The sequence below is a fragment of the Syngnathus typhle genome, linkage group LG16 (assembly GCF_033458585.1).
Source record: "Syngnathus typhle isolate RoL2023-S1 ecotype Sweden linkage group LG16, RoL_Styp_1.0, whole genome shotgun sequence".
NCBI classification, from domain to species: domain Eukaryota; kingdom Metazoa; phylum Chordata; class Actinopteri; order Syngnathiformes; family Syngnathidae; genus Syngnathus; species Syngnathus typhle.
The window spans coordinates 3743703-3885532 of NC_083753.1; the positions used below are offsets into that span (position 1 = coordinate 3743703).

Genomic DNA, 141830 nt, shown 5'->3' on the forward strand with positions numbered 1-141830 from the left:
TAAGATTCTTGTGATAAACGATGAGAAAATGATTGAAAAGTAACTAAAGAAACTACAACTAAGCTAGTTGCGGAAGCAGTCCAATTGCCACGAAAAATAGCTATATGCACGTGTGCAGGGCACACACACAAGAAGCTGATTAAATTCAAGAGGTAACAAGCTTGCAGACGGAACCGCATAGCTGTGGTGCAGGAGATGCTTCAAATTTTATACACGCAAGAAGCAGATTAAATTACTGAAATGTTTTTAAAGAAGTGCAGCGACTAAGTCCGTAGACTGAAATTCAATTAGGGACGGAAAAAGGGGCAGGGGTGGAGAATGGTATCTATAAATGACCAGAAGACAGACCTGTCCTACCATAGAACCTATACGAATGGGCAGTAATGTTGAGCCATAGTGTGTGTCGCATGGCTCAAGAGGAGGGATAATGGGGCAGTTCAGTCAGGTTTATACAACATATGAATTTGATTCATATTCAAAACACTTATAAAAAAAAAAATGTAGAGCTTGTTTAACATGTGCTAAACATATAGATGCATTCTCAAAATGGTTTGAATTGGCTTCAACAAAAACACTGAATGCCTTAACAGCGGCAAAAACGTTACGTAAAAAAATAATACCGAGATATGGGATTTCGGAAATTAATTCTCGTGACGGAACTGGTATAAAGTGTGAAAATGTGCATGGAAAAAATGGAAGATCATGGACAAAATGTTTAGACCTGGTCAAACTGTACATAAATATTACAAGTACTGTGGGTCTGCTGTATGCACACTGGCTCCGTTTTGCTCCTCTTATTTATTGTGTTATCTGTTTATTTATTATTTATTCATCATTCTTATTACCGTTTTTTTCCGTGTATAGTGCGCAATATTTTACTAATTTATTGTCCTAAAATCTGGGGTGCGTATTATACATGGGTACAAAGAAAAAAATTTTAAATTTTTTTTTTTTTTTTTTTTTTTTTTTAAATAAAGTCATGGTACAACAAAACCAACAACGGGACTGACCGACAAAGTCGTGGAACAAAAAGACATTACCAAAGACAGGAACAGAATGACAGTAACACATGCAATGATCCAACGGTGAGCGAGGGGCAGACAGGACTTAAATACAAAACACGTTACATCGATTGAGGTGACACAGGAAAAGCGGGGTGACACGAACAGAAACTATGGCAACCTAGACACATAGCAAAACTGGGGACGAGACATGACAAATCTCCCCCGAAATAAAACTCACCTTTCTTCTTGTTTGTTGTCAATCGCGCATCGCATTCAGCCATCCTGCCCAACACACTTAGTAAAATTCATAATTGACGACACATCGTTTGATGCGATGGTGCAATCCTCGATGGTGTGTTATTGTCAAATATTGTTTGTTTTTTAATCTCCATCGCGGACCGGACGTCATACGGAGGCCGCCATTACAGATGCGCAGAACGGTTGCGCAAGACACGTCAGCTATATAAAGAGCGAGAGTTCAGTTCTCCACCTATTAGTTTCAATTCGCAGTTTAATTAGCAGTTTCAATCAGCAAATAACAAAATGCGTATTACAGGTAATATTTTATTTCACAACACTTTGCCTTGTTCCTTTCGTCTCTGCTGTTCATTTCAAACACGCTCCATACGACCGCAATGCTCTTGTATCAGACGCTCGCTCGATCACCTGCTAGTTTGCCGTCTGTCACAATGTACCCTACACAAATCCGAAACATTTGTTGCGGCTCCGAGTCACGACGAGGGGCAAGTTTTGGTTTCCAAGGTTGTTTTTATTCCTCTTCAACGTCTCTCCCATACAGAGCCGCCTCTTTCCCCTGCGCACGGAGCGCGGTGGTGCGTTTAGGGGCAGTCGGAGAAATCAACGCCAACAAAAAAAATGACATCCAGCCTAGTTAAGACCATACCAAAGACTTTAAAAATGGGACCCATTGCCTCCCTGCGTGTGTGACGATCTTTGGGACTTAAAAAAAAAAAAAATAATAATAATAATTTAAAAAAAAATTAAAAAAAATTCATAAAAATTGGGTGCGTATTATACATGGGTACAAGCTTTTTTCCAGCATCAGCATGCCATTGTTAGGGGTGCGTACTATACATGGGGGCGCACTATACACGGAAAAAAACGGTATTTATTGTTTGTGCCTTCTTTTTTTATATTGTGTCGTTTACTTGTATGTCTATCGTGTAATATGTCTCGTCACCGTGGGATAGAGAAAACGTAATTTTGGTTTCTTTGTGTGTCTTGACATGTGAAGAGATTGACAATAAAGCTGACTTTGACTTTGGTTTAACCCCGTATGAAAGATTGTTTGGGCGACAATATAGATTACCATGTTTTAAAACCAAGTGTGAAACTAAGGATGATTTAAATTTGGCATTTACATTTTATATTTATGATTAATATTTTAAAGGCAAAAACAACAAAGCACGTTCTCATTAAGAGCATTGAAAACGAAACACTGGTGTTCTTCCAAGGGGGAAGGGCCACATTGAATATTGATAATTACATCAACTGTCATTAATTGCATTGGAGCAATTTAAAAGATCAATTTGACCTTTGCAGGAAGATCTGCTGTGTCAGATCTGGACTGCCATGAAAGTATGATGTTTATATGTGTACTTTGTCAACAACTGCTGTAGATGTTAAAAAATGGGATAAACATATCTAAAATGGATGTGGATAATTTGTTTCAGGTAACTATAAGAGTAACTGAAAAACTAAACAATTGATTGCTAATGGCAAAACAAGCTGTAAAGACAAACAAAAATTGAATATGTCATATGTATGGGTTTGCGACCATTGCTTAATGTTGTAACGTCACCATTGATCAAAGATTGTGTGAGATCTATCACGTCTATTGGATTGTGAAATGTGTGACAGAGCATTCTATATAGTAATATCCATTAAAGAAAGAAAAATGAAGCCATTGCTTTCAGAGAATGTAGTCAAGCTAAATTGTATCTTTGAATTTGAGAGGCGACGATGATCTGACCGAAATTGATGCAATTGGTGTTCCCAGAGGAGTACCGGATAAGTGTAAGCTGGTGAATCAGATAGCAGCTGGTTTTGAATCCACCCTGTGTTGGTGGTGTACTCTTAACAAAAATGTCGACAGGATCGACTACATCCATTACAACGTGCAGAGGCTTGGAAATTGGACCGAGGCAGGTTTCAAGGCGGTCCACTCCCAACTGGCCGCTACTTCCCTCATGGCTTTCCAGAACCGAATGGCTCTTGACATGCTACTCTCAAAAGAGGGCGGTGTCTGCGCCATGTTTGGTGAGCATTGCTGCACGTTTATTCCAAATAATACTGCCGCTGATGGAAGCCTGTCCCAGGCCCTTGAGGGCCTGAGGACCTTGAATGGGAAAATGAAGGAACACAGTGGGGTGAACACGGAGGTTTGGAACGACTGGCTGAACGTGTTCGGAAAGTACCGTACCCTGGTGTCCTCGGTGCTAGTCTCCCTTGTCGTTTTTTCTGCTGTTTTGACCTTGTGTGGATGTTGTTGTATTCTGTGTCTCCGGTCTCTAATTAACAGGTTAATTACAACTGCTATCGCTCCAGCAGCTGAGACTTTTCCGTTGCTCCAAGGGGACGACTTTGCGACTGACGAGGGTTGTCGCTCTGACGATGGCTCCATCTTTGAAGCTCCCGTGGTAGACAATAAGCGGTAATCAATAAGCTGCTGCGCTACTACTTTTTCAAGAAGTTTTGCTATGAATGTGAGGTTTGAAACTGGCCTATAATTACTGAGACAGTCCGGGTCAAGATTTGGTCGCTTAAGTAACGGTTTAATGATAGCGATTTTAAAGGCTGTTGGCACTATCCCAGAGGAGACAGACAGATTAATTATATTTAAGACGGAGGGTCCTAAAATTTGAAATAATTCTTTAAGTAGTTTGGCTGGAAGCGGGTCGAGTAAACATGTTGTTTGTTTAGCCGCACTAACCAATTGTGTAAGCCTTTCAAGGGACACGCTTTTAAAATTTGAGAGGGTTATTGCATGATCATCAGCGCCGGTAATCGGCAGTCTCGACTGAGCGATTGGAATGGTATTCTTGATCTCATCCCTAATTGATTCAATCTTTTGAGCAAAAAATTTCATAAACTCGTCAGCTGAGTGGAAGGAGCTATCGGGGGTCGGTTTTATTGAGATTAATGACTTGCGAACAATAACGCGTTTTTGCTAAGATAAGCGCATCTTTATATTTCCATAGGCTGTCATGCCATGCCTGATGGGAAACCTCAAGTTTGGTTAAACGCCATCTGCGCTCATGCTTTCTACATAATTGCTTAAGCGTACGTGTTTCAACTGTGAACCACGAAGTAGGCAATCTACGCCTCCACCAGCTGATTAGCAAATTCCAAGTTTGAGAATATTGATTCATAAATCAATTCCAGATTTGTGCATATGACGTGTCCGAACAATTGAAGCACAAATTTGTGCAGACGCAGTCAGTGTACGAGGCCTTAGCATGTCACTGGTGGTCTGGCATGCTAACGCGCTAATATTCGTGCTGTCTTATCTTCTGCCAGGACACAAAAACAATGGGATCTCAGACGGAAGGTGCTAATGTACTAGCATCCACGCTAACACTTGCAGACTTTGTTGCAAACATTTATTTAAGAACATTTTAAATATCTGAATAAGTCATGTGACCTGTGTACCGTGTTCTGAGATCAGCTGTCAATCATCCATTTTGTTTCAACCGTTACAGAGAACAGAGAGTGATTGTTAACAGTTTTGTTCAAAGTGCAGTCGTCTCTAAACAATCAACAAGAAGTCTCACCCGTAAAAAAGAAGTAACGTTTAAAACAATGAGAAAGGAGGGGGTGGGGGTGATGGAGTAGGGACCTGGGGGGGAGGTTAGGGGGGTGTGAGGGGTCCAAGCTTCCTGTGAACGGCTTGCAGAAGCAGCATGGAGTACTCCTCCAGGAGAGCCACTGTCCTTTCCTGGTCTGCCGTCCCCGCGAGGGCGCTCCTGCCCGGTGCCAACAGCAGGGACTGAAGCTCCACCCTCATGGACCAGAGGGCTTCAGACAGGACACTGGCCATTTGAATGTGCTCAGGGTCTTCGTCTTCCGCACAAGTGCCGCTCACCTTGTTAGAAAAATGTATATATATGTTATCATGCGTTCTCTAGTCGATGCTTTACCGCAATATTACCGCAATATTACCGCAATATTACTGCAATATATGCTTGCTGTTTGGCCTTGCTGTTTTTATGATGTACCACAGAAGAGAGAAGTTACTGGGTCAGACAGGTCGCAGCTGACCACTCAGCAAAATGAAGACATCTACCAAGACAGTTCCTTTTTAACAAATAATGATTGCTGATCACTCATGTTTCCTGAATTCATCACAGACACAAACAATGATCGCTGATCACTCATGTTTCCTGAATTCATCACAGACACAAAGAATGGTTGCTGATCACTCGTACTCTTTCTCACACTGTTCCATATCAGTATGTAACACCTTGTGATTTTTCTTCTTACGAGACAAAGCCCACGTGCTTCCCTCCTCCCCTTTTAGAGGGCTTGTCTCATTTTGTGGGTAGGGCAAATCCAAATAAAAAGAGCAGGAGTGCATACAGATAATTAGTGTGTGTAGAGATTGTTGTAAGCTTTCTGTACTGCACTCCTCGCGAGAAAAGACTTAATATTCCGTCTCACTTGTGGTTTGTTTGCTGTTGCTCTTCTCTTAATAGTTATTCAGTCAGCGAATTAAACCTGACACACCTGCAGGGGCACGAGAGGAGGCCACGTTTTACTAGCAGCCCGGAGATGAGCGGAGAGCGGAAGCTGGAGGAGGGGCGAGTACCTTCCTGTAGAGGTGGGTGGCTCGCTTGAAGTAGCTAAGCATCTGATCGGTCAACGCTTGGCAGGACTCAACGCTGGCAGGCAAGTCTGCGAAAAGAAACATGTCAAATGGACGGGCGGGTCATGCAAGAAGAGGGGAGGGCAGAGCAGAGCAGGGCAGGGCAAAGAACCGTCATGCCCCACCAATTCAGAAATGTTGCTATCACATTGCAGGTAAAGTCTGAAGCAAATAAGAAGCTCAAGGTGAAACTCACTGTGAAAGCTGTGGGTCTTCCTGAGGCAATGAAAATTACTTTTAGGGTTTGTGTAACTTTCTCACTGATTTTGCTATAGCAACTTGGCTTGGTTGCAAACACCCGCTAATAGTGTGTGTGTGTGTGTGTGTGTGTGTGTGTAGTGAGGACAGATAAAAGGGGTTAGGGGACAGCGGCTCACCAGCAGGTGACAGACAGGAAGAGGAGGGATGATGAAGGCGAGCCCAGACGGAAAGATGACAGGATGAAGGGATGAGGAAGACAAGCGGCGTCCAAACCTGCGTCGTCCCCAGGCATAGTTGGGGGTCCGGTTGGGGGCCCAGGTGGGGGGGTGGTCCTGATGCTTGTGATGGAAGGTTTGTCAGGCAGCAGGAGCCGGGGGAGCGGGACAGCCTGGTTACCTTGGCAACTTGGTAAAGAAGAAAGGGAAGGAACGGCCATGGCGGGTGTTTGGCAAGCCTCGGACGCCGCCCCCGCCATCAGCCCCACTTGGTTGAGGGCGTCACCCAGCGAGGCCGAGCGGGACATTTTGGCGGTGGAGCTGGCGGTGGGGTTCATGTAAGAGCGCGGCGCGCACACTGACGGAGCGGGGCACTTTCTCGGAAGCGTCATGGCACCCGTCGCCTGCTGAGGAGACGACCTGGGGCTGGTGGAAGCGAGGTTCTGAGGAGGATGAACCGCAGCCGAAGTGCGCCGGGGGGCTGAGGGGAGAGAGGTGGGACGTTGAAGGGTCATGCCATCTAGCAATAAAAAAAAAAAACAACGCTCGTCACCAGGAAGTGAAATAGTACTTGTGCAGCAGGCTGTAATTGCCTCCAGCTGCCATTGCAGCTGGATGGATGTCCCCCTTGACTGAAGAAGGAAGTGCAGCTTATTTCCGGGGGCAAGGAAGAGTTATTTATGGGCGTACCCGACACATACGCAGCTTGTGGGTTGTGGCAAGTAACGGAGGTTTGACGTTAACACCACTGCATTGTCTGAAATTGCGATTTCCATCAAAAATGGCAAGTGGAAAGTTCAGCCCTACGTCAACGCATTGCTTGTGAACAAATGAAACTCCGCCCAAGTACAATACTGCAAAACTACCTGGAGGACTCGCTGTCTTCTCAAGGTCCAACTCCTTGCTCCCTGTGGTGGCCTCGAGGTTCCGCTTCACTTCTTGTGGGTGACGATCTCCCGGTTGGTTGGGAGTCCATGTCACGCTCAGGTCCTGGGTCCCAACCTCAGGCGCCGCCGGGTAGGACTTGGTCTCCATATCGTCTGACTTCGGGATGGTTCGGCTGAAGAGCCGAACCAGAAAAAAGGTGAGAAGATATGAGAGACAGAATCAGAACATTCTGCCGATGTGGGTCTAGTGGTACCTGGCAGGAAAGTTCTGGTTGAGCAACCTGAATGACATGCTGAGACTCTCATTGGAGCTGTGCGCGGTACTGCTGGGTCCCTCTGCGATGTCGACCAGCGTGGTAAAGTGTTTCTTGAGGAAGGTCTCCTGGTCCGGAGTCTGCGGGACCGAACCGGCGTCGTCATCCTCGTCCAGTGAGTCGGCGTCGTCGCTAAGACGATCTGTCTGCTCCGAAGGCTCACTGTCTGGCGGGACAAATACAAACGGACCTCTTTATTCCTTTGTTCCTAACTTTGCGGATCCTGGCATCAAGGAAGCATCTGGAAGTGAGTTGAGTCTCACTTTTGGCCACTGCCGCGACAGGACTGGAGGTTCTAGAGAATCTGAGCGAGCAACCGCTGTCCGGACTGGGTTTCTCCTCTTGTGCGCTTGCCGGATTGGCGCCCTTCACCTCAAAGTCGCCGCTCAGGCTCACTCTATCCTCCCATTGGTCAGGAAAGAGCACCGGCTGCTCCCTCTCTACATTCGAATCGGACACCAAGGTGAAGTCTGCCTTTGGATTGGCCAACGCCTCTGTGTGCTCCACCTGTTGGCACCGGTCAGACGGTCAGAAGGTCTACGGATCCACCTGGAGCCCTGAGTAAAGGTTTTAGGTCTGACAGAAGAATTTTCTCATCCAACCAAGTATAAGTTCTGGTTTTCAGGTAAGGTTCCCGTGACAATACATGGGAAGGTTCTAGCCCCAAGAGAAGGGTGTAGTCCTGATTGTTTGTTGTCCAGAGAGAAGGCACTAGTCCTCAGGTTCTTGTTCCACGAGTGCAGCTGAGACGTTCTCATCAGGACTTTGCGGTGGCCAATTTGGTGTGTACAATTCAGCGCTCAAAGCGGCTGCTACTTGACGTTTGCCTACGCATCGCACAGCTACGGACTCACCTGGAGACTCAGCCGACTTCTCAGCTGTTGACTGTCTCTGTGAAGCCCCGCCTCCGAGGGGATGTCGTCAAGTGGGCGTGCCTTCATCGGGATGGGGGGGAGTTAGCATGAAGGCACTTGCTGGCATTTTGGGACGGGAGTTTAAAACGATACTGGACGCTTACCGCCAAGCCGCCGTTGGAACAGTACAAGTCCAGCTGTCTCAGGTCCAACATGGATGTCACCATGGCAACACGACTAGCATTAGCATGGCACAAATTCCTTGCCCAGCGGCGGCGAGGCAGTCGGCCGTCCGGCGGAGCCTGAAAAACCGTCTTGCCGTTGTCACGTGTCACCTCAGCTGAGGGAAAGGAGCACAGATTAGAGATGCTGAGAAAACTTGACGATCCAGCAACACGCACTCGGTTCCTCCTCCTCCTCTTCCTTGTCACTGTCCGATGACATGGCGACCACGCCAGGAGGCCTCGCCTCCCCGGCCTTCCCCGGCCGCTGCTGAGGTGCCTGGTGGGAGGAGGGGGGGCCCTGGCCGGGAAGCCTCAGGTCATCCAGACGCTGACGCATGCGAAGGGTCATCCCGAGACTGAGACGCCACACAAAGATACAGCTGCACACACGCACACGCGTCGTCTTTGTGGCCGCACGCACGAGAAGTGTGTGCGTGACAAACAGCTGCCATTCGAGTCCTACCTGTCACCCGATACGCTGATCAGGCGTGTGCAGTCGCTGCTGAACTTCAGGCCAGTGACAACCTCTGCAGAAGAGACAAAGTGGGTGAGTGAAACACGCACACATGCGCGCGCGCGCAGCCCAACTCACCCGAGTGTCCAAACATAGTGGCCACGCATTCGCCAGAGTAGAAGTCAAAAATGTTGATGCTCTTGTCCGAACAGGAAGCGGCGATGTAGAGCCCTGACGGGTCAATCTGCACCTAAGGACCATAGGGATGAAGATGCTGACGAGCTACCGTCTCCACGGCAACTCGCTCCTCACCTTGATGAGCGTTCCATCTTCTCCCCGAGATCCTTTGTAGATTTTCTTCTGCTTGCTGTTGCTGATGTTGAAGATCCTGTACAAAAATTGCAGTCACAACCATCATCACCAAGTGGGAGGCGGGAGAGGCGGAGTTACCTGATGCTGCGATCCTGGCAGCCAATAGCGGCATATTTTCTGGTGGGCTCCACGTCCATGTCGTACAGTGTGCTCTTTCTTACCACGTGATGGGTTCGCGTGAACTCCACGTCACCGTCCGTCTGAGACAACGAGCAGGAAGACAGAGGTCAGAATCATTAACAGGAAGTGACATCATCAGCGCAGTTCGGAGGGCGTGACGCCACCTGCTGGCCTGTGCGGAAGTAGACACTCTTGTCGGCGCCACAGCTGATCAGCCGCACTTTGCCCTCATTAGCTGCGGGGCGAGCGAAATGGAGGTGATGATGTCACGGGTCATCCGTCTCAGGCGGGCCTTGCCAGTTCCCTCACCTGCAAAGCGGACGGCGGTGATGGACGACGAGTGCTCATCCAGAGTCTGGACCAGACGGTAGTCGGATGCCGCGTCCAACACATGAATCAGGCGATCCCGACTGGCCGTGGCCAGAAACTGGACACCTGACAGACACACACAAGCGCGCACGCACGCACACGCGCACACAAAGTCATGTGACCTGCCCATCTTTGCTGTGGATCCTTTTTCCTGATGAGAAAGCGCAAGAAAGGGCCTGCATAAGATGCCACAGGACGCCTCACCCGTGTCGCGTTGGGAGAAGTCGAGGGACAGGATTTCGCCGTCATGAGCTTGAACATTGACGATCTCCTCCATGGTGCGCACATCATGCACCCTGAAACGCACGCAAGCACAATCATTGACAAGGCGTCAACTTCCTGTTCCCAGAATGGGGGTGGACACCAACCTGAGGACACCCACGCGGTCCCCCGAAGCCAGGTGCCGCCCGTCGGGGCTGACCCTCAGCGACCGAATGCCCGCACGGCTCTGGTCGCCGGGCGGCACATCGGAAATGCTTTGCCCCTTCTCGCTGATGGTGGCGAGCGAGACGCTGTCTGGGTCCAGGAGGCTGGACGGGTTGTCCTCCAAGTAAAGGACCTTGTGAAGATCCTGGGGGTAAGAGGTCAGATTTATTTGCGTGTCTGTGTGTGTATATCTCTGAGAGAAAGCATGAAGAGTGCAAACAGGATGGGGCCTTATGATTGACCCCTGAGGAACACCACAACTAAGACCACAGAACAATATCTTCTATTTGAAATATCAAATACATATATGTGCGTGCGTGCATACACGGCTGAGGATGTTGTTGGGGAAGCGGCGAGTGTCTAAGTTCCACACACGTATGGTGTTATCCGACGAGCACGACAGGAAGCATCCTGGTGGGAGCGCCATGTTTTCCATATCACCACCATCTTCGGGAAACACCTGTGGACGAGATGAGAAGAGACCATCATCTAGGACCCCCCAATGAATCTCGAAGGCTGCACCGACCTCGAGGCTCCACACGCAGGAGGCGTGGTAGAGTGCCGAGTAGAGCTTGCCCACCCGGCGCGGGTCTCGGAGGTCGCCCACGTCCCACACGTACACGCTGTGATCACTGTACACGCAGGACAGCCAACCGCTGCTTGAGTCGTAGGTCAGGGCTACCGTGTCCGGGTATTGGGCATCGGGACGAAGGCAGAACAGAGAACTGAGGACAAAGTTCAGCATTAACTCTCAAGTTCCAAGTTACTCTTTCTAAAATGTGGCAAGTCAAGCACAGTCTCCACGACCTTCCATGCGAGTCATGACTTAGATTAGGGAAGTCTAAAGATCGGAGGAAAGAGGGGCAGTTTTCAGCCACGAGCTTCAGAATAACAAAAATAACACATGAATATCAAATGGGCAAGGGTTGTCTGTGTTGTTGCAAATCTTCTTACCTGGCATCAGTCATGGTGGCGATGTCGGCGCCCAGGAAGTGCGGGCGTGGCAGCGTGCAGAGAAAGTGCAATGTGTGAGGGCTGAAAGCGCGGACTGCACCGTCCGAGCAGCCGCAAAAGATCAGCTCGTCCGTCACGCACAAACACGTGGCTTGAGATGCCTGCAAGACGCGCACACACACACGCGTGCGCACACACGCGCGCGCACACACACACACGCGCGCGCACACACACACACGCGCACACACGCACGCACACACGCACACACACACACACACACACACACAAGCTTCAGGTGATATCATGTGACACAGCAACAACAGAGAGGGCACTCAGCCAATCAGGGGCCGGGCTATCCTGGCCCACTAATGAGACTGATGACTCCGCCCCCAACAAGCCATGAGGAGTGGAAACATGCAAGCCAAACCCGACCAAACATGACAAATGAAAGAACTGAAAATATGTGAAAGTGAAAACCTGAAAAAATACTAACAAACAGGTGAAAGCATGAAAAAAAGTGACAGCTTGACAAGCAAAAAATGTGACGCTCAATTCAACCTCGAGTAAAAACCTCACGGGTGAAAACAAAACGAATAAAAAGACAAACGTTGGCACCTAATGCTATGACTTATAAAGGCGGAGTCAAGCCTCTGCCCAGGAAGCAGCAGAAGAAGCAGCAGAGAGGTTTGCGATTACCACGTTCGCACATATGCGTGAGAACAAAGGTGGACTCACGCGTAGCTCCACCCACTTGTGGAGCATGCGGCGCTGGTCCAGCTGCACCAGGAGGCCCGAGGTGCTGATGCAGAATGTGGAGGACGCCCGCTGGCCTTGGCCGCATGCCACGTCGCAGAAGAAGTTGTTCTTTAGGTCTCCCAGCAGTGCCGAACGGCCCAGCAGCGGCACGGCGGCGCTCACCTGCGGACGGAGGCAGCGTTGTTGGACTTGTTGCCCGCCAGACCTGGCTTGCACGACCAGAAACATCACCTTAGAGGTCCTGCCGTGGTCCAGGTACCAGAACTTGACGTGTCGATTGCCCGCCGTCACAAAGTAGGATGAGCTGTGCGAGAAGGACACGGCCGCCACCTTGCTCGACACCTTGTTGGCTGCCACCACCACGCCTTTCTACATACAGACACACGCACACACACCTTCTTTTACGACCTGTACTTTCTGTCGGAAATGGTAACTACTTTCATGACTAAATCCTTCTACAGGAAGGAGAACCCGAGTCCTGCATTTTTACCCTCTCTCGATATATTAACTTATCTCGGGGACTAGTACCTGTACCTGCAAACATGCAGTCACGGGATGAAGAGCGCCTTACTTTCCAGTTCCACACGTGCACCATCATGTCGTGTTGGTAGCCCACACTGACGATGTACTTCATGTTGGGCGAGAAGGCCACGCAGGCTACACCGTACTTGTGTTCCTGGAGGGATGCCACCTGCACGCCGTTCGACACCTCCCATACGCGCACCGCCGGCATGTGGCCGCTCTGAGGAACACGCGGCGCCGGGAGTCAAACGACCAGCCGTCAAATAATTGTGGCAAATTAACGTCAAGTCACATGACAAGTTGCACGATTACACGATCTACAAACCAGATTCGGTTGAAGTTGGGAAATTGTGTAAAATGTAAATAAAAACAAAATACGATTTGAAAATCCTTCTCAACCCATATTCAATTGAATACACTACAAAGACAACATATTTAATGTTCAAACTGATAAACTTAATTGTTTTTTGCTAAATAATAATTGATTGTATAAAAGGAGCCTCCCCAAACATGCTCAGTCATTCACAAGCAAAGATGGAGCGAGGTTCACCACTTTGTCCACAACTAAAGTTAAAGTTAAAGACCCAATGATCGTCACACACACATCTGGGTGTGGTGAAATTTGTCCTCTGCATTTAACCCATCCCCATGTGATTTTAATCCATCCACTGGGGGAGAGGGGAGCAGCAGCGATGCCGCGCTCGGGAATCAGTTGGTGATCTAACCCCCCAATTCCAACCCTTAATGCTGAGTGCCAAGCAGGGAGGCAATGGGTCCTATTTTTATAGTCTTTGGTTTGAACCCACAACCTTCCAGTCTCAGGGCGGACACTCTACCACTAGGCCACTGAGCTGGTGCGAGAAAACTGCGCGAGAAAATAGTTGAACAGTTTAAGAACAACATTTCTCAAAGCAAAATTTAGGAAGGAATTTAGGGATTTCATTAAATATGTTATCTTTGTAGTGTATTCAATTCAATATAGGTTGGAAAGGATTTTCAAATGATTGTATTTTGTTTTTATTTCCATTTTACACAACGTCCCAACTTCAACAGAATCCGGTTTTATACTAAATGTTGACGTGTCAAGCACTGAGTCACATGACCAGCATCACACAAGGCGGGACTCACCTCGCCGGTGACCACATGCTTGCCGTCAGGTGAGAAGGCCAACGTGGTGATGGTCTTCCTGCAAAGAGCGTGCAGTGTGTCACCAAAGCAACAGCGCCAAATGTGGCCCATGAGGAGTTTACCTCGATACGTTGAAGATGTGCCGTTGTTTGTTCTTGCGAGGATGGAGCAGGACCACAACGCACCTGCATGCACGTGATTATGGTCATATTGTGTTCATCGTAATGCTCGTCTCAACGTGCGCGTCATCATTGTGCCGTCGTGAGTGTTTTAAGAACAAGCCATGCTAACTTAAGATGCTGACCCACCCCCACCCTGATGTATGTGAATTGCTCCAAATACATTTTTCACCCACAGTCTTCAATTAACCAAGCAGCTTGCTCTGGTCTGTATGTCCTTCAAGCTTGAGAAGGAAAATCGGAAAAAAATTTTAAACAAAAAATACTTTTTGTTTCTTGCATATTTTACATTGCTGTGAAATTGACTTTTGACCTCGGTGTCAAGCTTTCATCTGTGAAAACCTACTGTATGACCCCATCGTAAAACAAAAAAGCTTCCTGGCAGATATAAAACGTTTCGGCCCGTTAGCAAGATCGCTAATATTACCCAAATGCAGCCATGCTGCCACCAGGAGGTGACAAAGGTACTACTTCTTGCTTTAATCGCGACAACAATTTGTTGCTCACCCGGCGGGATACGCCAAGAGTCCACTTTTCGGGTCACATGACAGTGCTCGGTTCCCGGGCGCCGTGATGCCCAGGACCTTTTCCAAGGTCACCTGCGGGTGGAAAGGAAATTGAGTAGCATGTCAGTATCTGTTAGCATGCTCACGAGTCACAAGACCCTCCCTCTCAGCCAGTGGTGCTTCTACACTGAATTATGGCCGCAGCGAGACTACTTCAAGACCCAATGGGGGAAATAAAAAATCATTTCACATGTTTTTTAATAGAATGTGAGAAAGTCCATCCATCCATCCATCTTCTTCCGCTTATCCGGGGTCGGGTCGCAGGGGCAGCAGCTTTAGGAGGGACTCCCAAACTTCCCTCTCCCCAGCCACTTCATCCAGCTCATCCCGGGGGATCCCAAGGCGTTCCCGGACCAGCTGAGAGACAGTCTCTCCAGCGCGTCCTGGGTCGTCCACAGGGTCTCCTACCGGTGGGACATACCCGGAACAGCTCCCCAGGGAGGCGTCCAGGAGGCATCCTGATGAGATGCCCGAGCCACCTCATCTGACTCCTCTCAAAGTCAAAGTCAAAGTCTGCTTTATTGTCAACATCTTCACATGCCGAGACACACAAAGAGATCGAAATTACGTTTTCCCTATCCCACGGTGACAAAACATATTACACGATAGACATACAAGTAAACAACGCAATATAAAAAACAAGAAGGCACAAATAATAAATAATAAGAGTAACAATAAATAATAAATAAATAGATAACACAACAAATAAAAGCCAGTGTGCATACAGACAGTAAAAGTACAGGACGCTACGCAGAACGGGGAAGCGAGTTCAGGATCCTGACAGCCTGGAGTATGAAGCTGTTTGAGAGTCTGGTGGTGCGGGAGCGCAGGCTTCTGTACCTCTTCCCAGAGGGCAGAAGCTCGAACAAAGAGTGAGCGGGGTGACTCACATCACTCACAATCGTGGTCGCCTTGCGGGTGAGATAGGAGGTGTAAATGTCCTTCAAGGAGGGGAGCGAAGCACCAATAATCTTACCAGCCGTGTTCACTATGCGCTGCAGGGCCTTCAAGTTGTAGTCAGTGCAGCCGCCACCCCAAACAGCAATACAGCTGGAGAGGACGCTCTCAATGGTGCCGCGGTAAAATGTAGTCACTCAACGTGGAGGAGCAGCGGCTTTACTCTGAGTCTCTCCCGGATGACCAAGCTTCTCACCCTATCTCTAAGGGAGAGCCCGGACACCCTGCGGAGGAAACTCATTTCGGACGCTTGTATCCGGGATCTCGTTCTTTCGGTCACGACCCATAGCTCGTGACCGTAGGTGAGGGTAGGAGCGTAGCTCGACCGGTAAATTGGGAGCTTTGCCTTTTGGCTCAGCTCTCTCTTCACCACGACGGACCAGTACAGAGTTTGCATTACTGCCAATGCTGCACTGATCCGCCTGTCGATCTCACGCTCCTTCCTGCCCTCACTCGTGAACAAGACCTCAAGATACTTGAACTCCTCCACTTGGGGCAGGATCTCATCCCTGATACGGAGAGGGCATTCCATCCTTTTCCGACCGAGGTCCAGGGACTCGAATTTGGAGGTGCTGACCCTCATCCCGACCGCTTCGCACGCGGCTGCGAACCGCTCCAGTGAGAGCTGGAGATCAAGGCTTGAAGAAGCCAACAGCAGCACATCGTCTGCAAAAAGCAGAAACGCAATGCTGAGGTCCCCAAACCGGACACCCTCAACGCCTCGGCTGCACCTAGAAATTTTGTCCATAAAAGTTATGAACAGAATTGGTAACAAAGGGCAGCCTTGGCGGAGTCCAACCCTCACTGGGAACGGAAACTGCCGGAAATGCGGACCAAACTCTGGCATCATGATACAGGGACCGAACCGCCCTTATCAGTTGGCTCAGCACCCCCATGGTCCCGAAGCACCCTCCACAGAATTTCCTGAGGGACACGGTTGAACGCCTTCTCCAAGTCTACAAAATACATGTGGGCTGGTTGAGCAAACTCTTATGCCCCCTCGAGGATCCTGCCGAGGGTGTAGAGCTGGTCCACTGTTCCACGGCCAGGACAAAAAAACCAAACTGTTCCTCCTGAATCCGAGGTTCGACCTCCCGAGGGACCCTCCTCTCCAGCACCCCTGTATAGACCTTACCAGGGTGGCTGAGGAGTGTGATTCCTCTGTAGTTGGAACACACCCTCCGGTCCCCCTTCTTAAAGAGGGGAACCACCACCCCAGTCTGCCAATCCAGAGGCACCGTTCTTGATGTCCACGCAATGTTGCAGAGGCGTGTCAGCCAGGACAGCCCCACAACATCCAGAGCCTTTAAGAACTCCGGGCGGATATCATCCACCCCTGGGACCTTGCCCCCGAGGAGTTTTTTAACTGCCTCAGTGACTTCGACCCCAGGGATTGGAGAGTCCACCTCAGAGTCTCCAGGCCCTGCTTCCACAATGGAAGGCGTGTCGGTGGAATTGAGGAGGTCTTTGAAGTATTCTCCACACCAACTCACGACGACCCGAGTCGAGGTCAGCAGCACGCCATCTCCACTGTAAACAGTGTTGACGGTTCACTGCTTCCCCCTTCTGAGACACTGGATGGCGGACCAGAATTTCTTCGAAGCCATCCGGAAGTCATTCTCCATGGCCTCGTCAAACTCCTCCCACGCCTCAGCAACCGCCGAACCCGCTCCTTGGCCATCCGGTACCTGTCGGCTGCTTCCGGAGTCCCACAGGCCAAAATGGCCCAATAGGACTCCTTCTTCAGCTTGACGGCATCCCTAACCGCCGGTGTCCACTGGCGGGTTCGGCACCGGCGGGTTCGGGGATTGCCGCCACGACAGGCCGACCACCTTACGGCCACAGCTCTGGTCGGCTGCCTCAACAATGGAAGCACGGAACATGGTCCACTTGGACTCAATGTCGCCCGCCTTCTCTGGGATGTGGGAAAAGCTCTGCCGGAGGTGGAAGTTGAAGCTCTTCCTGACAGGGGATTCTGCCAGACGATCTCAGCAGACCCTCACAGACCCTTCTACCTGTTCCCCATCAGGAAGAGGAGGCACTCTGCCTTGACTCAGCCGACGTGTTGAAGTCTCTGAGGAGAGTCAACCCACGTAAGGCCCCAGGCCCTGATAGCATACCTGGGCGGGTGTTAAAGGAATGTGCAGGTCAGCTGGCTGGTGTCATCACAGACATTTTTAACATCTCGCTGGGCCAAGCCACGGTGCCTGTATGCTTCAAGGCTGCCTCCATCATTCCGGTGCCAATGAAAAACCTCAAATCACCTCATTCAATGACTACAGACCTGTGGCACTGACTCCCATCATGATGAAGTGCTTCGAAAGGCTGGTCAAAGACCACATTGTCTCCAGACTCCCCCCCAACATTCGACCCGTTCCAGTTTGCCTACCGGAAGAATCGCTCTACTGAGGATGCCACTTCACCTGAGCCTGGCTCACCTGGAGGAGAGGAACGCCCACGTGCGGTTGCTGTTCCTGGACTTCAGTTCAGCGTTTAACACCATCATTCCACAGCATCTAGTGGGAAAACTGGAACGCCTGGGCTTCGCCACCCCCCTTCGCAACTGGCTGCTAGACTTCCTCACCAACAGACCTCAGTCAGTCCGGGTCGGACAGAACACCTCAGATGTCATCACCCTCAGCACAGGCTCCCCTCAGGGCTACGTCCTGAGCCCCCTGCTGTTCACCCTGATGACACACGACTGCGCCCCCAGGTTCACCACCAATCACATCGTGAAGTTTGCAGACGACACAACGGTGGTGGGCCTCATCAGCGATAACGACGACCTGGACTAGGGAGAGGAGGTGGAGCAGTTGGTGGGCTGGTGCAGAGACAATGGCCTGATCCTGAATGTGGAGAAGACGAAGGAGATCATCGTCGACTTCAGGAAGAACCAGCCTCACCACGCTCCACTGATCATCAACAGCTTGGATGTGGAGGTAGTCAGCAGCACTAAATTCCTGGGGGTCCACATCTCAGACGACCTCACCTGGACTGGGAACACCACGACGCTGGTCAAGAGGGCACAGAAGCGACTGTACTTCCTGCGGAGGATGAGGAGAGCCCACCTGCCCCCACCAATCATGAGGACGTTCTACCGAAGCACCATAGAGAGCATTCCGACGAGCGGTCTCTCGGTGTGGTGTGGGGGTTGCAGCGCCTCCGATTGGAAGAACGTAAGGAGAGTGGTGAGGACAGCAGAGAGGATCATCAGGGCTCCTCTTCCCTCCATTCAGGACTTGTCATTCCAGCGCTGCGTGTCCCGAGCCCGAAATATTATTAGTGACCCATCACACCCCCACCAAGGACTGTTCTCCCTGCTACCCTCTGGGAAGAGGTTTCGCAGCATCCGCTGCAGGTCTACCAGGTTCTGCAATAGTTTTTTCCCTACTGTCGTCAGACTGTTGAACAGTCAACCTATCATTTGCGCACTTTGTAAATACTGTTTTTGTTTCCTTCATTGCGGCACTTTATATTTATCTTATTTATCTTATCTTATTTCGTATTTATATAGAAATGTCACTTTTTATCCAGCCGAAATGTCATTCCTTTGTTGAGAGCCGTATGCAACGTAATTTCGTTTTGTGTGCACTGAGTGTATGCAAAATGACAATAAAGTCTGTCTAAGTCTAAGTCTAAGACTGTCCAGAAGAAGGCCCAGCAGAGGCTGTACTTCCTGAGATAGCTCAAGAAGTTCAACCTGCCGCGGAAGCTGCTGAAGACCTTCTACACTGCCATCATCCAGTCTGTCTTCTGCACCTCCATCACTGTCTGGTTTGGATCGGCCTCCAAACAAGACAAGCAAAGACTGCAACGCATAGTGAACACGGCTGGTAAGATTATTGGTGCTTCGCTCCCCTCCTTGAAGGAAGGATATTTACACCTCCCATCTCACCCGCAAGGCGACCACGATTGTAAGTGATGTGAGTCACCCCGCTCACTCTTTGTTTGATCTTCTGCCCTCTGGGAAGAAGTACAGGAGCCTGCGCTCCCGCACCACCAGACTCTCCAACAGCTTCATACTCCAGGCTTTTAGGATCCTGAACTCGCCCCCCCTTTCTGCGTAGCGTCCTGTACTTTGCGCTATACTTACTGTCTGCTGTACGCACACTGGCTCAGTTTTGCTCCTCTTATTTATTGGGTTATTTGTTTATTATTTATTCATCACTCATTTTATTTATTTATTATTTATTGTTTGTGCCTTTTTGTTTTTATTTTGTGTCGTCTACTTGTATGTCTATCGTGTACTGTGTCTCGTCACCGTGGGATAGAGGAAACGGAATTTCGGTTTCTTTGTGTGTCTTGACATATGAAGGGATTGACAATAAAGCTGACTTTGACTTGACTTTGACTTCTCACCCAGGTTGCAGTCTGTTTGAACTACTCCCCTCCGGACGGCGTTATAGATCTCTGTACGCCAAAACCAGCAGACACAGAGACAGTTTCTTCCCCCAGGCTGTTGCTCTGATGACTCACACCACTCTTAGAGTCTCAGAGTCATTACTGTGCAATAACATCCTGCCCTCCACACCTTTTTTGAATAGTCTACACTGTTTGTACTATGTGTCCTCTCTGCATCCATTGCAGCCTGGTCATCCTGGAAGAGGGACCCTCCCATATTTGGTCTCTTCTCTTCCTAAATCTTGAACAGAGGCTGTGATTTACCGAAGTCAAATTCCTTTTTTGGCACGCTCAAACATGGCGAATAAAAACTCTTGAATCTTGTATCACCCATTTGACACAATTCAGAAAATGTGCAGGAATAATTAGGCCTGTATTTATAATATTAAAATTATAAAATAAAATAATATAAAATTGAGGTGTGATTGACTTTAGCCCACTAATAATGTTGCACTATACAGTGGACCCCCCCCCCCTTTTTCATGACAACATATCGTCACAGGTGAATTCTCCCCTGCGCACTTCCCTGGCATTTCCCCATGTTTCTGTGCACAACTTCTTAGCAAACATGGGCACACGGTGTGCAGCTGAGGGGGGCTAAATTGCGGCGCAATTTGTTTTGGGGGGGGGAGGGGTTAGGGTTATTTTCGACTTGAAGAACTTGACAGGCAAGTCAGGAGCGTCAATGTAGCGCAATCATCTGCAGGGGCTTTGACAAGCAAATGTTTGTTGACATTTACAACTGTCGACAGTTAGCATGTACTAGCATGTTATCATCTGCTTTGAAATGCAGAAAAAACAAGATGGGTGCTCGCTAAATGACCATGTGCTAAACGACTACAAGTCACGAGACCACGAGCCAAATAACCAGTGACAAATTACCACATGTTGAGTGATCCAGTGTCAAACGACATGTCATGTGACCGAGTGTCGAATTTTTACTATTTGACTTTCACATTACAAGTCACATACCGTGTTTTCCCATGCATAATGCGCAAAATTTAACTAATGTATTGTCCTAAAATCTGGGGTGCGCATTATGCATGGGTACAACAATTTTTGAAGAAAATCTCCCTCGAAATAAAACTTGAAATCACACCTTTCTTCTTGTTTGTTGTCAATCGCGCATCGCATTCAGCCATCCTGCCCAACACACTGAGTCAGTAAAATTCATAATTGACGACACATCGTTTGATGCGATGGTGCAATCCTTGATGGTGTGTTATTGTCAAATATTGTTTGGTTTTTAATCTCCATCGCAAACCGGATATCATACGGAGGCCGCCATTACAGATGCGCAGAACGGATGCGCAAGACACGTCAGCTATATAAAGAGCGAGAGTTCAGTTCTAAACCTAATGCGTATTACAGGTAAAATTTTATTTCACAACACTTTGCCTTGTTCCTTTCTTCTCTGCTGTTCACTTCAAACAGCCTCCATACGAACATGTTTTCTAATCTCCATCGCAAAGCGTATATCATACGGAGGCCGCCATTACAGATGCGCAGAACGGATGCGCAAGACACGTCAGCTATATAAAGTGCGAGAGTTCAGTTCTAAACCTAAATGCGTATTACAGGTAATATTTTATTTCACAACACTTTGCCATGTTCCTTTCTTCTCTGCTGTTCACTTCAAACACGCTCCATACGAACACAATGCTCTCATATCAGACGCTTGCTCGATCACCTGCTCGTTTGCTGTCACAATGTACCCTACACAAATCCGAAACATTTCTTCGCTATCGAGTTTGCTAGCGCATGCGCAGTGATACTGACCGGCAGAATAACATCCGGTTGTTTCCAAAGATTATCTTTTTTTCTGAAATAATTTTACGTTTACGGACTTAAGTAAGAGTCAAAATTTGGGTGCGTATTATACATGGGTAACGGCTCTTTTCCAGCATCGACATGCCATTTTTAGGGTGCGTATTACGCACGGGGGCGTATTTTGCATGGAAAATAACGGTAATTCCACTGACATGTCACGTGACCATATTTGAACGCCCATGTGGTAAATGACCACAAATCAGAAGTCAATTTTCAAGTCACATGACCATGTGGCGTATGCTGCCATGCGCACAAAGAAAATAGCCACGGAAATAATTGAACTTGCAAGACAGGCAGGTCACCACGATGTGAAAATATGACCCGACATAAAGCACTTGTTTTCAATGTACAGGAAACAAGATGCTGTAAGGTGCTCAACGTTAATAAATGTCAGGAAAAGTGTCGATTTCTCGGCACGCACCTTGTCGCCCAACTGATGACGTGAGACTCGTCCCCGCCCCCGAAGTTTGATTGACGGAGATCTGAGTAGATTTTTGATCCGGCGGCTGATGGCGCCTCCGCCGTCGCCACTCATAGCTTCGCTGCTAGCGGCTAGCTCCACGCGGCATGGCGGCTGCGACCCCGACCTTGGTCAACAGAGCAGAACCGAAGCCACCCCCCAGGTTTCTTCGTGAGTCTGGACCGGTGCGGGTCGCCGGCTGAGGTTCTGCATCGCAGAGAAGAAGAGAAGGGTCCCGCGGTGACTCGAAAGCTGACGCAGCGCCACGTCAAGTGCAAGCACAAGTGTTTCCGGTTTTCACTTGCAAAGTAAAATTTCTGAAGGAAGTTGATGTTTTACACTCTCCTTACAGAACACGAACAAATTACGTGGATATGAATACTGTTAGGATACGGATTTTAGCTATTGATCTGACTCCAAATTGTGATCAACACTTAACACAAGAATTGCTATGTTCTAATCCACACACTGGCGCACCTAACAATTTTGCGAGTTCGTTCTGTCAAAGAGAAGACCAGTAGATCAATCAGACCGAATTTACCAATTGTTTAATCTTGACAAAGCAAGCTAATACAGGCGCCTGGGTCTTGGGTCCTTAACACAAAAACTCGTGTGCCTTCGTGACCAGAAAGACGACACATTCTTCCGGGTTGCCCAGTTTTAAAGAAACACAATATGAATATTCAAACATGCAAAAGATTGTGTGGTGATTGGTCGATGGTCTGTGGTCATCTCCTCCTCGTTTGGGTTTTCCCCTGCTCAGCACAGGTGTCTGGACCACAAAGACGAGTTGTTTTTCGCGTTCCCATCGGCCTTGAGATATGCTCCCTTTCTGGACCTCCTGTTCCACAATACTTTGAAGAAAACAAATTCATGTAGCCTGCACATTCCTTTCCACTTATTAAGCAACCACACTACTACTAGAAATTATATTGATATGGTTATATGTGTCTAACGGAGCCTTAATCAAATGTGTTTGCAAACTGCCGAAAGTACATTTCCCTTTATTCCCTCTCATGACCTCATTTATGAGGTCATCACCCGTTACTCTAGCAAGCAGCGACCAGCATGCTGTCGGTCCTTTCTTCCCGCCTGGGTCAGTCGGCCCCCTGGCGCTGTGTTGTTGGGGATGAAAGTACAACATGCATCACCAAACATTCCGCACACACCATGTTCCTTAGCCAATAGCATGTCCAACGCAATTCTATTTTGGAACGACATCAATGCCAATTGTTCATGGACCGCTGTAAATGATACATTTTTATTGGGGGTGATCCATAGGAAAATGCTTTTGAATCCCGAGGACACTTGATTAACGAGTTCATACTTATCTGGCACACCTATGGCGTCAATATATGTTGGATCGTTGTCGCTCAACCATGGGGGCAGAACGTCTCTTTTGGCTCACTTCAGGAGCCCCGCCAGTGGGGACTCCATGTTCCAATTGAGATTCTGTGTTTCAATGGGGACAACCACTACAGGCATTATCAAAGACACGAGGGCACAGATACCCTATGCATCCTTTGGCAAGTGATGCTATAATTTGTTGTCACCACACCACAACCAGTTGTCACTGGTCTTCCTCTGCTCCTTCCATCACTGCTAGTTGAATTCTGGCATGTCCTGTTAAAGCTTAAAAACAAGTGGATTTGGAAAAAACACTTTGGATATCAAAATTACAAATTGAAACCTACTCACCCATTTGTATTTTACAACCTACTCACCCAATTCTATCTTACCACATACTCACCCATTTCTATTTTACCACTCCCCCTTTTGACACATTCACCCAATGTGTCATTATGTATCAAAAGGAACCTGCTAAGCATCCCCTCTCATCACCACACTCATTGTAGCCAGGCCTGCGGAACCTCTAGCTCGTCCACCACACGCTCGGCAACACAAACAAAAATCATCGCACTCCTGTCAGTGAGCTTATAGCCCTGCTGACAGCGGACATTTGTACAAAAACAGACATCAAGTATCAGAATAAAAACAGTCATAAAATGAATCCTGGCGCCCGCGGATCATGTCCTGAAAACCATGTCATCAACAAGTTCATCATAAAAACCAAAAGGGCAAGGGTTAACATATTCTTGTAAATTCAATACAAACTTTCCCCGAACGCAATCGACAACCTGCAAGAACGAAAACAAGTTACGCAAGCAGCGCGCAATCCGCTCCTTGGCTGGTGGCTGTTGCTGCTGCTGCTGCAAAAAATTAAGTCACACAGAATAACAAAGCAGAGCGTGCACTTTTCGCAAGCAAGCTCAAGCGTCAAACATTTGGTCACTGTCCACCTAGTCCGTCACCCCGTCGGGTGAGCTCAAAGTCGTCACACGTCAAATCGTCCAAAGTCTTAATGTTCGATACTAATTCTGTCTTGTCTAACCATATTACTGAAATGGGCCTTCTCCATCACACTGTTTTGTTGTCGATGGTGCCCCTGAGTAATCCTAAACCCATATTTAGTCCAAAATTAGTCCTGATCAATCGTGCTTTTTCAAATCTGTAGTATCTTTATATTTTTCAGGTGAGAGGAGTGTTATCCTCTGCTGTGATCACATCACCCCAACTTTGAATCATGTCAACCATTCACAATACACAAACACCACACCACAAGCACAGACTTGACATTCATACACCATTACAAACAAACTGTCATTCCACAACACACACAAAAACATACAATATTAAATTATAAAAAACAACCGTCCCTACGCAAAATTTTCTCCTCAATTAAAATTTCCCTTTTTTATTTTAAATCCAAAGTTAATATCTAATTGTCTGGTTTCCTGTCCTCTCATCGTTTGCCAATATGCATAATGCTGGAACATGATTTAACTCCCCATTTAGTTTGCTCACATCTCTCACTTAGACTATTTGACACTTTGTGTTGAGCTGTAACTTCAATATTTCCACACTCCCATATTTCTTCCACTAAACAGTTCCATTTGGCTATCCGTTTTAATTCATCCCTCCAAATAACTACCTCTGGCAAAGAACCAACAATTTATAGAGCACTCCCTTTTACTGTTACCTTGTTCCCTCAGTCATCTTCTCACAAGCATAACTGACCCTCCTAAAAAATAATGATACCAAAAATAATGTTTAAAAACAATATACACAGCTTCCTCCTGCCACTTACGCTATCACTTTGAAGATTATCGTTCTCATTTTTGTTGATGCTAATTCTTAAAATTAAATGCTTACTTTTGATAATGGAGTCACGCTATATCACAAAGTGTGAAAACCTTCCACGCTCCCCCTTTCTACCTATCAAAACCAATTAGGAATATTTTTGCTGTCATGATCATCATTGTGCACCTCACACTTATTGTTCCTGCACTTTAAATTGTCTTATTCACTTCATTCCACTTTTAACACATTCCAAATATTCATGCCAAATATTCTAAATATTTACGATTTTCGAGAAATTTATAAATTTTAAGCCAATATTTCACCATTCATTCTTCATGGCACATTCAATATTTCTCATTTTCTTCCACATAATTCCTCCAATTAACCTTCTTTCACTTTCCAATTCACCTTCTCTCACTTTCTAGCTTAAAATTTCCCATTTCCACTTTCAACATTGCGGCAACATTTTGCAAAATTTCCTTTTTCCCTTCTAATTTCTAATTATTTTTTCACTGACTCAACCCTTTTCAATTTCTTTTAACTATTCATCTTATGCCTACCTATTCCAAAACTTCCCACTTGTGAAAAATTTCAAATTTTCAACTTTAAAATTCACGCCCAATTTTACAAAATTCTTTCGGTATTTTCATCGATTTTCTGACCAATTCAACACGTTCTAAATTTAAACATAATCTTGTAGCATTCCCCGAATTTGTATTCAGCCTCTTCGCCTTCACACACAATTTCTCGAGAAATTACAAATGCTAATTATTATTGTGAATCCTCCGTGACCCTCGTAAGGACAAGCCGCACCAGTAATGGATGGATGGATGGATGGATTGTTAACCCTAACCATAAATGCCTATCATAAAGTGTCATTTAAATCAATTGTCGCAAGGGTCATGTTACTGTATTTATTTAAAACCCAACTGTATCCTTTTTAGTTAAGCAGTGCCCTGTATTACTATTTTGCTGACTATCCAAAATTCCAACTTTCTTATGGCCCCTCACCCCTTCAAGCAAAAATATGCATCCTATAAATCAGTCGCAATTGATGTATAATTAAATTCTGTCGTTTTGATAAATTTAATTTCTATCGATCAATATCCACTTTGCAAAGTTTCTGATCACGCTGTCGTATGATTTGTTATTATTAGTGCATCTTCGCTGTCCATATCTATGTATTTTGTTGTTATCCCCGTTTCAGTGTCAATAAGCAGCCTTATTATTCCCTCTTTTATCAAAACTCCTCAGATATGTCCGCCCCAGCACCCAAACACACTTCCATCCCTTTTGTCCCACACTCCACCAACTTTGTAATGCTTCAGCAGTCTTTAGCAATGTGTCCAGTTTGACTTCATGTGACTCATGCAAGTCTTTAGCAGCCTCTCCTCTTAGATTCTCATGATGATGATTCAGGGCTGGATCGTCCGCCACTCTCAAATGCGTCCATCTTGTCTTTGTTCTTTCAGTCCATTTTCTTTTCTGATCTGCAACTGTGTGTATTCCACCAACTGTATGGTTCTTGTCCTGTGAAAAGCTGTGCTTGCCCCCTTCAAGCATGATAGCAGTTTCTGTTGTTCTCCCAAAGGTCAAAGGTGTCTCATGACCAGGGACAGTCCTCTGTTGATTTTGAGACAGCCAGTGGAGTAAGAGGACTCAGTTCAGGAATCGTGCCACGCGCTAGGGAAGAACACACTGGGACACAAATTTAACAAAACTATCTTTGTGTTATCAGTCTTCCTGTGTAGTATTTGTTCCTTACACCCCAAATCTTCCTATTAACATTTTGTATCCTATCAGTTGCGCACACTCATCATCTTACTATCAAGCCGCCCTTATCAAATGCTTTTTTCTTCTGAGCAATCCATCCACCCTACCCATTAACACGGCTAAAATCCTCGTTCCAGTGTTTATCATCAAATAAAGTTCCGAAATCTTTTGTAATAAACTGTAATATAATTTAACAATTCACAACATATGCGGTGAATGTTATTGTTCAATCTATAGGTCATACAGCGCCTGTGTTCCAACTATGACATTCCTCCTTGATTTACCATCTCATAAGTTATTGTTGTCAGCAGCGCTAAATGATAGTGCTCGAAAGTGAATGCCTTATCGCCCAATTTAAAACACATGCCACATTTGAGCTAGTATTTATTCATTTATTTATTTGCCATCCTCATGTTAGCTGCCATATGTCAAAATTAAAATGTAATTTTGCTTTCGATTTTAAGTCTCTCAAAACTGCTATATCCTTACTGCACCGAAATAAACTGTTAAATATATCTTTAAAAACAACCAAAACAATCTATGCTCCTGCACAGACTCTTAAAAGTGGCACCCAAATGCCAGATTACAAATCAAACCTCCTCCTTCACTCTCACATTTTTTGATAAAACAATCTACTTATCTAAACACTGTCATCACCAACTAAATTAATGGCCTGCAAATACAATGTTGTTGCTGTGGTCCCTCAAAACATGTGACTAAAATTTGGATAATTATTAACCCCCATCAATTGAGCAATTATCTCATCACTATTTACAAGTTAGCCCCCCTCTCTTCTCTCACTTCTCCTCAACATTGTATCAATGTTGACGTCACAATCTGGCCAGGCCCGCACGTCCTGCTGGCCCCCACCCTTGCCGGTATGAGCCAAACGGGCCCCCTCCTTTCTTGAACATTCTCTGATCCATCCCATCTTCCTCCTCACACGCCCGCAACCACACATGTGCACATAAACGCACACACAGCGAGCGCGCACACAACCGCACGTACACACACGCATCCGCACGGCACGCACGCCAATACACAAAGTGCTCGCGCAGAGCTCAGATGAACGACGATAGACTGACACAAACTTTTACAGAGATTACGCACATACACAGAACACACAGACAAAGGGATTCGAATCCATCTCTCATGTAGCTCACAATTTGCACTTCTACATTAGCATACATTCCTCTCAATCTCACTCCATTCATTCCTCTCATCACACACACACTCCCCCCAATTTGGTTGCACATTTTGGATATTTTAGCGGTCTGGTCTCTCACAGGAGGAACTGTTACCACCGGATACTTTTTGAGGAGGCCTCACTTCTCCTCGGGGATCTCACAAGCACCCCAGCTATTTGAATGCGATCGTCACCGCACCCTTGTCCGCCACGACGAAGCACTAGGTCCCTGACCTATCCTTAGTACGCGCAAGTCCCTGACTTTACCGTACACGTTACACACGTAAGTTCTAAACTTATTCACCGTATATGTAACTTAATACACACGTAAGTTCCAAACTTATTTACCGTATGTGTAACTTAACTTCTTGCACACCTTATTTGATCTGAACGACAGTCTCCTCTTAAATTTCCTCTTTCAATTTGCAGAATTTCGACATATAGTAACAGGTATCCTGCTTACCTTATCATTGATGAGCTCAGGGTTTAGGAGACGTCGTACTAGCTCAACGTTGTGCGCTTATTCCTTATTCCCAAACGGTACGCCGACCGGGAGACAGCTGTCCCAGACTAACTGTCCGATGACTTGGACACAGACCACGAGTTTGTCAATTACCCTTCTCTTGACATCACGTCGGGGTCACCAAGAAACTGTTAGGATACGGATTTTAGCTATTGATCTGACTCCAAATTGTGATCAACACTTAACACAAGAATTGCTATGTTCTAATCCACACACTGGCGCACCTAACAATTTTGTGAGTTCGTTCTGTCAAAGAGAAGACCAGTAGATCAATCAGACCGAATTTACAAATTGTTTAATCTTGACAAAGCAAGCTAATACAGGCGCCTGGGTCTTGGGTCCTTAACACAAAAACTCGTGTGCCTTCGTGACCAGAAAGACGACACATTCTTCCGGGTTGCCCAGTTTTAAAGAAACACAATATGAATATTCAAACATGCAAAAGATTGTGTGGTGATTGGTCGATGGTCTGTGGTCATCTCCTCCTCGTTTGGGTTTTCCCCTGCTCAGCACAGGTGTCTGGACCACAAAGACGAGTTGTTTTTCGCGTTCCCATCGGCCTTGAGATATGCTCCCTTTCTGGACCTCCTGTTCCACAATACTTTGAAGAAAACAAATTCATGTAGCCTGCACATTCCTTTCCACTTATTAAGCAACCACACTACTACTAGAAATTATATTGATATGGTTATATGTGTCTAACGGAGCCTTAATTAAATGTGTTTGCAAACTGCCGAAAGTACATTTCCCTTTAATACTTAAGAAAATAAATTCGATAGTCTTCAAGATATGAAAAACGCGTTTATCAGTATGGTTCTGTCCATTTACTGGTGACTGGTCCATTTGCCGACACATACCCGAATAATTGCTGGAAACCTCTCCATCTGCACACTCTGCTGGTGAACATTATATACTTTTTTTGATACATACCTGGACATTGGTTGTAACCTGATGTGGACGAACGACCAGTGTGCACTTCAACTGGCTAGGACCAGTTCCCATTCCATACATGCCCTGACACTGACCAGTGCATTGTTTGCCTAGAAGTGCACTGACGTCGAACAGTCAATTTCATCTTTATTTGCTACGACTGGTCCATTGTCTACAACCCCTGAAATTGTAAGGCGACCGACCAGTCAATTGTTTACTTATGCACCCCAAAGTCACCTGGGGTCGACTCTAGCTCAACCACTCTAGAAAAGCATGAATGGAATGAGACAAGCTTATAAAGTTAGCGTAGGGTAAAAAGGGTAAAACATATGTGGTCAGACTTTATTTAAATTAGTGTTGCAGACATCTGTACTTGTAAGGTATAAAAATAAAAAAAATAGGACCAACAAAACCGGTTCCAGTGAGCGGTTGCCAGGCCAACGGGCAAATCATCCGATCCTTGCGTTATCCTCATGTAGGCTGCGCCCCCCGCAGCCCCAGCGGGACCAACCTGGGCATGGGCCTCCAAGACACACCCTTGCCCGGGGACGCCGGAGTCTCAGCAGGGGGCAGGTGCTCCGCCTGCCCACCCCCCGCCTTCATGTGCAGCAGTGGGGGAGGGGCCAGTGTGTGGTCATTCAGCCCCGGAGTCTCGTCCCTGGGGGCAGTTTGGTGGTCAAAGATTGACGGCAATACCACCCGGCTGACCAGTGGCATTGCCGTCGCAACGGAGAATGAGGGGGGCGGCGACTCAGCTGGTGGTGCCGGTGGTTGTGGTGGTGTTGCAGGAGCCAGCAGCCACGAGCTGTTCGGGTCCTCAACTGGAGATAACATACTTTGACGTTAGTGTGCCAACTTTAAGGCTGCAACTAACAATATGATTTCTTTGATGAAGCCATTGGATTAATAACATTTTGACCTTAAACCACGCCCAGACTGACCATCGGGAGAACCGGGAGTATTCCCGAAGCGCCGGCCTAGGATTGGCCTGTGTCTGTTTTTTGAATTTTTTTTTTTAAGTCTGCCGGTGCGGCGGCGCACGCGTGGGCAAGGACAGGGTGGCCTGGTTACATAACTGACTCCTGACCTGAAAAAATCTGCCCTGCCTTAAACCCTTCATTCAAAACAAAGACATTTAAAATTGATAAAGCAAAGAAAAAGCACCATTCTGCTGATGAAAAGCACACGCAGTTACCAAATTAGCGATTTGGTTGTTATAGTGCGCGACCTTTCAGAACCCTAAGTGTGGGGTGCCAGGACTGTTTACGTACCTGTTGCTGCTGAAGAAGACAGCAGCGTGGCGCAATCCATCAGCAGTGGGGTCAGAGTCAGGAAGGGTTGCCTTGGCAACGCGGCCCCCACCATGGATAAAAGCTCAGAGGGCTCGATGGCCTGCAAGCCGCAGAGGTCGCCTGCAATTATGGTGGTCAGAAACAAATGAGCAAGGTTTTTTCCAGGACGTGCACCTGAGTGATATTTTTTTCTGATCGAGTGCACCTGCCACTAAAGTGCAAAAACGTTGAATCTTGGAACAACGCAAGAAGGTGTTGACGTCATCACATCTAGTATTTATGCCGATCAGCCCAGCATCGGTGAACTTCCGCCGGCCTGGCGTTATTGTCTGACCACGCTACATGTGGACTAGGCATTGCCAGAGCGCGAGCTCCATTACAGTGACAACGTCCGTCAGAGATTGACAGCGAGGACGACGGCCGGCGTGCGAGCACTGCGAGTTGGGTCTGAGTGTGTGGGCGGCACGCCCGGACTGACCATAGGGAGAATCTGGAGTATTCCCGAAGCGCCGGCCTAGGATTGGCCTGCTGGCCTGCGTCTCCATTTTTTTGTTTTGCTTTTTAAGTCTGCCGGTGCGGCGGCGCGCCTATCAGAGAGACAGGCCAGGCCACTTTGGCCACTCAGGCGCATGTGAGGAGGGAAAGACGATTGTTTTATATAAATTAACATCCGCCCCCACAGTCCATATCAACCACACAGAGCGCGTGTGGAGGAAGGGGTGTGTTGCGTATGTCAGGTTCCGTCTGCTGTGATGTGTGTAGCTTGCAAGTGAGGATAATGGACTTCGAACGTGGTAAAAAGAAGAGGAAAGTCGGTGCGGAGAGGGACAAAAAAAAGAAAGGCACTGGAGAAGGACGCGGCCAAATGCAGAAAAGTTCCGAATTTATTCAGCCCCCCCCCCCCCCCCCCACGGTGCCATTAAAAACTGTGTGTGCGCTCGTATGTATGCCAGTTTGCATGTGCGGTGTGCATATGTGCCGCTGGCATGTAATAAGGCTGTTTCTCTGTTGATTCATTGTTAGATTTAGTTCTAATTTATTTTGTAAGTTGAAGAGTCATTTGTTATTCTTTCTTACATGCACATTATTCTAAACTTTGTAACTGGCCCTGGCTAAATGAATATTAAAATATAGGGGTGTAACGATACATCGATACACATCGATTAATCTATATAATGCTCTACGATTTATTGGCATCGATGCTAAACGTAAACATCGATTTATATCGCCGTGTTTGACCTCGGACATTAGACGCGACTTTATTTTGAAATCCAGTTCATTGTTGCTTGCTTCCTCTTTCCGGGAGCAGTGCGCCCGGCGTTGTTGTGTTGTGAGCAGAGCAGGCACGTGAAAGGGGAGTCGACAACTAGTACACTGCTCCTGGGCTGGTGCTATGGCTAGTGTCCAAAAAGACGAGGAAATTTGCTCCCCTTTAGGCTTCAAGTCATTCGTTTGGAAGCACTTTGGATTCCAAAGAAAAGATGGCTCAACCGGCAAGACACGTGCACTTTGTAAATCCTGCCATGCGGTGATCAAATATTCAGGGAGCACAAATCTCGCCGCACATTTAAAGAAAAAACACGACATCAAAGTTCAGTGTTAAAATAAGCACTTCGTATACTGCAATACTCTTGTAATTTCCTAAATAAAGAGTTTGCAGTACCTTGTTGATTTTGCGTATGAATTGTTATAAATCAGGATATTGTTCTATATTTTTAATTAAAAAAGAAATATCGATCGTAGAGCACTATATCGCGATATATCGTGAATGAATCGCAGCAGGCTTTAAGATATCGGCAAATATCGTATCGTAGTTCTTTGTATCGATATTATATCATATCGTGATAAAACCCGCGATTTACACCCCTATTAAAATATATGTCTGTTTCCTATGCAAAGGTGGAAATACAGTGATGCCTCAATACTTCGCGTTTCGTTTATCGCAACTTCACTACATCGCAGATTTTTTTTCCAAATTAAAAAGAAACATTTAAAAGTCAAAATAAAACTTTTAGATTAATGAAACATGTGTCTAACCTTTAGGACAATGTAGTATTGCTCCAAATGTTTGTTTATATTCATTTATTAGTCAGTTTTTGCGTGTTAGCACGATCTTGAATTAGCATCTTTACGCTAACTTGTTAGCCTGCCCAGTACTTCTTGTTGGTGACCGTACTTCACGGATTTCACTTATCGCGGGTGGTTTTTGGAACCAATTATCCACGATAAACGAGGGATTACTGTATTGCCAGTTTTGGTGCTTCAGACAGTAAGCCCAGTACTAGGTCTGAGCACCTGACAGGAAAAGAACAGAAAGATAAAAGGTAAAGAAAAGATAAAAGAATTTATCACTGTATGGGATTGAATAGGCTTTGACTATGCATGAAACATTTGAAGGAAAAAAAAAACATATTTGAACATATAATTCTTTTGATATTGATTAAATGTGTTATTGTCGATAATATAATTATTATGCTGGTTGTTCTGACACTCTCAGTAGATGCAGCGTATACTGGTAAGACAAGTCCAGGGAGCAGTTCAAGGGAAAGGCCAACAGTCACAAGTCCAGGGAGCAGTTCAAGGGACAGGCCAACAGTAGAGTCAGAGAGACCTTTTGATTATCGCCCTCATTCCAGAGATTTTGATTTGTTTTTCCGGTATCACCCACAACAAAACCCAAAGAAAGCCATTCCCATATTTTGCTTCCAAATATTTGGTGGGTGAACCCTTCCTCAGCTGTGTCTTGGAACTGCCCAGGACTAAAAATATCCAGGGTGAGTGTTGTTGTGACTATTATGCTTATATTGGAGTGCATATTTGTTTTGAATCGGGCAAAAACATACAATTGTGTGTGCATGTGTGTGGGCACAAATCTGTTTTGCTTGTGCCCATGCATTTAACTGTGGGTGTGAACATGCACGTGTGGGCAAGGCCAGGGTGGCCTGGTTACATAACTGACTCCTGGCCTGAAAAAATCTCCCAGGTGGACGGGGCTACGGCCTACAGCGGTTCACGAGTTCCATAACTGCGACAACGTCCGGCAGACATGGACGGCTGCTGTGCGAGCAATGCGAGTCGGGTATGAATGTGTGGGCGGGGCCAGTGCCATACAGCGGCTCCTTGCGAGTGCTCTGGCTCACTACTTGTGTAAATCAAATTGTGGTGCCGCTTTGACTCAGGTGCTAACTCGCCTTAGCTACTTACCACTCACACCGGGCGAGGGGGCGAGGCTCTTGCACCGAGACAAGATGTTTGGCACCGTCGTGGGTCGATTCCTCGCCATCAGCTCCGAGTGGGAGGTGGCGGGTGGGGCCACCTTTGGCTGATTGACAGCTGCGGCTTTAGGCGAAGGAGGGGGTGGGGCGACTAAGGCGAGGTCGGGTGGTGCTCGTTCCCGTGGAAGCTTCTGAACGGATGAATCAAATACGACGTCCCCGTCACCCAAAGAGGCTGCTAAGTGGAGCTCGGAGGCAGCGGGTGCCATAGCAACGGCGGGGTCGGTCGTCACAGACGAGAGCGGGGACGTGGGACGGGGCTCGGGGGAAGACGAGGGCCGAATGATGCCGGCATTGCTGTTCGGGGTTAAGCACACGCACGGGGTTAAGCACACGCACCGGTTTTCAAGTCACTGCACGTGGTGACATCATCAGCCCTGTGATCAGACTGACGTAAAGTCGACTCTCTCCTCCGTGGAGCCGGTCTTGGGCTTGCTCCAGATTGACACACACATTACAGCTGCCCCAACATCACATCGCGTTGCTTTCAGTTTTTTCTCATTCCTTGTTCGTTTGACACATTGGCAAAGCATTTGAGGCATAGCGGCGTGCTTCCGAATCATATGCTGAGGCTCAAATCAAGCAAACGGCATCTCTTTGCGGTCGCCACAACATGGACTGAAAATTAAAATCTAATGGAGTTGTGAGGCCAACACTCCTCCTCACCAGTTTGTTTTGTTGGCAGAACTGGTCCCGCTGGCGTCGTCTTCCGGGCTGTCTGGCCTCCACGACTTGTAGCAGTCACGGCCGCCGTCACCTGTGATTGACAAGCACAGTTTTATTGTCAAGCTAGTTTGTGGGCATGCTCCGCTCTGGGCTGCTTCTTGCATCATCAACTTGATGAGGGGCCATTTCAAAAGAGGTGGAAACTCACGCGGAAGGAGGCTGGCCATCAAGCGCTCCCTCCGTCGGGTCAGCGCCATCTTCTCCCGTCTCAGACGCTTTTCGGTAGCCCGGAGCTTCTTAATCACCTGAACGGCCTGCAAACAAAGACCAGCGGCAAAAGTAGGGCCGGACCCTCAGCGGCCAAAAACGTCGCACACTCACCTCATGCAAGGTGGTGGCGGCGGACATGTTGCCCTTTAGCTGGAGTTCATTCCTTAACTCGCTGAACATGCGCGACATCCTGTGCCGCCGCAGCCGCTCCGAAACGTTGTGGGCAAGTTTCTGCACAAGGATGTCACATGTAAGGCTGAGGATGTCCTGAAATGCCACAAACAAGCTTTCTTACGCTGTCAGCAGAGCGGAGTCCTTCGCAGTCGGTCGACTCATCCGTGGAGTCAGATGAGTGATCCGTCCGGTCGCTGGACGAGTCCACCAGGTTGATAACACGGCCCTTGCGATCTCGGACGTTTTTCTCGTCATCCACAATGCAGACCACGTCCAGGTCCGCCACATCCCTGGCTGGCTCCGGCGAGCTGAATGAAGGAGCCTGTGCGCCTGAAACTTTTGACTCTGCCACATCCGGGTTATTCAGGAGGGCCGTGGGTGCTGTCTCGGCTGTCACGCTGCGGACTTCCGAACTGACGAGGTCAGGGCCGGCCGCCTCGGCGGTAACAGGATTCTTTGTGGAGGTGGCGAGAATGTTTCTGTCGGTGCTGCTCTTCTGACTCAAGGACGCGGAATCGAGGAGGAGCGGGAAGGAGATGCGGTTGACCGTGAACGACTTGAGGCCCGAGATGCCGGCGTTTGTGCTCAGCGGCACTGGGCCACCAGCCGTGCCGCTCGCAGGAGCCATGAGAGAAGAAGTTCCAGAGGCGCGGGTGGAACCTGAGGACAACAAGAGCAGCTTTCATCACGATTTGTAAACAAGGATCTTTGCGCGCAATTCTCCTTCTCATTTTTCATATGGCGCCAGACCATTTGCGATGACGAAGCACTCGAGAAGTGCACGCCCTTTACAATCATATTTTTTGATTCGGAACTCACTCACAAGCGTCAAAACAAATAGCGAATGCGGACTATGAGTGAGAGTCTGAGCTCTGATGTGCCTTTCAATCGTGCAGAAAATATTAAATGTGCCGACACCGAGCATTGGGACACTGGACAGGGGTTTTCCTTTTGGGGACTCGCCTGTCTTGCAGGGGGCGGCCCCTCTCAGCTGGCTGACTGGGATCAGCTGAACCAGTTTGCCATCCGGTCTGCGGTAGTAGCGAACGCCCGTCGGACTCTGCACCTGCCGCAGAATCATCCGGACTGTTGAGGAGGAGGACACGGCCGGGTGGGCCGTCGGCATGCGGGGACCTGCGAGCGGAACAATTCAAGACCCCCAAAAGTCATGTGTGTGCTGTTTCCAAACACGTGCAATCTGCTTTTTGTGAGGAATGATTAGCAAACACGCGCAATCTGCTTTTGTGAGGAATAATTAGCTCGCTCAGTCAGGACATGAATGGAAATTGTTACACGACACCGGAAAATCAGTTATGTTGAGTTCACTTTAAGCTCACCTGATGGTGGAGGTGGCACCAAGTAGTAAGTGATAGCGGTAGCAGGCGTAGCGGTGACGGTTGATGTTGAGGTCAAGGTTGCTGTGGTGACGGCAAATGCGGTAGTAACCGGTGATGTGAGGGGGGCGATTGCCGTAGAGACGGCAGTTGACGAAAAAGCGGCAGTTTCCGGGGAGATGGCAGCTACACTGAAGGCAGTTGTGGCAGCGACAAGTGCGATGGACGCGGTGGTTTCCGTGTTGACGGCATTACCCGTGGAGACGGCATTACCCGTGGAGACGGCGGGTGACGTGGTGGTCGGGGCTGTAGTAGTAACGAGTGCCGTGGACGCAGCGGTTGCCATGGAGACAGCGGTTGACGTGGAGACAGCGGTTGACTTGGCGGTTGGGTACGTCAGCCCATGGCGGTGAGAAGACATCCGCTGGGGTTCGGGTAAGGTTGGAATAATGGTCTGCTTCTTGGCGGCCGCCACACGGCCGGTCAGATACGCCGCCAGACGGTTGGCAGGGTGGAGCGCCCCCATCTCGCCTAATTGGATCTTGGCCAGAGGATACTTTTTCCCATTCACCTGCATGCAGACACAAGCCAGCCGATCCAATCCATCACTCAGTTGCCTTCGAAAGCGCTCTAAAAAGCTCTAAAAGCGTCAACATCGTCACAGCTCACCTGGATGGGGTCAGTGCCACCCGCTCGCTTCTTGCTGGCCGACAGGAAGCCGGCGGCTGAGACGCCGTTGAAGAAGGGCAGAGCCAAGCCCATCTGGCTCCTGTCATCCCACTCGCTCCAACCTCGCTCCGCCGAATCTTCTTCTGTGTCGCTTTGATCGGGCTCCTGAGGAGAGTCCTCTGTAAAATCCTCCTCGGTGACCTCACGTTGCCAGGCCTCCATGGGCTCCACCTCCTCAGCCTGCCGGGTTTGATGAGGCACCACAAATGTTTTTGACAGCAAAGGTGGAAGTCATTGACCTTTAGAAAAGATTGTACTTTGTTTGGACTTATCTTGACTGGAGCTGAACAACATACTCTGTCATGCGCACTAACCTTCTGAGCGCCATCTTGTTTGCTGATGAGAACTTTGTAGTGGATGGTGCCGCTGTCCTCCACCGTCTGGCTGATGGGGCTGATCTGGTACGTGCGTGCCCAAAAGGGCTTTTTCAGTAGGTCCTGGGCCATGGCCTCGCACAGCATCTTCAGCACGTGGTCGCGGTCCTCGTCACACGTCCAGCGACCCTCGGTGAGGATGGTCAGACGTCTGGACGCTCTCGACTCCTCCGCAAGGTTTGGCGGCTCAGCTGGCAAGACGGCCGTGACGCTCACACCATCAGCCCCCCCTCCTCTTTCTTATTCACTTCCAAATGGGACCACACAAAAACAGGAGGAACTTACCTGGATGCAAAGTTACGGGTTTTTTGCCACATTTCATCTTGCGCCGTTTGGGCTTCCTGAATGGCTGGATGATGGAGGTTGAAGGTCAGTGGAAGGTTGCTGGCTGAAATTCTCCATTGAGTCAGTCAGCACTTACCTGCTGCGTTGTTCCACACTTTCCCACAAATCTTCTAACTCGGGCACAGCTGCCGGTGTCCTGTGTCGCCTTTTGGATCACGCGGATCGTTTGTTAATTTCGAGGTTCATTTTTGGCTAAATGAAATAAGACGGAAGAGCACCTTGGAAAGCAAGACAGCTTTGGGGACATGCGTCACCTCTGAGTGGGCGTCGCCGTCGTCCCTCTTCCATAGCGTCCGGATGCGCTCAGCGGGCTGAGAGACGCTGTCAGCTTCCTTGAGTACTGAAGGGAAAGAAAAAAAACGACGCCTGGAAGTTCAAATCCATCTTGCAGATGTCTTTTGACATTTTCCATATTTTGAACAGACATTTTTTGGTTTCTTTTCTACTGTCAAGTTTAGCAGTCTTGTAACTTTTTGCAACCTCATCCGACAGATTCGGGGAACCAAGATGGCGGCCATCCGTTGGTGTCGACTTTAAGTACGACGTGGCGCATTGGCTTGATTGAGACCAGCTTGGGTAAAAATTGAGTCAAAAGTCCATCATGAACTCGCTTGTCTTGTGTGTGCACACTTGAATGTTTTTTGCTGAACCGGCAGTGTATGAGCAATCCAGAGCTACACGGACTTACTGTAGGCCATCTTCATCCTCTTCCTCTTCTTCCTTTTGGTGGCGCCGCAGCCCGATGGGCTGGAGTCTGAGCCGTCCAGGTTCTTGAGCAGAACCACCTTCTGCTTGAGGCAGCTACAGCCCAGCATGCACTGCGGCCGGCCGCAGTGGCTGAGCCGGGCCGTGCGGGCCAGGCAGGAGCAGATGCAGCCCAGGCGGCAGAAGTCGTTGAGGCACGCTGGATCGGGCCGGGGTGCCAGCTGGATGGGGGCGGTGGGATTCTCGCTCACAAAACCCTGCCGGGAATCACATGGGAGTGTGTGCAAAACATATCAAGTGCTGACATGGGAACAAATCAACTACCTTTAAGGTGAAAAGCGACGTCAGCGATATGGAGGCCCTCTCTTCCGTGACGAAGGTGCGAGGATGCCCCGCCCAGGCAGCGTCGTCCTCCAGGTCCTTCTGCCTGAGCAAGCCTCGGGTCAGCGGCGGTTGGAGGGAACTTGAATGGTCTGCGCCAAACTGTTGCGGGGCCGGCTTACGTTTAAGCCTCTTCCTCCTCTCAAAAGGAGGGGACTGAGCGGGAGGAGAGACCAGCATGTTTGGCGCAGGGCAGACTATGGGCAGAGTTTCCTTTGGTTTTGGAGACTCCTCCACGTGGGGAGCTGGGGCCTGGCGGCAGTCTGTCAAAAGGGGTTTGGAACTCTTGGGCTTCCTTTCAGCTTTCCTAGAGGTCTTAAGCTGCGGGTGGGGGGCTTTGGCTCTCTTGGAGGGTGGGATGAACCCAGTGATGAGGTCGAAGCTGGGCGGGGCGGCGCTTTGCTTCTTGAGGACGCTGCCGAGCGTGCGCACATAGCTGCTGCTGCTGGTGGGAAGCTCGTAGACGGGCAGCGAATCTGGTGGTGGCTGAGAGAAGCTGGCCACACGCTGGTCGATCAGCTTGGCCTCGCTCTCCAGGTATTGGTCCAGCATGTCACTGCAGAACGCCGACAAGTTCTTGCGGTTCTGCTCTGAGCTGACCGACACTGCTAAGAGCAAAGCTTCATGAAAGGCGACATTCGAGAGTCGCACACGAGACAGCGCACGTTATCGAGAGTATATGGGTCACCTTCGGCCTTGGAAGGCAACGGAGTCTCAGAGGATTGCGAGGGACTGAACTTTTCCCTCCAACCTTTAATTTGCGTCACATCTGTCGTCTTTCCGGTCCTGGACACAAACGATCCAGAAGCGCCTAGAAAAATACAGAAAGACGAATTAAAGTACACTGAGCATCGACAAAGGCGACGGTTGTCATGGTGACAAACAGCCTGGCGCTCATGGCTAATGTTGACGAGTCCAACCTTAAACTCTGTGACTCACCCTGCAACGGCGGCAGTGCCTGGCTTAGAGGCTCCACACTGGCTCCCGGGGGTGGTATGGGGAGACGCACACCCAAGTACTGCAGGTCAATGCAGAGGCTGGCGTCCAGCAGGTTCATCTTCAGTCCAACTGACCAAATGACATAACATGAACGTTAGTTAGCTTGATGGCAAAACTGCTACAGACTTTGGTGAAGAGGAAAACACAACACATGACTATGACGACTGAGATGGGGAGGAAAAAAAAAAAATTTTTAGATTTTTTTTCTTTTTTTATGAGATGATAGTAAGTTTGGAAGGTGTTCTGCAATTCTGCTGAATGGCAAACAAATTTCAGGAGAGAGGAAACTGATGATTCCGACCCTCTTGGAGCACTGGGTGGATGATCTGCTGGTGCTTCATCATCTTGAGGTCTTTGACAAGAGCTTCCTCATAGAAAGTGATCGTCTCGTCTGGTGATAAGAGTCAAAACGGGAAGCGGCGAACTAAGCACAAAGAAGAAAGGTTGAGCCGGAGGCGCGGCTGTTCAGATGAACGATTACCACAAGAGCGATCTTCCACTGCTCGCAGCAGGCCAACGTCCGGCAGCGACGGCACAAGCCGGCTGTTTGCTTCTTGCTCGTCACTCTCTGCGATATGAAGTTTGAGAGCCTCCTAAAACATAAAAGCATTGTTTTTCTTTGGAGTGACGACACCAGGAACCTGTCCAGGGACCAAAATCACAGAGATGATCTAATACTGACTTGCAAGCCAGCATTTTGGGGTCATGACCTCTAACATAACAGTGGCAACATATTTTTTACGGAATATTTTGCAAATTTGCAACCTAATTTAAGTTCATAACAATGTCAAAACTATAAATAAATAAAAAAAACTATTAAAAAAAAGAAGGAAATCAACAGCTTTATACTGATGTTTATGTTTTGCTATATTTGGGATCGTAGAAATCGACAACATTTTGCAAAATGCAATTTCTAAACAAAGAACAATGGTCATTTCCCAAGAATTTGAAATGGACAAAAGAGGTAAAAGTTGGAGCAAGTGCATTCTGATGGCCTCTACACGTGCAACTACGGACTCATTTCAAATGAGCGCTGTGGTTCAAAGCCGTGAATTCCATCAACTGGAGACTGGCTCTGGTGCACGTTGAAACTTTGGCGCTCATAAGATCTTTACTTGACGGTGCTCAATTTGACATTATCTTGATGAGGAAGATGGTGACAAACAATATGGCCGCGTGAATGTGCGAGTTGGCTACCTTGGACGTGAAGGAGATAAAGAGCTGCTCCTCAACTTCTTCCAGGTTAGGCTGCATGGTCACGTAGGCGGAGTCGTCCGTCTTCAGGTCCAAATCGGACATGGCGGCTTTTCGCCGCCGAGCCTTGTTTTTGCTCTTCAGTTGTTTGGGGGACGCCATCGTCAGGACATGCTCAGGAGGAGCCGATGTGTTGGCTTCTCCCGAGACATCAGCCGGACAGGGAGGTAGAAGCGAATCCGCGTTGGGAAACTCCACCCCCATTGCGAGGTGCTCTTCTGTCGAGAAAAACTGCACAAGATCGGCGATAGAAGGCGTAGGGGACAACGCGTCACCATCCAAGGAGGAAAACGTTGGCGAGAGAGTGAGCGGAAGTGCAAGGGGAGACAGTTCCGCTGGGAAAGGCAGCGGCTGCTCACTCTCTTGAAAAGAAAGAGAATGGACAGCTGGGGGATCGGGCTGGACCGGGACACCAGACGGGGATGGCTCATTGGCTGCACTTTGGGAAGGCAACAAGGAGGACTCCAGTGAAAGTTTCTGAGCCGTGGGCTGGAACACTTCAAAAGAGGGCACCACGTAGGGTTCAGGAGGAGGTAACACCGTATACCACTTAAAGACAGACGGGTCACAGTCTTTGCTTGACAGTGAAGCCTCAGGAGCCTTGGAAGAGCCAGAGTCCAGCTCCAAGTTAAAGGTAGCAGGGAGAGAAGGCAGTGGCTCTGGCGAACTCACGGGGGACAACAGCTCAAAGCTAAAAGCTGAACACGGTGAGCCAGCAAGAAAATGAGCAGACTTGGACACTGAGGGAGGCGGGGTGGTTGCCATGTCGGGAGTATCACGGTTCAACAGTGGAGACAAAGAGGAGGTAGGATAGGATGAACAAAGCAAAGTCTTATGGTTTCCAAGTGGCTCTTCAACCTTGGCAAACTCTGCTTTTGCTGGCTCACAAGCTGAACGCACCAGGACATTAGGGCAAGTTCTTAATCGTTTTGCTTCCGGAGAAGCCAGACTGCAGAGCGCTTGTGAAGGTTCTTCTCCCAGACTCAACTTGTCTGATCCGCTTGGGGTAGAACCCTGGTTGTCAGGTTTCACATGAGATGTTGTGTTTGGATTCTGATTCGCAGAAGTGGTGCTTGTCCCGCTTTGGACCTCTGCAGGAACTTGGGTCGAGGAAGCTTCCAACTTGCTCTTGACGGCCTTGGTCTTAGTGGAATGCTTTTTCAAGAACAGGGCCAAGGCCGGCAGAGGAAGAGGCCGTTGGACCTTGGACTGACGTTCAGGCTCAGAAACAACCAGTCCTTGGCCCTTTGTTTGCGGTGGAGCTTCACTTGAGGACTCTGTCGACTGCTTATTGGCTTTATCAATGTCTTGGCTTGTGGCGTTTCCTGCAGTTGTAATAGCGTTGCTTTGCTCAAGTCCCTTTGAGGAGTCCACGCTGCATCTCGTTAAAGAAATGTGCGCCTCTCGGCCGAGGTCCCCGCTTAATTGATCTGCTGGTCGTGAGTTGTTGCTAAAGGAAACAACAGTAGCATGTCATTAATTTACAACTCACAAGGTGGTTGTAAGGAGACAACAAACAATCACTGGTGCCTGTCAATCAAGTCTGAAGACCATGGTGTCAGAACCAAGACAGCTCGTTCTAACGGCATCTTGAGAAGGATTCATTTTATCTACGACTAAGCACAGAGCAGATCAGGCAAGCACCAAGACATACAGTGCCTTGCGAAGGTATTCGGCCCCCTTGACCCTTTCAACATTTCACCACATTTCAGGCTTCAAACATAAAGATATAAAATTTTAATTTTTTGTCAAGAATCAACAAGTGGGACACAATCGTAAAGTGGAATGAAATTTGTTGGATAATTTAAACTTTTTTAACGAATAAAAAACTGAAAAGTGGGGCGTGCAATATTCTTCGGCCCCTTTACTTTCAGTGCAGCAAACTCACCCCAGACGTTCAGTGAGGATCTTTGAATGATCCAATGTTGTCCTAAATGACTGATGATGATAAATAGAATGCACCTGTGTGTAATCAAGTCTCCGTATAAATGCACCTGCTCTTTGATGGTCTCAGGGTTCTGTTTAAAGCCCAGAGAGAGCCATGAAGACAAAGGAACACACCAGGCAGGTCCTAGATACTGTTGTGGAGAAGTTTAAAGCCGGATTTGGATACAAAAAGATTTCCCAAGCTTTAAACATCTCAAGGAGCACTGTGCAAGCAATTATATTGAAATGGAAGGAGTATCAGACCACTACAAATCTACCAAGATCCGGCCGTCCCTCCAAACTTTCATCTCAAACAAGGAGAAGACTGATCAGAGATGCAGCCAAGAGGCCCATGATCACTTTAGATGAACTGCAGATAACTACAGCTGAGGTGGGAGAGTCTGTCCATAGGACAGCAATCAGTCGTGCACTGTACAAATCTGGCCTTTATGGAAGAGTGACAAGAAGAAAGCCATTTCTCAAAGATAGCCATAAAAAGTCTCTTTTAAAGTTTGCCACAAGCCACCTGGGAGACACACCAAATATGTGGAGGAAGGTGCTCTGGTCAGATGAAACCAAAATCGAACTTTTTGGCCACAATGCAAAACAATATGTTTGGCGTAAAAGTAACACAGCTCATCACCCTGAACACACCATCAAACATCGTGGTGGCAGCATCATGGTTTGGGCCTGCTTTTCTTCAGCAGGGACAGGGAAGATGGCTAAAATTGATGGGAAGATGGATGGAGCCAAATACAGGACCATTCTGGAAGAAAACCTGTTGGAGTCTGCAAAAGACCTGAGACTGGGACGGAGATTAATCTTCCAACAGGACAATGATCCAAAATAAAGCCAAATCTACAATGGAATGGTTCACAAATAGACGTATCCAATGGTCAAGTCAAAGTCCAGACCTGAATCCAATCGAGAATCTGTGGAAAGCGCTGAAGACTGCTGTTCACAAACGCTCTCCATCCAACCTGAGCTCGAGCTGTTTTGCAAGGAAGAATGGGCAAGAATTCCAGTCTGTTGATGTGCAAAACTGATAGACATACCCCAAGCGACTTGTAGCTGTAATTGCAACAAAAGGTGGCGCTACAACGTATTAGCGCAAGGGGGCCGAATAATATTGCACGCCCCACTTTTCAGTTTTTTTTGTTAAAAAAGTTTAAATTATCCAATAAATTTTGTTCCACTTCACGATTGTGTCCCACTTGTTGATTCTTGACAAAGGTTTTAACTTTTATATATTTATGTTTGAAGCCTGAAATGTTGAAAGGTTCAAGGGGGCCGAATACTTTCGCAAGGCACTGTACATTCTCATTTACAGAATGGGTCACTTCCCCAAAACACTCAGCAACATGGAGGACTTCTTGAAGGACAACTCAAGCTCAGAGTAGGAAACAATGTGATGTTGCAGTAAAGAATAAAAGCATCTTTAAAAGAAGAAGCGCTTACCAGGTAGTGTTCTTCACAACTTGGGGTGCAGGTCCCAAGGATACTTCTTGGACACAATTTGTAGTGTTCGTAAAGCTTCGAGCTTTGTGATTTGCAAGCAAAGACTTCAAGCTTTTCTTGAGCGGTTGCTGCTGACCGGATACTGCAGCTTCACCTTGGTTGGATTTCCTCTTTGGGCCGAGCGAACCGACACCGTCCTCCCTGAGTCCCTTAGCAAATGGGTTGTAATCGACTTTGAGTTGAGCAAATTGGCAGTTGTGGTACATGGTGACAGCCATGAACTCAGTCTGTTGAAATGTGAACGTGGCAACGTTTGAGGCATTCAGCTTAATGTCTTCAGGAGCTTTCTCCGTCTGGACCACATGCAAACGCGGAATGTAGCGATGCATCGGGTGCACTAGGACGTTGCCTTGCTGGTCGGCCGCGTTGCTGGTCAGCTTCAGTTTGTAAAACGAAACCGGATTCTGCATCCAGAGCTGACCGGCGGCAGGTGATTCGGGATGGGCAAACAGAAGATTTGTCACGTGTCGTTCCGCCTTCCCAGCCGCTTGCCAGCTGGTCCCGGTCCAGGTGTAACGATTCTGGCCTACTAGCTGAACATCCATCATCAAAACATACTTCTTGGACGGCTGCAGTCCAGAGATGCGAAACCGGCAATATGGAAACATCCTGCTGCCTTGCTTCGTCAGAATCATTTCAGTTTTACACCTGAAGAACTCGTTCCACATGTTGTTGTTGTCCAAAGTCACTTGGATGCCTCTGCAAGTGCTCTCAGCTGGAAGCAAATCCCCTCTTGACAGTTTGGCGGCAGCGCGTCTACTGCAGGATGTTCCTGACTGCGCGTCGGCTTCACCCGTCTGGGTGGCCTCTTTGTAACATCCATTTGAGCCTCGGCCTGCCTGAGCAAAGTGCTGAGGCAGATAATCAGCATCAGGCGCAAATGCAGGGCTGGCCGACCTGCCGTCATCAAACACCATCACTTTCTGTTGTGCCTTAGAGGCCATGGGCGCATTCCACACGTCTTTAGCATTTTCTATGTCTTACCAGAGGGCACAAGAACATCCTGGGGGGGAGGGGTGAAACAAGTACTTTACCAAGCATGCTTATAATGACATCATAGCATACATCCAATGCTGTAACGCTAACCTGGCAACGAATTTGCATGCGTACAATTCATTGTGAACACGTTACATTACGCCAACAAGACTGTTCTTCCATTTAGAGACCAAATAGCAACTGGACGAGCTAGAAGATTGTTTGACAACACGTAATGAGTAGATACTTTTCTCTACTACTTAGCCTCATTCGGGTCGTTTTGCCACAAATAATCTCCAAAAAGGCTATTTTGTTCTCCCACAGGAAAAACGCAATTTTTCCGGAACCCATCATCAGATATTCCAAATCTTCAGGGTATGATTCCAACAAGACTCAGCGTTTTAAAAGCTGTTATTTTGGTCAATCTTGTCACATTTACATTCATAGCTACAGACAATAGTAAAATATAATTACCTATTTGTTGTTGTTGTTTTTTATGTTAGTTTGAAATGTGCTTTATTTTGAGATCAGACGGCGACTTAACTAAAGATGGCTATTTACACATTTGAGACAAAACAAGTTAACTCAACAAAACCTCTATTTAAATTATTTATTTGCACGTTGCTTTAAACGTTATCATAAATACATATCCTACTACTTCATATCCAAGCATCATGCAACAAGGGAATACAATCGGCTAACTGGCTAGCTAGGATAGTAGGAACCTAGCTGGGCCTGAAGCACAAGCACAATCTCCATCAAACACGACCATGCGTTTCATGACGTCACTCTGATTACCTTCCACACGGTTAAGAGCTTCTACCGCGCGGACACCGTGACCTCAATCCACTTAACGACCCTGTCCGCTCTGTTCGCGTCTCTTCGACAGCTTTCTTTCTTGCTTGGTTAGTTGTTCCTACCGCTAGCAGCGTGCTGCCGTCAGTCGGTCGGTCCTTCTGTGTGCTGCTACGTCACAACGCGTGACTGCGCAGTGCGCACCCTCCTCGGCCGCCATTTTAATGCCGTGCCGCTGCCACCTGCCTCTCCTTCGTCGTCGGTCAGACGTCGCCGTTCCACCGAGACCGTCGTCACCGTTGTAGTCCGACAGCCGGCGGCAGCGTGTTGGCCCCGAAACGGATTCGGTAGGGTTTGTACCGCGGCACGAGCTTCAACAGCAACCTCGGACCGCTAGTGGGGCGTGATCTGAAGTAAACTCAATTACGACGTGTAGTAAGGACATAAGGACGACTCGTTTGAGCTTGTGCAACGAAGCGGTAGCATAACGACGGATTTGAGAGTGCAACCACGCGTGTCCCGGTACGCGTGCGGTCAACTACGACGACGTGTAGTAATACAAGTACAACTAGTCATGACAACGACGTGCAGTAACACACCGACGACATAACACTTGTTCGCCGCGCAAAATGGCTGAAGTCTATTTTCGTCCTAGTGTACTTCAATGGTTAGAAGCAATTTACGTACAAAACGTAACTATAGTTGAGTAATTATGAATCAGAAAATTTTCGCGTTTACATGCTGTATTTAGGAACTGCGGGGATCTCTGCATTTTATACCCTGCCATGTCAAAATAGGCTATGAATGACAACACGTGAAAAAGAAAAAAAAAGTCAGTACTTCTAGCGAACAGAATTGAGGAGGTACAACTTAACTGGTCTATAGTAGTAACCCAACAATGATGTGTAGTTACACAACGGTGGATGAAAAGACTATTAGTATGCATACCAGTCCACGGAGACAATTATGGCAATATGTTTTACACAAAAACATTTTATTTGAGGTAGTAGAATTACCACGGTGTGTACTTGTCTGAAGTAAGATCCACAACACCCACTTACACAAGTCGTTAATGTGCACAGAATGGTAACATGCTTGTCTTTTCACATGCTACGAGTAGTACAGTGTAGGGGTGTAAATCGCGGGTTTTGTCACGATACGATATAATATTGATATAAAGAACTACGATACGATATTTGCCGATATCTTAAAGCCTGCTGCGATTCACTCACGATATATCGCCATATAGTGCTCTACGATCGATTTTTTTTTTTTTTTTTTAATAAAAAAATATAGAACAATATCCTGATTTATAACAATTCATACGCAAAATCAACAAGGTACTGCAAACTCTTTATTTAGGAAATTACAAGAGTATTGTAGTATACAAATTGCTTACTTTAACACTGAACTTTGATGTCGTGTTTTTTCTTTAAATGTGCGGCGAGATTTGTGCTCCCTGAATATTTGATCACCGCATGGCAGGATTTACAAACTGCACGTGTCTTGTCCGTTGAGCCATCTTTTCTTTGGAATCCAAAGTGCTTCCAAACGAATGACTTGAAGCCTAAAGGGGAGCAAATTTCCTCGTCTTTTTGGACACTAGCCATAGCACCAGCCCAGGAGCCGCGTACTAGTTGTCGCCTCCCCTTTCACGTGCGTGCTCTGCTCACAACACAACAACGCCGGGCGCACTACTCCCGGAAAGAGGAAGCAAGCAACAATGAACTGGATTTCAAAATAAAGTCGCGTCTAATGTGCGAGGTCAAACACGGTGATATAAATCGATGTTTACCTTTAGCATCGATGCCAATAAATCGTAGAGCATTATATCGATTAATCGATGTGTATCGATGTATCGTTACACCCCTAGTACAGTGGTGTGAGGTAACACAACATATACAGCAACTGTACTTGAGTTTTTTACTTTTTATAACAAATTAGCAGCTGGATCTTGTCTCATTTGACTGTCGTGTGCCACAGTGTTGGGAAATAACAAAGTACATCGTATTTGGGCACTTCCACTATTCTGAACTGTCATTCTCACACATTCGAAATAAAGAATTCAATCAAGATATTTATCAATACTTCTAACAGCCAGTTTTACTATTGCTTTTTTTAATCTCTGCAGATGACAACCCAAAGAAAACATTCAAAAAGGAGGTGAACCTACCTGTACCTCTACTTTTATCATTCTGTTTTTACTAGGGGTGTAACGATTCATCGATACACATCGATTAATCGATATAATGCTCTACGATTTGTTGGCATCGATGCTAAACATAAACATCGATCTATATCGCCCGTTTTTGACCTCGGACATTAGACGCGACTTTATTTTGAAATCCAGTTCATTGTTGCTTGCTTCCTCTTTCCGGGAGCAGTGCGCGGCGTGTTGTGTTGTGAGCAGAGCAGGCACGTGAAAGGGGAGCCGACAACTACGCGGCTCCTGGGCTGGTGCTATGGCTAGTGTCCAAGAAGACGAGGAAATTCGCTCCCCTTTGGGCTTCAAGTCATTCGTTTGGAAGCACTTTGTAATTTCCTAAACAAAGAGTTTGCAATACCTTGTTGATTTTGCGTACGAATTGTTATAAATCAGGATATTGTTCTATATCGATCGTAGAGCACTATATCGTGATGTATCGTGAATGAATCACAGCAGGCTGTAAGATATCGGCAAATATCGTATCGTAGTTCTTTGTATCGATATGATATCGTATCGTGACTAAACCCGCGATTTACACCCTAGTTTTTACACAAGTGTCTATACTTTTAATTAAGTGCACAGTACTTTTGCCACCTGTGGCAGCGTCTGGGGGCACCTAGGACTAAATTGGAGAAGACTTATTTGGCACATCATGTGTTGCTCAAAACGTGTAAAAAAAAGCCAGATACTCATTTATTCAAAAACATGTAAAGCAGAAGCATTTCTGCTGTCTTGTTAAAACTACGGAATAATCCCCCCCCCCCTTTTCCTTGCGGCAAATGCTGGATGGGTTATCTTGCATGCTTATTGGGACCTAGTTGCAGAGGCCGTAGATATATGACAGCTAGTGTTTGGCTTCTTCATTTTAACTCATTGAATTTTTGATTGATTTTGACATGGATTGGGTTGTTAAAAACATCGGATGTGCAGCTATGATGCAAGCTATCTGTCAATTTATAATTGGGATTTTAACTAAGATACCATGGTAGGACTGCCACTTCAACGCGGCAGTAAAGGCTGTATGTATTGTTATCTATGCAGAGGGTCATCTGAATCATGCGTGTTAGTTTTAGGCTGAAGTAATTTAGGGTGACCAGACGTCCTCTTTTTCCCGGAAAAATGTCCGAGGGGAATTTCAAAATCGTCCGGGATTTTGTTGGACTGCCTCAAACATAATACATGTACAGTACATTGTCAATAGAATTGCCACTCCGTTCCATTTCATTCAATTCCAGGTTTTTCTGTATCGTTCGCAAATAAGTCACGCCCTCCTCCTCAAATCTAGTCACTTTGCTGCGAAGTAGGGTGGGCTGGCCAGTCTACACCGTGTTTGCAAGAGATGCCAAAACGAAAATGCACGTTCAAGGACGAGCTGAATAAAAAAGTTCCTATGCTTTCGCCAGGGTCGTGATCCTTATGAAGATAAAGTCAGTATTTCTAGCGACAGAGGCGTAGCCAGGAATTTTTCCAGTAGGGGCGCACGCCCACAGGAAAAAAAATCGAACATCACCCACGCCGTTCGCTGATCGCTAAAACAACATCCGGGTCCGGGAGGCAAACGGTGAATGGATAACATCGCGCACATAGAATAGCGCAAGCACATTCGCGCAAGACTGAAAGAAAAAAACGGCATGAAAATGAAGAATCGAAAAAGCTAGTTTTGTTTCAACCGGGGCGCAGGGAGTCCTAACCGGGGCGCCGCCCCGGGTTGGCTACGCCTCTGTCTAGCGAACAGAATTTAGGTGGTACAACTTACCGTTTTTTTTCCATATATAATGCGCCCCCATGTATAAAACGCACCCTAAAAATGGCATGTCGATGCTGGAAAAAAGCCTATACCCATGTATAATACGCACCCAAATTTTGACTACCGTTTTTTTCCATGTATAATGCGCCCCCATGTATAATACGCACCCTAAAAATGTCATGTCGATGCTGGAAAAAAGCCTGTACCCATGTATAGTACGCACCCAAATTTTGACTCCTACTTAAGTCCGTAAACGTAAAATTATTTCAGAAAAAAGATCATCTTTGGGAACAACCGGATGTTATTCCGCTGGTCAGTATCACTGCGCATGCGCTAGCAAACTTGATAGCGAAGAAATGTTTCGGATTTGTGTAGGGTACATTGTGACAGCAAACGAGCAGGTGATCGAGCAAGCGTCTGATACGAGAGCACTGTGTTCGTATGGTAAAGCGACATATTTTTTTGTACCCATGTATAATGCGCACCCCAGATTTTAGGACAATAAATTTGTTAAATGTTGCGCATTATACATGGAAAAAAACGGTATTTTTATTTTTTAAAGTCCCAATGATCGTAACACACACATCTGGGTGTGGTGAAATTTGTCCTCTGCATTTGACCCATCCCCGTGTGATTTTGATCCATCCTCTGGGGGAGAGGGGAGCAGTGAGCAGCAGCGGCGCCGCGCTCGGAAATCATTTGGTGATCTAACCCCCCAATTCCAACCCTTAATGCTGAGTGCCAAGCAGGGAGGCAATGGGTCCCATTTTTATAGTCTTTGGTATGACCCGGCTGGGTTACTTAAGTCCGTAAACGTAAAATTATTTCAGAAAAAAGATCATCTTTGGGAACAACCGGATGTTATTCTGCCGGTCAGTATCACTGGGCATGCAGTAGCAAACTCGATAGTGAAGAAATATGTGAGACTCTCAACGGGATCACCAATATTTGAGTGATGTTCCAGTTATTTATCACAATTATTTATTATTATAATATATATAATAATTATTTATTATTCACAAATGTCATGGTGATCTTTCTGGTGATTTCTTAACTAGGCTGGATGTATTTTTTTTGTTGGTGTTGATTTCTCGGACTGCCCAGAAAGGCACCACCGCGATCAGTTGGGTTAAAATGAAAAGAGAGGAAAGTGACAAAACGTGTGTGGCTTTTTCTTAAATGAACACGTTTGACATTGCTATAGTGTCAGCTTTTAATTATATTGCAATTAAGTAGAAAGTCTCCTTTGTAATATATACTCCTTGTAGCATGTAATGGTGTACCCAAAAAGAGGAGTTTCTTTGCTTCGAGGTTTATGCAAAGAGGTCACGTAATTATATTGTTGCTTTTTGGTTAAGTGAATAAGTGTTCCGTCTGTACGACTGGTCTTTGAATGCACCCCGCTTCAATGGCAGAACGCGGATGAATTTAAAGACATCAAATGAGAATAATCCTTTATAAAACTTAAAATTGACTGACGCAAACGTGAGTCCTTCATGTTTTTATTGAAAACAACAGTGCTGACGCCGTACGACATCGGTTTTTCGCTTTTCAAATAAGGCGTTGTCAATTATGAATTTTACTGACTGTGTTGGGCAGGATGGCTGAATGTGATGCGCAATTGACAACAAACAAGAAGAAAGGTGATTTCAAGTTTTATTTCGAGGGAGATTTTCTTTAAAAAAAAAAAAGAAATTGTACCCATGTATAATGCGCACTCCAGATTTTAGGACAATAAATTAGTTAAACTTTGCGCATTATACATGGAAAAAAACGGTAACTGGTTTATAGTCGTACAAAGGAGTTTTAGGGCATAAGCATAGGTGGCGCTGTCCAATTTATCGTCAGAGTAAAAAAAAAAAAAAAACACATGCTTGTCATGCAAGACACGCACTTACGTGTCTGTGGCAAATAATGGTGTCAACGCCCCCTGCAAGAGGACTGAAGAGGAGACCTTTTTTTTTTTCTTCTTCAAATGTTGCATCAATAGCTGTATTTCTTGTCTTTTTTTACCGTTTTTTTTTTCATGTATAATGCGTCCCCATGTATAATACGCACCCTAAAAATGTCATGTCGATGCTGGAAAAAAGCCTGTACCCATGTATAGTACGCACCCAAATTTTGACTCCTACTTAAGTCCGTAAACGTAAAATTATCGTTTTTTTCCGTGTATAGTGCGCCCCCATGTATAGTACGCACCCCTAAAAATGGCATGCTGATGCTGGAAAAAAGCTTGTACCCATGTATAATAAATAAACAGATAACACAATAAATAAAAGGAAAAAAAGCCTGTACCTATGTATAATACGCACCCAAGTTTTTTTGTTTTTTTTTAAGTCCCAATGATCGTCACACACGCAGGGAGGCAATGGGTCCCATTTTTATAGTCTTTGGTATGGTCTTAACTAGGCTGGATGTAATTTCTTTTGTTGGCGTTGATTTCTCCGACTGCCCGTAAACGCACCACGCGATGGAGATTAAAAAACAAGCAATATTTGACAATAACACACCATCAAGGATTTCACCAAAGCATCAAACGATGTGTCGTCAATTATGAATTTTACTGACTAAGTGTGTTGGGCAGGATGGCTGAATGCGATGCGCGATTGACAACAAACAAGAAGAAAGGTGAGTTTTATTTCGGGGGAGATTTGTCATGTCTCGTCCCCAGTTTTGCTATGTGTCTAGGTTGCCATAGTTTCTGTTCGCGTCGCCCCTCTCTTCCTGTGTCACCTCAATCGATGTAACGTGTTTTGTATTTAAGTCCTGTCTGCCCCTCGCTCACCGTTGGATCATTGCATGTGTTACTGTCATTCTGTTCCTGTCTTTGGTAATGTCACCCTGTCTTTTTGTTCCACGACTTTGTCGGTCAGTCCTGTTGTTGGTTTTGTTGTACCATGACTTTCTTTAAAAAAAATAAATAAATAAAAAAAACAAAAAAAAAAAATTTTTTTTTCTTTGTACCCATGTATAATACGCACCCCAGATTTTAGGACAATAAATTAGTTAAATTTTGCGCACTATACACGGAAAAAAACGGTATTTCAGAAAAAAGATCATCTTTGGGAACAACCGGATGTTATTCTGCTGGTCAGTATCACTGCGCATGCGCTAGCAAACTTGATAGCGAAGAAATGTTTCGGATTTGTGTAGGGTACATTGTGACAGCAAACGAGCAGGTGATAGAGCAAGCGTCTGATACGAGAGCACTGTGTTCGTATGGAGCGTGTTTGAAGTGAACAGCAGAGAAGAAAGCGCATCTGTAATGGCGACCTCCGTATCATATCCGGGTAAAAAAAGAAAATATATATATTTTTTTGTACCCATGTATAATGCGCACCCCAGATTTTAGGAGAATAAATTTGTTAAATTTTGCGCATTATACATGGAAAAAAACGGTACTTCGTGTACCACTATAAAAATAAAAAATGTCAGGGTACACATATATTTTTGTTTGTGTAAATATCCATCCATCCATCCATCTTCTTCCGCTTATCCGGGGTCGGGTCGCGGGGGCAGCAGCTTCAGGAGGGACTCCCAGACTTCCCTCTCCCCAGCCACTTCATCTAGCTCATCCCGGGGGATCCCAAGGCGTTCCCAGGCCAGCTGAGAGACATAGTCTCTCCAGCGCGTCCTGGGTCGTCCCCGGGGTCTCCTCCCGGTGGGACATGCCCGGAACACCTCCCTAGGGAGGCGTCCAGGAGGCATCCTGATGAGATGCCCAAGCCACCTCATCTGGCTCCTCTCAACGTGGAGGAGTAGCGACTCTACTCCGAGTCTCTCCCGGATGACCGAACTTCTCACCCTATCTCTAAGGGAGAGCCCGGACATCCTGCGGAGAAAACTCATTTCGGCCGCTTGTATCCGGGATCTCGTTCTTTCGGTCACGACCCATAGCTCGTCACCATAGGTGAGGGTAGGAGCGTAAATCGACCGGTAAATTGAGAGCTTTGCCTTTTGGCTCAGCTCTCTCTTTACCACGACGGACCGGTACAGAGTCCGCATTACTGCCGACGCTGCACCGATCCGCCTGTCGATCTCGCGCTCCATCCTCCCCTCACTCGTGAACAAGACCCCAAGATACTTAAACTCCTCCACTTGGGGCAGGACCTCATCCCCGATCCGGAGAGGGCATTCCACCCTTTTCCGATCGAGGACCATGGACTCGGATTTGGAGGTGCTGACCCTCATCCCGACCGCTTCACACTCGGCTGCGAACCGCTCCAGTGAGAGCTGGAGATCACGGCCTGAAGAAGCCAACAGCACCACGTCGTCTGCAAAAAGCAGAGACGCGATGCTGAGGTCCCCAAACCGGACACCCTCAACGCCTCGGCTGCGCCTAGAAATTCTGTCCATAAAAATTATAAACAGAATCGGTGACAAAGGGCAGCCTTGGCGGAGTCCAACCCTCACCGGAAACGAATCCGACTTACTGCCGGAAATGCGGACCAAACTCTGGCATCGGTGATACAGGGACCGAACCGCCCTTATCAGTTGGCTCGGTACCCCGTACTCCCGAAGCACCCCCCACAGGACCTCCCGAGGGACACGGTCGAACGCCTTCTCCAAGTCCACAAAACACATGTGGACTGGTTGGGCGAACTCCCATGCACCCTCGAGGATCCTGCTGAGGGTGAAGAGCTGGTCCACTGTTCCACGGCCAGGACGAAAGCCACACTGTTCTTCCTGAATCCGAGGTTCGACCTCCCGACGGACCCTCCTCTCCAGCACCCCTGAATAGACCTTACCAGGGAGGCTGAGGAGTGTAATTCCCCTGTAATTGGAACACACCCTCCGGTCCCCCTTCTTAAAGAGGGGAACCACCACCCCAGTCTGCCAATCCAGAGGCACTGTCCCCGATGTCCACGCGATGCTGTAGAGACGTGTCAGCCATGACAGCCCCACAACATCCAGAGCCTTTAAGAAATCTGGGCGGATCTCATCCACCCCCGGGGCCTTGCCACCGAGGAGTTTTTTAACTACTTCAGTGACTTCAACCCCAGAGATTGGAGAGTCCGCCTCAGAGTCCCCAGGCCCTGCCTCCACAATGGAAGGCGTGTCGGTGGAATTGAGGAGGTCTTCGAAGTATTCTCCCCACCGACACACGACGTCCCGAGTCGAGGTCAGCAGCACGCCATCTCCACTGTAAACAGTGTTGACGTTGCACTGCTTCCCCCTCCTGAGACGCCGGATGGTGGACCAGAATTTCCTCGAAGCCGTCCAGAAGTCATTCTCCATGGCCTCGCCAAACTCCTCCCACGCCCGGGTTTTTGCCTCAGCAACCGCCGAAGCCGCGTTCCGCTTGGCCATCCGGTACCTGTCAGCTGCCTCGGGAGTCCCGCAGGCCAAAACGGCCCGATAGGACTCCTTCTTCAGCTTGACGGCATCCCTTACCGCCGGTGTCCACCAGCGGGTTCGGGGATTGCCGCCACGACAGGCACCAATGACCTTACGGCCGCAGCTCCGGTCGGCCGCCTCAACAATGGAGGCGCGGAACAAGGTCCACTCGGACTCAATGTCCCCCGCCTCCCCCGGGACCTGGGAAAAGTTCTGCCGGAGGTGGGAGTTGAAGCTCTTCCTGACAGGGGATTCCGCCAGACGTTCCCAGCAGACCCTCACAGAACGTTTGGGTCTGCCAGGTCGGACCGGCATCTTCCCCCACCATCGGAGCCAACCAGTTGACAGCTCCGCCCCTCTCTTCGCCCGAGTGTCCAAAACATGCGGCCGCAAATCCGATGACACGACTACAAAGTCGATCATCGAACTGCGGCCTAGGGTGTCCTGGTGCCAAGTGCACACATGGACACCCTTATGCTTGAACATGGTGTTCATTATAGAAAATCCGTGTCGAGCACAGAAGTCCAATAATAGAACACCGCTCGGGTTCAGATCGGGGGGGCCGTTCCTCCCAATCACGCCCTTCCAGGTCTCACTGTCATTGCCCACGTGAGCATTGAAGTCACCCAGTAGAACGATGGAGTCCCCAGAAGGAGCGCTCTCCAGCACCCCCTCCAGGGACTCTAAAAAGGGTGGGTACTCTGAACTGCCGTTTGGTGCATAGACAGAAACAACAGTCAGGACCCGTCCCCCCACCCGAAGGCGGAGGGAGGCTACCCTCTCGTTCACCGGGGTGAACCCCAATGTGCAGGCGCCCAGCCGGGGGGCAATAAGTATACCCACACCTGCTCGACGCCTCTCACCGTGGGCAACTCCAGAGTGGAAGAGAGTCCAGCCCCTCTCGAGAGGGCTTGTACCGGAACCCAAACTGTGCGTGGAGGCAAGTCCGACTATATCTAGTCGGAACTTTTCTGCCTCGCACACCAGCTCGGGTTCCTTTCCAGCCAGAGAGGTGACATTCCATGTCCCAAGAGCCAGCTTCTGCAGCCGGGGATCAGACCGCCAAGGTCCCTGCCTTTGGCCGCCGCCCAGCTTACAATGCACCCGACCCCTTTGGCCCCTCCCACAGGTGGTGAGCCCATGGTAAATATGTTTTTGTTATTGTATGTATGTTGTTTTGTGTGTAAATATGTTTTTGTTATTGTATATATGTTGTTTTGTGTTATTTGAGCCAATAAATGCAATTGCTATACAGACACCATGTCATTTGTGTCATAACATACGACACAAATGACCCCCCAAAAAATAACCATATAAAATGACCCCACGCCCCTAAAAAAAAACAAATCTGGTCACCCTAAATAATTTAATCTCTATAATCCCCTCGCCATACACTGGCCAATAGCAGATCCCATCGATCAATTTCCTGAACTAGTTATTTTGGTCCAACGTTAATCCGTATTTTTTAGCGCAAAGTTAACTGGTGCTTGTGTCCTTGCTTGATCATGGATACCTTTGTGTTATCCTCCTCTGACTAGTAGGAAATCGGCTTTCTTACTACGAAGCAGGTTTTCTCCCCAACTGCCATTTCCCCCGCAAGCTAGTCTGTAACTGTAACTGTGAGGACTAGCGCTAACAACAAAATGGCAGTTCCGTTGATGTTGCATCATCTCATCTGGGTCCACAAATTGCCCAATGGAACGAGTGAGTGCATTGTGCACAGCACCAATGTGCACAGCAGCAAACTATTTTGTCGTCTATAAACATTTCTGCAAATCAGCACATGAGAGAGGTTGACTGTCAACTAGTACACACAATCAAAGCAAACTGAAAAGAAAATCTTGTCAATTAAGACGGCCTTTAGATTGTAGCTCTATTAAAAACCTCTCAGAGAGCTAAAAGTTGGAAAGCTAGCACGTCGCAGGGGAGAGTAGGTTCTTTAAAAGTGGCGACAAACGCAGCCTCGTTAAGCCACCGCTGGCCTCACTTGACGTCAACGACGAGCTTAGCACTGCAAATCATCGGCCTGGTTTTGTTGTGTTTGACGTCAGTAACCCTGCATACGAAGCTGTTAGAAATTAAAGTTTTTAACGAGTCTCATTCATTCAAATTAACAAGCAAGTAAAAAAGTGCCAAAGAAAGTGTGCAAAACTCAAGTGTTCGCTACGTGTCTCGAGTCCCATTCGGTCAGTTCATACGTGAACAACGGCGTCGTCGTCCTCTTCCAGATTGTCCACGCCTGGCCCCTGCCCCCCTCCACAGGGGTCCACAATGTACCTGTAGTCTGCGCTGCCTCCGATAGCCAGCGCGGCCCCAGACGCCACCATCAGCCAGTCCTGCTCCTCGTCCTTAGCGTCCCGCTTCCAGGGGACGCTCAAGCCGTCAACCTCTCGTGCGCCGTCTGCCCCGCTGGCCCCCCTGCCCTCTTGGCCTTCTCCCTTCACGTTGACGTAATGTAAGGACTCCTTGCACGGGACGCCGGGTGAAAAACTAAGCCACAGCTCCTCCAGCAATACCACCAGACGTTGGAACGTTGGCCGACATTTGGGGACTGGACTCCAACAGCTGTGCATCACGTCGTAACTGAGAAGTCAAATGAAATTGGAGCAAGATGCATGAATTCGCATGGCATTGAGCTAATCAAAACTGAGCCACACGACTAGAACTGGTAGGTCACATGACATCATAATGACAACACAGACACTGCAGTGGTTATGACACTAACTACAATCTCATGACATCACTGACATTGTCATACCCGCGTATGACAATGTTATGTCATGGCGACCCTGAAAGGTCACAAGACAGCAAGACGTCAAAATGACATTGTTACGATGTCGTCACAGAAACTTGATAATTATTATGACGTTACAGCCGAGATCACATCATGTCAGGTCAAATCATGTGACGTTATATCATGTGACAGTCAGTGACGTGGCATTCGCTTGAGCTGGCACATGACATAATCCTTGCTGACATGACACCATAACTGAGGTGTCGCATACATCCCAGACTCACATGTCTTGTCTGCACTCGGCAGGTTTCTTGAGGCGCTCTCCTCGTATCAGGTACTCGTAGATCTCAGAGTTCTCCACGCCGGGATACGGCATCTGGCCGCGGGTCATCACTTCCCACATGGTGACGCCAAAGGCCCACTGTGACACACACACAAACAGGTTTCAATCACCTCCGATAGCCTCCGTGAGACAAGAAACGATGACATCATGTTTGACTTCATCCCGACCACTATAATGACTATTTCATTGAGTTGACGATACCAATTGCTGTGGGGCTAAAAATAAAACGTAGCAGTACCACGTCGCTCTGCGTGGTGTAGACGTTGTCGGCCAAGCTTTCCAACGCGATCCACTTGACGGGGAGCTTGGAGACGGATCCCTGCCGGTAATAGTCTCCTGAGTAGATCTTCTTGGAGAGACCAAAGTCTGCGACGCACACAACCATGTTCTCATCCAGTCTGATGCAGAGCAGAAGGACGTCACCACAATCATCGTTGTGGACGTATTGTGTGACAGAGGTGCGTGATAAGCAAAGGCAATAGCGCCGAGGAGGACTGACATGCAGTTCCGGGCCGCCAGATCTCTGTGGATGATATTATGACCGCTCAGGTATTCCATCCCCCTCGCCACGTCCAACGTGAACTGAACCAGCATGTGCGCCGACAAGTCCTGACGGGAAAGACATGGCACGCGAGCACAAGCGGCAGTCACGCGCACAAGGAAAGGCGGCGGGCGCAGTGAAGCCCAGCCCATCTCACAATGAGCTGTGATGATAGCCGCAACTCAAGTTGTGATGCGGTGAGGACGTCAGTAAAGCAAAGTGGAAGGTGAGTGCAAAAGCGTGGAGCTAGTGGCCCATGAGGGTGGGCCGGCTGGGGACACGTACAAAGGGCTGGTCACCGAGCCTGGACAGGAGCAGGAATGTGTGCAGGTCTCCATGCTTCATGAAGGGCAAGACCACCATTGGGACGGGCAAACGCTGAGCATGACGCCGCTGCAAACTTACTCCTGTTGGCCCAAACGCAGTGCCCGTCAAAAGAAATCGATGTAAGGTAGTGTTGTCAAAAGGGCCGATACTTTCGGTACCAACACGCAAAAAATACATCGATACCTGCTTTTTGTGGTACCGACTACCGAATATTTAACTTTTCACTTGGCGAGCTGTGTCGATTCTTGCCGAAACTGATGGGGGCAGTATACGCATGGAGCAGCAGTCAGCGGCTCTGAAGAAGCTCAGTGGCCTAGTGGTAGCTCAGTGACCTAGTGGTAGAGTGTCCGCCCTGAGACTGGAAGGTTGTGGGTTCAAACCCCGGCCGGGTCATACCAAAGACTATAAAAATGGGACCCATTGCCTCCCTGCTTGGCACTCAGCATTAAGGGTTGGAATTGGGGGGTTAGATCACCAAATGATTCCAGAGCGCGCCGCCGCTGCTGCTCACTGCTCCCCTCTCCCCCAGGGGATGGATCAAAATCACATGGGGATGGGTTAAATGCAGAGGACAAATTTCACCACACCCAGATGTGTGTGTGACGATTATTGGGACTTTAACTTTACTTTAACTTAAAACCTTCGGTCTTTCATAACAATGGCTTCAGCAAGTTGGAGTGGAAGTCCAACACGCCGGCTTGTTGATAAGCCAGGTCGCTCAAAGAGTCGTGTGTGGAAATATTTTGCATTCAAGGCGGGTACAACCGAAGCAATTATAGATTCGAATAAGCCGACGTCTTGCTTGTTTTTATAGATGTGTGACTTGAAGGCTCCATGCCACTGCTGCACTTTTTTAATGTATATCACAGATATTTGTACCGACTACTGAAATTCTGGTATCGTGAGTCTACTAGTGCTCGGTACCGGAACCAGACTGGCTTTACCAATGAGCTGGATGACGTTGGGGTGGTGGAAGTCCTTCATGTAGGCCGCCTCCTTCAGGCACTGCTCGATGTCACCTGACGCGGTGATGTCAGCTGGCCATGCCCACAGGGTGACATCATCAGAGCGTGACTTTGCAAGGCAGGCCACGTGGCCACCGGAGAACACTCACCTCTCAGAACCTTGACTGCTACCTTCTGGACCTGGCAGTCGTCTTTCTTCAGGAAGGCCTCACGCACCGAGCCAAACTCACCTAAACACACAGAGCACGCAGGCGCTCTCAGTCAACATGGCGGCAACATTGGAGCCAAGGCAAAACATGATGTGAACACACAACGTGACCTTTGCCCAGCATGTGGCCGAGTACAAGCAGCCTCTCTGGGATAAGAACGTCCTTCAGTTTGTTGTTGAGCTCCTCGCTAATACCCAGACTATCCACTAGAGATGAAACACACAACAGCATTCATTTGATTCACTGAGATAAACTAACATTGCAGTGGGCATGGCTAAATGAAAGGTGGCATGTCACGTGACAGCAGGCCCCTCCCTATTTAAACTTGAGACAATCGGTCTGTTTACATGGACGACTACAAGAATATGGAAAATCTTAACTTTTGAGAAGCTGAAAAGTGCATTTCAAATCAGCAATGAAGATAACAAAAAATACTACTGATTAATTTGACCATTGATTAGTTAGCGATGAATGGATTAATCGTTGCCACCTTTATATGGTGGCTCATGTAAAAGTTATAGTTCTAAGTTATAGTTAAGTAAAGTTTTATATATATATATATAAAATGTATGTATACAGGACTGTCTCAGGAAATTTGAATATTGTGATAAAGTTCTTTATTTTCTGTAATACATTTAAAAAAACAAAAATGACATACATTCTGGATTCATTACAAATCAACTGAAATATTGCAAGCCTTTTATTATTTTAATATTGCTGATTATGGCATACATCTTAAGAAAACTCAAATATTCTATCTCAAAATATTAGAATATCATGAAAAAGTATACTAGTAGGGGATTGAACTAATCACTTGAATCGTCTAATTAACTCGAAACTCCTGCAAGGGTATCCTGAGCCTTGAAAAACACTCAGCTTGGTTCAGTAAACTAAATGACAAGTATGGGGAAGACTGCTTATCTGACTGCTGTCCAGAGGACCATCATTGACACCCTCCATCAGGAGGGTAAGACACAAAAAGAAATTTCTCAAAGAGCAAGCTGTTCACAGAGTGCAATTTCAAAGGACATCCGCAAAAAGTCTGTTGGAAGGGGGAAATGTGGCAGAAAACGCTGCACAACCAAGAGAGATGACCGCAGCCTTGTGAAGAAGAGTCGCTTCCAGAATTTGGGGGAGCTTCAAAGACAGTGGACTGAAACTGGAGTCCAGGTATCAAAAGCCACTGTTCACAGACGTGTCCGGGAAATGGGTTACAACAGCCGTATTCCCATGGTCAAGCAACTTCTGAACTCAAGACAACGGAAGAAGCGTCTGACTTGGGCTATGGAAAAGAAGCACTGGACAGTTCCAGAGTGGTCCAAAGTCCTCTTTTCAGACGAAAAGCAAGTTTTGTATTTCATTTGGAAGTCAAGGCGCCAGAGTCTAGAGAAAGGTTGGAGAGGAGCAAAATCCAAGTTGCTTGAAATCCAGTGTGAAGTTCCCACAGTCAGCGATTGGTTTGGGGAGCCATTTCAGCTGCTGGTGTTGTTCCACTGTGTTTCATCAAGTCCAGAGTAAATGCAGATTTTAGAGCACTACATGCTTCCGTCTGCTGAAAAGCTCTATGGAGATGATGATTTCATTTTCCAGCATGATCTGGCACCTGCCCACAGTGCCAAAACCACCAGTAAATGGTGTACTGACCATGGCATTACTGTCCTCGATTGGCCTGCCAATTCCCCTGACCTGAACCCCATTAGAGAATTTGTGGGTATTGTGAAGAAGAAGCTGAAAGACACCAGACCCAAAAATGCAAATGAGGTAAAGGCCGCTATTGAAGCATCCTGGGCATCCATAACACCTCAGCATTGCCACAGGCTGATTGCCTCCATGCCACGTCGCATTGGTTGCAGTAATCCGTGCAAAAGGATTCCCAACCAAGTACTGAGTGCATTAATGGACATTTTCAAATGTTTGATTTTGTTTTTCTGTTTTAGATCTTTTTTTTTTACTTGGTCTAAGGAAATATTCAAATTTTTTAAGATATGATTTTTGAGTTTTCTTACGCTGTAAGTCATAATCAGCAATATTAAGATAATAAAAGGCTTGCAATATTTCAGTTGATTTGTAATGAATCCAGATAGTATGACATTTTAGTTTTTTTAATTGCATTACAGAAAATAAAGAACTTTATCACAATATTCAAACTCTCTGAGACAGTCCTGTACACACACACACACACACACACACACACACACACACACACACACATACATATACTATATACTATATACATATAGATAGATAGATAGATAGATAGATAGATAGATAGATAGATAGATAGATAGATAGATAGATAGATAGATAGATAGATAGATAGATAGATAGATAGATAGATAGATAGATAGATAGATAGATAGATAGATAGATAGATAGATAGATAGATAGATAGATAGATAGATAGATAGATAGATAGATAGATAGTAGGGGTGTAACGATACATCGATACACATCGATTAATCGATATAATGCTCTACGATTTATTGGCATCGATGCTAAACGTAAACATCGATTTATATCGCCGTGTTTGACCTCGGACATTAGACGCGACTTTATTTTGAAATCCAGTTCATTGTTGCTTGCTTCCTCTTTCCGGGAGCAGTGCGCCCGGCGTTGTTGTGTTGTGAGCAGAGCAGGCACGTGAAAGGGGAGTCGACAACTAGTACACGGCTCCTGGGCTGGTGCTATGGCTAGTGTCTAAAAAGACGAGGAAATTTGCTCCCCTTTAGGCTTCAAGTCATTCGTTTGGAAGCACTTTGGATTCCAAAGAAAAGATGGCTCAACGGACAAGACACGTGCAGTTTGGAAATCTTGCCATGCGGTGATCAAATATTCAGGGAGCACAAATCTCGCCGCACATTTAAAGAAAAAACACGACATCAAAGTTCAGTGTTAAAATAAGCACTTTGTATACTACAATAGTACTCTTGTAATTTCCTAAATAAAGAGTTTGTAGTACCTTGTTGATTTTGCGTATGAATTGTTATAAATCAGGTTATTGTTCTATATTTTTTATTAAAAAAGAAATAATCGATCGTAGAGCACTATATCGCGATATATCGTGAATGAATCGCAGCAGGCTTTAAGATATCGGTAAATATCGTATCGTAGTTCTTTGTATCGATATATCGTATCGTGACAAAACCCGCGATTTACACCCCTAATATATATATATAATTTATATATATATATATATATATATAGTATATACCGTTTTTTTCCGTGTATAATGCGCCCCCATGTATAATACGCACCCTAAAAATGGCATGTTGATGCTGGAAAAAAGCCTGTACCCATGTATAATACGCACCCAATTTCTTTTTTAAGTCCCAATGATTGTCACACACGCAGGGAGGCAATGGGTCCCATTTTTATAGTTTTTGGTATGGTCTTAACTAGGCTGGATGTATTTTTTTTTGTTGGCGTTGATTTCTCCGACTGCCCATAAAGGCACCACCGCGATCAGTGCGGACATGTGAAAAAGGCGTGCGGACATGTGAAAAAGGCATGTATGGGAGAGACGTTGAAGAGGAATAAAAACACCCTTGGAAACCAAAACTTGCCCCTCGTCGTGACTCGGAGCCGCAACAAATGTTTCGGATTTGTGTAGGGTACATTGTAGGGGTGTAACGATACATCGATACACATCGATTAATCGATATAATGCTCTACGATTTATTGGCATCGATGCTAAACGTAAACATTGATTTATATCGCAGTGTTTGACCTCGGACATTAGACGCAACTTTATTTTGAAATCCAGTTCATTGTTGCTTGCTTCCTCTTTCCGGGAGCAGGGAGCAGTGCGCGGCGTTGTTGCACGTGAAAGGGGAGTCGACAACTAGTACGCGGCTCCTGGGCTGGTGCTATGGCTAGTGTCCAAAAAGACGAGGAAATTTGCTCCCTTTTAGGCTTCAAGTCATTCGTTTGGAAGCACTTTGGATTCCAAAGAAAAGATGGCTCAACGGACAAGACACGTGCAGTTTGTAAATCCTGCCATGCGGTGATCAAATATTCAGGGAGCACAAATCTCGCCGCACATTTAAAGAAAAAACACGACATCAAAGTTCAGTGTTAAAATAAGCACTTTGTATACTACAATACTCTTGTAATTTCCTAAATAAAGAGTTTGCAGTACCTTGTTGATTTTGCGTATGAATTGTTATAAATCCGGGTATTGTTCTATATTTTTTATCAAAAAAAAAATAATAATCGATCGTAGAGCACTATATCGCGATATATCGAGAATGAATCGCAGCAGGCTTTAAGATATCGGCAAATATCGTATCGTAGTTCTTTGTATCGATATTATATCGTATCGTGACAAAACCCGCGATTTACACCCCTAGTACATTGTGACAGCAAACCAGCAGGTGATCGAGCAAGCGTCTGATACGAGAGCATTGTGTTCGTATGGAGCGTGTTTGAAGTGAACAGTAGAGAAGAAAGGAACAAGGCAAAGTGTGCAATAAAATATTACCTGTAATACGCATTTTGTTAATTGCTGATTGAAACTGCTAACTAAACTGTGAATTGAAACTAATAGGGAGAGAACTGAAGTCTTGCTCTTTATATAGCTGACGTGTCTTGCGCATCCGTTCTGCGCATCTGTAATGGCGGCCTCCGTATGATATCCGGTTTGCGATGGAGATTAAAAACCAAACAATATTTGACAATAACACACCATCAAGGATTGCACCATCGCATCAAACCATGTGTCATCAATTGTGAATTTTATGATGCGCGATTGACAACAAACAAGAAGAAAGGTTATTTCAAGTTTTATTTCGAGGGAGATTTGTCATGTCTCGTCCCCAGTTTTGCTATGTGTCTAGTTTGCCATAGTTTCTGTTCGCGTCGCCCTTCCCTTCCTGTGTCACCTCAATCAATGTAACGTGTTTTGTATTTAAGTCCTGTCTGCCCCTTGCTCACCGTCGGATCATTGCATGTGTTACTGTCATGATGTCTGTTTGGTTTCTGTTCGTGTCTTTGGTAATGTCACCCTGTCTTTTTGTTCCACGTCTTTGTCGGTCAGTCCTGTTGTTGGTTTTGTTGTACCATGATTTTCTTTAAAAAAAAAAAAAAAAGAAAAAAAAAAAAAGAAAAAACTAAATTTGTACCCATGTATAATGCGCACCCCAGATTTTAGGACAATAAATTAGTTAAATTTTGCGCATTATACACGGGAAAAAAACAGTATATATGTACATATATATGTATATGTACATATATATCTATTAGGGGTGTAAATCGCGGGTTTTGTCACGATACGATATAATATCGATATAAAGAACTACGATACGATATTTGCCGATATCTTAAAGCCTGCTGCGATTCATTCACGATATATTGCGATATAGTGCTCTACGATCGATTTTTTTTTTTTTTAATAAAAAATATAGAACAATATCCTGATTTATAACAATTCATACGCAAAATCAACAAGGTACTGCAAACTCTTTATTTAGGAAATTACAAGAGTATTGTAGTATACAAATTGCTTACTTTAACACTGAACTTTGATGTTGTGTTTTTTCTTTAAATGTGCGGCGAGATTTGTGCTCCCTGAATATTTGATCACCGCATGGCAGGATTTACAAACTGCACGTGTCTTGTCCGTTGAGCCATCTTTTCTTTGGAATCCAAAGTGCTTCCAAACGAATGACTTGAAGCCTAAAGGGGAGCCAATTTCCTCGTCTTTTTGGACACTAGCCATAGCACCAGCCCAGGAGCCGCGTACTAGTTGTCGACTCCCCTTTCATGTGCAGCAACGCCGCGCACTGCTCCCGGCTCCCGGAAAGAGGAAGCAAGAAACAATGAACTGGATTTCAAAATAAAGTCGCGTCTAATGTCCGAGGTCAAACACGGCGATATAAATCGATGTTTACCTTTAGCATCGATGCCAATAAATCGTAGAGCATTATATCGATTAATCGATGTGTATCGATGTATCGTTACACCCCTAATATCTATACATATAAATGTAAAAACCCTGGCGTTAAGTTTTTCCCTGCTTCCGAACAACTAGATTGTTGACTCAGCAGTAAAATGAAGACTAGTGATTGAACACGACTACCGCAGTACTCACATGTTGAAACTTGCATGTCGCCGGCGTTTCGGTTGAAGGAGCGAGGAGCCGTGAAGGAGACCGGCGTGTCAGTGCCGGTGGGGGAGAAAACCCAACTGCAGACGAAACAAAAAAAGTGTCACACACACAGACGAGCTAGATTCTGGCAACTTTCTGTACCCAAATTGCGTTTCCTTCCTGCGTCGCCGAGCAAAGACTGAAAAAAGCAGCGCCAAGACTGTCAGCGCCAGAAGGGCGAACAGGACGCCCACCCAGATGTGGTTCCGCTCCGTGGGGGCGCTTGCGGACACTGCCCAGCCGTCTGCATGCTCAAAGGCACCTTCATTAGCGTGATGTGAGCACATAATTAGCATGTTAGCGGCTAACACACCCAAAGTGGGCAGGACCACAACGGGCGGGCTCCAGGGTCCGCATCCCGCAGCTGTGCAGGCCGACACCTGGACGGACGCGTTGAAGAGGCGACCGCCGCCTGTAAGCCTGGCCCTGGGCTCCTTGAACAGGAGCGGCTCCTGGACACACCGTTTGTAGATGTCTCAAAAGCAATTTAATTCATTGACAACTAATTATCGAATAAACATTGCAAGCCATCGTTTAACTGGATATTGTCCAAATCCTCAGATTTTAGTAGTTCTTCTCTGCTTTCTGTAGTCCTGCACAAAATTAGACGGATTATTTTTGTGTTTGATCAAATTAAGACATTTGCAAACATCTACTTTTATTTTGGAAACTACTAGAATGGCAATCGAACACAAAAATAGGGCTGCAAGGACAATAAGTTTAATCATTACTTACTCTGTCGATTAATTGATGATTCAGCGCAATAAAATAATCTTTCATACGTCAACCAATGGTCGCAATGAGGTCACCTGTCGCTCCCCTCCCAGGATCCATTGCAGCTTGTAGGCTAGCAGCTGTCCCTGAAGCTCCTCCTCCCGAAGCTCCGCCCACCTGAGGCTCAGCTGCCGTTCCGACAACTTAAAGGTCAAGTTCCCAGGGGCCACGGAGGGTACTGCGAGGACACCGTTGTGACGCGGACGCGACCCTGACTCCAGATTGGCGGCTCACCTGACTCGGACGTGAGGAAGTGCGTCCAGGGGGAGAAGGGTGACGGCCCCACCTCGTTGAGACAGGAGACACGTGCGCTGTAGTTTGAGTGGTGGGTCAGACCGGTCAGGACGTGACTGTGAGGAGGGACGGCCACCGACCACTCGGGCATGACGACACGGCCGAGAGTCAACCGTTGGAGCTGAATGGGGACGAATGATGCCGTTTTGTTTGTGTGTGCTAGCTGAAACCACACCCCGCTCACTCAGCTGCCTGGACAAGTGACAAGTTACCTGAACAATGCAGGCGGACAACTCAGAGTGACCTTTGAATCCTGGTTGCCATGACAACAAGGCATCGCTCTGACCCATCTTGGCAACCTCGAGTCCGGCGGGAGCTGCCGGCAACACTGTCACACACACAAAATGTCTGATTACTAAATGCGGCCTCCCCTCCATCAGCTGTTAGCCTAACGCTAATGCTAGTCTCACCTTTGATGTTGACCATTCCGGTTCTGGAAACGGAGATCCCCCGGGAATTACGGGCCTCGCAGTAGAACTTGAGCGTGTTGTTGACACCTGCGCGCCGATGACACGTGAGCATGTAACTCCTCATTTGTTCACGCAGGAGGCCATGTGACATCTAGCATACGCGAGGTCTTACCCAGGACCCGAAGGATGGAGGGGGACGGAGTGGCGCCTCCCTCTTGGACGCCTCCCAGCCACCACAGAACTTCCACGGGCTCGGGTGGCCCGACAGCACCGCAGGTCAGGTTGAAGGGCTCGCCGGGGAGCGTGGCCACATCCTGAGGCTCTTGAACAAAGTAGGGGACACCTGGAAAAGATGCATGCAGCCTATGAGTGCAAGGCTTTGGACAAACCAAACCAAAGTTTGGTCCTCACCTTCGACTGTGATCCAGCCTCGTTCCGACGACAATGTCTGACCGCTGAACTCCACCTCGCACCAGTACTGACCCGCATCCTGCTGCTGGACCGACTTCGCACTGAAATGCAAAGTTGGAGAGCTTAACTGGAAGCGGATACGGGAAAGGACCCGGAATGGACTGCGGTCACATTTGCTGGACGGCACGGCGAGAAACATAGCAAAGCGCCCCGCCCCCCAAAAAGAACAAACCCTAAAGACTAGGGGTGTAAATCGCGGGTTTTGTCACGATACGATATCATATCGATACAAAGAACCGCGATCGATATTTGCCGATATCTTATAGCCTGCTGTGATTCATTCACGATACATCACGATATAGTGCTCCACGATCGATATTTTATTTTATTTATTTATTTTTAAATAAAAAATATAGAACAATATCCTGATTTATAACAATTCATACGCAAAATCAACAAGGTACTAAAAAACTCTTTATTTAGGAAATTACAAGAGTATTGTAGTATACAAAGTGCTTATTTTAACACTGAACTTTATCAAATTCCTATATTTTTTCTCATATAAGTAAGTAAAGAAGAATGAATATTCTTTCTTTTTTTGTAATACCATTAACTTTAAAGTGCATTACTGAACTATTTATTTACAATAATTTTAATTGTCCGTTGACCCATCTTTTCTTTGGAATCCAAAGTGCTTCCAAACGAATGACTTGAAGCCCAAAGGGGAGCGAATTTCCTCGTCTTCTTGGACATTAGCCATAGCACCAGTCCAGGAGCCGCGTAGTTGTCGGGAGCCGACGTGCCTGCTCTGCTCACAACACAACACGACGCGCACTGCTCCCGGAAAGAGGAAGCAAGCAACAATGAACTGGATTTCAAAATAAAGTCGCGTCTAATGTCCGAGGTCAAACACGGCGATATAAATCGATGTTTAGGTTTAGCATCGATGACAATAAATTGTAGAGCATTATATCGATTAATCAATGTGTATCGATGAATCGCTACACCCCTACTAAAGACAGAAAGCAACTAGTTTTGGAAGTTGGTACCTGTGGTAGGTCTCCCAGTGTTTCTCACCGAGGGCAATGAACATCTGGTCGCTGCTGAGGAGCCGAGCGCCGTCCTTCATCCAAACCACGTCCGGCTCCTCCACACCATCCACGGCGCAGCCCAGACGGACGGCATTGCCCTGAGAGACCGTCTGGTTGCTCGGGTGCCGACTGAACGTGACCCCGCTTGAAAAACCCGATTGAGGTGCCGTGGTGTCACCTAAAGGAAGCGATTCACACCAGACATAGCACACAACTTGTGTGGTTTTGTAATAAAATTATTCGCTGTGCCTCTTATCCTCACTAGTTGTATTATTTTTTGTTTCAAGTTTGTTTGTGATTTGCATTGTATTTGTATATTGGAACCGCTTATATCGAACCGCAATATGATGGCGTTGAGCTATCCAATGGAGCAGAAAAAAACAACAGTCCAACTATCCTTGACCATGACACCAAGACAATTCTCCTTGTTTTCTGACACTTTTTGTAAAGGCAATACGTGTGCATGCCGGTATCATCGTAAACCTTGTGTCCCGAACCAGCACTCTAGAATCCTTTTCTACTTGTAGCATTTCAAGATGCTTTCAAAAATGTCAATCGGCATCCCTCACACCCACACAAGTCCAACAACATGACATCATCACTCTTCCCGGACATCCATGCCGACGTCATCCCGTTGCGATGAATCTGATGACGTCAACACGGCAAGTCAGTGCGATCCTGCACGATCATTGATCGATTACGCGATAGAATTACAAATAGTCGGACAGATAACGAAGGACTATATATATTTTCACCGCGTTAAAGTGCTAGAAAAACATTTTACAAACAAAGTGCACCTGCATCTCCCACGTTCAATCAACCAGTAATAAATCAATCAATTCATCCAGTGGACTCACCGAAAGCACCAGAGGATAGCACAGCGACCAAAGCGAGTCTCAGCACCAGCTCGTCCATGTTTGTTTGCTCGCCTATGGCGCACGGACTTACCCTTGCGCACACTCACGTCCTACGCGCGCGTGTGTGTGTGCGCGCTGTGTGTGTGTGTGTGTGTGCGTGTGTGTGCGTGCGTGTGCGTGCGTGTGTGTGCGTGTGTGTGTGTGCGTGTAGTTGCGGCCGGGTATAGATTAGAAAATGCTCTTGGAGCCATCCGCCAACCGCTGGCGAAAGCAAAAGCGCACGCTTCCGCTTCGATCCGAGGTTCACTTGCAGCGCGAAAAGACAAAAACGCAGAGGGAAGAGCAGGGAAGAATTCTGGAAGAGAGTTGCTCGGCGAGAGGGGAGGTGGTGATCATCGACGAGTTTGTGACGACAACGTCAGGTGACCGCACCGGATGTGGAATTCCACGCCTTCAAAATACTCTTACCGCGTGACGTTTCTTCGACTTTCTTTCCTGGCACTTTGCGTCACGTCACACTGTGGCGTCAACGAGCTGATGAGACCCTGTACATCAGGGGTCAGCAACCTTTCTTAAACCGAGAGCTACTTCCTGGGTACTGATTAAGGCAAAGGGCTACCAGTTTGACACAGACTTCTGAACTAGCCAATTTGCTCAATTTGTTATTATTGTCATTTCCAGTTCGCATGTACCGTATTTTCCGCACTATTAGGTGCACCTAAAACTTACATTTTACTAAAAAAACACAGTGCGCCTTATAATGCAGAGCGCCTTATATATGGATCAATTGATGAATTTGTTGATCCATACTGGTTGTACACAGTGCTCTGCCAAAATGTTTCAGTACGTTTTAGTACGACTAGTAAATTACAAGGTCTCATCGCTTCCCAACATTACGGCAACTGTAGTCAGGGGGCGTCACCGAATAGCTGTTGTACCCGCGAGGCTATTTCATTTCAAAATAGGCTGCTCCGTTAATGTTTCGAGTAAATCTACGGATTGATATGGAAGGGAAACATAGGTAAGCAGTACCAATGCGTTAGATTGAACTTTAGTCAGTTCCGATCATTTTATAGGAGATCATTTGAGAAACGCGATTGTTTACACTTTGCTGAGGCTCATGGGAATTTGTGGATGGCTAATGCTATAACGATAGCTGCTATACGCACCAGGCTATTTCATGTCAAAATAGGCTGCTCCGTTAATTTTTCGAGTAAATCTACGGATCCATATGGAAGGGAAACATAGGTAAGTGGTACCAATGCGTTAGATCGAACTTTAGTCAGTTCCGATTATTTTATAGGAGATCGTTTGAGAAACGTGATTGTTTACAGAGGGCTCGTTGGTTATTGGCTAGTGGATGCATACCGCAACCCTAGTCAACCTCAGTTTGTTGCAGTATAGCTTCTATTTTATAGGCCTTATAATCCGGTGCGCCTTACTATATATGGACGAAGTTTTAAAATGGGCCGTTCATTAAAGGTGCGCCTTATAATCCGGTGCGCCTAATAGTGCGGAAAATACGGTAAGTGTGATTTTAACAATAATAGCAAAAATACAGTCAAACCTTGGTTTTTGACCACAATCCGTTCCAGAAGGCGGTTCGAAAAGCGAATCGGTCGAATTCTGAATCTATTTTTCCCATTACAAATAATTGATTTTGTTTTAAATTCGTTTCAAGACAAAAAAATCCCGCCTTATTTAAGCATTTTGTCATTTGCGCATATTTGTCCGATCGCGCAACTGCAGCGCACTGCCAAACGCGCAACCGTAACGTGTCGCCCACCGCGCAGCTGGTCGCATTATTGTGACAGAGCCGTCGCTGAAATTTAGAAAATATTTTTAAAGTCCTGATGTACTTTCCAAAATTTAAGTCGACCTAAGTGCGCAGGTGTAGAAACTGGATGTCCTCTCAGTTTAGATCTTTTAAGTTGAAGCTTTAATAACTTTCATTCACAGTTACAGGTAGTATAACATTGACTCCTCGCTCGTCTTGTCCAACTACAACTCCCACTCTCACTGTTTTACACCCTCTCACTTCCTCAGTCTTTTAAAGGGGTAGCGTCTAATTATCACGACACTACAGCAGGGAGCTTGATTTTGTCCGATCGCGCAACTGCAGCGCACCGCAGAACGCGCAAAAGTAGCGCGTCGCCGACCGCGCAACTGCACCGCGCTGGTCGCATTATTGTGACAGAGCCGTCGCTAAAATTTAGAAAATATTTTTAAATATTCCTGATGTACTTTCCAAAATTTAAGTGGACCTCAGTGCGCAGGGAGCTTAATTTGGTCCAATCGTGCAACCGCAGGGCGCCGGGCGCTCACTGTCGCATTGCTTTAAGAGCGTCTTTGTGTTTTAGGATGACTTTACTGCTCCCACTTGCTTTCTTTAGAGGCATGATTAGGGGTTAATACAATCCTCAAAGTAACGAATATACAATACCAACGGAGTCAGTCGGCATCCGGGCCGCGCGGTCGGGTTTTCTCGGGTCCTCCCGGCTCATCTCGCGATGTTCGACCTCCGAATTTTGTTCGACAGCCGAAGCAAGAAAATCTAGAATTTTTTGTTTGAATTCCGATTTGTTCGAGAACCAGGACGTTCAAAAACCGAGGTTCGGCTGTAAAATAAATAAATGCCGCTCACTGACAACTGCCGCTATTTGAGCTAATTTTAGAACAGTCCTGTGGGTGACTCATGCGGTCCTCATGGGCGACCTGGTGCCCGCGGGCAACGTGTTGGTGACCCCTGCTGTACATACAGGACTGTCTCAGAAAATTAGAATATTGTGATAAAGTTCTTTATTTTCTGTAATGCAATTAAAAAACAAAAATGTCATACATTCTTGAGTCATTACTAATCAACTGAAATATTGCAAGCCTTTTATTGTTTTAATATTGCTGAACCGCTTAGTCGCGGGAGTGCTGGAGCCAATCCCAGCCATCATCGGGCAGTAGGCGGGGGGCACCCTGAACCGGTTCCCAGCCAATCGCAGGGCACACAGAGACAAACAACCATTTGCACTCACACCTAGGGACAATTTGGAGTCTTCAATCGGCCTACCAAGCATGTTTTTGGAATGTGGGAGGAAACCGGAGTGCCCGGAGAAAACCCACGCGGGCCCGGGGAGAACATGCAAACTCCACACAGGGAGGGCCGGAGGTGGAATCGAACCCGCACCCTCCTGACTGTGAGGCGGACGTGCTACCCAGCGCGCCACCGAGCCGCCTAGACTTATAACAGCAAAACAAAATCAAACATTTGAAAATGTCCATTAATGTAGTCAGTACTTGGTTGGGAATCCTTTTGCATGAATTACTGCAACCAATGTGGCATTGCATGGAGGCAATCAGCCTGTGGCATTGCTGAGGTGTTATGGATGCCCAGGATGCTTCAATAGCGGCCTTTAGCTCATGTGCATTGTTGGGTCTGGTGTCTTTCAGCTTCTTCTTCACAATACCCCACAAATTCTCTATGGGGTTCAGGTCAGGAGAATTGGCAGGCCAATCGAGGACAGTAATGCCATGGTCAGTACACCATTTACTGGTGGTTTTGGCATTGTAGGCAGATGCCAGATCATGCTGGAAAATGAAATCATCATCTCCATAGAGCTTTTCAGCAGACGGAAGCATGTAGAGCTCTAGAATCTGCATTTACTCTGGACTTGATGAAACACAGTGGACCAACACCAGCAGCTGACATTGCTCCCCAAACCATCGCTGACTGTGGGAACTTCACACTGGATTTCAAGCAACTTGGATTTTGCTCCTCTCCAGCCTTTCTCCAGACTCTGGCCCTTGACTTCCAAATGAAATACAAAATTTGCTTTCGTCTGAAAAGAGGACTTTGGACCACTCTGGAACTGTCCAGTGCTTCTTTTCCATAGCCCAAGTCAGACGCTTCTTCCATTGTCTTGAGGTCAGAAGTGGCTTGACCATGGGAATAAGGCTATTGTAGCCCATTTCCCCGACACGTCTGTGAACAGTGGCTTTTGATACCTGGACTCCAGCTTCAGTCTACTGTCTTTGAAGCTCCCCCAAATTCTGGGAGCGACTCTTCTTCACAATGCTGTTAAGGCTGTGGTTATCTCTCTTGGTTGTGCAGCGTTTCCTGCCACATTTCCCCCTTCCAACAGACTTTTTGTGGATGTCCTTTGAAACTGCACTCTCTGAACAGCTTGCTCTTTGAGAAATTTCTTTTTGTGTCTTATCCTCCTGATGGACCATGTGAATATGGCTATTGTAGGCCATTTCCCAGACACGCCTTCTCACCCAGGTTGCAGTCTGTTTGAACTACTCCCCTCCGGACGGCGTTATAGAGCTCGGTACGCCAAAACCAGCAGACACAGAGACAGCTTCTTCCCCCAGGCTGTTGCTCTGATGAACTGACACCACTCTTAAGAGTCTCAAAATCATTGCTGTGCATTAACATAGTGCTCTCCACACCTTTTTTGAATTTGTCTACACTGTTTGTACTATGTGTCCTCTCTGCATCCATTGCAGCCTGGTCATCCTGGATAAGGGACCTTCCCATCTGTGGTCTCTTCTCAAGGTTTCTCATTTCCCCTCGCTGGAGTTTTTCTCTTGCCCTTTTTGGGAGTTTAGGATCAGGGGATGTTTGAGAACATTTGCCATTTTTCACATGTCCTGAATGTTGTTAGTCACCTAAATGTTGAACAGAGGATGTGTTTTTACCGAAGTCAAATTCCTTGTTTGGCACGCTCAAACATGGCGAATAAAAAACTCTTGAATCCTAAACAGTGGCTTTTGATACCTGGACTCCAGCTTCAGTCTACTGTCTTTGAAGCTCCCCCAAATTCTGGAAGAGACTCTTCTTCACAAGGCTGCGGTCATCTCTCTTGGAGACAACAACCTGATCCTGAATGTGGAGAAGACAAAGGAGATCATCGTCGACCTCAGGAAAAACTAGCCTCACCATGCTCCACTGATCATCAACAGCTCAGCTGTAGAGGTGGTCAGCAGCACCAAATTCCTGGGGGTCCACATCACAAACGACCTCACCTGGACTGTGAACACCACGGCACTGGTCAAGAGGGCACAGAAGCGCTTGTACTTCCTGCGGAGGATGAGGAGAGCCCACCTGCCCCACCCATCATGAGGACGTTCTACAGAAGCACCATAGAGAGCATTCTGACAAGCTGTCTCTCTGTGTGGTGTGGAGGTTGCAGCGCCTCCGATTGGAAGAACGTGAGGAGAGTGGTGAGGACAGCGGAGAGGATCATCGGGGCTCCTCTTCCCTCCATTCAGGACATTTCATCTCAGCGCTGCGTGTCCCGAGCCCGTAACATTACCAGTGACCCATCACACCCCCACCATGGACTGTTCTCCCTGCTGCCCTCTGGGAAGAGGTTTCGCAGCTTCCGCTGCAGGTCCACCAGGTTCTCCAACAGCTTTTTCCCTGCTGTCATCAGACTGTTGAACATTCAATCTGTTGAACTCTAAACTGGACTCTGCATCACACATACACAGAATCTGTACATCTCGCACTGCCAACCTTGCTGAACTTTTATAATTCATGTAAATTCAAAAGTACGCAACCTGGTTTTAGCATTCCTCTGCACACTTTTTAAATACGGTTTTGTTTCCTGCACTATTACATACTTTATCACTGCTGCACTTTATACATATTTATATATATATTTTTATCTTATATTTTTATATAGAATGTTACTTTTATTCAACCGCAATATCACTCCATTGTTGTAAGCTGTATGCAACGGAATTTCGTTTTGTATGCACCCTGTGCAGACAAAATGACAATAAAGTTTGTCTAAGTCTAAGTCTGGTTGTGCAGCGTTTCCTGCCACATTTCCCCCTTCCAACAGACTTTTTGTGGATGTCCTTTGAAACTGCACTCTGTGAACAGCTTGCTCTTTGAGAAATTTCTTTTTGTGTCTTACCCTCCTGATGGAGGGTGTCAATGATGGTCCTCTGGACAGCAGTCAGATAAGCAGTATGACCCCATACTTGTCATTTAGTTTACTGAACCAAGGTGAGGGTTTTTCAAGGCTCAGGAAACCCAGGCTCAGGTACAGGCTTTTTTTCCTTTTATTTATTGTGTTATCTGTTTATTTATTATTTATTCATCATTCTTATTATTTATTGTTTGTGCCTTCTTGTTTTTATATTGTGTCATTTACTTGTATGTCTATCGTGTACAATGTCTCGTCACCGTGGGATAGAGAAAACGTAATTTCGGTTTGTTTGTGTGTCTTGACATGTGAAGAGATTGACAATAAAGCTGACTTTTACTTTTGACTTTGACTTTTTGACTTTGACTTTTCCAGCATCAACATGCCATTTTTAGGGTGCGTATTATACATGGGGGCGCATTATACACGGATTGAAACCGTAATTCAGGTCAAGACACTCGTCCCGGTCACGTGACATGTTTCCCCAGTCGAGCCCGCAAAGCTAATATGTGGCGACAGGCTAACTAACCAGGCAATGAAGCATTCCAAACTGCTTCAACATATGGAGACCAAGCATCCTGCAATAAAAGACAAACCTTAATCACTTCGGGTGTCATTGTCTCCGATTACGTCTAGATGGGACCGGCTCATTTCTGAGAAACAAACTCAGTGCTCCCCCTAACGTAATGGTGAGTTTTATTTTTGTCATTTGTACTTGTTTTTATGTCAGTCGTATCCTTTTATTTCATCGTATTTATATATTTATTATAAATGTATTATTTATTTATTTATTTATTTATATATTTATTTATATAAATGTATTATTTAATTATATAAATGCCGGTCCGCGGAAATATTTCTGACATGTAACCGGTCCGTGGCGCAAAAAAGGTTGGGGACCACTGTCCTAAAGGGAACAATCAAAGTGGGTATGCAATTGTGAAATTGCCAAACCAGATTGTTGAAGCAGAGAAGCTTCCATACAACAGGTCAGCACAGGCTGCTGAACTAATTGCACTAACAAGAGCTTGTCAATTAGCGGAAGATAAAGAAGTCACTGTATACACAGACAGTCAGTATGCATTTTCTACTCTGTTCTATTTTGCAATGGGAGCGCAGAGGGATGACAACATCAACCGGTAAACCGGTTACCCATGCCTCCTTGTTAAAAGACTTGTTGCAGGCCATTCATTTACCTGCTAAACTAGCTGTGTGTAAATGTGCTGCTCACACCACAGGCACAGATGAAGCCTCAAATGGAAACAGATTAGCGGACAGAATTGCTAAAGAAGCAGCAGCAGGGAAACATGGCCATGGATTTTTTTTTAATAGATTCAGAGGACACACAACTCATAGATAAGACTATCCATCCATCCATCCATCCATCTTCTGAACCGCTTAGTCCCCACGGGGGTCGCGGGAGTGCTGGAGCCTATCCCAGCCGTCATCGGGCAGTAGGCGGGGGACACCCTGAACCGGTTGCCAGCCGATCGCAGGGCACACGGAGACAAACAACCATTCGCACTCGCACTCACACCTAGGGACAATTTGGAGTCTTCAATCGGCCTACCAAGCATGTTTTTGGGATGTGGGAGGAAACCGGAGTGCCCGGAGAAAACCCACGCGGGCCCGGGGAGAACATGCAAACTCCACACAGGGAGGGCCGGAGGTGGAATCGAACCCGCACCCTCCTGACTGTGAGGCGGACGTGCTACCCAGTGCGCCACCGAGCCGCCTAGATAAGACTATACTGACAGATATGCAGGGCAATGCTCCAATGGTGGAAAAACGAATGTGGACGACAAAAGGTGCAGTAGCGGATACAGATAATGACACATCAATGACAAACCTGTTTTACCAAAATCACTTTTTAAGGCAGCAGCGATTGCGACACATGGGCCTTGCCATGTGTCGACAGGGGGGGATGAGGTCCATCATACATCAACAATTCACTACCTTTGGTTTAGATCAGTGGTCACTGTTAGAGTGGTGTTCACTCTAACTTATTTTGCAAGAACCACACAGGAGTCAAGCAAGTCATTTTAGACACCTGCAGGCGGAGAGTTCACTCGTCGCTGTGCTTACAGCGATGGTCGAATGAAGTCTGACTCTCGCTTCCCACAAGAGCATCTTTATTACAAGAAAAAGGGTGGGGGTGACAGTGGACTGAATAGACAAGTTAAAGCCCTTGACCTCTAGATTAGCAGAGCAGGGGATGCTTTACGACATTGTGTAGGATGGGACAAGCTAGGTTATTTATTACTGGTTACACACATTCCAACATAATCATACGATCAAGATAGTTTTAGAAAACCCTGACATATCCCTCCTGTTTTATCATATGATTATGTGAACCCGATCAACCAAACACAAGGAAGAAAATATAAAGAAGAATAGTAAAAATAAAAAAAACTAACAAAAAAGATCAATAAAAAACAGAGATGACAGCGGACGGGCTGGGGAACGTGTAGGGTGAAACATGACAAAAACAACCAATGATAGCAATAACTTCCAGCGAAGATGAGGTTTTCCCTCAATACTCCAGTTCAAACTTATTGTGTGATCTAAAAACCTGCTGGCCGATGTTAAATCGCAGGAAAAGTCTCACACGGTCCCTCTGCCTTAGGCGACCAGAATGCTATCAATAAGAAAATGAAAATAAAGCCATGATCCGTTCTGAATGAAGCAGGTCCCGTCCAATGGTGCAGCCATGTTGGCAGGAGAGCCCTTACGCCTTGAAGTGGCTCTCCCATTCTGGCACACAGCGGTGATGTCCAAAGCTCCCATCCGGTTTCCTCCTGGAGAGCAGTAGTTGTTAATGCATTCGTGGGTCACGTTTTCTTGGATGAAACACGTGTAGTCCATTCCAGGTAGCGTTCTGGTTTAGGCCACTTGTGGCATCTGTCGTCCTCCAACAGTTACATTGGGATTAATCCAAAAGAGTTTGATCACAGATTCATTCCTGCGAGTCCAGGGCGGTAGGGGTAGCGTCACTGACTGTGACAGCACAGTGTTGATATCCAACTCCTCCCATGGATGCCATACATTTCGCTTCAGTGACATTCATTGCTTTGGCCTCCAAGTGAACTTATGTGGAGCAAGGGGAGTTTTTGAACACACACATAACATCCCACCTGTGTGTGCGCTCTCACAGTGACCTTCACATACCGGTACCAAGCGTTGGTTTCGTATGGGTTTCTGGGGTCTCATGACCAGTCCTCAAAGTTCTCATCGTGTGACCATCGTTTCCCACGGTCAACATTATCACTTGGTCTGTTCAGATGTGTCCATAGACCATAGCATGCTCCAACCACAACGCAGCAGAGGATCCACCTGGCATGTGGAGCCCCGTTGCTACTAAGATGACAGGAACACCGAGACATACCCCCGCCTAGCGGAGTTGGGATTGTTGTTTGCAGACTTCTCCACCGTCCCGAAATGAGGGGTCCAGCACTCCTTGTAGCTCGCATTGGCTAAGGTGAATCCAGCTGGGTCGTTCAGCGATCTTCACTGCGGAGGGGGGTAGTCAGCAAGACTTGGAATGGTCCCTCCCACCATGGCTGGCCCAGTTCTTTCCTTTGATGACCTTGATGTAGACCCAGTCTCCTGGATTGATGGGGTTGTCGACCTGTGAGGAGGAAAGATCAGGCGGCAGTAAATTTGCATTAGACATATCTTTCAGTTTGAGGGACCTGATCATATAATCTGCCAAGGACTGTTCTTCATCTGCCCTTTGCAACTCTTGTAGTCAATTGTAATGCCCTTTTTAACGAGGCAGATAGGAGTGTTTGAAAGAAGAGTTTGAGCACTTCCTAATGATTCCTCCTAACCAAAGACCGTTCATGACAGGGGCTTTCCCATTTATTGCCTCCTGTCTTAAAGGAGATTCCCTTATCCATGCCGTCTTCTTCCTAACACGTTCGCACCCACACAGGTTGTACACATAAACGCACACACCGAGCGGCGAGCGCGCACCCAAGGCTCAGACAAACGACAACAGCCTGACACAACTTTACAGAGATTACGCGCGAACACAGAACACAGACAAAGGGATTCTACACATCTCTCATGTAGCTTCTTTTGATAGAACCTCCTATTGGTAACTGTATAGCGGACCGTTTAGCATATAATCCCTTACTCAACTCCCTTGCTTCTATTTTTCCATGTTGGTGCAGTCGTAAGTGATCCCTATTGCAGTCATTGTCTTGTTAACTGTCGCCTTGTGCGACTCCTATGCATGATTGTGTGAAAGTCAAAAATTCAACGTATCCAACTTTCTGACCACCCAAACTCCACTGTGGTGCAACGAACTTACTATTTTATTGAGTAGGTACAGTGAGCAACCTAGCTTCCTCTTGACTGAATTCACTTTAGTCCAAATGTCCTATTCCTAAAATGTATCTAACTCAATTTCTACTTCTGATGAGCCAAAACATCAGATCTCGCTCTTGTTTCTCACTGTTTTAGCCTATTTGTTTTGTCCAATCTGTTCAATCTCTGACCATGATGCTTCTCTCTGTAGCTCTACGCATTATTAATTTTTTATCAAATCTCCTCAGTTCTGTCAAACTTAGTGCACAATGAAGCTCCTGTCCACTTTGACTCAAGCCCCACCAAGTTTAGCCACGCCACAGCAAGGAGTGCGATTTGGCCGTCGGCCACTTCATGTCCATGTGTCTTCTGCTGCAAGTTGGTGTTCTTTTGTTGTTGCTTCAGAGCCAACCCATCCATCACTCTCGAATGAGTCCATTGTTCAAATGAGTCAATTTTCAACATTGTGAGTTCCTCCGCTTCTCACTGTCTTTTTTTTTTTTTTTTTTTTCTTTTTCCTGAGGATGTCGTCTTTTCTCCGGAGTGTACTTGCCCCCCTCCAAGCACAACAGTCTTTCTTTGTCCTTGCCAAAGGCCAAAGGTGCCTCAAAGCCAGGCACCGTTTTGTAGACGTCCATGGCTGCAGGCAGAGTCTCGGGATCGAGTTTCAGGGATCCTGGCACTGAGAGTGACAGACTGGGACATCAAACTTGTAACCAAATGTAGCTGCTGCCATCAATTCGCTAGTAACGTTTGTTTACCAAACTTCAAATTCTCCTAGTAACAGCGATCTCGTCTTTATATTGTAAGTCCTGCAACTCATCCTATTTTTTTTTCGAGCTACGTTCTGTCTATAGTTCCAATTTAATAAGACAGTACATTGTCTTCAGTATCATTATTCAAAATTAACTCGAGGTCTGCGTTCCACATCTAGCCCTGATCTATGTCTTGACCTCTCAAACGTTATTACCTGTGTCATGCTTGCTCAAAAATGTGACTTAGAATATGGTGTTGTGAATTTCCAATCTCCCTGATCAAATTGGATCCCGCTTCTTAGCTCTTCTTTCTCATGCTCCTGTTAGCCTGCAACTGTCCAAATTAATAATGTTTTCTTTTAACTGTCTTTCTGTTGAACCTCTAAATCTCTTGTTGCTAACCTATCTGCACCAGGAAGGGTCTTAAAGAAAGGACCAACAGATTACTCCCAATATCTCCTCATTATTTATGAGTTAGCCTCCCTTTCCTCACTCGGGTGCATATCTTGTCAGTTGTTAATGGAAACCAGATGTCTCGTGCCAATGAGATCATGGACCAAGGCCCAAACAATCCCGCACGAACCTGACCCGAAACATGACCCGGTCACACTTAGGCTTACTAGTGAGATATACATTGCATGATACCAGAATAGAATTTTACCACAGTATGACACTAAATGTATTAGAAAATCCATATGTCGTAAAGGTTTGTATTACTACTATCATCCACTATCTGTCCTATTCACTCCCTCCTTCTGAGGCTTGGCAACGCCCATGCCACACACCTTGACAAGCTGTTTGGGAGAATGTGTTCTTTACCACATATGATCCCATCATTTAATTTGACTTTCTTTCCAAAACGCTTCTCAATTTCCCAGTTCACACATCTTCTGCATGTGTTACTGGTTCTCCAATTTTTTCTCTAGTTAACCATTAATCCAAAAGCTACGTTTTTCATTTTAGCATTCAACTTACTCAAAACCACTCTTTCAGCAAAGTCGCTCTACTGATTTTCCATAGTAGTCGCCAACAGCTTCAACCATTCAACCTGTATTTTCCTATCATTCAAGGCAATCATTCATCAATGCTGTTTGGGGTGGCGGCTGCACTGACTACAACTTGAAGGCCCTGCAGCGCATAGTGAACACTGCTGGTAAGATTGCTGGTGCTTCGCTCCCCTCCTTGAAGAACATTTACACCTCCCATCTCACCCGCAAGGCGACCACGATTGTGAGTGATGCGAGTCACCCCGCTCACTCTTTGTTCGAGCTTCTGCCCTCTGGGAAGAGGTACAGAAGCCTGCGCTCCCGCACCTCCAGACTCTCAAACAGCTTCATACTCCAGGCTGTTAGGATCCTGAACTCGCTCCCCCGTTCTGCGTAGCGTCCTGTACTTTTACTGTCTGAACTGTCTGAATGCACACTGGCTCTTATTATTTATTATTTGTTATTACTCTTATTTATTGTTTGTGCCTTTTTGTTTATGATGTTTTTTACTTTTGCGCTATGCTTGCTGGCTCCGTTATTTATTGTGTTATCTGTTTATTTATTATTTATTCATCACTCTTACTATTGATTGTTTGAATTTTTGCCTTCTTGTTTTTATATTGTGTCGCGTACATGTATGTCTATCGTGTTATGTGTCTCGTCACCGTGGGATAGAGAAAAACGTAATTTCGGTCTCTTTGTGTGTTGTGACATGTGGAGAGATTGACAATAAAGCTGACTTTGACTTTGACTTTTTACTTTGATTTGCATCTCACACACAGTCTCCAAAAAGGAGTCTTTCCATCACATTGGTCTCAATTCATCCAAGCTCACCACACAACATTCATATACCATTTTCAATTCAAGGATCCTTATAGAACAATCCACACATCCAAAAAAAAACTAAACTCATAAAAACTACTGGCAAATTAATCTGGATTTTCCCTTTGTTTTTAAATTTAAAGAACTCAATTTCTCAGATTTAGCTCGCATATAGCAGTTTGTATAATTTTATAACACCATCAATCAATTATTCCTATTAAATGTAGCATTGCAATGTCTTAAATTCACAATTTTGCTTCTTCCAATTCCTGAAAGCATGTTCTGTCGTTTTTTTTTTCAAATTTCTCATGAGGGCTCGACACTTAACATGCACTAGTGTGATTCAATTTCTGCTCGCAAACACATTTCTCTTTTTTCCTCTCATTTTCATCTTTCCAAATCGTTTCTGTTCTGCGGTGCAAATTGAATAGACCACAGTCTTGCAAATTTCTTTACACTAAAAGTTTAGCCAATCTTCATCATTTTAACACACATGCACAGCTCTCGCGCGCGTAGGGCAGGTCCCAGCACCAATGATTCGTCACAGGCTGGCCATTTCCTGTGGTCGATCATGAGCTAGTCCCTCCCACGCACACAAGGACAGTACATTCTAATTTTTTTATTTATCTAAGTTGCATTCATTTACCACTTGATTTGCAAATTCTAACTTTAGTGTACACACACAATTTGATCCCTGGCAATTTGTCGTTGGGCATACAAACAGCATTGTCATACTTCTTGTAAGGACAGGAGCTCTATGAATGTTCCAATAATCTGACAATGACATGTTTTGCTGTCATATGGGCATCTATTCTTTCTTTCTCTGTATTAGCATGAGCGGTCGAAGGAGAGGAAGCTTGTCATGCTGTAAATGTGACTTTTCCTCTGCCTCTTCCTCTGCCCCTTGACTGGCACCGCTTTTTTTTTCTAAAACACTCTCTTGACCAGTGTCCACGTTTCCCACAGTTCCAACAGTTGTCAAAATCTGATGGGGGTTTTGAATTATATGGTGGCCTTCGGCCTTGTTGGTCTCTAACTCTTCCTCTCCCCTTTGGGAACTTTGGAAGAAGATCGTTGTATCTTCATTTAGATCATTATCATCATCGAGATGAAATACATCAGAACTTTTGCCTTTTTGGATCACTTTTTCAGCATGCCTGTCCCACTGCATAGTTGTTGTATACAAGTTTTGCACACGAGCGGAATGCCTCTCTTGCTCTTCTGCTTGAGCTGCGGCTGGAGCCGTGGCCGGGACAGTGCGCCTGCGCACTGTGGCCTCATTGTCTTCCGGCCTGACAAACATAGTCGCAGCACTTTTCAACTTTCTGTCTTTTGGATTCATTCTCTTCTCTCTTGTGAAGCTTCCAACCACAGTCTAGCACAATTCAACTCTCTCTCTTTTCTTTTTCCACTTCAGCATGTATTACATACAATCAAGAAATCTACTCGCCATGAACTCATCTCCTTCAAGAGCTAGAGATTTATCGTTCCTTTTTCTCATCTTAATTTTAGTTTTTCCAGTGTTTTTTTTTTTCAATCTCTTTTTATTTTCTTTGAGGATCCTCAATGCAGGTTTAAATTGACCTTCTAACAAATTACTAGCCTGTGTTATTGCCGTTGATCAATGCTAGAACTGCTTTTTAGTCAATCTATCCTACCAGTCACACATTCAACCACACAAATTTCTTATCCCTGCCTACGCGAAGTCCTCTTTTAAAAATAAAAGAGCTGCTTCATCCGGATGGGGGACTCTACAACACCCCTTCCTTCCCTGGGAACTGAAGACAACTGTCCAGTTACCCAGCCCTGCCAACGCGAAGTTGTCCCCTTAGAACAGTGGTTGTCAAATGAGGGTACACGGAGGTACGTGAGATTTTACAAAAATATATAAAACAGTTTGAAAACCACTGCTCCAGAAGAGCCACTTCATCCGGAGGGGGACTCTACAACACCCCCTCCTTCCACAAGACTTCTTATCTTCTGTCTTGCCTATTTTTATTCCTGTGCACTTTTACTTTTACGCGTTTCACAACCACACAATTTCTAACTTACCTGACCCCTGGTCCGTTGCATTGCCGGAACCCGCCAATCCACCTCTGGCAGACGAAGGCAGACCTAAGATGCTGGCCCAGCGAAGAAATTCTCTTCCCAGGACTTTATTTTCCAGGTCCCCCTAAAGCAGTGCTTCTCAATTATTTCCTGTGACGCCCCCCCTAGGAAGAAGAAAACATTTTGCGCCCCTCCCCCCATGTTATTAACATTAAAGGAAAAACAAAAAATAAATAAAAAAGAAAGATCAACTTACAATAAAGAATAACTTTATTAATAACAGTGTTTTTTAGTCTGTAACAGAACAGATTCAAAGTGCTGCTGTAGAGCAAATACTCTTCCAGTGATACCGCCACCCCCACCTACTGCAGTGGATGTGTAATTACCCTTTAATCTAATACAGCCAAAAGAAAAACATGTTCCCGCGCCCCCCTTGGTATCGCACTCCGCCCCCCCAGGGGGGCCCGCCCCACTATTTGAGAAGCACTGCCCTAAAGGACGCTGGCTTGTCGACAATGCAGCACGTCTTCCTCCGTCAGCCAGATGGCGGGTATGAGGGTCCCGGGTTTCGGCACCAAAATGTTAGAGTGGTGCTCACTCTAACTTATTTTGCAAGAACCACATAGGAGTCAAGCAAGTCATTTTAGACACCTGCAGGCGGAGAGTTCACTCGTCGCTGTGCTTACAGCGATGGTCGAATGAAGTCTGACTCTCGCTTCCCACAAGAGCATCTTTATTACAAGAAAAAGGGTGGGGGTGACAGTGGACTGAATAGACAAGTTAAAGCCCTTGACCTCTAGATTAGCAGAGCAGGGGATGTTTTACGACATTGTGTAGGATGGGACAAGCTAGGTTATTTATTACTGGTTACACACATTCCAACATAATCATACGATCAAGATAGTTTTAGAAAACCCTGACAGTCACCAAACTACGGCACGGGACCGTTTAATCCGGCCCGCCAACCCTGAACAAATTGTATTATTAAACTTGTTTTTTTTTGTCATTTTGCCTGCAATGACTGCGTTTCCCCAGTAGATGGGGAAGCGCTCGCCTGCGCATTTACTACCGGAAGCCGTGTCAGAAAGCTCGGTGCACACTCACAAGTGCGTGTACGTACTCAGTAGTACGGACATGGCGCACTCGCGCTCTATTTGTATCAGTCCCGAATTTAGGTCTGTGGGATGGAACAAGTTAACATCTGCTGACGATTCTACTGCCATTGCAGCACCACATATAACTTGAACACATTTTCCACTTTGTTTTCAACAGGTGTTAACCCTTCTGAAATGGGGGTGATTTTCATATAGTTTCTTTTAGGTTCCCGTGTGGATCATGTTTCACACAAATAGGACATGTTTTTTTTTGTTTTTTTATTTCACTTAAGAATCTAAACCGAAGGTAACTAAAGAATCTAAACCAGGGGTCCCCAAACCTTTTCCTGTGAGGGCCACATAACTTTTCCCTTCTCTGATGGGGGGCCGGTGTCAGTTTGTAACAGAAAAAGTGTGACGATCGTAGGGGAGCTTAAAAAATTTATTGTTTTCCAGAAAGCCACACATAACCAAATAACGGTTATTTGATAACCCTTTCCAGGTTCTTTACAGAAAAAAAGTCAGGAAACAAATAATAACATTATTAATAAAATAAATAATAACTAAATAACCCTCTCTGAGTTCTTCGCAGAAAGAACAGGAAATAAATAATAGCTAAATAACTCTCTCTGGGTTCTTCATAGAAAAAAAACCATGGAACATTAACTTTCTGTTGTGCCATGCACAATTTTAACAGATAAAAGTTCAGCTCAGTTGTCAGAGCAGAATCTCTCTGACACATATGAGCAGTCTCTTAAAGTTCTTGTGTTCCTTCCTTATAATCCTTTTGTAGGTTCCAGTAGGCTTGTAGACACCGCTGTCTTTTTTGTTAAAGTTTGCTAGTGCGTCATAGTCTGGAGTAAAATTTGTTGTGGCAATTCTTAGGAGAGATCCGAGGTGTTGGTCCGTTTACCTCGATCTGTGACGGGTTGATGTTGATGTGGCTGAACGTCACGTCGCGTACGTCGAGCCAAATTGGCCACTCTCTTTTAAACGCTCGGCACTGTGGCCACCTTGCTTTTCCCTGGGCGACTCATTTTAATGGAAGGATTCCAGGGGAAGGTTTGTGGGTGGCTTTAGCGCAAAACTGCATCTGAAAGCTCAGCGCGCGAATTACAAGAATGCTGTCCGAGTCCGGCCTCTTGGCCATGAGTCCGAGTCCGGCTGTCCATTTTTTCTGTTAATTCATGTGACTGCTTAGTCTTTATTCAAGGCTAATTTAGATCAGAATCTAAATAATTACAACAGTTTTGTGACGCAAACGTGAGTTCTTCATGTTTTTATTGAAAACAACATAGTGCTGACGCCGTACGACATCGGTTTTTCGCTATAATTCGAGGTAGTCCACCCTTACCCAAAGTTAAGGTTTCATGGGAATATTATTGTCATAATTGTCTGGACCATATATGATAATTGTTTAATGGTAGTTATTGATAGATCTTGAAGATGTCAAGTTATAGGTGCATAAGACTATGTTGGTCGCATTCATGCATATAGCACGTTCATTGTAAGAGGGGAAGAGATGTTGTGTATTTTGGGCTAACTCAGATTCCGTAGTAGAAAAAAAGCGGAAGTGGGATGGGCATTCTGTCTTGTTGTGGTACGCCCTGTGAACGCACTGTGAGTAAGGAATAAAGCAGTTATCATTCACGTCGTTGTCCGACCTATTCTTGGTATCTAAGAACCTGGAAAATAGTAAGGATATAACATATATTACGGGTCATTACGACGAGTTTGGTGGAGTTTTTACTGCTTCTTCCAACTCCTACCGCGCTGACTGTAACCTGACACTCTCTGGCTGCGTATTGCCTCTTTTTTTTATTGTCGGACTCGGTGGACTCGGTCAAAATCAGCACTGAGTCCGAGTCTGGCAAAAATGACAGAGTCCGACCGAGTCCGAGTCCCCGAGTCCGAACCGAGTCCACAGCCCTGGTTATTATTTATTTCCTGGTTTTTCTGTGAAGAACTCAGAGAGGGTTATTTAGTTATTATTTATTTCATTAATAGTGTTATTATTTGTTTCCTGACTTTTTTTCTGTAAAGAACCTGGAAAGGGTTATTAAATAACCGTTATTTGGTTATGTGTGGCTTTCTGGAAAACAATAAAATTTTTAAGCTCCCCTATGATCGTCATACTTTTTCTGTTACAAACTGACACCGGCCCCCCATCAGAGAAGGGAAAAGTTATTTGGCCCTCACAAGAAAAAGTTTGGGGACCCCTGGTGTGAAGTCTGTATAAAAAATAATCCACAAAGGAATGTAAAACCAAAAAGAGGAAAATTCCCAGAACCGACATATCCGTTCCAAATGTCGCATATGGACTTCATAGAACTAAACAGGTGTGGACTGTACAAATATTGTTTAGTCCTAATCGATGCCTTTTCAAGGTGGACAGGAATGATCCCAGCAAAGAATGCAGATGCTATAACAGTAGGAAAGGGTATCTGCAAGACCATCGTTCCCAGTTATGGCATCCCAGAGACCATTTACCGTGACAACGGACCACATTTTGTCAATTCAGTCATTAACAAAATGACTGAACATTTGCAGATTAGCGTAAATTCCGGACTATAAACCGCGCCTTTTTTCCAAAGTTTTGAACCCTGCGGTTTATAGTCAGGTGCGGCTTATATAAGGATTTTTTTCGTGATTTTTGTGATGACTTGATCACTTGAAGATTCAAGATTCAAGAGTTTTTTATTCGCCATGTTTGAGCGTGCCAAACAAGGAATTTGACTTCGGTAAAACACACCCTCTGTTCAACATTTAGGTGACTAACAACACTCAGGACATGTGAAAAATGGCAAAAAATAAAATAAAATTCACTTTTATACACTGCGGTATCTTGAAGAAAAGAACAACAACAAAAATACTATTTTGAAACACTACTATGGCTGCTGCTTATTCTGGCTGTGTTGCTTGTGACTATTATGAGCTTTAGTAGGAATGTACGCTAGGTGACCTGCGTCAAAGGGCTGTAAACCCTTTCTCTTACTCTGCCATGTGACTCAGAGATTACACAAAGCAGTGGTGGTGTTTGGACCATCTGCATTGTATTAAAACCCAATCAATCAGCATTTAAATTAAATTCTTCTGACATTTTGCTCACCAAAAACAAGTTGTAATGAATGTGAACTTTTAATGCATTTTCTTCAGAAGGTTACCGTTTTTTCCGTGTACAATGCGCCCCCATGTATAATACGCACCCTAAAAATGGCATGTTGATGCTGGAAAAAAGCCTGTACCCATGTATAATACGCACCCAATTTCTTTTATTTTTTTTAAGTCCCAATGATCGTCACACACGCATCTGGGTGTGGTGAAATTTGTCCTCTGCATTTGACCCATCCCCGTGTGATTTTGATCCATCCCCTGGGGGAGAGGGGAGCAGTGAGCAGCAGCGGCGCCGCGCTCGGGAATCATTTGGTGATCTAACCCCCCAATTCCAACCCTTAATGCTGAGTGCCAAGCAGGGAGGCAATGGGTCCTGTTTTTATAGTCTTTGGTATGGTCTTAACTAGGCTAGATGTATATTTTTTGTTGGCGTTGATTTCTCCGACTGCCCGTAAAGGCACCACCGCGATCAGTTAGGTTACCGTTTTTTTCCGTGTATAGTGCGCAATATTTTACTAATTTATTGTCCTAAAATCTAGGGTGCGTATTATACATGGGTACAAAGAAAAAGAATTTTAATTTTTTTTTTTTTTTTTTTTTTTTTAAATAAAGTCATGGTACAACAAAACCAACAACAGGACTGACCGACAAAGTCGTGGAACAAAAAGACAGGGTGACATTACCAAAGACAGGAACAGAATGACAGTAACACATGCAATGATCCAACGGTGAGCGAGGGGCAGACAGGACTTAAATACAAAACACGTTACATCGATTGAGGTGACACAGGAAGAGTGGGGTGACACGAACAGAAACTATGGCAACCTAGACACATAGCAAAACTGGGGACGAGACATGACAAATCTCCCCCGAAATAAAACTCACCTTTCTTCTTGTTTGTTGTCAATCGCGCATCGCATTCAGCCATCCTGCCCAACACACTTAGTAAAATTCATAATTGACGACACATCGTTTGATGCGATGGTGCAATCCTCGATGGTGTGTTATTGTCGAATATTGTTTGTTTTTTAATCTCCATCGCGGACCGGACGTCATACGGAGGCCGCCATTACAGATGCGCAGAACGGTTGCGCAAGACACGTCAGCTATATAAAGAGCGAGAGTTCAGTTCTCCACCTATTAGTTTCAATTCACAGTTTAATTAGCAGTTTCAATCAGCAAATAACAAAATGCGTATTACAGGTAATATTTTATTTCACAACACTTTGCCTTGTTCCTTTCGTCTCTGCTGTTCATTTCAAACACGCTCCATACGACCGCAATGCTCTTGTATCAGACGCTCGCTCGATCACCTGCTAGTTTGCCGTCTGTCACAATGTACCCTACACAAATCCGAAACATTTGTTGCGGCTCCGAGTCACGACGAGGGGCAAGTTTTGGTTTCCAAGGGTGTTTTTATTCCTCTTCAACGTCTCTCCCATACAGAGCCGCCGTGTGCGCACGGAGCGCGGTGGTGCGTTTAGGGGCAGTCGGAGAAATCAACGCCAACAAAAAAAATGACATCCAGCCTAGTTAAGACCATACCAAAGACTTTAAAAATGGGACCCATTGCCTCCCTGCGTGTGTGACGATCTTTGGGACTTAAAAAAAAAAAAAAAAAATTCATAAAAATTGGGTGCGTATTATACATGGGTACAAGCTTTTTTCCAGCATCAGCATGCCATTGTTAGGGGTGCGTACTATACATGGGGGCGCACTATACACGGAAAAAAACGGTAATATCGATATAAAGAACTACGATACGATATTTGCTGATATCTTAAAGCCTGCTGCGATTCATTCACGATATATCGCGATATAGTGCTCTACGATCGATTTATTTATTTTTTAAATAAAAAAATATAGAACAATATCCTGATTTATAACAATTCATACGCAAAATCAACAAGGTACTGCAAACTCTTTATTTAGGAAATTACAAGAGTATTGTAGTATACAAATTTCTTACTTTAACACTGAACTTTGATGTCGTGTTTTTTCTTTAAATGTGCGGCGAGATTTGTGCTCCCTGAATATTTGATCACCGCATGGCAGGATTTACAAACTGCACGTGTCTTGTCCGTTGAGCCATCTTTTCTTTGGAATCCAAAGTGCTTCCAAACGAATGACTTGAAGCCTAAAGGGGAGCAAATTTCCTTGTCTTTTTTGGACACTAGCCATAGCACCAGCCCAGGAGCCGCGTACTAGTTGTCGCCTCCCCTTTCACGTGCGTGCTCTGCTCACAACACAACAACGCCGCGCACTGCTCCCTGCTCCCGGAAAGAGGAAGCAAGTAACAATGAACTGGATTTCAAAATAAAGTCGCGTCTAATGTCCGAGGTCAAACACGGCGATATAAATCGATGTTTACCTTTAGCATCGATGCCAATAAATCGTAGAGCATTATATCGATTAATCGATGTGTACCGATGTATCGTTACACCCCTAGTAGAAGTCCATTTAGGAAGACACCTTCAGTCATCATGACAGCACCCTTGAGGACATGGTCCACCTCAGATCTTGTCCTGGTCAGTTGGTGTAGAATTCAGACAGCGACCATCAGTTGGGGTCAGCACCTAACCGGGTAAGACTATCAACAATAGGCTACACTTTACATTTTAGTTCAATCAGCAATCGTTAGTTAATGTGAATTAAATTACAAAGAGAAAGAATTGGACTTCATATTTTCTCAAGCAAAATCAAGTGATTTTTAGAGGCCCGCGGCATTAGTGAAAATAGTGAAGCAGTGTCTTTGGCAGATTCAACATGTGTTTACGGGTATGCTTGAAGTTTATTTGTTAGTCGTGTGATAATGAACGGACCTTTATCTAGCTCAAAGAAGGCTAATGGCAAGCAACTAACTATTATGCAAACATGGCTGACACAATAACATCACTGGAAGTTCTCATCACTTTCCTGCATCCGGGTGAGATAACATGCAGCTTATTAGCAAATGCATTGCCATGGAAACTTCAATGGTTTTGTTTATAAAAAAAGTGACAGTGCCGCCAGCAGTGCAATAAGCCTTTGTGTCTCAGAACAGTTTGCAGTTCCTCTTTGTTCCTCTGGGTGGCCAGGCCAGGTCCACAACAGGGTCACCAAGTACTCTCAGTCATGGCTGGCCAGACACAAGCTGCGCTAAATGATGGGGAACACACTGGAATCGTCTCTTGGCTTCTTCTTCTACTACTACTTCCCACTTTGCGTCCCCAGAAGAGAAAGAGGACGACGAGGTGGTGGTGGTCTTCAGGAAAACTTCTTCTTGGTGGCGGTGAAACGCTCCATGTACTGCAGAGGAAAGACATGGGGAAATTTAAGAAGAAGAGACTTGGTCCGTTGCGGCACGTTCCGAACCTCCTCACCTTGTCGTAACCCTCCATGTCTTGTAGACACTTGACCTCAAAGAGGTTTCCTTCAACCGAGAAGAGAGACACTTGTGATTCATTCAGGATAGACAGCGGGATGGCGGCCAGGTCCAAACAGTTCTCCTCCACACGTAGAACTTTGAGGCGAGGACACAGAGACACATCCGCAGACAGCAGCGAGATCTGGAACAAACAGGCACAACTTCCTCGTTCTGAACACAGCTCTGTTTTACCGGTTTGGTATCTCATTGGACTGATCTAATTCTTGCTGGGCCAATCTAATAACTTTGTTCCAAGCTCAGGTTCTTTTTTTTGGACTGGCTTAATTGTTTGGTACCTGGTTCTGGTTGAGGTTGAGCTCAATGACCTGCAATTCTGACACCTCTGGGGGAACACTCTGAAGCTGGTTCCTGGAAAGGTCCAGCAGATCCAGGTGTCTCAGGGCTCCTAGTCCGGTGGGGAACTCCGAGATGCGGTTCCCGGCCAGAATGAGGGTCCGCAGGGACTTTAGCTGATCCATGGTGAGTGGCAGCTGCTGGATCCAATTAGAACTGAGACTAAGAGTCTCCAGTTTCTTCAGCTTCCCAATCTCAGTGGGGAGTCCACCTGAGGAGCAATAAGCAACACCACAAAAGTGTTGGAGTTCCAGTACACTGACCGTTTCATCCTGAATGTTTGAACTCACCCAGCCTGTTTGAGTTGAGGGTCAAACTCCGGAGCTGCGCATAGCTTCCAATAGAAGGAGGAAGTGACTCCAACTTGTTGTCTGACAGGTCCACGGTCCGAAGGTTTGCTGTAAGTCGCTGCAATTCCTCAGGAAACTGAAGGCCACAAAGTCTCATATCAGAACCTGTTAGCACAAGCTAGCAGCACCGATACTTGGCTTGGACCTCAGTTGAGTCATTAACATGTTGACTATAGACGCCGCAAGGAACAAGTACAATTACTAGAGAACCCACATAGAATCAGACCATGCTGACTCGAGAATCCACATGGCAGCCGGACAGAACATGCTGATTGTTTACCTCACATGGAATGTGCTGTCACCAGTACCCATGTGTTGCCAGAACATACATACTGAACTCACATAAGACAAGCTGGTTATAGGACCCAGATGATACCTGCTGACTACCCTAATTCTTGGACTATAAATCGCTCCGGAGTATAAATCGCACCAGCCATAAAATGCCCAAAAATGTAAAGAAAAACATATATAAGTCGCTCCGGAGTATAAGTCGCATTTTGGGGGGGTATTTATTTGACAAAATCCAACACCAAGAACAGACATGAACAAGCAACAACAGGCTAAACGATACGGTATGCTAACGTGACAAACACAAACGAGGAGCTGAGAACGGGCTTGACTAGGGATGCACCGAAATAAAAATTCTTGGCCGAAACCGAAAACCAAAAATGAGGAAACCAAGGCCGAAAACCGAAAACCGAAACACCGAAAGAAATGTCAGTTATTAGAACCACAGCATTTATGGCTACATGTGTACTAACCTCACTAAAATCAAGGCATTGCAATAAACCAGTTACGAAAGTATGAAAATATTTATTTAGCACTGACAACAATGCACAATATAAATTAAAATTCAAAAATAAAATAAAATGTTTAACTTGACCCAACTCATGTGTACATTAAATAATAATTTACAGGCTTATAACTGACTGTAAAATTAAATATGTTCTCTTATAAAAACACAGAGAACTTTCTTGCCTTTTCAAAAACGTCCCCCACAGACGGAGTGGGCGTGCTCGGTGTCAGTTTCCTTTTCTGTGTCGCCTTCTTCTCATATTCAGAATGGCGATCGGGATGTTTGGATTTCAGGTGATGAATTAAACCCGACATGGAGAAACTTTTTGCAGATGCACCCCTTTCAGCATTGCATGTTTTGCAAATCGCTATCCGTGGGTCTTTCTCTGAGATAGTGAAATCAGTCCACACCGCAGACTTATCCCGTGCTCGCTGCGCTGTTTGCTCACGTCATCACAAGTTTCGGCCGTGTTGTTTCGGTGATTTAGGTCTTTCGGCCAAAAACCGAAAATGCACTTTTGGGTCATTTTCGGCCGAAAGTTTTCGGTGGCCGAATTTTCGGTGCATCCCTAGGCTTGACGTAACAAAAAAAACTATTACATAAATAACACGTTTATAAAACCATCTGTGTCACTCCAATTCATTAAATCCATCGATCGTCCTTTGTCTACAATGCCGTGTGCCGCGCCGCAGTTCCAATTATTCCACAGCCCCATACAACGACAAAGAAACTATATTTTAAATAACTATCACATAAACAACAACATCAAACCATTTGTGTCACTCCAAATCATTAAATCCATCGATCAAATTTCGCGTCTTTTATTGATCGTCCTTTGTCAACAATGCCGTGTGCCGCGCCGCAGTTCAAATTATTCCACAGGCCTTTACAACGATATATAAACTATATTTTAAAGAACTATCACCTAAACAACAATATTATCAAACCATTTGTGTCACTCCAAATCATTAAATCCATCGATCAAATTTCTCGTCCTTTATGTCATCCTGGTGACAGAGGACGTTCAGGATGTTCAGAGGATGTGGCGCTTTAAAGTGTTAATTACTTTATTTGATTTTTTTCTCTCTATTTTTTATGTTTTGAATATGTTCAAGACAAAGATATCAAAGCATGCGAAGTGATCAACTGTACTAAAAACAACATGTGAAGTGGTCAACTATACTTGTAAGTAAGTGATGTGTTAATGATCAAGTAAAAATTTGTGAGTATAAGTATAAGTCGCCCCCCCACCCAGACTATGGAAAAATCAGCGACTTATAGTCCGAAAATTTCGGTATATAAAGTGAGACCCACCTGCTGAAAATAAAGCTGACTTTGACTATATACAGTGAGAACCCCAACACCCACATAAAAGAACTTACTGAGCCTAAGAACTTATGTGTAGGCACACAGTAGAAATCACATGACACTGGGAAATGCAGATTGTATGACAGGGGTCACCAACCTTTCTTAAACCGAGAGCTACTTCCTGGGTACTGATTAAGTCAGTTTGACACAGACTTCTGAAATAGCCAATTTGCTCAATTGGGCTTTCACTGTGTTATTATTGTCATTTCCAGTTCACATGTAAGTGTGATTTGAACAAGAATAGCAAAAATAGAGTCAAACCTTGGTTTTTGACCACAATCCGTTCCAGAAGGCGGTTGGAGAAGCGAATCGGTCGAATTCCGAATCTATTTTTCCCATTACAAATAATGGAAAATGTTCTAATCCATTTCAAGACAAAAAAACCCCGCCTTTTTTAAGCATTATTTCATTTGCGCATATTTGTCCGATCGCGCAACTGCATCCCACCGCCGACCGCGCAACCGTAACGTGTCGCCCACCGCGCAACTGCACCGCGCTGGTCGCATTATTGTGACAGAGCCGTCGCTAAAACTTAGAAAATATTTTTAAAGTCCTAATGTACTTTCCAAAATTTAAGTGGACCTCAGTGCGCAGGGAGCTTAATTTGGTTCGATCGCGCAACCGCCGGGCGCCGGGTGCTCACTGTCGCATTGCTTTAAGAGCGTCTTTGTGTTTTAGGATGGCTTTACTGCTCCCACTTGCATTCTTTGGAGGCATGATTAGGGGTTAATACAATCCTCAAAGTAACGAAAATTCAATAACAACGGAGTCAGTCAGCATCCGGGCCGCGCGGTCGGGTTTTCTCGGGTCCTCCCGGCTCATCTCGCGATGTTCGACCTCCGAATTTTGTTCGACAACCGAAGCAAAAAATCTCGAATTTTTTGTTCGAATTCCGATTTGTTCAAGAACCAGGACGTTCGAAAACCGAGGTTTGACTGTAAAATAAATAGATGCAGCTCACTGACAAGTGCCGCTATTTGAGCTAATTGTAGGTCAGTCCTGCGGGCGACTCATGCGGGCCTCACAGGCGACCTGGTGACCGCGGTCAACGTGTTGGTGACCCCTGCTGTATGACAAAAATGGTACCAAAATAAGCATATAGGACCCAGACATGTCTCACCGCTGGAAGTCCTTTTCCAGTGAGCTGGAATACTCCTGTCTTCTGGGAAGTCTCCAGATGGGACTTGAGAGCACTATTCCCCATCCGGACTGAAGGTCCAAACTGTGTCCGTCACTGCGGCAGTGTCCTGCACATCAACGTCAATCAGTCTAGGCCTAGGGGATGGCGGATGGTGTATTGGTACACTCGCCTGTCTTGTGTGCAGGCATCATGAGTTTGATTCCCGCATATGACGGTGTGCATGTGTGTGAGACATACAAAAAAACGTCAGGTCTATGTCAATCACAGCTTTGATTTAATAATAAAATATCAATAGCTCACGTGACACCGTGATCTCAAAGTAATCAAGTATTGAACCGAACTTCGTTGTGGACCTCAAGCTGTCAATCAGAGGCTCATCGGTATTCAAGTTGATGACATGAGCCCGTCACTAAATAGCTCACTATGACTTTCACCTACTTTAGTCATTATTAGTGGTCGTAAAAGGTGACGAGAACACGAACTACTTGAGTCGAAGGTTTGGTCTACTTTGTCGTATGGGTGTTTAGCGGAAACGAAGAGGGGGGGGGGGTTATGAAGCTAAGCTACAATAAGCAACATCCGTTAGCATGCTGAACGCTAGCAGTATTCCACACTCAGCTAGGCGGCTCACTTACGTTACAGTGACGAAATGCTGCACTGTTCTCGTAAAACAACTTTGAAACGATTAAAAGATTTACTGTGCGGTAAATCTTTTTTCTTTTTTTTTAAATTGTGAGAGCCACGCAGCAATGTCAACAGAAAATACCCGGATGTGACGGCACGCGCAATAAAACGCTTGTTTATGCATGTTTTCAAGCAAAAAACTTCTTCATAGTTCAGTTTTTGCTTTGTACAATCATTTACAACTCACTGAAATGTATATTTTCTCATGCAAAAATATTTAATTACAATGATATTCATGAAAAAGGTCGGTGACGTATCTAGATTTACAGTTCAGTGTCTGGCCAGCAGGGGAAGACATACCACAAGGCGTCCGACGACGAAGACGCAGTGGGTGTAAACAAAGCAGCATGGACGAAGCGGCCGAGCATTAAAACGAGATTTTGATGCAATGGTTGACATGGACGCCGTGAAGGAACGACTAGCTCATTTCGCATTAGAAGCTCACGGTACTACAGTATATACTGTGTAAACTGCTGTTTTTACTTGTGTACTTACTAAGACTAATATTTATACTACTACGACTCATACGCCAATGCTACTACTACTACTACGACTTGTATTGATACTTTCACGGCTTTCACTCATGCTACTTATATTTATATAACATTAAACTTACACTACTCATAGCGCTCCCGTTACTACTTTTTTGCGTTACTATTCATAATAGTACTTCATCAAAGTAGCATTAATACTGTTTATAGAGTAGTACATCTACTATTGGTACTATTATTATTACTCATTACTATTATTAAATAAATTTAATTTATTCATGTCGCGCTTTCACGATAGCTTAGGCTGTAACAAAACAGTGCTATGTTACGACTACCTACCTAATCGCCCAGATTATGCTACTATTGTATCTGCATTACTAGTAGCACTGCTATTATTACTCCTCGTCATGTAGCTGGATTTAACGTTGCAGATTTGTATTTGAACAAATCGGTGCCGTATGTTGACGGCCCACCCGAGCCGCTTCACTTTTACCGCCAATGGATTGCTCCCAACAAGCCGTGCATTATACGAAACGCCTTCAGTCATTGGCCGGCGCTGTCCAGGTGGACGCCCGCGTACCTGAGGTAGGTAAGGAGGAAGATAGAACACCTGGGCCGAGCATAGACTTCACGCTTTCTGTTTGCAGGGAGAAGGTGGGCTCCAAGGTCATCAGCGTGGCGGTGACCCCCAACGGTTACGCCGACGCCATCAAAGACAATCGATTCGTGACGCCCGAGGAACGACGTATGTGCTTTTCCTCCGTGCTCGACATCATCCAAGGAAAGGTACATGACAGGACGGTGTGCTTGCTCAACACCGCGCCCCAAAGAGCCGACGTGAGAGACCACAGTCTCCTACAAAGCCCAAACTGACTGCCTTTAAACATTCTGAACCTTCCAGAGCCAATGATATGTTGTCGTCTTTTTACCTCAACAAGGCGATGGTATAAGTTGAAATAAAAAATGAAAGAAAAAAATGGTTCTTAGGAAACAAATCACTGTTCGGTTGCGTTGCGTTATCAACTACAAGAGTTGATTGCAAACTAAGCCGTACACTTCAGTACATAAACTTGTGTGTGCGGTCAGGTGAAGGAGCGCGGCGTGTTCTACATTCAGAAGCAGTGCTCCAACCTGCTGGAGGAGCTGCCCGAGCTGACGGCTGACATGGAAGCGCACATCGGCTGGATGAGTACAGCCATGGGTGAGCCGGCTGGCCAGCCAGCGCGCTCACTAGCGCCCCCCTGCTGTTTGAGGAACCTCGCATGTCCATCATTCTTTTGTCATTTGTTCAGGAAAGTCGCCAGACGCCGTCAACTTCTGGCTCGGAGAGGCCGACGCGATCACCTCCCGTAAGATCCGCTCCCTGCATCGCCTGTCTTTTTCAGCAAAACAAAGTGTTCCAATTCCCCTTTTAGTGCACAAAGATCCTTATGAGAACATTTACTGCGTCATCTCTGGACAGAAGGACTTCATCCTGCTGCCGCCCACCGACAGACCCTTCGTCCCGTATGGTAACCATAGAACCCTAGTAACAACCTTGACCTTAGCAACCTTACTAACATTGGCTCCGCTAATCATCATAACCAAAAGGCATCTGCTCTTACGGTAACCATAGTAACAGTCTAGTCTTGACTAAAACAAGTCACAAGCCTTGTGGTAACCATGGTGACAAGTAAACTTTATGACAGTAAACATAGTAACCATAGTAGCAGGCCTTTTGGCAACGACTTTCCAAACAACCATTACAACTGCCTAACAACCATAGTAACAATGCTTACGGTGACCACATTGACAAATCACAGCCCTGACGCCTTTACATAGCGACATTCCATAGAATGCAGTACGTATGGTGCCAGGGTGCGGTAACCATGGTAACCATGCGCTGCTAGGCCTATACCAGCCTGCGGTTTACCGGCAGAAGGAAGACGGTGACTTTGAGGTGGTGGACCAGAGCGATGGTGAAAAGGTGCGTTCGGGCGCTGGGTGGCTTGGTGGCTCCCGCAATCTCTCTGACACTTTGGCCCGCCGCTGCGGCCAGCTGCCGTGGATCCCCGTAGACCCGCTGGATCCAGACCTAGAGCGCTACCCCTCGTACGCGCGAGCGCAGCCGCTCCACTGCAGCGTGAAGGCGGGAGAGATGCTCTACCTGCCGTCCTTGTGGTTCCACCACGTGAGACAGTCGCACGGCTGCATCGCAGGTAGGATGCAGATATGAGGACACAAGCAGAAGCAGGTCAAAGCGCGCAAGGAATTTGTGTCACGTTTTCAAATGAGTTGAAAGTGTTTGAGAGTTGTAAGATTGCAATCGCACCCCTAACCCACCCCCAGTGAACTTCTGGTACGACATGGACTTTGACATCAAGTACAACTACTTCTCGCTCCTGGACGACATCACAACCATCACCTCCCAACACTGAGCTGACCGCCAGGCTGCATTACACCGCAAAACCACACGAGAGCACCAGGAGTCCCCTCACAATCTGAACGCTGATTAAAGATAATTACTTAATATTAAAGTTATATCGGACATTGTCAATGTATTATGCAGATACTTTCATTCTTTTAAATGAAATCTTACACTGCTCTTCAAAACAGGTCTTCTGTTAAAAAAATAAAATAAATACATTTACGCAGGTTGGACAGATGCAGCACTTTAAAATGGCCCAGAGCCAGAGGTTTAATTCAAACAAAATATAAAGGGCAAAGAAGTGGAAAAAAGCTCTGAATTAAAACACTCAATTTTTAAAAATCTCTTTTTATTATAGCATTTCCTAGGCTTTCTTAAAATGCAATATTATGTACACGTGAACACAAATCGAAATCTGTCTGAGACTCCTTCCTCAGCCAACAAACGGAATGTGACAGGTCGACCACGAACAAGTTCAAGGAGAAGAAGAAAAAAAAAAAAGGTAAAAGCTTTGCCATGCAGCTCAGCTGTGCAAGGTGGGCACCCAGCGGTTGTCGTGGAGCCCCATGTTGCAACCGGGGGCGTCCCTGCGTAGGCGGTGGCAGCACAGCCAGAAGCCGGGCCCAAAGGGCAGCGCCTGGCAGTACGGCTTGTGGTGCCAGCGGCACAACGACACGTCACCGCGCCCGTAGCGCCGCTTGCACTTCTTGCAGGGGTCGTTGTGGTAACGGGGGTCTGCCACCCACAGGGAATCGGCGGGACGGACACCGTAGTTCTCGATGACCAGCTTGAAGTAGCTACACGTGCACTTGAGCGCCGCTAGGCTGCGGGTGGGCAGCAGCACAAAGATGCCCAACAGCACATCCTGCGGCAGTGTGGCCAGAGTGACCGGCGGCTCCAGGAGCTCGCTCAGCCGCTGTCTTATCTCCGCAAAGTCATCCGATGCCCGTTTCTGCTCCGCTGCCGTCGCCTCGTCTGAAAGGATGTAAGGTGGCGTGGACAGAAACAACAACCCGGGAAGGGGCTCCGTCTCCTCCAGCGAAGGCGGTGGAAGCGCGATGCCGGCTGAAGAAGGTGACCGGGAGCGTTCGATCGGGTCGCTGTCCCAAGCATCAAACGATGGCGAGGATGGAGGGGACGGAGCGGGACAGACGGGACAGACGGTGACCCGCACGTGCCTCGCCCATATCCTTGGGCTTGTGGACACGCCACCCACGTTGCGACGCTGCAGACACTCAATCTTGGCGACCACGTCCGATACACGCACGCTCTCCGTGTCCTCCGGGAGGGGCGGCGTTCGGGTGACGGTGAACCCGGTGCCGGCGAACCCGGTGCCGCTGCGGCGCTCCTCCAGGAACGCAACTATGGCACCCACTGACACCTTCTGCTCCAAACTTGGGGTGGAGGCATCGGCGGGCAGCCTGTTTCCAGGCAGGCTATCTGAGTCCCGCCGGAGGGTTCTGGTAGCGCCGGACCGCCTTCGTCGCTTGCCGTCGTTATTTTCCCGCCAGCTGCCCTTCACCTTCGCTGGCCGCGTTGAGGGGGCACGGTTTGCGCATAATGAACCCGGGTCCGAAGCGAAGAGGGCAATCTTCTCACGGACGTGGCCCGGCTTGATGACGGCGCACACATCCAGCAGGGCGTCGGGATCATCTTTGGCCGGACAACGTAGCGGTGGTGGGCTGCCTCGTGTACTAAGCGTGTTGCCTGGGATGGCACTGAGGGGGCAACGGCCGTTGCGGGGAGGCGTGCGGAACCCTGACACGTCCACGCACAGCCCGGAACGCAGTTGCTTGATGTGCATGGCCCGTCTGGAGACAGGAAGCGGACATTAACTTGATGTGGTGTCCATGTGGCACCGCAACGGCAGCCAAGAGGCGGGAAGGCTTTACCTCCAGGCGGCGCCTTGATTGGCTTACGCTAAAAGGAGGTACCAGCGGCTGGTGGCAAGGTGACGAGGCCTCGTTCGCGGGGGCTGCGGGTGTCCAAGTTCAAGAGGGACATTTGGCCATGGGCAGGAAGCGACACATTGCAACATGAGCAAAGTTCACATCAAATAAACAAAAACCTCTTATCCTCACGACATTTTCAATCCTTATTTTCTCTCTTGCATTCTTCCCTTTTCGTCTTGACCTTCCCTTCCCATATCCATTATTTTTCTTCCTCTTATCTTTACTTCCTTGTTTCCCTTCATTCTATACCCACTTACCATCTATCCTTCATTTCTCCAATCCGTTCCTTTCCAACTTTTCATCAGTGCTTTACCCCCTTCCTTCTTCCCAACTTTCTTTCCTTCATCCACAGAAGGAAGGATTCTTCTTATTCCCTTCCCCTTCATTCCTTGGCCCCCTCATTTCTTCGTCTAGACATGTACATATACGCAAAACGATCAAGTCGAATTTAAAAGAGTCGAAAGGATCGCTGAGGAGCCGTGCACATTTCCGGGTTGTGCAAGCTCCAATGGCAGCTGACACGCTACGTGCAGGGGACGCTTGCGAGCGTCACATTTATCTACCTGGCCGGCCACCCGCTTGCCTACCTTGCCTGAATGGTTGGCTGGCTGGCTGGCTGGCAGAATCGCATCCGGAGCTGAAGACCCTCAGTGTGGGCAACGTTTGTTAGCATCGCAAGCTAGGCTAAGCGGCGAAGGAGGCCAAGAGGCAGCCCGACTCACCCGATCCGGATCGTCGCTTGATTGTCCGTCGACAGCAAACGACCTTCGGTGACCTCGCGACGTCCTCGGGTGTTGTCGTCTCATAAAAATCTTGAAAAGTGCACAAGCGCCAAGTGGGCGCGCGCGCGCGCACGCACACTAACGACAAACGAGAGCTGACGTCGGTCTTTGCGTTGGGTTTTACGTCCAGCTGGAGCAGCGGGGCCGTGACGTCATTGGACGGACAAAGATCGTCTGTACTGAAGAAGACTGCACGTACCTGCGCCTATCTTCTTATTTTGTTTTTCGCCTTTTTAGTTTGGCTGTCGGGCGGCTCTGTGGAGTACTGGTTACAGGGGTCTTAAACTCCAGTCCTCGGGGGCCGCATTCCGACATGTTTTCAAGTGGCATGGTGGTACGCGATGGTGTAAAATTAGGTATTGAATTTGCCCCAGGCACATTGGTTATCCCAAAACATGTAGTAGTTCAAAATGTCACCAGGAGATGGTGTTAAAGCTTGACATAGGGGTAACCTAATGGAAATTAACAAATCTAATAAATTAAATAGTTAGCAATTGGGAGGACAAAAACAAAACCAGCAGACACAGAGACAGCTTCTTCCCCTAGGCTGTTGCTCTGATGAACTCACACCACTCATAGAGTCTCAGAGTCATTACTGGGCAATAACATCCTGCTCTTCCCACCTTTTTGAATTTGTCTACACTGTTTTTGCCATTTTTCACATGTCCTGAGTGTTGTTAGTCACCTAAATGTTGAACAGAGGGTGTGTTTTACCGAAGTCAAATTCATTGTTTGGCATGCTCAAACATGGCGAATAAAAAAAACTCTTGAATCTTGAATCTTGACACGTAGCAACGCACAATTTCAAAGTCAAAGTCTGCTTTATTGTCAACGTCTTCACATGCCGAGACACACAAAGAGATCGAAATTACGTTTTCTCTATCCCACGGTGACAAGACATACTACACAATAGACATACAAGTAAACGACGTAATATAAAAAACAAGAAGGCATAAATAATAAGAGTAATAATAAATAATAAATAAACAGATAACACAACAAATAAGAGCCAGTGTGCATACAGACAGTAAAAGTACAGGACGCTACGCAGAACGGGGAAGCGAGTTCAGGATCCTAACAGCCTGGAGTATGAAGCTGTTTGAGAGTCTGGTGGTGCGGGAGCGCAGGCTTCTGTACCTCTTCCCAGAGGGCAGAAGCTCGAACAAAGAGTGAGCGGGGTGACTCACATCACTCACAATCGTGGTCGCCTTGCGGGTGAGATGGGAGGTGTAAATGTCCTTCAAGGAGGGGAGCGAAGCACCAATAATCTTACCAGCCGTGTTCACTATGCGCTGCAGGGCCTTCAAGTTGTAGTCAGTGCAGCCGCCACCCCAAACAGCAATACAGCTGGAGAGGACGCTCTCAATGGTGCCGCGGTAAAATGTAGTCATGACGGCCGGAGGAGCGCTCGCTCGCCTGAGTTTCCGCAGGAAGTACAGGCGGCGCTGGGCTTTCTTTGCCAGTGATGCGGTGTTGGTGGACCAGGAGAGATCCTCACTGATGTGCACCCCCAGGAACTTGGCGCTGCTCACTCTCTCCACCACAGCACCGTCGATGGTCAGCGGCAGGTGTTGGGTGTGACCCTTCCGGAAGTCCACAACAATCTCCTTGGTCTTGTCGACGTTCAGCAGGAGGTTGTTGTCCCTGCACCACGTGGTCAGAAGGTCAACCTCCAGCCTGTATTGAGTCTCGTCTCCCTTGGTGATGAGACCCACCAGAGTCGTGTCGTCAGCAAACTTCACTATACGGTTGTCGCTGTAGGTTGCAGTGCAGTCATGCGTCAGGAGGGTGAAGAGCAGCGGACTGAGCACGCAGCCTTGGGGGGCCCCCGTGCTCAGCGTGATGCTGGCGGAGATTTTGTCGCCAACACGTACTACCTGTGGCCTCTGACAGAGGAAGTCCAGTAGCCAGTTGCAGAGGTAGGTACTGAGGCCCAGCGTGTCAAATTTGCTGATGAGGCGTTGTGGCACAATGGTGTTGAACGCAGAACTGAAGTCCACAAACAGCAATCTCACATACGAGTCCCTTCTCTCCAGGTGGGTGAGGGCCGAGTGGAGGGCAGAGCAGATCGCATCCTCAGAGGACCGTTTGGCTCGGTACGCAAACTGGAAGGGGTCAATGGTGGGGGGGGGAGAACGGATCGGATGTGCTCCATGACAAGCCGCTCAAAGCACTTCATGATGATGGGCGTAAGTGCCACGGGGCGGTAGTCATTGAAGCAGGACGGAGCGGGTTTCTTCGGCACAGGTACGATGGTGGCAGCTTTGAAACACGACGGGACGATGGCCTGCTGCAGGGAAGTGTTAAAGATGTCTGTGAAGACATCCGTCAGCTCACCTCGTCCTTCAGCGCTCGACCCGGGATGTTGTCAGGGCCCGCCGCCTTACGGATGTTGATAGCGGCAAGCGCCCTCCTCACGCTGTCGGCGGAGAGGCACAGGGGCAGCTCGTGTGAAGCGGGAGTGGCCTTCAGCGGGCAAGTGCTGTTCTGAGCGTCGAAGCGAGCAAAGAAGCGGTTGAGGTCATTGAGCAGACGGACGTCGCCTTCACAGCTCTGCGGCGCGGGCTTGTAATCCGTGATGGTCTGAATGCCCTGCCAAAGGCTCCGTGCGTCCCTGCTGTCCATGAAGTGGGCGATAATTTTGCACGAGAACGCCATCTTTGCATTTTTGATGCCCCGGGACAGGTCAGCCCTCGCAGTCCTCAAGCCAGCCTCATCCCCCGCTCTAAAGGCTTTGTCCCTGGCCCTCAGCAGCCTGAAGACAGCACCTGTCAGCCATGGCTTACGGTTAGCCCGAGTGACGATGGATTTTGAGAGAGTCACATCATCAATGCACTTCCTGATGTAGGAGGAAACAGAGTCAGTATACTCCTCAATGTGTGTCCGATCGTCGCAAGTGGCAGCCCTCCTAAACATGTCCCAGTCAGTAGAGCCAAAGCAGTCACGCAGTGCATCAGAGGCACCCTGAGGCCACACCCGTACCTGCTTGCGAACTGGCCTGGACGCTCTCACCATTTGTCTGTATGCGGGCAAAAGCATAACAGTGATATGGTCAGAAACTCCAAGATGGGGGAGTGGGGCGGCTTTGAAAGCTCCTTTATGCGAAGAGTAGACCAGGTCCCGGAAGCTGTCGCCCCGCGTAGGAAAATTAACATGCTGGTGAAGCCCCAGCGAAGATGGTGAAACCGTCAGGGTGCGCTGTCTGTTGTTCACTGACAGCCTGGTAGGAGTTCACTAAGAGTCGCGATCCTGTCGCCTTCGATGTTGGAAGGCGGGATGTAAACCGCGACTAGCAGAATCGCGGTAAATTCCCTTGGCAGGTAAAAAGGACAGTGAGGTAAATTTTGGATTCTATGCGTCACTGTATGTCACCTTAAATGGCGACCTTGCAGCAGTGAGAAGACCCTAAGCTATTTTTGCGGTACAGAGAAGCTCTAGTTTCAGCAATGTGTAGGTACTTAGAATATGGAAGGGCCATTCGTCCGTGACCAGGAAGACCTTTGTCCATGCCCTTTTAAGGGCATCGGAAGTAACCAGTAGAGTGAGACTCGGACCGCAGCTGTTGTCTTACGAGGTACAAATGATGGGGGAGAACAGATAGATGGAACGAGAGCGCGAAGCGCAAGGAGCGCGGAAGGCGCGCGGAGGCGCGAAGGACAAGAGCAGGCGCGCAAGGGCGCAAGGGGCAAGAGCAAAAAGCTCGAGGGCCTTTTTGGGGCGAACATCTGTGCTGTCAAGAGCTGAAACATCTTTGCTCTTGGGGCCACTCTAACTTTTGGAGAGACATCACTTTGACATCGGTTGAATAAATCTTTTCCCAATCAGCCGTGTGTCACCGAAGTGCTTCCTTACCCGGACCAGCCATCGTCCACTGAGTGTTTTTTTTGGAGACCAGCGAAACAACAAAGACCATTCACCACATTTTTGGCGTCACGAACAGGATTCGTGTTCGCCCGGGAATTCGCGCCCGCTTCCTGAGCGAGAATCCAGCGGTCGGCCAGCGGCTGTCATTAAGGTGAGATGCTTCGCCCACAGTCGCCGCGATATGCTCGATTCTTGGAAAGGTGGGGGGTTGGCCCCTTGAGGGGGGCAGTTACAACCGAATCTGATGTGGCCATGAGCTGTCCCGGGAGTAAGTTGTCTCTCCTAGTCAAAAGTCGTCATAATTCGACTTTTGAAGGGTGGCCCCCAAATAGAAACAGCAAAGGAAAAATAAAATAAAAATAGAAAAATAAATAGAAAATAAAAAATAAAAAGTGAACAGTAACTTAATGGGGAATGTGCACAGCGGAGTGAGTGACATGTCTGGTGAGAATGATGAAAAAGAAAGAAGCCCGAAGTAGTGTGGCTCGTGACGGGACAGGTTGTCAGAGACATCGCTGTTGACCGTCACAATAAAAGAATAGTAGAAAGTCCCATAAAACGTGGACTTGAGTTTGGCGACAGATCCGATGGAGGATAGAAGTTTTAGCTGTGTGAATGAGGCGAAAACACAGATACGATTGAATACTGTTGCGACAGGAAATGACCCGCCCCAGATGTAGTTCCTGGAAAAGCCGAGACACTGCAGTCGCACTCAGTGGCCGTACGGGCCAAGTGCGCACCTGTTGAGATTTTCGGTGGCCGGGTTAGTCTCCGTCAAAAGTCGAACAAAAAAGAAGGCTTGCGCTGACCGCGTTTGGCAAATAGGAAAAGTGCGCAGCCTTGGCATCCGTAACTGTGAGCATGAATGTGGAAGTGACCCGGTCAGACCCTTTTTTAAGGCTGCCGAAGTGGTCCGGTCAGACCCAGTTATGGGTGCCGAGATCCGGTCAGATTTTTAAGGGTACAGAGTAGAGATGCACCGATCCGATATCTGGATCGGATATCGGCCCCGATATCAACAAAATAGATGGATCGGGTTTCGGAAAATACAGCCGATCTGTGAGCCGATACTTTCCTTAATCTATTGGGACGCGGGCTACGTCATACGTCAGCAGCACGTGTGCCGCATGCCACGAGAGTTTTCTAAACAAACGCAAACATGGAGCGAACGTTCGCTTCTCTTCCCCGGGTTGCTAAGCGGACGTCAAACCCTGCGCGTTCGCTTCTCTTCGGGTTGCTAATGGGACGTCAAAGGCTGCGCGTTCGCTTCTCTCCCGAATGGGGGGGGGGGGGGGGGCGGAGGCTAATCGGATGTCAAACGCTGCGTGTTCGCTTCTCTTCCGGGGGGGTGTTAATGGGACGTCAAACGCTTTGTGTGGCGTGCTCCATCTAGTGTGGAAACTGAGAAGCTGAGCTCAAGCTTCTTGTGCGGGCCATATTCAATTATGTTTTCAGAATTTGCTGCGGGCCAATAAAAACTGGACCGTTAGTTTGGACACCCCTAATTTAGAGCAAAGAACTGTGTAGTCTGCCTGATGCCATTGCCTTTGGTCTTTTCTGTTCCACATGTAGAGTTATGTAGCTTGTTAAGTCAACCATAATATCGGATCGGTATCGGGTATCGACCGATACGCAAAGCCACGGCATCGGTATCGGAACTGAAAAAGTCGGATCGGTGCATCTCTAGTACAGAGAAAAATAAAGCGCGCGTAAGCCACGTCGTTTGGAAACTGATCGAATTAGAAGTGTTTGTGGGTTACAAAGCTCCTCGATTTAAACGCTGGTGCAAAGAAATGACAGGTAAACCCGGTGGGCTGTCATTTTCGAATACCGAGGCAGCTGGTGCGTTTTCGCGGCAACGGTCCGATCCCGATTTGTCGAGGCATACTGTAATAGCATGCACGTCTGTCAAAGTTTGATTAATTTGAGCCTGCGCCAAAACCGCTATTGGACGAAGGTTTTGTGCGGCTGCTGTGTGAAAATGGAAAACGTGGAAAAGAGGCCTCTGGGGGGTTTAATATTGATATAATTGGGAGAAAAGTAATTTGTGTGCACACTTAAGTTAAATTCTGCAGAATAAAGGGGAAATTTACAGCGCTATTAGGAACGAAACGAAACGACGTAAGACGTGCGTATTTGTCAGTGCATCTGCTCTGACGACAGTTAAAATGACCAAACTGCTCAGCAGCAGTTGGAAAGAAGCAAAATGTGGACTGGATTCGAATCCCGTTGTATGTCTTCTGTGTCCGTGTGTAATCTTTGTGAACTCTGTCAGCTTAATGTTGTCTGTTTGAGCTTGCGCGCAAAGGGACGCTTGAAGTGTGTGTGTGGTGCGTGCGTGTGTGCGTGCGTAAATGGGTGTGTGTGCGTGCGTGTGCGTGCGTGTGTGTGGTTATGCTCATGAGCGCGCATGGGTGTGAGCGCGTGCTTGTAGAAGCAGCAAAAGGAACGGATAGGATGGTGTGCTCTCGTTGCTTTGGGGCGCGTGCCCGCCTGCGCTGCACGCGCGGGGAGGGGGATCCGGCCCACTGGGCGGCAGGGTGGCCAACCTGTACCTGCCCACTGTGTTTCAGGCTGGCCCCTCCCCGCGCGGGTGACGTCGGGGCGGTGCGAACGGCTGGAGGTGTGCCCATGTTAGAGGCCTGCGCGGCCAGCAGCGAAAGGAACTATGACAAAATGATGGAAGACGGAATGCTGAAGGAGCAAAAGAATGCATGGCCGACTGGAGAAATAGGAGCATGCGTGTGTTAACCAATACGACACCAATATGGATGTATCTAAAGAAAAACATGCTGGGACGACAGCAAGCGGTGGCAGAAGAGTGTGGCCCCCTTGTAAATAATGGGGGACCCCACTAAGGCCAGCTGAGCATTCTGAGAGGAATAGGAAATTGGATCTGAAGAAAGCTCAACTTATTAATTTAAATTGCTGAAAGGATGACAAAATTGAAAACAAATTATTGATACTCGTTTCTTTGGGGCTCTCCTACTTCTGATTTTCTCGTTACATAAAAAACCTGAGACAGCGGATACATCCGTTGTCTCCAGGAGGACATAGAGACACAGCATGAACTTAGAATTAATGTTTAACAGCCGTCTAACAGGTGGAGTATGAGCATGCGAGGGCTGACCACTACAACACAAATATAGGTGATTTGAGTGTCTAAAGAAAACTCAACCGGTCAACACTAATTTATGAGAGCAAGAGCGGTATCAAGTCCTCACTTGCACAGCAGCAGCTGGAATTAAAGGAATTTTCTGGATTTAGACATAGGACTGAATTGTATGCATGGAGAGCCTGCTCGTAAATTGCGTTGGCCCGACAAGGCTGACCAGTGCCCACTGTAACAAGACGCACAGATCAAAAGCAGCAAGTTCAAAATAGAGGAGGAGATGCCAACGAGGAGAGATTGGATTTGGTAGTAATCTGTTGGTTCTTTTAATACTCTTGTAAAAGTATGCTCGGTACAAATAAATTAGCGATAGGAGCATTTCAGATGTCCAAAAGTAAGAAACACAAATGAAAATCTCATTCTAGATTCGAATAATGGAGCCCAACTGGAGCATGGGAAAAGTGAACAGCTGAGAAATGGCCTTCGATGTAGTGGCGGAGAATTAAAAATTCAAGATAGTCCAGTAATATCGGTAAGTGAGCATAACACCAATAATACTGAGGTCAAACCAGAGAGGATGCTATGTTTGGAACATGACTTAATTATGAATAATGTACATTCTGTACGCAAAATTGGGAAATCTTATCTGAAATTGAAGGCTCAAATCAGGAAAGGTGAAAAGATGATAGAGAGGATTGCATAAAATCAAAGGCAGGAAAACAAACAATAGAATGTAGCCTGAAATTAGGATGAGCTTCTGGAAATCACAGTATAATTGAGAGAAATCACAGTTAAGACTTGAAATTTTAAGTTTGGGGTAATCTGCCACTTTAAAATTGTTCAAATAAGGTCCATCACAATACAGCCGAGAGCTCATGAGGGAAAGGCAACGTTTTTCTCAAATATATTAAATTGTTGTTAATAGGAGAATTGGAAGTTTGATTAACAAAAGGTACTAGGTAATTAATGGCTAATTGAAAGCAGACTTTTGACTTTAGATTGTTCAATGGACCTGATTATTATTATTTAATCAAATTAGAAGTTAATTACACCTCACGGGGAATTCTGGTGTCAGAAAGTCCGATAAGTTCAAGGAATAACAGCCATGGAAACTTTTGACGGTTAAGAATAATGCGGCATAAGAGTCACACAAAATGACAGTTAACGAGATGACAAATGCGATAGGACTTGAATAACAAATGTGACAAAGTGAGAACACCATAGTGGAGTCGACTGTCGGAGGGACCCTTTTGAGTATCTTTACCCAGCGGTTCGATCAGAATGGTTGATTAGGATAAAATTATTTAAGGACCATCTGAGGCTGCTTCTTTCCCCATGCTCACCCTTGAACAGGCTCAGCAGTAGAAATAACTGAATTTGTTAGGCATTTAATTGATAGTTTTACGGTAAAAGTGAGGTACGATTGTATGAAATATTTAATCGAGAAGAACATCCAGAAATGAAGTGTTACCTTCAATATTCACTGATTGCCTACTCACTTACACATACTAAATTTGTTTGGTGTGGAATGAGAGCTGAGCGATGAAGGTGACTGAATTGGCACTTGTGTGGTTAAGAATGTGTATGTGTGTCTGGGACAGGGTGAAAGGCCAAAGTATTTTGGAGTTGGGGTGAAAGGGTCACAGTTGAGGGTAAGATTCCTCTCACATGATACTGGAACACCCAAGTTTGATGAGTGATGAGTTGTAACCTTAACCAACAGCTGATGGTTAATCAGAGGCACCCTGAACAACAAAATAGTTCATGGAGAAGGCCCATTTCAGCAACACGAATGGACAAGACAGGACTAATATCAAACACTAGGACAATGGACGATATGACATGACAGACTTGGACTCACCCGACGGGATGACTGACTATGTGGATGACAACCAAAAATTTGAAACTTAAACTGGCTTGTGGCAAGTGCGAGCTTTGCTTTGTTTCTGTGCGTCACTTGACTTATTGCAGCATCAACCACCAGCCAAGGAGCAGATGGCTGTCTGTTTTATAACGTGTGATAATTTTGCAGGTTGGCGATTGCAGTCTTGGAGAGTTTATATTGAATTCACGTGAAAATGTTGACCCTAACCCTTTTGATTTTTGTGAAGATTGATGATTTTCAGGACAGAATCCCCGGGCGCCATGATTCGTTGTGTGTCTATGTTTTATTTTGATACTCGATGCCTGTGTACTTTTTGTGAGCACAAGGGTCCGCTGTCAGCAGGGCTGTATGCTCACTGATGATTTTTGTTTGTGTTGCCAAGTGTGAGGTGAACAGTCAATTTTCAGGAACTTGGGGATGACGGTTCTGGATGAGTGAAAGGTTCGACAAACTGGCTGCAAGGCACATGATGATGCGGTAGGACGTTTTGCCGGTTCCTTTTTGAATGCCTGATGACACATTGAGTGAATGTGTCAGAGGGGGGAGTTACATTTAAATGAGTAAGTAGATATAAAAGCTATTTGCGACATTCAATGTTTTTTCGGATTAAATTATTTTTAAGGCTTTAACAGGACGTGCCAGAATTCAACAGGCAGTGATGGAAGAAGCAGAAGAAGCATCTCGAAAGGAAAGGAGTTAATGGGAGACAACAATCTGGAATGGATGCAAAGCGTGGTAACAATCTAGCGACAGTAACGGTTAAAGTGTTTCAACGGAAAAGCACGAATGATGACAACTCATACAGCTAATAGGGATTAGACTGCAGCGCAATTGACAACAAATGTTTGGAAGGTAATTACCGTTTTTTTCCGTGTATAGTGCGCCCCCATGTATAGTACGCACCCCTAACAATGGCATGCTGATGCTGGAAAAAAGCTTGTACCCATGTATAATACGCACCCAATTTTTATGAATTTTTTTAAAAAAAATTTAAAATTATTATTATTATTATTTTTTTTTTTAAGTCCCAAAGATCGTCACACACGCAGGGAGGCAATGGGTCCCATTTTTAAAGTCTTTGGTATGGTCTTAACTAGGCTGGATGTCATTTTTTTTGTTGGCGTTGATTTCTCCGACTGCCCCTAAACGCACCACCGCGCTCCGTGCGCAGGGGAAAGAGGCGTCTCTGTATGGGAGAGACGTTGAAGAGGAATAAAAACAACCTTGGAAACCAAAACTTGCCCCTCGTCGTGACTCGGAGCCGCAACAAATGTTTCGGATTTGTGTAGGGTACATTGTGACAGACGGCAAACTAGCAGGTGATCGAGCGAGCGTCTGATACAAGAGCATTGCGGTCGTATGGAGCGTGTTTGAAATGAACAGCAGAGACGAAAGGAACAAGGCAAAGTGTTGTGAAATAAAATATTACCTGTAATACGCATTTTGTTATTTGCTGATTGAAACTGCTAATTAAACTGTGAATTGAAACTAATAGGTGGAGAACTGAACTCTCGCTCTTTATATAGCTGACGTGTCTTGCGCAACCGTTCTGCGCATCTGTAATGGCGGCCTCCGTATGACGTCCGGTCCGCGATGGAGATTAAAAAACAAACAATATTTGACAATAACACACCATCGAGGATTGCACCATCGCATCAAACGATGTGTCGTCAATTATGAATTTTACTAAGTGTGTTGGGCAGGATGGCTGAATGCGATGCGCGATTGACAACAAACAAGAAGAAAGGTGAGTTTTATTTCGGGGGAGATTTGTCATGTCTCGTCCCCAGTTTTGCTATGTGTCTAGGTTGCCATAGTTTCTGTTCGTGTCACCCCGCTCTTCCTGTGTCACCTCAATCGATGTAACGTGTTTTGTATTTAAGTCCTGTCTGCCCCTCGCTCACCGTTGGATCATTGCATGTGTTACTGTCATTCTGTTCCTGTCTTTGGTAATGTCACCCTGTCTTTTTGTTCCACGACTTTGTCGGTCAGTCCCGTTGTTGGTTTTGTTGTACCATGACTTTATTTAAAAAAAAAAAAAAAAAAAAAATTAAAAAAATTTTTCTTTGTACCCATGTATAATACGCACCCCAGATTTTAGGACAATAAATTAGTAAAATATTGCGCACTATACACGGAAAAAAACGGTAAATAAAATAGGAAACTGGACCAGAAACAAGGAATAGGGAAAATTTCTTAACATATGAATGCATTAAAGCTGCTGTTAAAGGGAAAGTATTTAAAAACACATTTTAAGAGGGTTAAGTTGCATAACAAATGTTGAAAAGAGTTGAATAGTTAAATCATTTTGGGAAGATTACAAGTTCGTTCAAAAGGGCGACTGATTTGAACAGTAAGATGACTTGAAGGGGAGACAAAGATAATGTACATAAACAAATTGGGTGAACAAAACTGACAGGACTGATGCCCATTTGAGAATACTGAGAAATATTGGAATCAAAGAGGAAAATTTGGAGTAAAAATTTTGATTTGGACTGGGAAAAAGCAATTGCAAAGACTGATTGACAGGACTTCAGACAGGGACAGCTGCAGCAGGAAAGACTAACTTGAACAGGCAGAAGTTACTCTGCTACAGGACGGATCTTGAGAGACTGACAACACGACGAGAAATAAGGGGGATTATTCATAACTCCTAGGGGGAGTGTTTGTTTGTTTGTTTGTTTGTTTGTTTGTTTGTTTGTTTGTTTGTTTGTTTCAGGAATCACGTGGGCCTCTGGATCATAGGAGTAGATGCCGAGAACGCTCGGAGGTTCTACTGAGCACTTCGATGAGACGACGACCACCAGTCGTCCCCGTGCCCCAATCAACCCCAAAAGAGAAGATTTAGTTTGCAGACGACTGGTTATGGAGATGTCGTCTACTGGGGGTGGCCGAAGGGGGCCGGGAGGACTTCCGGCCTACGGCAGGCCCTGAGCAGTGATCCCGGGGCAAATTCACTACTGAGCATTCAGTGGACTGGACTTTGCATCGACAGGCACTTACATATGCAAGGGGGGCAACACTGAGTGTTAGGGTGGTGCTCACTCTAACTTATTTTGCAAGAACCACATGGGAGACAGTTAAGTCTTTTTGGGCACCTGCAGGCGGAGAGTCCATTCGTCACTGTGCGTACAGCAATGATCGAATGACGTCTGACTCTCGCTTCCCACAAGAGCATCTTTATTAAGAGAAAAAGGGTGGGGGTGACAGTAGACTGAATAGACAAGTTAAAAAGCCCTTGACCTCTAGATTAGCAGAGCAGGGGATGTTTTACGACATTGTGTAGGATGGAACAAGCTAGGTTATTTATTACTGGTTACACACCAACATAAGCATAAAACTAATCTACCAAGGTTATTTATTACTGGTTACATACATTCCAACATAATCATATGATCAAGATAGTTTTGGAAAACCCTGACACTGAGGGCGCTTCAACGTTTCAGTTTGCTGTGATATTGCGTCAATATTTTATCAATCAGTACTTTATCTGATGACTACATGCTGCAATTACTTTATCTTATTCATTTAACTTTTCACATGTTAACATTGACAATGCAGTTTGACTGTTTAGCGGTCGGTGAACTTGTCATTTATTTTCCTTCTGTTTTGTGAGCTCATACTGTTTTGTGGATTGTGATATGTGCCAAGACTCCTTGTACCTGGCTGACGCCAGGTGGAAGGAATCACTGAGGATGTTAGAAAGGGCCTCCCTCTTTTTCCATGTCATTAGACTGGCAGGGTTTTTTCTCGAGGGAGGGCCGGCAACTTTTTGAGGTTTCTAACGGACCACACCAAATTCATTGCTTCATTAATTATCGACGGTATTGAGATATTACCTAAGGGGGGTGGTTATCGTCATTTGGATAATGTGGACTTCAATTTTCTTTATTCGTGGTTCCTGAGAGGCCTCAGATTGCTGCCAGGGAGCAATTGGATACCAAAGTAGTTTGAGCTTTCCTAGTTAAAATAACCTTAAGTAGCATGCCTCGAGCGTGATATAGGGTGTGCAGGTATAGGCCAAATTGTAGACGTGATCAGAAAATTTGGTTAGGTGAAGATTTTTGGATGTTTACCGATGTCATCTCTTTTTGGAACGTTTTCGGGACATTTATAAAGTCCCGGAGGGGGGAATGAGGTAAATTTTGGATGCTATGCGTCACTGTATGTCACCTTAAATGGCGACCTTGCAGCAGTGAGAAGACCCTAAGCCAGTGCTTCTCAATTATTTTCTGTTGCGCCCCCCCCTAGCAAGAAGAAAACTATTCGCGCCCCCCCTCCCCACCGTGACTATCCTAACTTGTCTTGTAAGTCGTAAAATGTTGCACTGTCGCAAACGTGACAGAAGTAACAATGAGAGCGCCACTGCCCCCTGCTGTAGTAAACGTGCAATTACACTTTATTCTAGTACTGCCAAAAAAAAAGCCTGTTCCCCAGGGTCACACGCGCCCCCCCAGGAATAGCACCGCGCCCCCCAAGGGGGGCGCGCCCCACTATTTGAGAAGCACTGCCCTAAGCTATTTTTGCGGTACAGAGAAGCTCTAGTTTCAGCAATCTGTAGGTACTTAGAATATGGAAGGGCCATTCGTCCGTGACCAGGAAGACCTTTGTCCATGCCCTTTTAAGGGCATCGGAAGTAACCAGTAGAGTGAGACTCGGACCGCAGCTGTTGTCTTACGAGGTACAAATGATGGGGGAGAACAGATAGATGGAACGAGAGCGCGAAGCGCAAGGAGCTCGGAAGGCGCGCAGAGGCGCGAAGGACAAGAGCAGGCGCGCAAGGGGCAAGAGCAAGAAGCGCGAGGGCCTTTCTGGGGCGAACATCTGTGCTGTCAAGAGCTGAAACATTTTTGCTCTTGGGGCCACTCTAACTTTTGGAGACATCACTTTGACATCGGTTGAATAAATCTTTTCCCAATCAGCCGTGTGTCACCGAAGTGCTTCCTTACCCGGACCAGCCATCGTCCACTGAGTGTTTTTTTTTTGGAGACCAGCGAAACAACAAAGACCATTCACCACAACGGCACTTAATGATCACGAACTCCGCCAGTGGCGAGCAGTGCTTGCATACCACTACAGAGTCCCGGCACCATTCGTCACGGATGTAGACGCATATTCCACCTCCACGAGATTTCCCCCCTTGTACAATGGCCCGGTCCGCTCGATAGCACGCTAGCCGCTCCAGATGTACGGCAGAGTCCGGAATGTTTGGAATATGAGTTTGCTATGCCATAATTTTAAGATGCAACAGCTTGAGCAATATCAATATATGTGTTTAAGTTGGAGGAACCCATTATTGTGTTAAGTACTATTATGTGTTGAGATTGATCTTTGTTAGACAAGATATATGTGATTCATGTTGCAATGTTTTGTCCAACCTGTATTTAACATTGGTGTTCCATCCATACCTGAATGTATTAAGTTGAGAGGAGACATTAAGCTCTAATAGTAAAAGAAAGAATGAGCAAAACAGGAAACATCTGCATCCGGTGGTTGCTACTTGAAGCAAGGTTGCCAAGACAACCAGTGGTGCACCTACATTTTACGATGAGGTAATGCCAGAAGCCTATAAATATGTTGCCCGGACACAGAGCGGCCGCGCTTCTTCCTAGTCAGGGCGATGGCCGTGACGCTGCCCGGAGTAAACAAACGAAGATGGATTTTTCATTCTTTTTGAGATTGAACCAAAATCTACTAAAATGAATTTCCAGAGTCTTCGAATTGTACTTTGTCAAATTTTAAGCCTCGAGGAAGGCAGAGGAGACAGCCGTCCCAGGCAGAAAGGGGAAGTCGCCAATTTTACTTTTTTGGCTAGGCTCCTCACGCCCAGACCTTTCCTCTTTTTTAAACAGAATTCGGATTTTGGAACAAAGGAGAGCCGATCACTCAACTTGTTCAACCAAATAGGATTTTAGACCTTTAGTCTCCTCTTTTGTTCTGTGTGGGTGAGTCTTGTTTTTTGTTTTTTCGACTTGTAATTCTTTTTCTTGCTTATTCATTAAATCTCTTAAGCCTTAATTCAGTATCGATTATTTCGTATAAACTATGTTGAGCATGGTTTTATATGTGGTGATTACAACTTTAAAATGTCTTTATTTCCCTATCATAGTCATTCTTTAAATCCGTTCAATTCTTTTTAAAGTGAAGACAGCTTTAATCCTTAACATCAGGAATTGTCAGATCTGGTTCGAAGTAGTTATCTTGAGCTCACCTAGGGCGAGGGCGCTCTAGTAAATTAACAAATCCTTGAGGTCTTAACAAAGACATCTAAAAATATCCGTAACATAACACAAGCATCAAACAACCGAAGGGAGCCATCATTATGGCGCGGTCATTTCGACGACTCGCCTCGAATCGAGTTACTCGGCTCGCGTGTCGGATGACTTGAAAGGGATTGGCGTTGTAAAGAAATTAGATTGATTCTGGTAGAATTAATTTAACTCGGGTGGTCAGCTACGGACGAGTCCCTTCGCCCCGGCTTATTGAACCCGTTACCGGGGAGCCGGAGGCACTTTAATAAAAAGTGCGCGTTTGACAATGTTTTCCAAGTTTCCCACGTTAAACACACCTGATTCAAATGATCAGTTCATCCTCACAACCTGCGTGAAGCTGGCCCCCCACCCCACGCAAAATTTAAGCAAAATAGTCTGCTTCGTTAGTGCTGGTTTGTGCAGCAAAAACTTTCGTTTGTGCTGCTATGGTTTTTTAGTTATGAACGATTATTTTATAGATCATCCAGAGTTCACCCAGCCCCCCATCTGCTCAAAATAGACCCAAAATGGTACCGTTTGTTTGTGCTTCGTTTGTGCAGGTTTGTGCAGCAAACATTTTCCTTTGTGCTGCTTCCGTTTCGTAGATATTACACATTTATTTTATAGCAATGACGTCACCCAGCTCCCCATTTCTCTTCAAATGGACCCAAAATGGTACCGTTGGTTTGTGCTTCGTTTGTGCTGGTTTGTGCAGCAAAAACTTTTGTTTGTGCTGCTACGGTTTCGTAGATATTACACATTTGTTTTATAGCGATGACGTCACGTAACCCCGCCCCCCTATTTACTTCCAAATGGACACAAAATAGTGCTGTTCGTTTGTTTCGTTTGTGCTGGTTTGTGCTGCAAAAATGGTACCGATTGTGCTGCAAAAAAAATTGTTGGCGTTCAGTGAATCATTCAATTTGTCATTTATTTAATACTAATTTATTTTCTAGAGATGTCAAATCCTTGCTCCATGGATCGTTAATTAACCATTTGTTTGTGCTATTGCAATTTTTCATTATTATAATCATGCATCTTCATTAACCCCCTGTCATGTATTTTATTCTTTTTCACTTGACATCATGATAACTCCTCAATTCTTACACATGTATTATCCAACTAATTACCATGCAAAGTGACCTCTGCAGGCCGGTAAGACATATCGCAACAGGGTGGCGAAAAACAAAGACGTGCAACTTTGTCAAGCGACAAATGCACAACTATCTCCAAAGATTTAATAACAGGGAGTGACAGAAAGCATGTCTGGCCATATCTTCCTGTATCAGGGTGTTATGACAGGGGATACCAGCTCCAGTGTCCCAGTCGTGCAGATGCCGTCAGAGAAGCATGAACTTAATGCTATCACACAGTGGCTGAAGGAATGGATCCATGCAGGTGCATCTGTTCCTAAAGAAGCAGTGAGTGACTTTTCTCTAGCAATTCTTGGAGCTCTAGTCAAAGCTTTTACCCCTCATCCTGATCTGAAGAGCTACATCAATGAGTGCTTTAATATTTCACGTGGGAATCAACCTGGACATCTACCCCCATGTTTTGTCAGGGTAGATGTAGCGCACTGTATTAAGATGATCTGCTGATGGGACTGCCTGAAAAACAAAAGACCTCGTGTTAAGGATATCATTGTTAGGTCAATAGCACAGCTTCTTAAGTCACAATGTTTGCAACACGCAAAAGAACTTCTTCGTGCGATCACCATTGTGGCATTGACTGAGACAGAGGGTAATGACAATTCCTCCGCCACTATCCCATCAGAAAAGTGCAAAAAATACTTGATCGCAAGTCGCAGAGGAATTTGTCCCCATTTCAGATGAGGAAGTTGAGGGACAAGAACCAGGTGATTTAAATCAGCACATCCAGACTAATGTCCGACAGTGGGTCACTTGCCATGGCTGATGGGGATAGAGACAACATCCACTTCCTCGCTGAGATTATTCCCCAAATAACAAGACTTGGAAGTTACTTGCCACTCTAGACAGCAATAATGGTCCCTCTCTTCAAAAGCACCAGCATCACTGCAAGTTCCGCAGCTGTTGAAGCAGAGTTCAAAAACATAAAAAAAGGCCTTTTCAAGCATGAAAGCCTACCCATTCGTGTGGACCGGTTTGTTGCTCGTCATCTTTCCTTCATTGAGGGAAAAATGCGGATTTGCTCTGGAAAACAAAAAAGTGAAAAGGATGTGTGTGATGCCACGACTGTCAAAGAGCCAGTGCAGTTGAAAACTGGAGAGGTTTAGCGGTCCCTCCGAAAAAAAGAAAGATAACTTCATATCTCTCTCCTTGTCCTGAATGGCTGCATATTGATACACAAGTGGGCTGGAAAAACGTCAAGGTACCTGCGAAATAAACCTGACAGTACCATAGTTGAGAAAGGGGAACCATCAACAGCCTGTTAAACTTTGCACATCAAAAGTGTTTGTGCTCAATACTTGTGCATTTGATTCTGTCTTTCAATGCTTAAGCTGTTCTTTCTGTGAAGGTTTTTCATTTGAATCACAACACAGAGTGTGAACCCACAGGTATACTCACAGAGGGCAGAACTGCTGGGGGAAATATTCAAACCTGTCCTCCTGACCTCTGGTGCTCTCCAAATTGATGCACAATGCCACATCTCCACTGTAATTGAGAGCGCAATGAGGAATATCCCAAGTGTTTATTCCATAAAACAATGCTCCTCACAGTACTGCAGTTTAAGCCAACAAGTAACAAGGCAAGTTTCACTTGTTTGTGCAAACATTGCTGTCCTGCAGACCTGTGGCATGGCTTCTCTTCAGACTGCTGAAGAGGGACTCAGCCTTTCTGACTCTCTCTGCCTCAGGCCAATTGAAAATCCTTCCCAGTGTCCGTCTTCATTCAAAACTCAGGACAACAATACAGTAAAGGCTCTGTGTTCAGACTCACTTATGGTTGGTGTTGGTAAGGTATCCTCTGTTGGACTGATAGGAGCACTTGGGATTGCCATCTTTGGTGTAGTTTCCGGCATTGGCAGTAGATGATGTCTATTCCTCCTGATGGCTCCGGAAGGACTTGCAACCAGGTAAGAGCGGGGTGCTGAGTGAGAAGAAATGACAGTCCCTTCACTCTTAGTGTCCGTGATCCATACAGGTTGTCCTGGTGACAGTTGAGGAAGATCTCTCACACGATGTCTCCTGTTGTACCCCTCACTGTACTTTAACTTCATCTCCCCTTCCCTTGACGCCACAAAGCTGGGAACAAGTAACGAAGGGAGCTGGGGCACTGGGGTGCGAAGTCTTCTTCCCATTAGAAGTTGAGCTGGGCTATATCCATTAGCCAAAGGGGTCGCTCTGTAAGCTAAAAGTGCAAGATACGGGTCTTTTGCCTTCTTGAGTAGTCCCTTTACAGTTTGGACATGACGCTCAGCTTCACCATTGCTTTGTGCAAACCTTGGACTGCTGGTTACATGTTTGAAACCGTAGGCTGCAGCAAAATCTTTGAATTGTTGGCTAGAGAACTGAGGTCCGTTGTCACTGTAGAAGAATTCCGGAATACCATGTCTGGAAAAAATTGACTTTAGGTGTACTATAACGTCCTCTGATCTAGTGGGTGTCAGTTTAGCTATCTCCACGAATCTGGAATAGTAGTCCACCAGAAGTACGTAGTTGCTGTTGTTGAGTGTAAAAAGATCTGCACCTACTTTTTGCCATGGTCTCTCTGGAAGCTCGCTGGGCATTAAAGGCTCCACTGGATTGACACGTTCTTTAATGCATGTGGTGCAGTTTTTCACAAGCTCATTTATTTGGCTACTCAAACCAGGCCACCACACTGCCTCTTTCGCTCTCTGTCTGCACCTTGACATGCCCTGATGTCCCTCATGAAGAGCTACAAGGACTTTGTTGCGCATAGTGGTAGGAATAACAAGTCTGGTGCCTTTCAGTGACAGTTCGTCATGGACTGTTAATGTGTCTCTGTGTGGCCAATATGCTTTGATTGGACCTATGAGACGGCTGTAGTCTGGCCAGCCTCTCTGGCAAAATGACATGAGTTCCGAACATACACTGTCATTTTTTTGCTCTTCTTTTAATTGTGTGATATATGTTGAGCTAGCAGGTAGGTTTTTGACTATTTCGTTCACATAGATGTTTGTATCATTTAGTAGTTCCTCCGTAGCTTTAGAGTCTGTCTCTTGATTGACAGGTGCGCGTGACAGTGTATCCGCAGTGAGAAGTGCTTTTCCTGGGGTGTGTAAGATAGAGTAACTGTACCTCATGAGCCGTAGTCTGAACCGTTGAATCCTGGGTGGAAGTTCTGTTAGTGCTTGTTGTCCCAACAGGCTGACAAGTGGCTTGTGGTCAGTCTCTAGAGAAGAATGTCTCCCGATGAGAAAGTCTCTGAATCTTTCGCATCCCCACGTTAATCCAAGCGCTTCTTTTTCCACGTGTGCATATCTCTGCTCCGTCTCTGTTAAGGAACGTGAAGCATATGCTACTGGTCTCCACTCCTCACTCTCCTTTTGGAATAGGACTGCTCCAAGCCCATAAGATGAGGCATCTGCCGACATTTTCAAGTCTTTGTTCGGGTCATAGAGTGTGAGAACGGGAGTGGATGCCAGCTCGTTTTTCAACTGATCAAAAGCGTTCTGCTGCGCATAGCTCCAAACCCACTGGTTTTTCTTTGACAGCAGGTCTCTCAGGGGCTTGTCTTTTTCAGCCAGACCAGAGATAAATTTTCCTAACTGGTTAACCATTCCAAGAAAGCTGCGCACTTCACTGACATTTGACGGCTCCTTCATTGCTTTCACAGCTCTTATTTTGTCCGGGTCTGGTCTGACTCCCTCAGCACACAAAATGTGTCCCAGGAACTTCACCTGTTGCGTGCTCAGTTCACACTTGTCCATGTTTAGCGTGACACCGGCCGCTTGAAGTTTGTTTAGCACTGTGTGAAGTCTGGCGTTGTGTTCCGGTTGGTCCTTCCCCCAGATGAGGATGTCATCCATGTGACAAACCACGCCAGGCAGCCCATCGAGAATCATTGACATTCTCCGTTGAAAATGCTCCGGGGCTGAGGCAATTCCAAACGGAAGTCTGTTAAAATGGAAGCGTCCGAATGGGGTAATGAATGTTGTGTAGTGTGCTGACTCTGGTGCCAATGGAACCTGCCAGAAGCCTCTGTTCGCATCTAGCTTGCTGAAGACCTTTGCTCCAGTCAGGGATCCAAGTGTCTGTTCAACTGAAGGCAGGATGTACTTTTCTCTGCACACTGCTTTGTTGAGGTGGGTGAGATCGACACATATGCGCACTGAGTCACTCTTAGTAGGCACTGGGACCATACCTGAGCACCATTCAGTTGGCTCTTCAACTCTGCTGATCACCCCTATTGACTCCATTCTTTCCAGTTCCTCTTTAACTTTTCCCAACAAAGGAATGGGAACGCGTCTTGGTGTGGAAAGGGGAAAAGGCACAGCATCAGGTTTCAACTTTATAGTATAAGGTTGCTGCATTAAACCCAACCCTTGACATAACTTAGGGTAGTTCTCACTCAACATCTTAATGTCTATGCTATCTGCTCTAGACACAAGGTTTAGTTTGACACTTGCTGGCCTACTTAACAGCGCCATGTGTAAGTCTCTGATAACATACACATTTTCCTGAATCTTTTGTTCACCTTTACACAGTGTTTCTTTGCACATACCTAAAACATTGAGTGGAGTGCCACCTGGTCCAATCAACGGTCTATCTGGTTTACAAAGCTCTGTTTCATTTTGGTTTATACAAAAGTACATCTGGGCTGGGATAACAGAAACATCAGCTCCAGTGTCTATTTTAAATCTGACTTTGTGGTTTCTGATGGTTATGTCTGCATACCAAGGATCTGAACCTGCATGTACTGACCCAAGAAATATAGGTGTCTCATTACATTTCTCTGTTTCAATCATCTGTATATTTTTAACAGATTTGCATACTTTACTGTAATGTCCTCTTTTACTGCATGTATGACAGGTTACATCTTTCGCTGGGCACTGTCCTTTGCCATGTGCTGTCTACCACATCTGTAGCACTGACCCGCATTTGGGGATTTAGCCATTTTGTGTTTTGGTAGACTTGGGGCTTTGTATGTAGAATGCTTTTCTCTCTTGTATTTCACTGACACTGCATCTAGGTCTGCTTTCTTTTCCCCTCTTATATCGGTTTGCTGCCTTTTAATGACTTCTGACTGCCGGGCTTGGTTCACGGCTTTTTCCAGCGTCAAATCTTTGTCCATTTGGAGTCTCTCAGCTAAACTGGTGTCTCTCAGTCCCACGACGAGACGATCTCTTATTAACTCATCGTGCAAGGCTCCGTAGTTACAGTTTTCGGCCAACGCGTACAGGGCAGTGACAAATGACTACAGTCTCATTAACTTGCTGTACTCTTTGGTTAAATCCAGCCCTCTCGTAAATTATGTTTTTTCTGGGCACAAAATATATGTCTAAAGTGTCTCTTACTGCTTGGTACTGATGCCTCTGCGCGTCCGATAAAGCTTGACCTCGAAGTATGTCGTCTGCTTCGTCCCCCATGCAGTAGATGAGCGTGTTCACTTGATTAGCTTCCGAACTCAGGTGCAGGTTGCTAGCAAGTCGGAATCTTTCAAACCTCCGTATCCACTTCTCCCATTGCTGTGGCCTTGAAAAATCAAATGCTTCAGGAGGCTGAATGGTGAATGTGGCATTCGGGGGCGGATTAGCCTGTTGCTGGTGCGGTGGAGTCCCCACGTTAGCTCCTGCGTTATCCTCCGACATCTTTCTGTGTGTGGCGAGGGCTACTTTTTCTTCCAGCACGACCTACTCTCGCTCCCCGGCGAGTAAGCTCTTACAGTTGATCCACTTCTGACACCATGTCGCTTTTCGGGCGTAAGGATTCAAACAACACTTTGTAGAGCAACTAGACGGTCTTTATTTGCGTCTCATATTCTTCTAAACTCGCAGCCATTCAACATCACTAGAACACCCCCAACCCCAACTTCCTGTTTGGCCCTTCAGAATAAAACAGCAGTACAAACACCTAACACCACACGTAGCACCACAAACAGCACAAACGAAGCAAACAAACGGCACTATTTTGGGTCCATTTGGAAGTAAATAGGGGAGGCGGGGTTACGTGACGTCTTCGCTATAAAACAAATGTGTAATATCTACGAAACCGTAGCAGCACGAACAAAAGTTTTTGCTGCACAAACCAGCACAAACGAAGCACAAACCAACGGTACCATTTTGGGTCCATTTGAAGAGAAATGGGGAGCTGGGTGACGTCATTGCTATAAAATAAATGTGTAATATCTACGAAACGGAAGCAGCACAAACGAAAATGTTTGCTGCACAAACCTGCACAAACGAAGCACAAACAAACAGTACCATTTTGGGTCCATTTTGAGCAGATGGGGGGCTGGGTGAACTCTGGATGATCTATAAAATAATCGTTCATAACTAAAAAACCATAGCAGCACAAACGAAAGTTTTTGCTGCACAAACCAGCACAAACGAAGCAGACTATTTTGCTTAAATTTTGCGTGGGGTGGGGGGCCAGCTTCACGCAGGTTGTGAGGATGAACTGATCATTTGAATCAGGTGTGTTTAACGTGGGAAACTTGGAAAACATTGTCAAACGCGCACTTTTTATTAAAGTGCCTCCGGCTCCCCGGTAACGGGTTCAATAAGCCGGGGCGAAGGGACTCGTCCGTAGCTGACCACCCGAGTTAAATTAATTCTACCAGAATCAATCTAATTTCTTTACAACGCCAATCCCTTTCAAGTCATCCGACACGTGAGCCGAGTAACTCGATTCGAGGCGAGTCGTCGAAATGACCGCGCCATAATGATGGCTCCCTTCGGTTGTTTGATGCTTGTGTCATGTTACGGATATTTTTAGATGTCTTTGTTAAGACCTCAAGGATTTGTTAATTTACTAGAGCGCCCTCGCCCTAGGTGAGCTCAAGATAACTACTTCGAACCAGATCTGACAATTCCTGATGTTAAGGATTAAAGCTGTCTTCACTTTAAAAAGAATTGAACGGATTTAAAGAATGACTATGATAGGGAAATAAAGACATTTTAAAGTTGTAATCACCGCATATAAAACCATGCTCAACATAGTTTATACGAAATAATCGATACTGAATTAAGGCTTAAGAGATTTAATGAATAAGCAAGAAAAAGAATTACAAGTCGAAAAAACAAAAAACAAGACTCACCCACACAGAACAAAAGAGGAGACTAAAGGTCTAAAATCCTATTTGGTTGAACAAGTTGAGTGATCGGCTCTCCTTTGTTCCAAAATCCGAATTCTGTTTAAAAAAGAGGAAAGGTCTGGGCGTGAGGAGCCTAGCCAAAAAAGTGTAATATCTACGAAACCGTAGCAGCACAAACGAAACTCTTTGCTGCACAAACGAAGCACAAACGAACGGTACCATTTTGGGTCCATTTGGAGAGAAATGGGGGGCTGGGTGACGTCATCGCTATAAAATAAATGTGTACTATCTCCGAAACGGAAGCAGCACAAACGAAGATTTTTGCTGCACAAACCAGCACTAACGAAGCACAAACGAACGGTACCATTTTGGGTCCATTTTGAGCAGATAGGGGGCTGGGTGAACTCTGGATGACCTATATAATCGTTCATAACTAAAAAACCATAGCAGCACAAACGAAAATTTTTGCTGCCCAAACCATCACAAACAAAGCACAAACGAACGGTACCATTTTGGGTCCATTTGAAGAGAAATGGGGGGCTGGGTGACGTCATCGCTGTAAAATAAATGTGTAATATCTACGAAACGGAAGCAGCACAAACGAAAATCTTTGCTGCACAAGCGAACGGTACGATTTTGGGTCCATTTGGAGAGAAATGGGGGGGCTCATCGCTATAAAATGTTTCCATGTATAATGTGCCCTCATGTATAATACGCACCCTAAAAATGGCATGTCGATGCTGGAAAAAAGCCTGTACCCATGTATAATACGCACCCAAATTTTGACTTTTTATTTTTATTTATTTATTTATTTATTTATTTATTTATTTATTTATTTATTTATTTATTTATTTATTTATTTATTTATTTATTTATTTATTTATTTATTTATTTATTTATTTATTTATTTATTTATTTATTTATTATAAGTCCCAATGATCGTCACACACGCATCTGGGTATGGTGAAATTTGTCCTCTGCATTTGACCCATCCCCGTGTGATTTTGATCCATCCCCTGGGGGAGAGGGGAGCAGTGAGCAGCAGCGGCGCCGCGCTCGGGAATCATTTGGTGATGTCACCCCCCAATTCCAACGCTTAATGCTGAGTGCCAAGCAGGGAGGCAATGGGTCCCATTTTTATAGTCTTTGGTATGACCCGGCCGGGTTACTTAAGTTCGTAAATGTAAAATTATTTCAGAAAAAAAATCATCTTTGGGAACAACCGGATGTTATTCTGCCGGTCAGTATCACTGCGCATGCAGTAGCAAACTCGATAGCGAAGAAATATGTGAGGCTCTCAACGGGATCACCAATATTTGAGTGATGTTCCAGTTATTTATCACAGTTAGGAGGGTGCGGGTTCGATTCCACCTCCGGCCCTCCCTGTGTGGAGTTTGCATGTTCTCCCCGGGCCCGCGTGGGTTTTCTCCGGGCACTCCGGTTTCCTCCCACATCCCAAAAACATGCTTGGTAGGCCGATTGAACACTCCAAATTGTCCCTAGGTGTGAGTGCGAGTGCAAATGGTTGTTTGTCTCTGTGTGCCCTGCGATTGGCTGGCAACCGGTTCAGGGTGTCCCCCGCCTACTGCCCGATGACGGCTGGGATAGGCTCCAGCACGCCCGCGACCCCAGTGGGGACTAAGCGGTACAGAAAATGGATGGATGGATATATATTATATATAATAATGATTTATTTATTATTCACAATTGTCATGGTGATCTTTCTGGTGATTTCTTAACTAGGCTGGATGTATTTTTTTTTAAATAAATAAACTTGTCTTTTGTTGGCGTTGATTTCTCCGACTAATGCGCACCCCAAATTTTAGGACAATAAATTAGTTAAATTTCGCGCATTATACATGGAAAAAAACGGTAATCGTTCATAACTAAAAAACCATAGCAGCACAAACGAAAATATTTGCTGCACAAACCAGCACAAACGAAGCACAAACGAAACAGACTATTTTGCTTAAATTTTGCGTGGGGTGGGGGGCCAGCTTCACGCAGGGAAACTACCAAAACATGTAGGAATGCGGCCCCCGAGGACTGGAGTTTGAGACCCCTGTCTTAGCGCGTCCGGCAGTTCAGAGGGTGCGAGTTCCCTCCCTGTGTGGAGTTTGTAAGTTGTCCCCGTGCTTGTGTGGGTTTTCTCCAGGCACTCCAGTTTCCTCCCACATCCCAAAGACATGCTTGGTACTCAAATTGCCCCTAGATGCGAGTGCGGATGTTTGTTTGTCTCTGTGTGCCCTGCAAAGACCAGCTCAGTGACCTAGTGGTAGAGTGTCCACCCTGAGACTGGAAGGTTGTGGGTTCAAACCCCGGCCGGGTCATACCAAAGACTATAAAAATGGGACCCATTGCCTCCCTGCTTGGCACTCAGCATTAAGGGTTGGAATTGGGGGGTTAGATCACCAAATGATTCCCGAGCGCGACACCGCTGCTGCTCACTGCTCCTCTCTCCCCCAGGGCATGGATCAAAATCACAAGGGGATGGGTTAAATGCAGGGGACAAATTTAACCACACCCAGATGTGTGTGTGACGATCATTGGGACTTTAACTTTAACTTTTTTAACTTTAATTGGCTGCCCCATGACAGCTGAGTTAGGCTCCAGCAAGCCCGCGACACCCGTGGGGACAAGCGGTACAGAAAATGGATGGTTGGATTTTGACTGTCTTTGTAAACCAATTAAGAAAAGCGGCTTACATTTAGGAACGTAAAACTCAGCTCATTATTTAACAAATAATGTAAAGAAAGGGATAAAGAACATGCACTTATTTTTCTGGTGTATTTGCTTTTTTCTGAGTGAAGTACATTCTTTGTCTCCTCGTCTCCTTTTTTCTTTCTCTGTATTTTCTTTCTACTTTGTTTCATTTTTCCCTTTTCTCCTTCCCACCCCTTCTTTTCTTCCCCTCATCCTTCCTTGCTTGTGCCCTTTCTCGTTTTTATTTCAAACAAAAACTGAGAAATAAGCGGTGTCGAAGTTTACTTTAATTGTCAGACTCAAGGAGACGCCTGCGTTCAGAGGCTGTCAAGTGAGAGGTCACTGGATGCTAACATGCGATAGCGACAAGTCGTTATAGATGTCCAAACTTCGGATCTGACTCGGGTTTCCACCGCGGAGTTTGAATTCCAACAAGTGGGAGCCTTGAACAGAGACCTTGAACATGCTCGATGTGCACTCGATCTTCATCTGAAATACGCACACGCGCGCACACACACACACAGACACACACACACACACACATACAGCCCCAAAATATACACACAGCTTATTGTTAGCGTCGTTCTCATCGCCATCATCATCATCCTTCATCATCATCATCACCTCAAAGGGCTGGCCGGCTGCGAAGGGGAAGCGCGACAGGTTCCTCTCCTCGTTGCCCCACCTGCCACCAATTCTGCTGTTCCTGACGATCACCTTCCTGCCGCGCTCGTTAAAGCGGGGATTGAAGTGGAACATCAGATCCCTGTCGGTGGACAGGTCCACCGTCACCCTATCACACAGAGCGCACCTTCGTGTTGTTTCATATTGTTTGTTATCTATGTCGTTATCCTTTTTGTCTTCATCATCATTATTTGCATCCAAATACTTAACGTCATAGCATCTGCGATTGCATTGCATTATTATCATCTTGGTCATTCTTTTGTTATCATGACATCATATATGACAATACCGACTATCATCATCCTTATTCTCATCATCATCATCAGTGACCCGCAAGGTTGCGTCCTCAGCCCCTTCTGTTGATGAGCCAGGACCATCTTCGGTGATACAAATCCACACACGGACCACACAAGTGTTGCGGGATTCTGGCTATCATCATTCTCATCGTACTGACCTATCAGCATTGGAATTGATATTTCCTTTGATGTGAATAATGCTTCCACTTCTCAGTCCGTTGGGAAGCTTTTGGTTGTACGGGACCTTCTGTAACACCGACATCAATCACATTAGTGTTAGTATCACACAGCCACATCACTCTCATCATGTTTACAGGACCGTTATTGGCCGTACCAGAGAACCCAAGGCTTCTATTCCGGGCGATGGTGCGGGCCAGTTCCCGGCCCCTGGTGAGGGGGTTGGCCACTGAGCTCCTCCTCCGCCAGGTACAGGCTGTTGTCCAGGCCACTGAGATCCGCCTTGGCCACCAGGTACAGGCTGCTGTCCAGGCCACTGAGATCCACCTTGGCCACCAGGTACAGGCTGGTGTCCAGGCCACTGAGGTCCGCCTTGGCTTCCGGCTGAGGGCTGCTGTCCAGGCCATTGAGGTCCGCTTTGGCCACCGGCTGAGGGCTGCTGTCCAGGCCACTGAGGTCCACCTTGGCCACCAGCTGAGGGCTGCTGTCCAGGCCATTGAGGCCCGCTTTGGCCACCGGCTGAGGGCTGCTGTCCAGGCCTCTGAGGTCCACCTTGGCCACCAGCTGAGGGCTGCTGTCCAGGCCATTGAGGTCCGCTTTGGCCACCGGCTGAGGGCTGCTGTCCAGGCCACAAACTTGCCCCTCCACCCCAGGTGAGGTTGGTGGACCCACCTGATGACAGCATAAAAATGTTATATAGACTCGTCATGAAAGTTGGACCGCTCCCTGAACCACCCCCAGAACATACCAGGCCACTGAGACTGGTTGGGCTGTTGGTGGCAAGCCCCGCTTCCTACTGATTGGCTGCCGGCCCCGGAGGAGGAGCTATCATCAAGAGCGTCAGATAGCTGACGACAACAATAAAAATTCAACGCAACGCACACCTTCAGCAGGTGTCCGTGAATGCAGCACATTGCAAAGAGGGCGTGGTGCATCATCCAGAATGTTTTCCATGAACACAAGCACACACGCACGCGCGCGCACACACACACACACGCGCACACGCACACACACGCACACACACATTCCTATAGACCAGGAAGAAACGATAACACTTACATTCATCTTCTGTGTTGAAGTAGACAAGTGGCAACTTGAAGAAGAATACAGACTGGTTTGAGTGACTTACAAAAATGTGTCTGTGTCACACTCACGCACACACATGGTCAATTCATCTCTTTTGTGAGCACACATACAGACACATCATTAGGTACACCACCTGAACCATAGGCCACTAAGTTTACAAGTGACAACACCTTGGATAAAAGATTACAAACCGCGATCAGAGAAATGCGGTGGCGACATGTGACCGGATGGTGTCCCTAATGAAAAGCCCTGTGACAGAGCTCAGCAAAAAAATATTGGAGCAAAAAAAATGACGAATTTCTTCTTTCATCTATCTCCCACTAAGATCATACACTGGTCGTTCTAGTAACTGATCGATCAAGTTTATACTAATTTAAAGTAAATCAATAAAAGTGACAAGCTTCATCTTACCTGAGGTGCGCAGTGCCACAGACTTAGTGTGCGAATGCAAGTGGGTGGGCCAGCCTCACCTTGTTTGCAAATTCAGGCCACACCCTCAGGAAAATTCTTGCCATGGTCTGTTGCCACGACAGCATAGAATTGACACGCCCGTGCAAACACACATGCACAATAGTGACAACACCAGGCACACACAACGCATATGTATGCAAAAAGTCAGGCGAGGAACTTCTCTGTGTAAAGTCGATGAAAACACCTCAATTTATAGATGGTTAGTCAAAGCCAAAAGGTAAGCAGAGCTGCAATCTTAGCACAGTTTTGGGGTGTTTGTTGGCTAAAATAAAAAGGATTGATTGATGATGAAAACATCAACAAAATAGTTGTGTGGTTAAAAAAAAACAAGCTGCTGATATCACAATTCTGCTCAGTTACATCCCAGGCACCCAAACAGCTTCAACACACACGTGTAACATTGGTGACCACGTGCTAAGCTAATATGGTATAACATGTCAAATCATGAGATGGACTGAAATCAAAATGCAAAGAGGTACTTCAAGTACTTCCGATTGGGACTTAAACATGTGCTCACGTGTTACGTTATCAAGTATGCATGTATTCTTTTTGATTGATGATTAAAATGTCAACAAAAGACATTACTGTAGTTAGCGTTTACCTGGTTGCCGTGATAACAACTTAGCAATTGTGGAAAAAAACTGGCAAGGTGACCTTTGTGTTTTTCTTTTTTTTTTTTTTGCTAATCTCCATTTTGTTATGGGACCCGCCTGATGAGCTACAAGGTGATATTTGTGTTTTTCTTTTTTTTTTTTTTGCTAATCTCTATTTTGTTATGGGACCCGCCTGATGAGCTAAGTAAAGCTAACATAGTAAGATCGAAAGAAGCTGCGAGGGGATTACCGTTTTTTTCGGTGTATAATGCGCAAAATTTAACTACCGTTTTTTTCCGTGTATAATGCGCCCCCATGTATAATACGCACCCTAAAAATGGCATGTTGATGCTGGAAAAAAGCCTGTACCCATGTATAATACGCACCCAATTTTTTTTTTTTCCTTTTTTTTTTTAAGTCCCAACGATCGTCACACACGTAGGGAGGCAATGGGTCCCATTTTTATAGTCTTTGGTATGGTCTTAACTAGGCTGGATGTATTTTTTTTTGTTGGCGTTGATTTCTCCAACTGCCCCTAAAGGCACCACCGCGATCAGTGCGGACATGTGAAAAAAGCGTGCGGACATGTGAAAAAGGCGGCTCTGTATGGGAGAGAAGTTGAAGAGGAATTAAAAAAAAACTTGGAAACCAAAACTTGCCCCTCGTCGTGACTCGGAGCCGCAACAAATGTTTCGGATTTGTGTAGGGTACATTGTGACAGCAAACGAGCAGGTGATCGAGCAAGCGTCTGATACGAGAGCATTGCGTTCGTATTGGAGCGTGTTTGAAGTGAACAGCAGAGACGAAAGGATCAAGGCAAAGTGTTGTGAAATAAAATATTACCTGTAATACGCATTTTGTTATTTGCTGATTGAAACTGCTAATTAAACTGTGAATTGAAACTAATAGGTGTCAAAGTCAAAGTCAGGTCTAAATACCATCAGACATTTGTTTACACGCTGGAAACAAAGAGGAGAAGACAACCAGTATTCTTTTGCTCGCGAGGAGAATTAGGTAGAAGGCCCAGTTCACAGTCCTCCACCAATTCTGACCTGCCCTACCGTCATCTCCTCTTTTTATATTGGGTTGCCCTGGTTACAAGAGGCGTTGCTACACTAAAGGGAGGGGAGAGTGTGACTGTAGCAACGCTGTTCAGCTAGCTAATAATGTTGTGTGGTGCGAGGCCGCATGGCCTTGGCCGATCCGTGACCCCAGGAATGCAGAGTCTGTTCTTAGATGGTTGGGAGCCTCGTTCCCGGCTGCAATCTCCAAACCTGGATGCCGTGTCCCTCTTGTGCATACACTCCAATAAACGTTAAGTAGATGTGAGATAACTTGCATGAAGTCTACTTAAACAAACATTGAGTAAATATGTGATAACTAAAAAACTGTCTTGGACAAAAACAATCAAAAGAGAAAGGACTTCTCTTGAACTAACAAAGAACAAAGGTGTTCTGTTCATAACTAGTGAGGGCCTCTCACAGATAAGACAAGGAAGGGAGTATAAGGACTCCCCAAGGCTGGCTGGCAGATATGTTGGCTTGAGCGAAGATATGTGACCTCCGGTTTCACGCCGACCAGCGCTTCAGCAAAACTAATTATTCTAACAATAGGAAGAGAACTGAACTCTCGCTCTTTATATAGCTATACCTGGGGGGGCGCGTGTGACCCTGGGGAACAGGCTTTTTTTTTGGCAGTACTAGAATAAAGTGTAATTGCGCATCTACTACAGCAGGCGGCAGTGGCGCTCTCATTGTTACTTCTGTCACGTTTGCGACAGTGCAACATTTTACGACTTACAAGACAAGTTAGGATAGTCACGGTGGGGAGGGGGGGGCGCGAATAGTTTTCTTCTTGCTAGGGGGGGGCGTAACAGAAGATAATTGAGAAGCACTGTTTTAGGACAATAAATTGGTTAAATTTTGCGCATTATACACGAAAAAAAACGGTAATTTATTGTCCTAAAATCTGGGGTGCGCATTATACATGGGTACAAAAAAAATATATATATTTTTATTTTTTTATTTTTTTTTTTATCCGGATATGATACGGAGGCCGCCATTACAGATGCGCTTTCTTCTCTGCTGTTCACTTCAAACACGCTCCATACGAACACAATGCTCTCGTATCAGACGCTTGCTCGATCACCTGCTCGTTTGCTGTCAGAACGTACCCTACACAAATCCGAAACATTTCTTCGCTATCGAGTTTGCTAGCGCATGCGTAGTGATACTGACCGGCAGAATAACATCCGGTTGTTCCCAAAGATGATCTTTTTTCTGAAATAATTTTACGTTTACGGACTTAAGTAGGAGTCAAAATTTGGGTGCGTATTATACATAGGTAGAGGCTTTTTTCCAGCATCGACATGCCATTTTTAGGGTGCGTATAATACATGAGGGCGCATTATACATGGAAAAAAACCAATTGGCAATTAATTGGTTGCCATGGTAACGTGTCAATTGTCACATGGATAACTGACGAGCCAATGGTTATGAGATCAACGTTTGTTTTATTTGGTCGAATAAACGCACCCAGTCTTCATTTTTTTACGCTAACCGTGCTAAGCTATACTAACAGGAAAAAGCTGTGACTATTTTGATTTGAATTTCGTTCAGGTGCATTACAGATACCAATAAGCATCAACAGACGCATTCAACAATGGTGGGGAGGCACCCAGCGGACTCGCTAACATGTCACACCGTTTGTCAAAAAAATGCAAACATTGGATATTGTGGTGAATTCTCTTTGGTGGTCAGCTGGTCTTCAAAAGCAAGCGGTGGAAAGGTGTCTGGCTCGGGGAAGGAAAACTTCAGTGAGACACGGCTGATTGGGGAAAGATTTTATTCAACCGATGTCAGAATTGAAGTGTCTCTCTCCAGCCAAAAGTCTCAAGTCCCCCCAAGTCTTCCCGCCCTCGAATATTATACCCCACGCCCCCACCTCACGACGGCTGCTGGATGACCTCTGACCCGCCAGCCTGCCTTGCTGATTCTACACAGATGGCCAACCGCTGTATCTATACATCCTGGCAGAGGCGTAGCCAGGAATTTTTCCAGTAGGGGCGCACGCCCACAGGAAAAAAAATCTAACATCACCCACGCCGTTCGCTGATCGCTAAAACAACATCCGGGTCGGGGAGGCAAACGGTGAATGGATAACATCGCGCAGATAGAATAGCGCAAGCACGTTGGCGCAGGACCGAAAGAAAAAAACGGCATGAAAATGAAGAATCGAAAAAGCCAGATTTTTTTCAACCGGGGCGCACGGAGTCCGAACCGGGGCGCCCCGGCTTGGCTACGCCTCTGCATCCTGGTGCCAGGAAGTCTGCCTTCCTGGACCAGGCCCCATAAAATCCCACACGAGCGTGACCTGGTCACACTTAAGCTTAGAAGTGAAACCAGAATGATACCAGAATAAAAATATACTACAATACGTTCACCTTTTTAGGCTCAACAACTTCAGAAGCAATTGTCAGGCCAATCCAATTGGTTAAGTCTCACTCCGCTCTTAAGAAGCATCTCCAGCTAACAGGCTTTACATGGTGGTCATGAGTCGGAGTGAACCTGTGACAAGCGGCAGTCGCCCCGGTTGGTCTTGGTGATGCGGTGGTGGTTTCCACAGCGATGGACATCTGGGGTGGATACCGGGGGTGGTCTCTTGCAGGCTGTCAGGGGGCCGGCGCCCGTGTCTTCCAGCCCCCGCCATCGGACTTCACTCTGCCCCTGTAGGAGTGGCGACTCCTTACGGCGTTGTGCTTGCAATGACTCTGCTGTCGCTGCCCTGCTTCGTCCGGGTTTGGTAATCGGGACCTTGCGAGGGCGGCTAGTACCGAATTTGGCTCATGGCTACCGTCCGTTTTTGTGTTTGGTCTTGGGAATTTGTCCCTGCCCCGTAGCATTCCGATTACCTCAGAGTGGGACACGCTCTGTGTTATGGGCAAAGGCTGGCGCCGGGGAGCATTACAGTGGCTGCCCGCTTTGGTCTTGGGGCAGCCAGTACGAGAGACGGGGGCTCGACACTGAAGCAAACGGTAGATGTAGTTGTCCAGATGTCTTTGAGAGAGGGTGTGGGCGGGCCGAGGGCAGCTCTGCCGTACGATAGAAGGAGAGCCGATGGGTGCGGACGATTCCTTGCTTTTGGTCACCATCTCTAGGGAGGCGGCCGGACGCGGGGGCCGAACCACCTCGCTCACTTTTGGGACCAAAACGGTACTGCGGTACTTAGAAGGGGTGGGGCCGGAGTCGCAGGCAGAACCAGGAAGTGAGGCATCACGTGGAGCAGCCACCGCTCTCGTCTGGAAAGATGCGACATTAGAGAATGATATTGTGAGGAAATTTGAATGTACAGGTTACTTCCGAGCAGCACAATACAATTGACAACCTCTAACCTGAACTGAAAAGCACAACAAAACTTGTTGTTGGGTCTGCACACCACAAAACGCATCAGAAGATGGAGTCAGGGTCAGAAAAGTATACCGTTGTTGGGGCGGAATATATCCGGGTCGGCCATCCGACAGAAACACTCGGTGAAGATGAAGTCGGGCGAGTTGGACACGGATGCCGCATCGCTCAACTCATAGAAACCTGACGTGCACAAGTCGTCAGCTTAGCCACACGACACGCCCTTGTCATACATGTGCTCCTCCGACCAGAACTGGCCCGTCTGTCCACTTCCTGCTGGTCATGTGATGTTTCCATTTGGTCACGTGATGCCTCGTTGTCTAATCGCAGCTCGCTGATCTGACGGCTCAACTCGTGAAGCTGACTCACCAGCCCAGCATCCCTCCTCTGACACACACATACCCATACACTTGCGCAGAAGCGCTCCCTTTCCCGGGGTGGAAAACATTTGTGCTATGCATCCTTGATCCAACCGCATGTGAGCAACACAAACAAAGGTCTACTTCCAGCAGTGGGACGTGTCTAAACCAACACCGGCTCTAAGCAGGGGCAAGAGGGGCAACGCTCCCTCAAACAGATGTTCTGCCCCCTCGAATCAAACTTTTAGAAGTAAAAAATCCGCTGATAGAAACACACGTAATCAGCCCCCTCTCTTCTCTCATGTCGGTGCAGTGTGTGTCCTCACACAGCCTGCTGTCAGGACTCCGCGCCCCTCCGTAAACATCCAATCACTGTGAGTATGCAAATGAGGCAAGACGCAGCCAGAGAGTGTCAAGTTACAGTCAGCGCGGTAGGAGTTGGAAGAAGCAGTAAAAACTTCACCAAACTCGTCGTAATGACCCGTGATATCAAAGTCAAGTCAAAGTCTGCTTTATTGTCAACGTCTTCACATGCCGAGACACACAAAGAGATCGAAATTACGTTTTCTCTATCCCACGGGGACAAGACATATTACACGATAGACAAGACATATTACACGATAGACAAGTAAACGACGCAATACAAAAAACAAGAAGGCACAAACAATAAATAATAAGTAATAATAAATAATAAATAAACAGATAACACAACAAATAAGAGCCAGTGTGCATACAGACAGTAAAAGTACAGGACGCTACGCGCAGAACGGGGAAGCAAGTTCAGGATCCTAACAGCCTGGAGTATGCAGCTGTTTGAGAGTCTGGTGGTGCGGGAGCGCAGGCTTCTGTACCTCTTCCCAGAGGGCAGAAGCTCGAACAAAGAGTGAGCGGGGTGACTCACATCACTCACAATCGTGGTCGTCTTGCGGGTGAGATGGGTGGTGTAAATGTAATTCAAGGAGGGGAGCGGAGCACCAATAATCTTACCAGCCGTGTTCACTATGCGCTGCAGGGCCTTCAAGTTGTAGTCAATGCAGCCGCCACCCCAAACAGCAATACAGCTGGAGAGGACGCTCTCAATGGTGCCGCGGTAAAATGTAGTCATGACGGCCGGAGGAGCGCTCGCTCGCCTGAGTTTCCGCAGGAAGTACACAAACATAGTACACAATATACATACAAGTAAACAACACAAACAAATAAAAACAAGAAGGCACATAAAAGGATCTCATAACAAAAATACTATAAAATATACAAAAAACATGGAAAAAAAAAAGGTTTTCCTTCTGAATCCTTTTTGGGGGGAGATATGAGTGAGCCACAAACTATGTACAAACTATGACATACAGTAGATCTGTGACAGTACAAATTGCTCTAGAACAGTGCTTCTCAATTATTTTCTGTTACGCCCCCCCCTAGCAAGAAGAAATCTATTCGCGCCCCCCCTCCCCACCGTGACTATCCTAACTTGTCTTGTAAGTCGTAAAATGTTGCACTGTCGCAAACGTGACAGAAGTAACAATGAGAGCGCCACTGCCCCCTGCTGTAGTAAACGCACAATTACACTTTATACTAGTACTGCCAAAAAAAAAGCCTGTTCCCCAGGGTCACACGCGCCCCCCCAGGAATAGCACCGCGCCCCCCAAGGGGGGCGCGCCCCACTATTTGAGAAGCACTGCTCTAGAATAATTGCGACAATTTAAACAGAAAGTACTCCATCTTGCAAAAAAATTGTCTATGCCGAAGTTCCTCTTCTTAAAATGGGAGCTGAATAAATAAGAGTGACGAATAAATAATAAATAAACAAATAACATAATAAATAAGAGGAGCAAAAATGGAGCAAGTGTGCATACAGCATCTGTTGTCTGTGTCATGTGTAGCTTCCCCACAAACAAAGCACAAGTTAGATAAATCATCTGTGAAAACAAAGACAGAAGAATTGCTATAGTACTTCCCTGTGTAAAACTTAACTGAGTTGTATAGTATAGCATTGATAGCACAGTCAGGACCATTCTTTGGGTGGCAATAACATCTCTATTACTTACCAGGCTCTAATAGAAGTGTGGTGGCAATTTGCAGCCTGTACCTATTTACCGTTTTTTTCCGTGTATAGTGCGCAATATTTTACTAATTTATTGTCCTAAAATCTGGGGTGCGTATTATACATGGGTACAAAGAAAAAAAATTTTAATTTTTTTTTTTTTTTTTTTTTTAAATAAAGTCATGGTACAACAAAACCAACAACGGGACTGACCGACAAAGTCGTGGAACAAAAAGACAGGGTGACATTACCAAAGACAGGAACAGAATGACAGTAACACATGCAATGATCCAACGGTGAGCGAGGGGCAGACAGGACTTAAATACAAAACACGTTACATCGATTGAGGTGACACAGGAAAAGCGGGGTGACACGAACAGAAACTATGGCAACCTAGACACATAGCAAAACTGGGGACGAGACATGACAAATCTCCCCCGAAATAAAACTCACCTTTCTTCTTGTTTGTTGTCAATCGGGCATCGCATTCAGCCATCCTGCCCAACACACTTAGTAAAATTCATAATTGACGACACATCGTTTGATGCGATGGTGCAATCCTCGATGGTGTGTTATTGTCAAATATTGTTTGTTTTTTAATCTCCATCGCGGACCGGACGTCATACGGAGGCCGCCATTACAGATGCGCAGAACGGTTGCGCAAGACACGTCAGCTATATAAAGAGCGAGAGTTCAGTTCTCCACCTATTAGTTTCAATTCGCAGTTTAATTAGCAGTTTCAATCAGCAAATAACAAAATGCGTACTACAGGTAATATTTTATTTCACAACACTTTGCCTTGTTCCTTTCGTCTCTGCTGTTCATTTCAAACACGCTCCATACGACCGCAATGCTCTTGTATCAGACGCTCGCTCGATCACCTGCTAGTTTGCCGTCTGTCACAATGTACCCTACACAAATCCGAAACATTTGTTGCGGCTCCGAGTCACGACGAGGGGCAAGTTTTGGTTTCCAAGGTTGTTTTTATTCCTCTTCAACGTCTCTCCCATACAGAGCCGCCTCTTTCCCCTGCGCACGGAGCGCGGTGGTGCGTTTAGGGGCAGTCGGAGAAATCAACGCCAACAAAAAAAATGACATCCAGCCTAGTTAAGACCATACCAAAGACTTTAAAAATGGGACCCATTGCCTCCCTGCGTGTGTGACGATCTTTGGGACTTAAAAAAAAAAAAAAATAATAATAATAATTTAAAAAAAAATTAAAAAAAATTCATAAAAATTGGGTGCGTATTATACATGGGTACAAGCTTTTTTCCAGCATCAGCATGCCATTGTTAGGGGTGCGTACTATACATGGGGGCGCACTATACACGGAAAAAAACGGTACATCATGTGCTTTTGCTGAGAAATCTATTTCTTTATTTGAAAGAAGATGTTCTGCAAACTGAAAAAGACAATGTCAGATGTTTACAGTGCATAAAGAATGCTTTAAATGTTTGCCATCTTTAGCCTATATATCACACAAAAATATCTGCTGTCAGACAATAATTTGTTTTAGTCCTTTGTTGTATGAACTCTAAATTAGTTTTCTAGTTTTGAGTAATGTTTGATTAAGGTTTTGCATAATTAAGTGATATGAGTTTGGTAAATCTAGTCTGTAAATCAAATGCATACTTTCAAAGCAAATACACCACGAGAGGTTGAATCTTGTTGCCAGTGCCACAAGTCCACCTGGAAACATTGCACCCTTTCTTGCGCATGAACGCCCTGAAATATAAGAGCCAGTACATATTATCACAAATGTCAAGTTTTATCCGTCAATTACATAATTTGTATTGGTAAAAACAAAAACCTAGTCCACTTTCAAAAGAAAGTGCACATCTTCAGTTAAATGTTGATATCACATTCGTACTCTGACTTTTAGAA

General features: G+C 46.2%; 7 protein-coding genes across 34 annotated transcripts; 1 reads left to right on the forward strand and 6 right to left on the reverse strand.

Annotated features, from left to right (window-relative positions):
• Nucleotides 1-4613: 4613 nt before the first annotated feature.
• Nucleotides 4614-27876, reverse strand: mapkbp1 (mitogen-activated protein kinase binding protein 1). 5 transcript variants are annotated; one of them, XM_061300781.1, is made up of 27 exons: nt 22040-27876; nt 14372-14463; nt 13808-13870; nt 13686-13743; nt 12607-12777; nt 12267-12404; nt 12015-12197; nt 11280-11440; nt 10852-11050; nt 10651-10785; nt 10268-10470; nt 10104-10195; nt 9840-9965; nt 9695-9765; nt 9489-9610; nt 9351-9426; nt 9177-9288; nt 9048-9111; nt 8762-8964; nt 8525-8700; nt 8361-8441; nt 7770-8013; nt 7474-7672; nt 7172-7365; nt 6364-6825; nt 5833-5918; nt 4614-5109 (listed from the first exon to the last, which is right to left on the reverse strand). In XM_061300781.1, exons 1-27 carry the CDS (start codon nt 22151-22153, stop codon nt 4876-4878), a joined length of 4059 nt encoding a protein of 1352 aa, XP_061156765.1. In that variant the 5' UTR covers nt 22154-27876; the 3' UTR covers nt 4614-4875. The 5 variants fall into 5 exon arrangements, 4 of the variants coding, with proteins under 4 accessions (XP_061156765.1, XP_061156766.1, XP_061156764.1 ...); XM_061300782.1 differs by having other exon boundaries at nt 6364-6786; nt 7447-7672; nt 22040-27875; XM_061300780.1 differs by having other exon boundaries at nt 7447-7672; nt 22040-27873.
• A 2076-nt stretch (nt 27877-29952) lies between these two features.
• Nucleotides 29953-47264, reverse strand: mgaa (MAX dimerization protein MGA a). 6 transcript variants are annotated; one of them, XM_061300776.1, is made up of 23 exons: nt 46769-47264; nt 44814-45876; nt 41373-42879; nt 40657-40768; nt 40477-40566; nt 40116-40244; nt 39865-39987; nt 39120-39796; nt 38779-39052; nt 38309-38430; nt 38167-38235; nt 38031-38094; nt 37686-37975; nt 37312-37551; nt 36646-37213; nt 36272-36442; nt 35430-35968; nt 35246-35365; nt 35073-35178; nt 34865-34955; nt 34128-34495; nt 30903-31043; nt 29953-30452 (listed from the first exon to the last, which is right to left on the reverse strand). In XM_061300776.1, the coding sequence occupies exons 2-23, from the start codon at nt 45815-45817 to the stop codon at nt 30103-30105; spliced, it is 7155 nt and encodes a 2384-aa protein (XP_061156760.1). In that variant the 5' UTR covers nt 45818-45876; nt 46769-47264; the 3' UTR covers nt 29953-30102. The 6 variants fall into 6 exon arrangements, 5 of the variants coding, with proteins under 5 accessions (XP_061156760.1, XP_061156762.1, XP_061156761.1 ...); XM_061300778.1 differs by having other exon boundaries at nt 39120-39781; nt 46647-47263; XM_061300777.1 differs by having other exon boundaries at nt 39120-39784; nt 46647-47263.
• A 10021-nt stretch (nt 47265-57285) lies between these two features.
• Nucleotides 57286-71459, reverse strand: tyro3 (TYRO3 protein tyrosine kinase). Of its 4 annotated transcripts, none has more exons than XM_061300785.1 (19): nt 71035-71459; nt 70136-70355; nt 69087-69187; nt 68848-69018; nt 68676-68762; nt 68478-68593; nt 68206-68386; nt 68007-68149; nt 67511-67649; nt 67300-67441; nt 67141-67235; nt 61163-61258; nt 60993-61073; nt 60823-60915; nt 59837-59958; nt 59510-59619; nt 59249-59408; nt 58952-59088; nt 57286-58516 (listed from the first exon to the last, which is right to left on the reverse strand). In XM_061300785.1, the coding sequence occupies exons 1-19, from the start codon at nt 71090-71092 to the stop codon at nt 58126-58128; spliced, it is 2643 nt and encodes an 880-aa protein (XP_061156769.1). In that variant the 5' UTR covers nt 71093-71459; the 3' UTR covers nt 57286-58125. The 4 variants fall into 4 exon arrangements, 3 of the variants coding, with proteins under 3 accessions (XP_061156769.1, XP_061156768.1, XP_061156770.1); XM_061300784.1 differs by having other exon boundaries at nt 67300-67459; XR_009718348.1 differs by having other exon boundaries at nt 58375-58516; nt 59249-59376; nt 67300-67459.
• Nucleotides 71460-92866: 21407 nt separating this feature from the next.
• Nucleotides 92867-104116, reverse strand: fbxo34 (F-box protein 34). Of its 13 annotated transcripts, none has more exons than XM_061300820.1 (6): nt 103767-103926; nt 97490-97616; nt 94146-94281; nt 93798-94066; nt 93458-93643; nt 92867-93383 (listed from the first exon to the last, which is right to left on the reverse strand). In XM_061300820.1, the coding sequence occupies exons 2-6, from the start codon at nt 97571-97573 to the stop codon at nt 93342-93344; spliced, it is 717 nt and encodes a 238-aa protein (XP_061156804.1). In that variant the 5' UTR covers nt 97574-97616; nt 103767-103926; the 3' UTR covers nt 92867-93341. The 13 variants fall into 13 exon arrangements, with proteins under 13 accessions (XP_061156804.1, XP_061156807.1, XP_061156803.1 ...); XM_061300823.1 differs by lacking the exon at nt 103767-103926 and adding an exon at nt 98146-98307 and having other exon boundaries at nt 97490-97644; XM_061300819.1 differs by lacking the exon at nt 103767-103926 and adding an exon at nt 98146-98306.
• Nucleotides 98473-101225, forward strand: jmjd7 (jumonji domain containing 7). Of its 3 annotated transcripts, none has more exons than XM_061300829.1 (9): nt 98474-98640; nt 99099-99270; nt 99333-99471; nt 99772-99886; nt 99978-100034; nt 100101-100196; nt 100575-100651; nt 100724-100883; nt 101014-101225. In XM_061300829.1, the coding sequence occupies exons 1-9, from the start codon at nt 98583-98585 to the stop codon at nt 101100-101102; spliced, it is 963 nt and encodes a 320-aa protein (XP_061156813.1). In that variant the 5' UTR covers nt 98474-98582; the 3' UTR covers nt 101103-101225. The 3 variants fall into 3 exon arrangements, with proteins under 3 accessions (XP_061156812.1, XP_061156813.1, XP_061156814.1); XM_061300830.1 differs by having other exon boundaries at nt 98481-98640; nt 99117-99270; XM_061300828.1 differs by having other exon boundaries at nt 98473-98640; nt 100575-100883.
• A 25992-nt stretch (nt 104117-130108) lies between the features above and the next one.
• Nucleotides 130109-132613, reverse strand: lgals3b (lectin, galactoside binding soluble 3b). Its single transcript, XM_061301533.1, has 7 exons — nt 132494-132613; nt 132056-132089; nt 131745-131844; nt 131154-131668; nt 130978-131066; nt 130464-130632; nt 130109-130328 (listed from the first exon to the last, which is right to left on the reverse strand). Exons 2-7 carry the CDS (start codon nt 132059-132061, stop codon nt 130179-130181), a joined length of 1029 nt encoding a protein of 342 aa, XP_061157517.1. The 5' UTR covers nt 132062-132089; nt 132494-132613; the 3' UTR covers nt 130109-130178.
• Nucleotides 132614-135110: 2497 nt separating this feature from the next.
• Nucleotides 135111-138602, reverse strand: LOC133169674 (uncharacterized). 2 transcript variants are annotated; one of them, XR_009718433.1, is made up of 2 exons: nt 137537-138602; nt 135111-137443 (listed from the first exon to the last, which is right to left on the reverse strand). XR_009718433.1 is itself a non-coding variant. In XM_061302063.1 (2 exons), the coding sequence occupies exons 1-2, from the start codon at nt 137712-137714 to the stop codon at nt 136817-136819; spliced, it is 717 nt and encodes a 238-aa protein (XP_061158047.1). In that variant the 5' UTR covers nt 137715-138369; the 3' UTR covers nt 135158-136816. The 2 variants fall into 2 exon arrangements, 1 of the variants encoding a protein (XP_061158047.1); XM_061302063.1 differs by having other exon boundaries at nt 135158-137443; nt 137625-138369.
• Nucleotides 138603-141830: the final 3228 nt, after the last annotated feature.

Bases quoted from the DNA above. Each gene is read 5' to 3' on its own strand.
- fbxo34 (XM_061300817.1), bottom strand. From the start codon at position 102,896: ATGCACATCAAGCAACTGCGTTCCGGGCTGTGCGTGGACGTGTCAGGG.
- mapkbp1 (XM_061300780.1), bottom strand. From the start codon at position 22,153: ATGAGTGGCGACGGCGGAGGCGCCATCAGCCGCCGGATCAAAAATCTA. The intron at 10,471-10,650 runs GTATGCACGCAC...TCTTACCCCCAG, and splicing joins CCAACAACATCCTCAGCCGT to GATCTTCACAAGGTCCTTTA. The intron at 7,673-7,769 runs GTGAGACTCAAC...TTGTCCCGCCAG, and splicing joins TGTCGCGGCAGTGGCCAAAA to ACAGTGAGCCTTCGGAGCAG.
- mgaa (XM_061300776.1), bottom strand. From the start codon at position 45,817: ATGGCCTCTAAGGCACAACAGAAAGTGATGGTGTTTGATGACGGCAGG. The intron at 40,567-40,656 runs GTAATCGTTCAT...TCTTATCACCAG, and splicing joins AGTGGAAGATCGCTCTTGTG to ACGAGACGATCACTTTCTAT. The intron at 40,245-40,476 runs GTCGGAATCATC...TCATTTGGTCAG, and splicing joins CCACCCAGTGCTCCAAGAGG to TTGGACTGAAGATGAACCTG.
- LOC133169674 (XM_061302063.1), bottom strand. From the start codon at position 137,714: ATGCGGCATCCGTGTCCAACTCGCCCGACTTCATCTTCACCGAGTGTT. The intron at 137,444-137,624 runs GTATACTTTTCT...GCATCTTTCCAG, and splicing joins TATATTCCGCCCCAACAACG to ACGAGAGCGGTGGCTGCTCC.
- jmjd7 (XM_061300828.1), top strand. From the start codon at position 98,583: ATGGTTGACATGGACGCCGTGAAGGAACGACTAGCTCATTTCGCATTA. The intron at 99,472-99,771 runs GTACATGACAGG...GTGTGCGGTCAG, and splicing joins TCGACATCATCCAAGGAAAG to GTGAAGGAGCGCGGCGTGTT. The intron at 100,884-101,013 runs GTAGGATGCAGA...ACCCACCCCCAG, and splicing joins GTCGCACGGCTGCATCGCAG to TGAACTTCTGGTACGACATG.
- tyro3 (XM_061300784.1), bottom strand. From the start codon at position 71,092: ATGGACGAGCTGGTGCTGAGACTCGCTTTGGTCGCTGTGCTATCCTCT. The intron at 69,188-70,135 runs GTACCAACTTCC...TTTGCATTTCAG, and splicing joins CACTGGGAGACCTACCACAG to TGCGAAGTCGGTCCAGCAGC. The intron at 67,460-67,510 runs GTGTGTTAGCCG...ACGCTAATGAAG, and splicing joins TGTGGTCCTGCCCACTTTGG to GTGCCTTTGAGCATGCAGAC.
- lgals3b (XM_061301533.1), bottom strand. The intron at 131,067-131,153 runs GTACGGCCAATA...TCGGTGTTACAG, and splicing joins TAGAAGCCTTGGGTTCTCTG to AAGGTCCCGTACAACCAAAA. The intron at 130,329-130,463 runs GTGATGATGATG...TGCGTATTTCAG, and splicing joins CAGCCGGCCAGCCCTTTGAG to ATGAAGATCGAGTGCACATC.